The sequence below is a fragment of the Condylostylus longicornis genome, unplaced genomic scaffold, assembly GCF_029603195.1.
Source record: "Condylostylus longicornis isolate FDR11 unplaced genomic scaffold, ASM2960319v2 ptg000107l, whole genome shotgun sequence".
NCBI classification, from domain to species: domain Eukaryota; kingdom Metazoa; phylum Arthropoda; class Insecta; order Diptera; family Dolichopodidae; genus Condylostylus; species Condylostylus longicornis.
This window is the reverse complement of record NW_026578075.1, coordinates 4329286-4473464: the sequence shown is the minus strand read 5'-3', so window position 1 is coordinate 4473464 and position 144179 is coordinate 4329286. Positions and strand designations below refer to the sequence as shown.

Below are 144179 nucleotides of genomic sequence, written 5' to 3'. Positions count from 1 at the left end.
AATAAAGCCTTAATGAATAAAATTGCACATTTATGAATCCTGAAGTTTATACGTTAATATTATATGTGTATATACGGATATATATAGCAATTAGATATTATGTCAAAAATATCTGTAACCGATATATCACAATTGAACATACATACGTTATATACCTATATATCTTTATATATTTTGTAAATTTATATGTATATAAAGTATATACATTTGTAAATCTTTACTCATATATAAAAGAAATGTTTTTTAAGTTTCATTTTATGAAGAATTTATTTTTTTTCTCATTTCGTATACAGGATAAAAATATCCATATCGCATTATTTACGTTACTTTAATATCGTATATTTTCGTATAATATTCATTTTGTTTTTGTTTGTTACAATTTTTTTTTTATAATTCTATTTTTACAACTAATACATTTTTATGGCTCCAAGGATTTTAAATTAATATATGTATATCTTTTTATATCATTCCTACGTACACATATATATATATGTATAATATACAAGTAAGGACAGTCTATTTATATATCGTAATGGTATATATATATCGTATGGTTTGTATGAGTCTGTGTATCCTTATATCCTTAAATAATAAAACGTAAAAACAAGATTATTTCTTGTCATCTCAAATTCAAATATAATTTTAAAGTAAAAATTTTGTTGCGGCAAAAATTGCTACCCAACAAACTATAACTAAAAACAACAAGAACAAGAACAAAAAAAAAGATATTGAGAATTCAGGAAAAATAAAAACAAAAATACCGTTACTATACCATGATTGTTATACACTTTTCCTTTCCGTCGCAACATACCCAATTATTTTATGGTTTTATTTTTCTATTTTCGCTAAAAAAAATGCAAAAAAAAAAAACATTTTTACTATTCCAGCAATATCGTATATGCGTTACACTAAACTGTTCGAAATCCTTAATAAAGTACTGAAAAATAAATAATAAATGAAGATAAGTTTTTATTGTAACTTACACTTAATTTACATACATATGCATACATGCAAACATACAGACATAAATTTATGTATATAGAAATTATATAATTTGTTAAATTTTAACAACATGTTCAAATTCTTCTATTATATATGAATTGCGTTGTTGTATAATAATTTCTTTTCTTGTGAATGTATCAGAGGTGTACACGTTTATAAAGAAATGAAAAATTATGTGTATTCATATTTCCCCTTTTTACGATTGGTTGAACAATATGGGTGTGGTCTTTTTAAAATTTTTTCTGAAATTCATGTTTTTTTTTTTCCTATTTCATTCATTCTCCTATGTTACAGTAGATGCTGGTTGATTTTTGAAATGTGAAAGTATTTGAATATAACATTGTCTTATACATATATAAATAGAAAATTCGAAAAAGGAATATATTTAAAATTTAGATTTAAAAAAAAAACGCAAATAAATAAAATATAAAATCGCAAAATAAAAAGTGACCAATATTTTAAGCATGCGTCGTATAACAAATATTCACACAAATACTTATACAGAAAAATGTGTATGTATGTGGATTAAAATGTAAATCATATATATATTGTGGAAATTATTAATATAGGAAAATAATAATAATTTGAGGGAAAAAAAAGAAATATAGTGAGAAAGAGAACAAATAAGAAGAAAAAAATTATTCAGATGGCGTTGTAATAATGATATTTTGTAAAATATACTGTTATATAAATGATGTGTGTGTGTGTATACCGTTGTGTAAATTATAGTTGGGGAATACTATACTGTTATTTTTGCTTTTTATATTCTTGTTTTTTCTTTTTATATTTCAAATTTCAAAGTTTTTGTGTACAAATATCATTTTACATATTAATGATGATAATGCTTATGCTGGTAATAGTGGATAATGATGATGATGATGACGATGATGATGATGATATGAAGTAAATTAGATTTCTCTTTTTTTTTGTGCCATTTTTACTGTTATTATTTTTATTATTTTACTGAGTAGAGCAGGAATGTTAAATGTTTGTTTATATACCTAAAAGATTAGGTTTATTTTATTTTTGTTATAATTTTTTGTTTTCTTTCCTTCTGACTTTTGTTGTTGTTTTCAATTTATTTATTTTGTTCTTTTTTTTTGCATATTGTTTTGTTTTTCTTGTTTTATCCTTGTTTTAAAGTATAATAGGCTAAGTATAATTTAGATGCAATTTTCTATACAAGATTTTTATAATGATATTCTCATTTAGAAGCAATTAACACTTTTTTTTTCCCTCGCTTCTCTCACTTACTTTCTCTTGTCCTTTCTCTCTCTCTCTTTTTCTCTCTTTTTTTATATTTTATGTTTTTTTTTTGTTTTACAATTTTCTCTATGGATACTTTTATTACTTGTATTGTTATTATTATTATTCTGCTGTTGTTGTTGGTTTAATAAAATGTTTTTATAATAATTATTATGTTAATGTATATGTATGTATGTATATATGTATGCGGGTATATCGTTGATTATTTCTCTTTAAATAATTTTCTTTTATTGAATTTCAAAAAATATAATTAAGTGAAGAAAATATTTTAGAAATTTTCTTATATTATGTAGATTTTTGTTTAAGATTTTTGTGTTTTCATTTTGTTTTTTAATATTATGTGAACATACATGCATACATACATATATTTTGTATTAATTATTGTTTCATTTTTTGTTTTTGTTTTATGTTTTTAACAGTTTATTACCATTATAATTTGTAATGTTTAATTTGTGTATAACGAGAGTGCAAGTATTATTTTTTTTTGTTTTTTGTATATATAAAACACATTTATAACATATTATAAATTATGTTCATATACTTATGTATATGAACATAATTTATAATATGTTAATTTTTTTATATGCAATATATTACAATTTTTTAAATACATACATATATATTGTGAGTGTATGCATATACTCATGTATATACATGTATACCTCTTGAATATTATCTGATTAAGTAAATTATGTATACAAACAATAATTAGATATAATTATGTACACATATATTATGTATTTGGATATGAAGTTTCGTATGTACATATATACATATGAAAGTACAAAAATGATATTTTTTTTTATTATTGTTCCTAATTATAGTATGCTTCGTAATAATTATATAGGGGATATTATTTAATTAGCGTATAATTCAAAAATCAAATTATTTTACCTTATTACATATTATTTTACACTTACATTTTATATATATATATATATACATATGCATACATAATATATGTACATATACAGGATAAGGAGTATATTTTTCTTCTCTTTGTGTAAGTTTTTTTTGTTTCGTTTTATAATTACATTTGTTCATATACACATTTTATACATTATTATTAGTCTATTTGGTGGCATAATAGTACTATTTTACCCCCATTAAAATTTATATTATAAAAAGTAATGATATAATAATATTATACACAATATTATATACATATTAACATAAAAAATATATAATGTAATTTTCATTGTAGTCATATTTGTAAATATTTTAAAATATAACTAAATGTACATAATGTATATGAAATTATTTATATGACAAAATATGCTACAATACGTGTGTATATTTGTATGTATAGATTTGAAACATAATTATAGATTTAAGTGATAAATTTCCATAAAAAAAAAAACAAAATATTTTTTTTTTATTCTTGTATAATTTTTTTATAACATTATATTTTAATTTTTTTCATTAAGTATTTAAAAATGTTTTTCAAAATTTATGAAGTTTTTTTTCTATTTTGAACTTTATTGTTTTTTTTTTTTAATTTAATTACTATATAAAACAAAAAAAAGTTATGTAATAATAAAAAGTTTAATAATAAATGAACTATTAACGAAATTATATATACAAATATTTTTTGAACTCTGCACTTAGAATGTAGAGATGAACTGAATATGAAATGTTGAAATTTTTTACAATTCAATTAGTAGGAATGCAATGCAGAAATTTTTATATACCTTCAATCTGTTCATGTTTAAAATGACACTCTTTACATATTTACCAAGTATATTGCGTGTAAAAGAAATAGCAAAAGTTTACAGAAAATAATTTACAAAAATTTTGAGTACGATCAATTATTGTTTGGAAAATCTTTTAATATTGAAATTTAAGGCGAAGTTTTCTTTTTGAAATTCGTATTAAACAATTTTTTCTTTTTTGTTTATTTACCATAATTTTATTTACGACTTTAAATTTAATTATTACTTGGCAGATCTTAGCATACATATGATCTTAGATATCTTATTTGTCCACCTTAATTAAGGCGTATACTTTAATTTTTCGAAATGTTAGTGTTGCTTACATATTCAGGCAAAAACAATTTTATTTATAATCTAAAACACATCGAATTCCAGTTGTGTTAATTAAATTCATGTTAAACATAGAAAAAAAAACATTATTTATAAAAAAAAGGGCTATAATTGAAAGGATTTGTACTTGTAACTGTTGGCTTATCCATATCTTCATTAAGCCTCAACATATAACTAAATTTTATTTTCATATAATCTTTAATTATTTTTCAAATTAAATATTCGAATATATACTTATGAAAATTTCGATTACTAATTATACATTCTGTTTACGGCATATGGATAAAATTTTATTCTAAAATTCTAACCTCTTAAATTTTGTAAAAATTATTCAAGTAAATATAGAAACTATAAATCTATGAAAAATTAAATAGATTCCTTTGAATAAAAAACTTAGTAGCCAACTTTAAAAGTTATTGTATTTAATATTTTTTAATACTTTAATTTCATGTCAATCATTAGTACTGTTTTTCTTTTATTTAAATAGAAAATTTGAATTCCAGTCGAAAAAAAAATACATACATATGTACATAAGCAGTATACGTAAATAATATGTTCTAAACTGTTTGGAACGCAAAAAATAATTGCAATTAAGTATAATTGAGGCCATCAGGAAAAATATTTTTAATTATGTTTTAGAAATTTGAATTACATGTGAAGTTTTTGTGTTTAATTGAAAAAGTAAAATATTTTTATGATTATCCAAAATCTACAAACAGATGAAGGTTAATTGCCCAATGAATGAATATCAATAAATATAAAATCTGAAGGTTATTGTCAATTTTGTTGACATGAATGATTATAATAATAATAATAATTAAATTTTACACATTATAAACAATATTTAAATAACAATAAAGCTGTGTAAGGCGAGGTGATTCAAGAATGAGTTATTTAAAGTAATATACAAGATATGTACATGTGGGCGTATAAGGAAAAGAGCAAAAAGGTGTGTTTCTACATGGTAATCGCCGAAACTATTGGATATAGTTGATTCTAGAAAGCAACAGTATTACGTGAATCAAAATGACTATACTTTAAACGTAATACAAATTCAAGTTTGTCACATAATTATGAATCTAAATCGCGTATAGGTACACTCCTTTTCCTGAATTAGAAAATTCAGAAAAAAAATTAATAAAATTTTCATTTGAATCGTAGAAATAAAATCGAAGAAACAAGTATAAAGTACTGACAATATCAAGTACAACCCACTTTTTTTCAATTAAGAATTAATTTTGAGATGGCCAGAGATCAAAGATGAAGAATGACAAAGACAATATTGGAATCATGCAATAAAATTCATAAATAGAATTAAGAATTCGTAAGTATGTATATAGATTCTTCAAAATTTTACAATTTTTTAAATAGTATGCACATTAATTGAAATTTAAATTTCGCGGTAAATTTCTTCCAACATTCAATATTGCTTATGTCAAGTGCACAATTTTCTCAACGAATGCGCAACAATTTAAATTTACTTTAAAGAAATTACATTAAAATTTGTTTTACTAATACCCTCAATTTTCTTTGATTATACGATTTCAATTCAAAAAATCGCAGACATATCGCATTTTTAATTAATTTAAAAATAAATATAAATTTCCAATCTTAAAATTTAAATTTGAAAAAGATTAAATAAAAATATCAATTAAATTAAATTTTTCTATACAATTCAAAGCAATATCAAAGAATATCGGTTTTAATTGCTTTTTTTCATCGGATATATTAAAAAAATAAAAAAAAATCATGTTCAGTCTTTTAAATTTTGGTTAATCACCCTCCTCAGTATATCACGCATTCATTCCAAATTATTTCACTTATCCCCCTTGAAAATTAAAATTTGTTGTTTCTCATTTTAATTTTAACAATATTATGAACGCTAATTCAAAAGTATTTTGCAAAGAAAAGCCCCAAAAATTAAAATTAAAAAAAAATTCAAATAAGTTTTGCAAAAACTTTTGTCTCTAAAGAGAATGGAAAATTTAGCAATGGATTAAACTTCGAAGAAGACAAATTAATAAAAATAAAAAAAAAAAACAATCAAATAAAATTAAATTAAAAATAAAAATGAAAAACTTTCAAAACAAATGATTTTTATTTAACAGAAATTTCATTCTTCCCTCCTTTACTCTACTCCGTCGCCTTATTGTACTGTATACCGAATACGTCAAATTGTTCAACCAAACCATCCCTTATCCTTCCTTCTTTTCTCATCTTTTTTGTTCTTTTTTTCAAAAAATTTTCCACTTTTTAGCTTTTATCTTTTCATTTCTTTTTCTTTTTTAATTTTTTCGAAAAACAATTTCTTTGAAAAACAAAAAATAAAAAATAATGAGGAATGGGAGCGCAAAAATATCAATAACAGAAAAATTAAAGTGACTGAATAAAAACGATCATTGAAATGTGGGTTCAAATTGGGGAAACAAATTAAGTTATTAATCATTTGAAAAGGCGGAGTATAAAAGAAAATTTATGCCAAGAGAATAAATAAAAAAAAAAAAAATGAAAAAAGAAGAAGAAGAACATAAAAAAAGAAAATAGCAAAAAATCAAGGGAAAGTACAAAAGAAAAACACGTAAAAAGTAAAAATTAATTTAGAGAAAGCTACAAAACTTTTCAATTTTTTTTTCTTATTTTTTTAATATGCTTTTTCCCAGATCCATTTTCTTTCTTTATATTGCTTTCATTTTGATTATTATTTTTTCTTCTTTATTTTTATTTTTTATTTTTAATTTTTATTTTTTTACGAAACATAATGATCCTGAAAACTTATGTACATAGAAAATTTTTTTTTATAAAACTATATACATATAAATATACATTTAAGTGTGTGTGTGTATGTAAGCCAGTATTCTCTTATACAAATAGGAGAGCACAAATATATATATATATATACATCATCACATTTAGGTATATGCAAGGATATCTGATAAAACTACTAAAAGATAAATGAAGGAGACAATTGCTCATTAAATGATATCTCGTTATACGGTTACGCTTTTATTTAAAATCTGTTTTAACATTTCATATATATATAATGATATATATATAGTATTTAGTATATATATAGAGTGAATTAAGTATACATTTACACCCATATACGTTACAATACGGTTATATCGTTTAGGTACACACGAACATCCGTTCATTTATTCCTGTTAACTGAAAATCCCTTTTTCTTTTATTTTAGTTTATTTTTTGTGTTTTTGTCATAAGATTGGAAGGCGTTTACTCATTAATAAAGAATATTTTTATCACTTTTCTTTTTATATGAAAAACAAAAAGGTAATCAAAATTTGGATAGAAATTTTTTCTCTTTAACATTTTAAGAATAAAAAAATTTTTTTTTTATTCTCTTCTTTACAGAAACGTATAGGTACACAAAAATTTTCTATACAATGATGAAAATTTTAAATTTAGATACTAAAAATGAAAAAAAGAACAGAGTAGCTACTAAAAAGTAGAAACAAAAAAATTTTATAATTTTTTTTTACATTAAATTGGGTATACAAAAAAAATTTTTTTTTTTCCTATATTTTCTTCTTTTTTTTTATCTCGATTTTAAATTGTTGGAACGAGAAAAGAGCTCACATTTAATTCCATATATGTATTTACAATTCTATTTATATGCGTACATCTACGACATACTGCGGTGGACCCAAAACATTAAGCAAAATGAGAAACGAAAAATAAAAAACGAAAAAATAATAACGCAAAAAAATTTTCTAAAGTTTCAATTTTTCATGATATTTTTCCACATTTTCTTTTCTTTTACAAGTAAAATAAATATATATATATATACACAAGTATCTATATATAAATATACCATATATATACATACACATACATGTACTTATATATTGAAATTATTTAAAATGTAAAACTCAATTCATACGGAAAATTGCCTTAAAATATAAAGGACTATTATACACTTCTATGTATATACATATGCATTTATTTATGTTAAAATTACTAATATACACAATCATTATGCATATATATACAAATACAATTAAGAATAAAAATATTCATGTATATGGATTCATATATATGTGAATCGTAGCCCGCGTAGACGTAAATGTATATTATTATTTTGTTACATTTATGTATACGGATGTTAAAATACAAAAGATTATGGCATGGATTTTTATAGATCCCTCTGATAAAATAATATGAAAAAAAAGTATTCAGACAGTCAATCGGTTGGTATCAAATGGAAAACATGACGTTATAAGCGCGCCGCATATAGAAAATAAAAAATAGAGAGGAAAATTAAAAAATCCCTTTTTGTTTTTTGGTATTTTTCTGCTATACTTAAATATTTGCGCAATACACATGATTTTGTGAAGAAAATTTGTGGAAAGCGGATAATAAATTTTCTGAAATAAAATTCAAAGGAAAATAATTTGATTTTGTTTAGAAAAAAAAATTATGAAATTCTATTAGAATTCTTATAAAATTAATTTAAGTAAACGATATTAAAAATTATTGCAAGTTTTAGAAAAAAATTTTAAGAGAGAAGTAAAACGAATTATAATTTTAGTGAAAAAATAAAATTTGTAAAAAATTTCAAAATTTCTGTGCGGATTAATTAAAACATTTTTTGTTTTTTTTTTCTAAAATAAATGAACTAAAAAAAATACTGAATTTGTATTAAAATCATATTATTGGATAAACTATGGTAATGATGCAGTCAGTTAACACAACGGATTCACATCCATCACGTTTAAGTCCAAATTATAATTTGGGTTCACCAAAATCGAATACATCACCGTCGGAATCAAGTCATATGAAATATAATAAAATTGATATATTTCATAATTCAACATCAACATCGAAATTATCATCAGATTCTGCAATTATTACAAATAAATCATCATTATGTCAAGATAATAATATATCAAAAACACAAAGAATTAATTCTTCTGAATCAATTCAATCGATTACAAATCCATCAACAAATTCAAATATTTTAAATGAACAATCTAATAATGATTTAAAACTTCAAAAATTATCAGATCACAGTATATGTATGATTAATAATAATAATAATAATGAGAATGAATCAATTACGAAATTTAAATTAGAAAATAAATGTAATAATAATAATAATAGTAATAATAATAAAAATGTTAATAATATAAATGATAATAAAAATATTAACAATAATAGTAATAGTAATAATCATAGCAATCATAACAGCAACAGCAATAATAATAACAACAACAATAATATTAATTCAATTTTAAATGAAAATGATAATAATAGCGAAAATAGTAATAGTAATATAGATGGCAGTAATATAAATAGCAATAATAAAATTAATAATAATAGTAATAATAATAGTAACAATAATAATACAAATGGAATATCACCACATCGTCATAAAATTTTAGATGTTGGTGATATGAATTCTTGTTCATTACCAACACGTTTTAATGGAATATTAAATAATTCAAACGAACATGGTAATAACATTAATAATAATAATAATAATAATTTTATAACACCTGCAATTATTGGTGGACATTCACATTCACATCATTATCATCCACACCCTTTCGTATTAAAACAGAATCATCCATTAAATGAAACAACACAAAATTCACAACAACAACAACAATTACAAAATAATCATCATAATACATCACATTTACCGCCATCATCAACCTCATTAATATCATTACATTTACAACATATTCATCAACAAACTAATAAGGAACAACAATTATCACAATTATCAAATGATAATCAACAAATTTCATTACATTCATTACGTTCATTATCAGTTACAAATGAAAATGAATTAAATGATATTGAAAGAATAAAATTAGCATCAAATGCTGCTGCTGCTGCTGCTGCCGCTGCTGCAGCTAGATCAATTACTAATTCTAGAGATTTAAGTGATTATGGATTTAGAATACAATTAGGTGGTTTACCAGCTGCAAATTATGCAAGAAGTGATACTAGTGAAGAATTAATTGTTGATGGTAATGATGAAGAAGATGATAGTCGATCACAAGAAGCTCCGTCGGTAAGTCTATTTTTATCATAATTATTTTCTTTCTTCGCTTCTTTTTCATAGTGGATAAAATATTGTATCGGATTGGATAAAAATCTTTTATAAAATGAAAGGTAATGGAAAAGTTCTATTTGCCGAAGTTTGAAACATTTCCATCCACTACAGTTCCTCAAAATAAAAAATATTTTATAATGATAAGTATCCGATTTTTTAATCAAGTTTATGGTAAATTTGTGAATGGCATATACGTATTTAGTTTTTAAAGATCATAAGAAAAGTTTTATTTGTACCATTTGTTTTAAACCACTTTTATTAAAAAGATTCAATACTATGCCTACGATGTTTCAGATATTTGGATGTAAAATTTAAAAAACATTATTTTTTCTATAAAATTTTTCCATATTTTAAAGAAGTTTATTGGAGTATGTGTACATATTTCAGCTAACAATAACGCGACTCTTTAAAATTAAAGGGCACATTGCAGGCAAGCTACACAATTTAAAAGTTATATAAGGCTTTAAATTTTTTAATGAAATTTTTTCATATTATAAATCAACCGATTCGTTATGTTTAAATAGTTTGTTCAAAATTTCATTAAGTTTTTTGTGTCGTGATAATAAAATGGCACATTGCTAATTGGGGGTGCGGCAGATGTGTTGCATCGCCTACGTAAACCAAGTCAAACAAACGTATTATTGCATTAAAATAGAAAGAAATTAATAACCCTGAAAGAAAATATTAAATTAAATATATTTAAAATTATTTAATTTTAATTTTATGTAATTATTGATTCTATTATAAATGTATATGAACACTTAATCACTGATAACATTAATTATCTTGTTTATAATTTGATATACGCAGGTGTGTCCAGTTGATTTAACAAGATCTGTTATAACTAGTACCTCTACTAATAAGGAATCAAAAAAATTAGCATTTTCAGTTGAAAACATCCTAGATCCAAATAAATTTAATGGGAAAAAAGATTCATTTAGTAATTCACAACAGGCTTCACAACAATGGAGTTGTAGTGACAGTAGCTATGATAGAGATGATATTAGACAACAAATTGAAGATGAACATAGTGACATTAATTCTGGTAAGTTTATAATAGTAATTTAATATTTTAATTTATTATTGTAATAAAATTCTCTAAAGGAGAATTAAATGAGACCGAACACCGTTGAAGTGCTTGAAGTTTAACCCAAAAGTGGTATAAAATTATTCATATGAATTATATTGTTGATCAAAGTCAGCTTAATTTTTATAATTTTTTAATCTAAATTCTGATAAAAAAGTTAGGGATAAAGCTAAAGAAAAGCTAATTTTTGCTAATCATGTTTTAAAAATCGGTTAATATACTTGAATTTCTTGAAAGAAACATTGACTGCCTCTTTGAATTTGGATATATTGTGTAAATTTTCAATCAGGTTGTAATTAATCTAATACACTCGTACTAGCGAATCCAATGGTAGTGCTCTATTCAATATCTCAAATTAAATTAAAAGTAAGTTATACAACAATTGTTTTTTTGATGAAAAAAGAAACAAATGTACCAACTTATTACAGATTTAAATATAAAGGTTGATATCAATGGGTGTGGTATGTGGCTTTCAGTTCTATTTCACTTCTGGTTTTTATTTCACTCTTTTATTTTCCTGTTTGATTAAAAATTATATTTTGCAAATATTAAACTTAATCCAAATTTTGTTAAATTACATAAATAAATTTGAGAATTTTGAGAACAAAATTATATTGCGCTTAAAGAATGTGGTTCGTGAAGTAACGGTTCACAACTAAAGAATAATGGCCTAAAGACAATACAACTTAAACACAACAATACCTAACGGGTTGTCAATCCGCGTTCCTACAAAATACAAAAATATTGGAATAACGTTTTGTATAACTACCACTAAACCTACTCTTCTACTTATTTTGATCTTATAAGGAACAGATATAAATTTTACGCGGTATTAAAGCAAATACAATCGTTGAAATGGTGCAATTAACGTATTGGAACTGCTTATATATATGCCACGTTGCTCAACAAATAACATAATATACTTATACATATTATGTCAAACAGCAAATCAAGAATAGCCAACTTCACTATTTAATTAGTCAATTATTCTGAATTAACATAGTCAAATTAATGCCACCGTATTTTTTATTGTTTCCGCAAGATTGTTTTCGGTTTTTTATTTTTTCCTGAAAGTGTGCAATGTTAGATGATATTTAAAACTAAGAATCGCTGTTATATATAAAATTAAGACCTGGCTCTCTGTTGCACAAATCACTTTTTGCACCCAAACATTTGCTAAATTTTTTTATTGCATCAAGAATCAAAGTTCTAGGTATTTGTTCCAATAAAAAAAGTATTTTTTAAAAAATTAAAAAGTAAAAGCAAAAGAAAAAGTGGCTGGTGCAATACGGCTCATAGGTTTTGAGAAATAGAAAAGAAAATAATTTAAAGAAAATGTAGGTTGCAAACTTACAATTTTTGCAATTTTTTTGTTGTAAATTAAATGAGCATTATTTTTTCCAACCGAGATAGACTTTAAGTAAAAATTTTTCAGATATTCATATTCATTAAGAATATGAATATTACAAAATTGCATCTATTTTTCCATTTGGCAAACGAAGTGTAAGATTTACCAAGAAGAAGGCGGGAATGTTCAAGATATTATACCTTACACTATGATTAAGTCAATATTTACAAATATAGAGTTCGTAACAAGGTAAATGAGTGCAATATGAACATGAATATACATTCTTAATCGCCGTTAACTCCTTCTTTCCTATTGCATAATAGCTCAAAAGCGAAAAAAACCAAATTTTCAGAAACTATATCACCACCGCAAATCAATTTAAACAACGGGTTCATGTAGCTCAGCTCAAAAAATTTATTTACAATATTTCAAATAAAGTTATTAATATGAAATTTTACAAACATATGTAAAATTACAATATTTGATTATATATTTCGCAAATTCTGATTGAATACCTGTACTGGTTAGGAAGCCGCTACCATTCAATTTTAAAAGATAAATTTAAATATTTCAAAAACTAGTTTTTATAATCAGATTGTTATGCAGATAAAATTCAGTCATTCAATTTTATTTTAGATTTATTTCGCTCTTTATATTTCTATTCAACATGAGGTTGTTATGAACGGTAAATTTGCTTCCAGCAAATCTTTTCGTGATAAAAATGTCAGGTCTGGACATTTATTCAATCGGAGACAATATGATAATATTTTATGCGCCTCACAGAACTTTAAATACTTCTCCTTTATTTAGGCATATCGTTGCAGTTTCATATTCTATGTAGCTATCCTAATACTACCCCAAGTCGTTACTTTATATAGTAATCAGTGCCTCTGATAGCTAAATCTAATATTCACAATCTTTTAAAATTTTGCACAAACATGTTTCGCAGTCTATAAGACATGTTTATCATTTTTGTAGGGCAGCTACAAGGAATATAACATTCCTATACTACACTTATATTAAACATTTATACATAACCTTCTTTCTGTAAAGTTTGATTAATGTTATAGTGTTTGTCTTACTGTAGCCCTTTTCAGTTTCATCTTTTTACTTTTGAATTTTCATCTCAAAAACTAAGAAGTTACAAACGACAACAGAATTTTCACAACAACCAAGCTGTAATTTTAGTTTGTGAAAAAGAAAGACGATGTGAACATAGTGAGTAAACTGAAGTGAAGGAAGATGAACACAAACATAAATGGAAATTTTTAGCTTTGGTTTAATGAGGTTCGCAATAAAACTGACAAATTTTTTATTGCAATCAAACCTTTGTACACAGAATGATTCTATCTGAGTTATAATTAACTACGAGATTTACACTTTTAATTTTTACCTTTAATATAGTTTATCAACATCAGTTATAACGCATTTAATATTCTAATTTATTAGACATCGGTTCTGTTTTCCACTTTATAAGTAAGTTGAAGGCAATTAGATATTAGTAATTTTTTATTGTAAGATACTATAAATAATCCAATTCCAATTGATCGGCTTTTGTTTATACACTTAAAGCGACAGTTGATATTAATTATATTCTAATTTTTTAATATCTTTATAACATTGTTTCGATATTTTGAGTCGGGAACTGCCAAAAATACCACAAAATGTATTATATAAATACATAATGTGGTATTTTTGGCAGTTCCCGAATCATTGTTAATGAGAACTTTACTTTTTTCGCTTATTTTTATTAAACTTTGTTATTAGTGTTCTAATGAGTTGTTCCTCATCTATAGCGTTCTTCAGGTCACTGTCTGCTTTTCCTAATATCTGATGTTCTTACCTTTCTATACTTTTCCGATTCGAGGGTTTTTATTCCCTAACTTTAGTTGAAAAATTTTACTTTTTCAGACCGTGCAGCTAATTCTGAAAGTGAAAATATTATCAAATTGATTCATGTAGTATAGATGAAAACTCATAACCTTTTCCAAAAAATTCTTTAATTAAAAAATTTTAAAAAATTTTATTATTTCATCCTAATTTTCTTTTATTTTAACAAAAAAGCTAATTCATAAATTTTAAATGTTTTTTTTTAATATTTCATACAAATGTTTATTTTTTGTATAATAATATGCGTACATACCATTTGTGCGTTCGTGTACGTCACTTCTATAGCAAATCATGTTATTATGTGAAATACTTAAAATTATTTACGTATGATACACACGTACACTTTTTGCATACACCTATGTAAACTCTGAGAAACATCAGAATAATGTACTCATATAGATTTATATAATATAACACGTATAGCCGTGTATATGTTAAAACAATATTATAATTATTAGAAGTATAAACACTTTAAGGATTGAAATTAACAAGTACGTACTAAAGCATCATAATTACAAAAAATTTATGTTTAAAAAATAACTCATTAGATCATAATACTTCTCTGCCTCCTTCTCGTTCTCTATACGTATATAAAAATATATTCATAATATGTAATTTAAAACAAAATATAAATAAAGAAACACCACCTTTTCCACCCTCAAACTCAAATATTTTCAAACTCATATATAAATATTAGATGAACAAAATCTCCACCTTTAATTTAAAAACAAATACATTTATATATTCTTGAAATTAAATTCCCGCTAATTTATACTCTGTTGAAACATGTTATAATAAAATAATATATACATACATAATAATATACATTCTGCATAATAATATTGTACATGGGTGTATTTATTTATAATATACAGGTATGTTATCTACTCATATTCCATTATACGCGTATATACATACATACATAATCTATATTGCCCCTTGTTTTATACTCCCGTTCAGTACACACTATTTATATAAAAGTATACATAATTATATACAATAATGTATATTTAGGTTTTTATACCTAAAATAACAATAGCGTAAAACCATTTCCGCAACATAGCGATGACAATGATGAAGTCATTATAAAATTTTCAACCCCAAATGAATAGACTCCCCAGATTAATTAGCAAAGCAGTTAATTACCATTTTGTTTAACTGAAAATTGTGTACTTAGTGCGGTTCCGTAATGATGCGGGAATGTAAAATGAATGGATAATATATATATACATATTAAAACATATGCATATACATTTAACGTTATATAAAGGATGTACCATACCTATAATTTATATAAAATATTATATTGATTGGTCTGGTTTTAAAATGGCGCAAAATACGCAATTTTATGCGGGGAAAAAAATCTTTTGATTATTGTTTTGTTGGTAATTAAAGAATCCTCTAGAATGATTATAGCCTTACACTCTTGAATTGGTAATAACAACAGAAAACGTTTAGTGCTTTGGGTTTTTTTATTTTCTTTCTTTTATTCTGGATAAAAAAAAACCACAATGAAGGGCTATTAAAATTGTTTTTATAGATTTCAGTTTATTTTTTATAGTACTTGTACAAATGTACATAAAAATAAATTGTTTTAGGTAGATGTTTTTTTTAATTGCTTAAATTTAAGTAGTAGGTATATAGTGTTTACATAGACTGCAACATACTCGTACAAAATTATATCAAAATTTAAAAAATATGTATTTACTACTTGAATAAATTAAATATTTTTAAATAGAAATTTGTATAAAATAAATTTGTTATATAATAAAAATTAAATCGATATTCACAAATAAATCGATATTCACTTATTCATAAATTTAAAATTTCTTTGGATAACTAAAAATTGTACTAAGATTATCGATCACTGCATTTACCATGAAGCAATTTGTACAAACAATTGTAGAAATAAATTTTCCATATTATGAATGTCTACTACATAGAGGATAGGTGTTTGTCTCTTTTTTGACTTATGAAATTTATCGCAAATTTCCGCTTTCTATAAAAATCTACCTAAGTTAAACCCATTTCTTTATAGAAGAATATTTTTATTCTACCTTTCCCTTTTAATGTTATACAGTTTCTCGCAATAATAGAAATGCCATGCTTTTAAAAATTTATTGTAATTACAAGCACAAATTTTAAAAAATTACAAACATTTTTTCATTAAATGCAGGAAAATACTGATTTAGAAATACTGATGCAGAAAATTCTTCTAAAACAGGATAAATGTAAACAATCCAATGACAAAATGGCCGTCAAAACAACATCAGTTATTTTTTTAACCCGTTCTTTTCAAATTTTTAATATCGCTTTTCTTTTAATTTATTTCTTTTTTTCAAAATTTACGAGTAAATTTTAGAAATCAAAAAACTCAACAATTTCTTGACAATAATAAAAAATTTATTTTGTTAGAAAAAAAATATTTTTGACCTTTCCTTTTCCAGAAACATGGCCTTTCAGCAAAATTTGAATTTTTTACAGCTAATTTCTTCGAAACTGTAAGCGTCGTCAAATATTTATAAAAGCACATAATTGAAATTATTTATAAATCAAATATTTATAAATCAAATACCTTTGATTTAATTTTTGTTTCATCCTATTAGTATGCAATAATTACGATAAAATAATATGATATTAATAGAGGAATATATGTATGTTTGTACTTTAGCTTCAAACCATTAATTAATTGATTCGAATTTATTTAAGAGACTTTTCACCATTCACCATATACTCTTTTATTTGGAGTGGACAGTATTTTAATCGGGGCTATAGACAAAACAATTAATTTAGAATAATTCGATTTTGACAATTTTTTTTCCACTCTCTAAATAATTCAAAAAGCGGTTTTAATTTAATTTACTTTTACGCTAACGTATAACAACAAAATTGTCTGAAGGTGTTCTTTATGCATTATAGCATGATTAATTATGAACTTGATAAAAAACTTTGAATACGAGTACTTATTACTAAATTTGAATAAATTCTTCAATAAACAAAATAAGTAGAGAATTTTGGTATTTCCAAAAAAAGTTGTTTACATAAAAATTTGGTGAAGCTTCTGCTTTATGTAAATTGTATTACACGTATATATAATTTAAAATAATTATTTATTTTTGACAAAAATTATATAATGAATTTTAATTTAATATTTAAAGGATGTTTTATGAGCTCGATTGTACTTGAAATTGTAAAAAATAACACAAAAAATTAAATTAAATTTTGATTACGTTTTTCCTTCTATAATATCGAAAAATGAATACAAAGCATCATTGTCTAAAAATTTGTTCCGGTATACTGGCTACTTTTTTTTCCTTACTATACTTGAAAGCATAGGGCTTCCTTGTGGATAGCCTTGTGGATTCGACTATAAGCTTATTCAGACAATGTTACTGATAGGTCCCCTTGGAGTACGTCCAGTCCACTTCCACTTTTTATTTGCTTGTTGATAGGTTGCTCGCCTGTTATTATCCAGAATTCTTCATTGCTAATAGCTTTCGGCCAGGATATCCAGCATATAATTCTGAAGGTTTTTTTTGATGAAGACTTATATGTCAAAACTGTTTTCATATACGACTGGAATATTCTGAGTTTGGTTGCTATGGATATCTAGCTGCTTCTCTAAATAGGCTGCAATCTACCGAAAGCTGCTCTTACCTTTTTGGGCCTGTTATTTATTGTAATGAGAATGATTGTTTAAGTTAATTTTAAGATCGACATGCATGGAAAATTGTTCAAGTTGGTTTATTTTGCTTTGCATGTCGCTGAATTTATGCGAGAGAAGGCTAATGTTATCAGCAGAATCTAGGTCCTCCAGTTGTCAAATCAATTCCAATTCAGACTTGTAAGTTAAAATCAGTGATTCATACATATATATTCGTACAGAAAATAGTCGCAGATAGAACCTGATACGTATGATAACTTACACTACCAAGTTAATTATTGAAAAAGAAAAATCATTGATCACGGAATGGTAAAAATTCTAATAAAAAAAAAAATAAATTGAATTTGGGATTCATATGTATTTGAAATAAGCTTTAACGAAATCACTGCCGACGTCTAAATTAAACCAGAATGTCTGTATTTAATTTTTTTTGTAATTGAAATTAATCATAAAAATTAAAAAGGTAGAATATCACAGTATGAGTTACTACAGCCCATTTGTTAGTTTCATTTGACTAAAAAAAATAAGGAACTTTAATGTGGAACCTCAAACTAATAATTGGGATATTTCTGTCCAATTTTGTTCAGATCTTATCATCTGTCATTATACAAAGTAGATTTTCACATAACGATTCTAACTAATATTATTCGCTTTGACTAGTGTATAGAAAATCTAAAGTTCCATATATTTCAAAATTTCTATCATTTCAAAATTAATATGCTAATTAAATTGTATGTGTCTTTAGTTTTATAAAAGGAGTCTTTTAAATGATAGAAATTTATATATATATATATATATATATCATATCGTACATATATATATATATATATATATATATATATATATATATATATATATATATATATATATATTGTACATACAAATTGATGTATGCAAGATTATTTAATTAAAATATTTTCAATAATTTTATAGTTACAAAAGATAAAGGTATGGCACATACAAACATATGTATATTTATTTATTATATTATATTATAAGAATATTTTTTAATTATAGAACTTATACCTATAACTTAATTATCCATTTTGTTTTTATTATTATTATTATTTTTGTTCTCTTTATGTTTTTCAATAATATTCTTATAAATTTCCCATATATTCATAAAAATATACATATATATTTTATTATAGACAATTACGTACATAATGAAATTACATTTACATTATGTCTACTGCAATATTATATTTATATAATGTATGCTTTGTATATTATATACATAATATGTATACATATTATATTTTTGATTATTATTTAATATCATTTTGAGCTTCATTCCATTTTGATAATTTATTTTTTAATAATGGTCTCCATTTTTTACTTCTCTATACGTATATTTTTTCTTTTTTGTTTAAATAATTTATTTTACAATTCCCTAGAGTTAAAAAAACAGAAACAAGAGAAAATAAAACAAATAAACAAAAAATGAAAAAAAAAAAAATCCTTCTGCATGATATGAGCATTTAATAAAGTTTAAAAGGGGAGAAAGTTCTTTTGATCGTTATGCGGTTGTGTTAAATTGTGTGTTCCTTTCAATTTATACGTGATTATAATTGAGCTCCGCTATATAATACATATTTACATATATATATATATATATATATATATATATATATATATATATATTTCATATTCATATATACAAATATATATATATTGCATGTATATGATGAAAATTAAATAATAACAAAAAATTTTATACATTTCTGTTTATATATACATATGTGTGTGCATATATATATACTATTAAATTTCATTTTATACAAATGATAAATATATACAGTAATATTGCTTATACATTTATATACATACATAATTATTTTCTCCATTCGTTTGTATTTGGAAGCAAACTCCTAAAACCTGGGTATATAATATGTTATATACTGGTATATATGTATATAGTTATGTATTATAATTTTATATAGTATAATTTTCCAATTTATTAATAATAAAAAATATTTTTTTTTGTTTGTATCCTTATATTTCATGTTTAAAAAAAAAAATTGTGTTTTCTGTTTTACTTTTTATACCCAATTCATTTCATACTCCATATAATAATAAGTAACTAAGGATATAATATAACAGGACATTTATGAATGTGTTGAAACATAATAAAATTTATATTTATTATACGACAGTATAATTTTAGTATAACTTTATATGTATATATATAATTTTATATCTATACAATGTTTATATAATATATACAAATACATACATATATTACATACATATACAAGTATATATATATATATATATATATATATGAACAGATGATGATGATGATAATGTTGATGATGATTATGCAATATTAAAGAAAATTTCTTTATTGTTTCAGTGTGTTTTATTCTGTTATTATAATTTTGTGTTTTTGTTTTGCTGGTTTAGAAAAGTGGGGGAAAATTTTGTTTTACACCAATACATTGATATTTTTTTTTTTGTTGTTCTCTAAACGTATCTAAATATGTAATAATAATTTTCAACAAAATGGAACTAACATCTTAGTGGTAAATTAACTAATCGAAATAACAAATAACAAAAAAAAAAAAAAAATTATTACTATTATTTTTAAGGGATATTGTTCTCCATTTTCGAAATACAAGGGCATATATAATATATATATGTATATTCATTTTCAAATATGAAAAATGTGTGTATATTAACTTAGGTGTATAGAATTTCAGATATGATCACATTATAATTATTTTTAGTGATTATTATTATTCCTTTGGTTCTTTTTTTTTTACAGTATACAGTTACCATGGTAGTAATGAAATTTTTGTAATTGTATATATATGTACAATATATTATGTTTGTAACTTTTAATATAAAAGTTAAAGATTCTTGAATCGTTGTCGTCGTCGTTGTCGTCATAAAAAAAACAACGAAATATTAAAAATATGAAATTTTATGACTTGATGACTGATAATGTTCAATAAAAGGGAAGAAAAAAAAGAGTTAATTTAAAAACAGTATGAGGAGTATTTTTGTATATATATATATGTGTGTATAATATACAGATAAAGAGAAACTGGAGTGCTCCCTTGGGAACATTACATACTTTTTAATGCAATTTTATATTAATATTTTCTATAGCTTTATTTGTATTAACAAAACTTATTAAACAAATCAAATCTATTAGAATAAGGTTTTTTGTTATACTTTACGAATAATTTATAAAAAATTTATGATAATTAATATAGATTATTTTTTGGAAAGGTATTATAAATATTTGTTTTTATCTACTAGTAAAAAGAGAGACTAGATTCCGAAATTTACAAAGCTCTTACGTAAAAATGAAGACTGAGAAAGTAAAACGACATACACTCGATCAAAAACTACAAATACCTACGGTAAGAAAAGAATAATTGATGAAATAATGTTCATTAATTAGGCACAATTAAATCAGCAATAATTTTATTTGTTCCATAGAATGAAACTCCGAACTATACCATATTCAAAGCGTTTTTATTAATTTCAAATAAAGATAACCGTAGGAGATTCAGATGATTTTCTTCGAATTTTGAATTAAAAATTCAAAATTAATTTAAAATTGTTTTATTCTATTAAGTCGTTCAAGATTTCTTTTATCAAATGTGTTATTGTTTTCAATATATTTTTTTTTATGTTTAAAATTATAAGACCCATTCATAATAACAAAAAATTGTGATATCGCAGGATGAGATCAAAGATTACTCACGTATTCTGTTCTCAGAATTTAATTTACAATCAGGCTCTCGATTTTTAATTTCTTTCCAACGCTTGTAAATTTAAAAATAACATACATTTTTTAACATAATATCAATTCATTAAACAGTATTATAAAGCGGTTTAGGAAAATTAAACAAATTCAATTGTTTCAGCTTACCACGATTTCACTATCCGGCGGTATTGTGAATGGATGATAAAAGAAAATTTTTAAATATAAAAGAAAGTTCAAAATCAAAGAAAGTTTTCAATGTTTATATTATTTTTAAATAAAAAATATTTTCATTTGCATTTTGGTATAGGGATTCATCAGATACCCATGGCGATGAAATTGAAAAAAAAGGATAAAAAAATTTAACATTAGGGACAGCTCTTCTATTATCTTGTTCCACTTGATATTAAATTTGCAATTAATTATTAAGCGAATTTTAGGCCTTTTGCTTTGCCCATTCTCATCAAATTGTTTCCGTATTATCACTTTTATGTCAAAAATGAAAAATTATTTTATGTAATGATTAAGTTATGTATTACATTATAAAATTTATTCATTCATTATAATTTTATTAAATTTTTTTGTTTATACTTACATTTTTGGTGTACTTAGATTGCCTATCACATGCTAAATACTTTTCAATAAAAAATTCCACATCACTACGCTATATATCTTATTAAAACGACAACTGGAATATGGACTGAAAAACATATATCCCCCAACAATAATGTCACTTCAATCGCCACTTGGAATACCAAATTCAACGCCATTTGTCGTTCTCCTTCGACAACTAAAATAAAATTCAATAATTTTAGCTTGCATTCAATTCTGCTTTAAGCACTACTGCACTTTTAAACCTTTCTGCATTAATAAAATAAAGAAGTAATTAACATAAAAATATTTTCACTTCGCATTACTATAATTCTGTGGAAATTTGCCAAATCCCGGTAAGCCATTTTTTTGCCAACTTAAGTTAGTGATAAAAATGAAATGCTAAAGGGTTAATATTTGCTTTACCAGCACTCTATTAGGAAATTAAGAAATAAAAATATTAAAAGTTGTTGAAGCCATAACCAGATAAACCTAATCAATTTTAGTAAGTTGCAGAACCCGATATTTACCTTATGGGTATTTACAAATCCTGATTTCTGATTTATTTCCTGATTCCGCGTTTTGAATAATTTCTATGAATTATAATTAGGAAAAAAAATTAATAATTAAAATTAAATATATAAAAAATTATTGCATTAATTTATTTATTGTGGAAGGGCTATTAATCTCAATCTTAAATTTATTAATTTTTTATTTCAATTAATTTACAACAAAAAATAATTTAGCTTTTAAAAGCCAACAAGAAAATTTGGATTTTATTTTGTTTGGAAAAACTTTTCATCAAAACTATTTAATTTTCAAAATTACATACACTCCATGATTTCTCAAATCAAAGAAATTCAAAATTTTCTTTTAATTGTTTTTGATTGTTTTAATTCTAATTACAAAAAATTATCCTTTAAGCTATTAATAAATATAATTTTATTCTTTTTCTTATTCCAAAGTATTAGCCTATAACAAGATGACAACAATATTTTAATGCCGCAAAAATTTAAAAGAGAAATATCCTTTTGATTTCATCAAGGATTATTTGCTTCTTAAAAAACAAACCTTTTCATTTTATCTACATATATACAATATAGTACATAGGAAATAGATCTTTGAAGAACATAAGACATAAAATCAAAATAAAATTTCTTAAAAATAAAATTTTAAAAAATTTTTTAACTTTGAATCCTAAAGTAAAAAAGTAAAATCTCTTTATTTCACGGGCGATTAAATTTAACCCTTTTTTTCAAAAAAAAAATATTTTGACGACAGACAAATATCTTAAGAGCTTAAAATCAAGTAAAGGCACTTTGTGTAAAATAGAAATTTTGAATTCAAATTTTATTCCATTTTGAAGAAAAATAAAAGTTAAGTTTTATATAGAATTTTAATTTTATACTTCCTTTTTTTATTAATAATTTAACTTGGTTATTATTAAATGTTAAATGAAATTATAACTGGTTGAATAAATTTTAACAAATTTAAAAAATAAGTGTTTAGAATTTTGAGATTTCTGGTTTAATATATGTATGTGTGTGTGGGTGCAGGTGAAAGCTTAATGAGCCTAAATTAATAATTAAATTTAAATTATTTTTCTCAAAGAGCTTAATTACAAACGTGATGTGAATAATTATACAGAATTTGTAAATATTTTTAAGTGATTTTTATTAAGTGTTCGTTTACTTATTGTGTTCATTGTATTTATATAACACTATAGCTATTGTTTAAAAAATATAAATGTGAATTTAAATTTTAAAATTCAAATGGACTACAACAATTTTTAAAGAATTTAATTTTAATTACTTAACACGAAGCTTTTAAATTCGTTTGAGTTGTATGTTGACTATACAAGCGCGTTCAGTACAGAAATGGCTTTTTACAAATAAAAAATATTTTCGAATTAAAATCATCACATTCATAAAAAATCAAAACCTTATTTTGCACATCATAATTTTAAAATTTTATTAATAAAATTCATGCCAAAAAATCTTAAAATTTTATATAGAAAGCAATAATTTTTAAAAAGAAGAGAAGAAGTGTTCTCAGGATATTTAATTTTAATGTTAATAAAGCAAAATTAATTGTTTAATTTAAATACACTTGAAAATTTATTAATTTATGTCTTTTCTTTGGAAACAATGGATGACAAAATAAAATAAATTGAGTGTTTCTTTTTATAATTCTTAAAATGATTTCACGGAATTTTCTCGAAATTTTTTCTTCTTAAGTATTAATAGCACGCAAATTTTTTTATATTCTAGTTAGAATTCGAGTAAAAAACTGATTTCAAGTCCTTCACAATGCAAAAGGAAATGAAAATTAAACAAAAATTTTATTTGTCTTAAATACTTTTAGCTAAAACTTAATAATTTTGACAAATAAGCTTCTTCTGCACACATTTTTTTCTGCATTCTTCTGCATGTTAGTTAGTGCCTAAATTTAAATGTATTATGGTATTGGTTTTTTGTTTCCTTAGATAGAGCTTATAAAAGACTTGTTCGTCTAACGATTTTGCCTTTAGATGTCTTTAACATATTTTACTTACAGCATGAGCAAAGCTCCCATGTTGCTTATTATTTACTATGCTGTACCCACAACCCACAAATTTTTTCTATTGAAAAATTTCTATTTTAATAACACTTCAGTCGCACTGAAGAAAATATCGCTATGTTGTAAAAGTAAGTTTGGAACATAAGCTAACCAAATTTATAGATTAACTGTCAGCCGAACTAATTTGGATTCTTCCATTCAATTGTAAAAATTTCAAGTAACAACGGCTAAGAATACATACTTGACTTTCTAAAATAACAAAAAAATTTGATTTTTGACAGAAAATAATTCACATTTATAAATTTGTTTTCTTCTCTCCTTAAAATTTGTATGTAAATTGAATATTTTTGTGACGCATCTACATGTATGTAGTTTGCAATTTTCTTTAGTTCATTTGATTCAAAAAGAAGATTAATGATTAGTTGTCAATGCTTTAATATTGTGTTTGAATAAAATAAAATCTTTATTTTTTTCCCTATACACACACAATTCTGAAATAAATTCAATTGGCTATTTTGCAAGTAAACGTATAAATTATTTGTTCATATGATTTGAACGTAATTACGTAGACCTACATTAATTTAAATGGAAAACTGAATATATATGTGCAAAGATACAGACTTATGTACATTTATAATAAATTTTCAAAAAATTTGAATTTTTCCATATACACATATACACAAACACATATAATATATTGCAATTTAAATTTATTATACGTTTGCATATTAAGCTAGTATAGACAGGATTCATTTATTATTTAAGGAGTGTAAACACGAAAGTTTTATGACAATTTAATTTGGCGAAATGAAATAACAACAAAAAAAAATAAAAAACATTAAAATCAATAAAAATTGCATAATATGGACATTTAATCACAGGCATAGATTTAATTGAAAAATTCTATTGAAATAACAAACATTTTCAATTTATATGTTGAACTTAAAAGTGAAAATGAGAAATCGGGGGTAAAATAAAATACGAAAAATATCTTTACAAAGCGTATGTATGTAGATACATACATTCACTTATATAAACATTCATTAATGCGGTCACTCAACTGTATAGCTATATATAGACTATTTTTCTTATTTCGTAAACCGTAATAATTACGGTTAATGTAATGCATTTATGTGTGCATTGACTCAATGCAAGTACAAACAAAATTATTTTGTTTTTATCTAGTATTAAAACCAATCAACTGAATAAAATAAACTGGTATACATTTTATTTATGTGCATATATGGTCTATAATCACACACAAACCATACATCGGACTCTCATTTTGCGAGCACACTTTTTAAAAATGATGACGGAATGGGAATGAATTAAGAATTTTAAAAATGAATTGTGATGATATTGATAATGATGATAATGAAATATATATATGTACACATACATACATGCATATATATATATAGATAGTAAATTGATATAAATAAATTGTTGAATTTCAGACGATTGAACCACATCAAAATCTACTTAAATATTTAATGAAGCTTTAATGCTAATTATTAGATTAATTAACAGGTGCAATTTAAATTAATTTTTTGGACAGTTTGAGCTAAAATTGATTCCTTTTGAAAAGAATTAGGAGCTCATCATTATTTTAAAAGTGGATGTTTAATTAAGTTGATAAAATTAATACGGTAATAAAAGAAAAAATATTTTGTTTTTTTTTATTGACTTTTTTTTTGATTAACAGAAATAATATGGTGATTTTAATGGGTTAACCTCAATTTTTAAGTAGGCATTTATTTTTAAACAAGTTTTAAAAATAAAGTAGTATTAAATTCATTATATTTATGGCAGTATATAAAGAGTATACATTATGAGTAGTTGAGATTTGATTATTATAAAATAAAAACATATTCTAACGTATGTAAGAGAGATATACTGCCCAGCATGGATTGTAGAGAAATACTAGTGCAATAACTGCTACTGTATAGAATTTATGAAATAAAAGATAAGTAAAAACTCGCAGAAAGTAAATATAGTATATGTTATTTAAAGTATAAAGTAGTATACTACTAAAAAAGTAAGTATATTAAAGTAATAAACCCACTCACAAACGTATGTGTGCAAATAAACTATGCCATTTAGTTTCAAACGGGAAATTGCATGACCAGTAAATGTATGGCATGTGGCACCGTTTTGTTGACACCAAATGCGGTCCACATCCATATTTTGTAATTTTGGCACAAGAAACTGGATTATCATTTCTCAATAGCGAGCACCATTAACAGTTATTGTCTGACGAGCTGGATTTTCGATTAAGAATGGTCCGATGATGCTCCAAATCCAAAATTCGTACCAAACAGTGATAAGTAATAAATGCTTTTGTTTCTCAACAATCACTTGTGAATTTTATGAACCTTGCGGTTCAGGTCATTTTGTTGATTAACAAAGCTATCAAGATAAAAATGAACCTCATTGCGGAAGATGATTTTGCTCGAAAAACTTTAATTATTTACAAAATATTGTTAAACAATAACAATAACATAAAATGTTGTCATTTTGTGTAGCACTCCATTTATAATAACCTTGAACTGTCACGCTGTATTTTTGTTTTGATTGGCAACACTTTACCTTAGCATAGTTCAGCATCTCATACAAGGCCATATTAGAGTGTCAATGGTAAACGATTTTGCTTTCACAGTATGGATGCTAAGCGTTGAGGTAGCTAAAACTTTTTTCCTAAACCATTTTAAATGAAAAGCCAATCAAAAGGCAAGTGATAACTTGAAGCACTAGATTTCACAGAAACTATGCATTGTCATATAATAGACAACACTATTCACATAATGGAATAGGTACATAAATTTTCCATTTACCGGACGAATATATCACAAAATATTTATTACTTCAGAGCATACGCAAAAACCAAAGTTTTGTAAACTCTTACAACATAAGTTCATTTTTCGAGTTTTTTTCCAATCTACCATTTGAAAATCAATGCATGATATATGATATAAAATATACCCATTATTAATGTCATTTAATCTGTCCACAACGTTGTCCATTTTATTGCAGCCAAATTATATTTATCCTAATATAATCCTCTTGAGAATACTTCCTCATGTCAATATTAAATAGCATCTATATCACCTGGTCTGTTTGTTATTCTAGATCAGTTTCCCCCTTTTTTCTTTTGTTTATATACGATTGTCATTTTGAACTCTATAGTAGGTCTTTTTAATATATATTAGATATAATATATATACATTATGTAGATTGAAATTTTGTTGACCAGAATACAAAGTATTCAATCAGAATTTTAGTAAATTAACTATCCCCTTTTTTAAGATTTCGATTTAAATGAAATCTATTTTAGCAAAACAAATTATTAGAGGAATGACAAGAAAAGGAAAAAACAACTCATTGAACTGATTTGAACTGATTTAACAACCCTTAAAAGGATAATGTTATTTTCGTGCACAATATTATATTATTGAATATCTGAGAAAAATTACTTTTTATTATTTTTCTATACATATTAAATTATGTTAAATTATTAACGAATATTTTATTTTATGTATTTTATGTATACATATAATTATAATGTAAAACATATTTCTATAACCACAGGAGTCCTTTTGTAGGTGTGGTAATATTAGCTTTACGTTGGTTAATATTTTTAAAATATCAATTTCAAGGATTTACTTTTAAATTATGTTTCGGTTCCTATAGCATTATGATTCGATTTTTGATGAAGGAATAAAATTGAAAAATAAAGTTGTTTGTCAAGGTCAAATGTACTCAGTTTTTTTGCATTTCATTCACACTATTAATATTCCACATTAATATTTCTTAAAAATACATTTGGAATGCATTTTCAATCTACATTTTGCTTTATGGCACTTGAAACCTCTTGCTGTTATTGACAACCCGGCGCCGATTGCAGCTTCAGAAAATTTATTTTTGAATGTATAATTGGAGACATTTTGACTTTAAATAAACCACTCCAATGTGAAATTATCTTTAATAATGTTGGGTCCAACAAATGATTTGTGAAATTTCCCATTCAACAACTGTTATTAGAAACAATTAATTCCATTATCTAAATTAGATACTTTCATTTATATAAAAAAATATTTAAAAAAATTGCATACATTTGGGATGAAAAAAAAATGAAAGAAACGTCACCATAACAGCAAATTTATGAAAACCAGTATCAAAAATCTAAAAAAAAAAGAGATTTTAGATAACGGCTTATTTTAACGGCCATTTTGTTTTTTTAAAGATAAACTATGCCATATAGCATCAGAAGAAATTCATAAGTCGCTATAACTTTTAGAGGGGGGACATAGGTAAAATTTCTTTAAAGATCTATTTATATGTAAAATTTTAGCTGTTTATCTTAAAGGGTTCGAGGACAAACAGACAGAGTGAAACTAATAAGCATTTTTTCTAATATTTTTTTGAAAAAGTGCTGAAAAGTTTATAGACGTAAAAGACTATAGACGTAAACTTAAATTTAAAAAAAATTTTTAAATAACATTTATGCATACAAAAAAATAAAACTATTTTAACATTTTTTAATTAATGAAATTTTTTTAATTTTTAAGCTCACGATGTGACAGAAATGGATCAAGATGATATTTGTGATGATAGTGATATGGATGATCGAACAAGTGAAACTGATTCTAAAAAAGGTGAAAGTCGTAATTCACATGGCAGTTCAACAGATAGTAAAAATCAAAATGGTGGCAATAATACTAGTAATTCAAAACCGAGACGAGCTAGAACGGCTTTCACTTATGAGCAATTAGTATCATTAGAAAATAAATTTAAAACAACTAGATATTTATCAGTATGTGAAAGATTAAATTTAGCGCTTAGTTTAAGTTTAACTGAAACGCAGGTGAGTTTAATACATGATTACTTATTTAAACTGTTGATTATTTTCTAAGAATTATTTCGATTTGTGTTTTATTTTGTAAAATTTTTGGTTGGTTTTGAAGAATTTCTCCATTCATAATATATTTAAAATTAAAATTATTAAAAAGAATTATAAATATATTTTACATAGAATATTTTATATTTTTATTTATACAAATAGGTAAAAATTTGGTTCCAAAATAGACGAACTAAATGGAAAAAACAAAATCCTGGAATGGATGTTAATAGTCCAACTGTTCCACCACCATCAAGTAGTTCATTTGGTCCAGGTGCTTATGCCACCAGTTTACTTTATCCACATGCTGTACCATATCCTCCATACAGTCCATATTTTCATCCTTTGGGAGCACATCATTTAAGTCATTCACATTCATAGATTAGGAAATTATTGCTAAAAAATTTATAAAATTATTAATTATATTTAAAAAAAACAAGAAACACAAAAGAACGAAACCGCAAAGAATATTTATTATTAATTATCTAAATAAAAAAAAATAAAAATTCTTTTCGAATAATTTACAGTAAGTTTAACAAAAAAATTTTCAAAATATTCTTTAAAAACAATTTTCTATCAAAAGTATGTATTAAATATCAAGTATGTATAATTATATAAGAAAATTCATTGCCTTTAGTTTCTGTTAAGAGTTTTTAGTATAATATAAATTAACATTTTTCATCATTTAATCTTAATTAAAACTATATACAAAGCCATATTTTATTTAAAGGCTAATGAATAAATGATTGGCAATTGCTTTTGTAAATATTGTAAAATAAATAATAATAAAGCTATAAAATATTTAAATTATTAAAAATAAATGTGAATTTTTTGTTAATTATATATAATAAGAAGACTCCAAATATACGGTAGTAATAAAAATATATAAAAAAGAGGTTCTGGCAACATGTTTGAATAACTTGGATACCACGGTTAATAATAAAAGAAGAAAAATAAGATATAAAAATTTCTTGTGGTGATACTCAAACCTAAAGTTTTACTAAAGAAACACTTTACATAATTTTATTTAAAAAATTGTAAACTACAAATTTTTTGATATACTTGACTTAACTTATTAGACATGCTTTCCATATTATCACGTCATAACTTTTCAATTTCACAAGAAGAATTTTAAAATTAATGATACATCGAAATCTGTTATACTTTACGTTTTTGTATTTTTACATTGAATTTGTTATATTGCAAGTTGTTATATAGATCATTCGCAAAGGAACAAGTTGCAAACAGCGCATTACATTAACTTCAACAGCTTTAAAGCTGGTATATGAAAATTTATCAGGTAGAATTTTTTTTAATCTAATTTTTCTTAATCCAATTCATATTTAAAGAAAATTACACGGTTTAGTTATAATTGGCAACTCCTAAATCATATTATTCAGAAATATCCACATTCTACAAGTATATGCCACTTATACACTGATGGATCGAAAGTTGCAAATCTTTGGACTCTGAACACTTTTTTGTTATACACAAAACGAGAAAAAAAAACTTCTCTTAGAAATTTTTAAAAATTTAAAAAAAATATTATAAATTGTCTATTTAACTAAAAATCTTAAAAAGCTCTTAAACACTTTTTATTATTACGTAACACTTAATGAATTTTTTGTTACTCGGAAAGTTTATTAAAACTTTGAAAAGTCATTCAAATAATGTCGTTAATTCAAATTCAAGTTTATAAATTAAACTTTTAAAATTTTGAATAGTTGACAAAATTTTATTGCCTTCTCTTATATTTAAAATTAAATTCTTTGAACTAAACAATTGAATGTATGTATATGTATTTATATCTATAGTAATATTATACTAATAGTATTAGTCTAACAATGTCTAATCGAAAATAATTTTCAAAGACTGAATAAGGTATTCCAGAATATAATTAGCCTTTGACATACAACAATTAATTAAAAATTATTCCACGACTTGATTTAACTTTACTTTTATGATTAATTCAATCAGAACGAGCTTGAAAATTAAATTATATAAAACTATAAATAAAATTCACACAATTTTTATTAGCTTTAAGTTTTTCTTTTAAAAAGCTTTTCATGTGTACAAATTCTTAATACACAAATTCAAAAAACAAAATTATTTCGAGAATCTCTCGTAATCTTGTAATATACAAAAGTTTTATACAAAATATAATGTTACCGGTTTTCACCGTACGTTTGCTATTATAAAAAAAAATTATCAACCTTAACTAATATTTGCGAACTAAATAAAGAATACAAATAATCTAATAAAAACAACATATTTAATAAATTAAAATAAAATTTATATTTAATAATAAATTTTAAATTTTTGAATTATAAAATTCCCAAAAATTTATAATCATTGACCGTGACGCTATAAAAATTATTTACCAACACAAATATTTTGCAGTTCCATTGTAAAATTTACCATTTAAAACTCATCTTTTATACTTGAGTCGTAAGTTTTTTTAATAAAATCGGAACATTTTTCGCCAATCATTATTGTCGCAGCATTTGTGTTTGCACTAACAACAAATGGCATGATACTAGCATCACATACTCTTAATCCATCAACACCATGAACTTTTAGTTCTGGATCGACAACAGCCTTCTTATCTTCTTTAGGTCCCATTTTGGCTGTACCAACTGGATGATATACAGTAGAAGACATTTGCTTAACGTAACACTTCCAATATTTATCTGATTGAAAATCATATTTATCACACTCGGGTAAATTTATTTTAATTAATTCCGCTTCATTATTTTTAAATGATTTTGTGTTCAAAAATTTTGTTTGGAATTTTATTCCATTGATAATTGTTTCGAGATCTGAATTTTTATCAAAATAGTTTGCATATATTTTTGGTTTATCAGTATATTCAGGACTTGTTATTACAACTTTTCCTCTAGATTCAGGATTTAAAAGTACAGCCCATACTATTAAAATTTCACCTTCCTTATTTTCTTCAACAACAGAATTTATAATTTCATCTTTATAGCCAATTATATTAAAAAGAGTACGTATACCAAGTTCATCTTGTTTTGCGAATAAAAAATAATGATATTCAATATCAGGATAAGGACCGTTTTGACTTTTGGTATTTATAAAACCACAAAGACCAGCTAAACCTACTTGAGAGAGTAAAGTTGATTTTCCTGTAAGAACACCATACAATTCATCAAGAATAATTCTTTGATCAAAAGGTAAAGCTGTTGATTTATGTATTTTAAAGTGTACTGGAACTATAACATGATCTTGAAGATTTCTTCCTACATTCAAATTTTGAACAACTGGAATGGAAACTTTTTTTAAATCTTTTTCTAATCCTATCCCAGATAATTGTAAAATTTGTGGTGTACCAATTGTACCAGCTGATAACACTGCTTCTTTATTAATATTAACAGTCATTTTGTGTGCGGATTTGTAAACAAAATCAATACTTTTCACTTTTTTATTCTCGTCAAAATTAATTTTTTCTACATGTGCATGTTTAATTACTTTTAAATTTGGTTGTTTCGAAGCTGGTAATAAGAATGATTTGGCTGTACTGAAACGTCTTCTTTGGTAATATGTAGTGAATGCTTTAAAAAATCCAATATAGCCGTTATTTTCAGAATAATCATTTATATACTTTAAACCAAGCTCTTGAGCAGCTTCAATTACCATATCGGCGGCAATTTCTATGTTTGGTGTAGCCGCAGAGAATTTAGATACTGGTTGTGGGCCATCAGTACCTCTTTCTGTTACATCTAAAAATGCATCGGCATAAGTTTTTTCTGTTTTCATAAAGTAAGGTAAAAGATCATCAAATCCCCATGTAGGATTTCCAGCTTCTTCCCATTTGTCAAAATCTTTTCTATTGCCGCGTATTGAAATCATTGCGTTTATTGCCCCAGAACCACCAAGGAGTTTTCCTCTCGGCCAATAACATGTCTTAGTTTTCTGCCCTTGACAAGATTTCTCATTTGGTTCAGTATAATATTGCCAATCATAACCGGAATGTTGTAACAAAAAAAACCAATACGGTATCTGTAAATTTAAAAGTAGATATTGTACATTCAAGATTATACAATCGTCTTAAATAATATTTTATTGAAAATTAAAGTCATGCGATTAAAAATGTTATTTCATGCGTTAACATATTTTTAATATCAAACTTTTAATCTTAAAACACTTCTTCACCGCTTATGTAGATAAATTTATTTATTTCGGTTGTATAACAAATCAATATACATAAATCACACCAGTGTTTTTTTAAACTAATAAAAATTCAAATTTAATCATATTTTCACTTTTTATAAACGATATTGTTTTATTTTACCTCAGATTCAAATGGTGGATCTCCGCCCGCTTCTAATACCAATACTCTATTATTTGGATTTTCTGATAATCTGCTTGCGACTACCGAACCTGCGGATCCTGCTCCAACAACAACAAAATCAAAATCCAAATCTATATTATTCTCTAATACTTGAGAACCATAATCTTGTGGCCAATTTTCAGGCGATGACACATTACAATATGATGAAATTAAAGTTTGAATTAGTAAAGTTATAAATTGATTACCCGGCCCAGCACTTTGAGCAGCACATTGACTACTTAATAGTTCCATTTCTAAAGTTCTACTAAAATATAATTTCAACTTTAATTCCAAATTTTTGAAAGCTTTACGCTATCTAAACTAAATAAGAATTAATAAAGTAAAAAATTTTTACGCTGCATGAATTATCTACAACATTTTATTTTTATTATTAATATTATAATTGTATTTTATCCAATTCAAAATTATAAAAAATTAGATTTTAATTTTGTTGCAGAAATATCACGTGAAATATAATATATAAGTGTATAAAATAATAATTTTAATATTTAAAATTATATGACCTACAATATAAAATTAATTATTTACAATATTATTGAACTGATAATTTATTTTTGAATTTTCTCACAACATTTACAATATAGCATATGCATTTTAACACATGCAAACATATTTATGATTAATTACTGTAATGCATGCTTATCATTTAATACAAGTGTTGTTTACTATATTCGTAAAAAGCACGAATAAGTCACGGAGTGATTACAATAGTTTCACTTCTAACTAAGGCAAACTACAGAGTATTTGATTATTATTCATGCATATTTTAAAATACGGTTTATAAGTTTACAGTTTGATATTTATAATAAACAAATATTTCGAAACGAATACCGTTCCTCGATCAAAAAAATTAAATATTATTGATTGGACGGTCTGAAATTCTTTTAAAGTACTAATTTAGGGGGTAAGTGTAGCAATATTAAGTATAGTCTTTTTTGCAATTAACAATTTGAAGCTTATAATAAACTTGTAAAAATTTTTATTTGTAAAGATTTTTTTTGCTTCTTTTATATGTATACCAAATATGTATACATGTATACACATGTATGAAAACTACTTGAATTGTAAATATAGGCATATTATTTTATATTTGATAGTAGAAAAACAAATATTTTGAATAATTTTGAATTTAAATTAAAAATTATTTAAAATATAGCAAAACTTGCTTGAATAAAATTATAGAACTATTTTAAAATCTAAATAATAATATAAATAATTAGAAATGAAAATATTGTTCCTAAATAAAATGAATGAAATTCTTGGAAAAAATGTTTACTATTACAAACATTCTTATGTTTTGCAATCACACCAAATTGGTAATTCGAACTATAACATATTAATTATTTTTTATTTAAAAAATTGCTAAAAAACTTCAAGGTAAACAACCTCAAACCATAACCAAGTTATTAAATTCAATCATTACTTAAGAATCATAAAAGAGAGCAAAAACTGATCAATATGTTTAAGCGAAATACTCAAGTGCACTATAAGAAAACTAAACCCAACCCTGCGTAATTTTATCGAGCATATGATTGAATTAGTATAGTTTACTACTTACTAGGTTATAGGTTAACAGCTCAAGTTCTCTAATTTTTCTTCTAATTATTACATTTTATTAATTTTTTCATGCACACATGTACATACGTACATTTGTATGTACATACGTACATAGAAATGGGAATAATAGGTTTTTATAACGATTAATTATTTATTCTGAGATAATGATTAGACGACACTTGCAGTTTATTAGTTTTAATTAAAAGGTTCATTATAAATCAAGCATTATATAAATTCAATTAGGCCATGTTCTACCGTTTAACTTTTTGAAAAAAATATAATTTCAAAATGTAAGACTAGCCCGTTTCGCCCTTACAATATAAGTACATATGTATACGTATATGTATATTGAATACGTTATAACAATATTCAAAACAATCATAGAATTCCCTGATTACGAACTTTACTCTTTCAAATTAAAGGCTTTGAATTTAAACGTTTTTTATTAAGAAATTAGTTTACTTAAACTAAATTAGAAAAACTAAAAACAAAATCAAAATTATTGAAACTTAAATGTTTGCTTCACAACACCGGTTAATTATTCAAACACACATGAGCAACGACCTTTATAATAACACCATTTATAAGCAATAAGAATTTCTATTTATAAATTATTATTGATAAATTTGTTTTTATTTACCTGCTACGCTCATTTACGATACCGTAAAATTTTTAAAAATCATGTTGTACTTGATTATACGGCTATCAGCTCAAAAAGCTTTCGCTTATAAAATTAAAACAAATTCTAGCTTTTAAAGTTCAAACGTTGAGTGTTTATTCATATAGCCGGCAGTATACATTATGTAACTCATTTAAAATAAATAACTTAGTTTTGCGATAAACTAAAACAAATAAAAGAAGAAAGAGAGTAATGTGATTATTCACTGATTTTTAAATTTGAAGCAGGTATGTTTATTTAATGTAAAAAAAGTTGTCTAAAAGTTTATCTAATGTAAAATTTCTATTACATATACTTGTAGTTGTACTATGAAAAATTAAAAACTTGAGAAAAATAATATTATCGACAGAGCCAAAATATAGTTTAAAATATAAATATACTGTTAGAGTTCACGAAACGGTAATTATATGATCAATAAAATAAGATGAAAAAAAATTTGTAATGAATAAAAATATGATTAAAGCTGTCAGGTGTTCCTGTTCTGACATGGTAATCGAAGGATGTCAAATTTTCCGAACTTGACAGGTCTACTTCACAAACAGAATTTATAACAATGTCTATTGAGTTCGTTAGCGCAAGCAAACTTTTAATTGTTTTGTCGTATACTTTTAACATAAATATCGTTTTGCACTTTACTATTCACAATAAGAAATTGTATCATAATTTATTGTAGAAATACATATATACGTATACAGGGTGTTTTGCAAATAAGGTCGCAAATAATTTTAATCGAGTACTACATTTTTAATTTCCATAGACATCAATATCTGCTGCATTACTTCTGTAATTTTGACGCTGTTCCTATTCGTGTCTCCAAGTCTTCTACTGTTTTAATTTTATCTCATAAGTTAAAGTCCAACACAGTTAAATATGCATACATACTAAGGACGTATGAATTAAGGACATTTTTCTAAACGCCCAACTAAATTCACCAACTAAACAGTTTATTGTTTAGTTGGTGAACCTATTTAACAAATTTCAATATAGTTCGACCAACTTGCACTTTTTAAAACCGAAGCACATAATATAAACGATTAATACATATGTATGTGTATGTGCGTTGTCGAATTGATTATTTCTTATATTAAAACATTCATTGAGCTCAAAAAGATTTTAAACACTGTTACTTGAATAATTAGTTGGGTACGGATAAATACTTGGATACGGATTTATTAGATTTGGAAAACATTGTTGAATGAATAAAGGCTTAATTTTTCAATCTATATACAAGTACATAATAATAACTCTATAAAGATTTATATGAGTACACGTATTCATAAATTTTTTTTACGGATATGGTTGTGCCTAAATCTAATATTTAAATAAAAATATTTACTTATTTAAATTATAATTATGAGTGTTCTTTCTTTTTTTGTAGTGAATTTCATATTTACATTTCATAACAAGTATAAAAATTTTTAAACACAAAAATATTAAGACTTTTTATATATGAAACAATTATTACAATTCTACGTTTTTAAAATTTTAAAGAAACTAAAACCATCATTTATTTATTTATTTATTTATTTATTTTTTTTTAATTAAAATGAAGAAGCTTAACAATAAGTTACAGAACAAGAAAAAAATATAAACAATTTGTGTTCAAAACACAAGAAAACACCTCAACTGTTTAAACAAATTTGTCAATAAAATTTTTTTCAAGTCAATGAAGAAAAAAAAAGAAAAATTAGTACTCAAGTCGTCTAAGAGGAATTTTTACTGAAATTTTACATTAGTGAACTGTAGCGGATTGTAGGTTTCAAGAATTTTCTGAAGAAACTATAACTTATAAGCTTGTCAGAAGTATAACTAAAAAGATTGACAAAATTTCGATAACAAAAATGCGTAATAAAATATTTTCTATTATAGATCATAAATATATACAAATTTAGTGCATATTCAAGATTAAATGAAGAAACATCTTTCATTCTACATAACAGCTACTAAATAAAAATTTGCAATATCTAAGCAATTTATGCAATGGCGCATCAGCTTGGCCGGAAAACACCACCACCTTCGAAAACTTAAAGGCGTGTTTTCCGAAAAACTTTATGTTTCTTTTTACAACGAAATTCACTTGATAATATGCACCTATTAACAACCGTAGCGTAAAACACAAATCAAGAAAGTTTAATTCCTGGCTTCAATTCCACGGCTAATCTTGCATTCAGCTTTATAAAGCTGAAAGAAAGTGATTTATTATGCGCAATTTGCGTAGTTTATTGGATATTGTTAAATTATTTAAAAGCGTTGAGGAAGAGAGGGGAGGCGCTATTTTGGAAACCGCCTAGAGCACCGAATAAGGCAGAACCAGACTTTTTGTGTGTTTATATTGAATTGAGAATTTTTTCGTCGACTTAAAATCGACTTCATCACAGCTATAAAATACAAAGCTCAATAGCTCTAAGAATTTTATACATCTCTCATTAAAAAATATTTTCACCTTACCATATGGAACTGTATACATACAACAAATTTAATGACTGTACTTTAATACTCATGTATTTATAACACTTATACCTCTAATAAACATGTAATTAAAAATTCTATTAATTCCTTATAACTTAGCTTGAGTTTCATCTCGAAAAATTTTATAATACTTTTATAAAAAAAAAATATTATTGCTTAGTTTCAATTATTAAAATTTAACGCAGCTGAAATTTTATTGTCAGTGCAATATTTTTTATATACATATAAGTATAAGTACGAATTGTAAAAAACAAAACTGTTAATCTATTTACTAGAAAGTTTTATAGAGGAATATTGTTATTGGTGACATATTTACTAAAATCTATTCTATTTTTATATTCATTATTGCATTAGAATGAATTGAACATAAAAAAAAAGAGATTTAGTTTAATCTAACTCTGTGAACTCTCAGTAATTGATATACTAATATAATGCAAAAAAAAAAAAGAAAACTGTAAATAAAAAATTGTTGTCATCCAGGTGAACATTCGGTAATTTTAACAGGTATACATACATACATTTACATATATATTTCATATTTTTCTCTTATATTCGATTTATCATTATTACCGTTACTATAGTAATATTTCATTGTTTTCAATACCTTTTTCTGCCATACCATATACAAACTCAAATCCTTACAGCTAATGCTCATTTTGGTGGAAGCAAATAATTGGCAGAGTTTACTTAAAATTTTTTTTTTTATCATAATTGATTGAAAAGAATATTTAGAAATTTTAGATTTATGTATTTAGATTTTCGAAACAAAAAAAAAATTATTTCTGTAAGCAGTTTGATGTATTTAAAAAGTATAGATTAAAATTTACCCAAAGCGATTGCTTAAAAAATATACATGTAGAAAAAAATTTAATAATGTTTACGCTTTAATTGGCAAGAAATAAAAATTAGCAGGAAAATTAAGGTTCATTTAGAATGAAGAAGCTATTTAAGATTTATTTTATTTTCATCAAAAAGTGTGAATTTAGTTAAATGTCCAGGTTCGCTTCTTCACAAAACTCAAAAATTAAATATCTCAATATGGTTAAAATTAATAATCTAAGTTCCAATCTAAGAGTTCAGATGCTGTCCCGTATCTGAATGCATCATACATAACCGCCCTTAATTCATATACCCTACCTCATTATATCCAATAAAAGAAGGTTATATATTGGCTCCAAATGTCAAATGTCGAATTTTCAACAGCAGTGCGTTTTTCGAAGATAGAGAAATGTAAATAATTTATTTGCAACAAGATGTCGATGTGCCGATCTATTTATGTGAGCACTCGTGTGTCTCAATTACAGCTAAATTGATTTTTGACGAATTAATTATGGCGAGGTTTGCAAATTTTTGGAATATATTAGTATACTACCATATAGTATAATATCCTGCACTTTCAATTTTATTATCTCAGTTCATTTCTTTCTTAATTCATTTTAAAAATAAATTAAAATGAGAAACTAATTATAATTTTTATTGTTATTTCCCTCTGTATATCTCAATTTTACAAATTTTATGTCATTTCTTATACATACATACATATCTATATACATACTTTATTCATCCATTTATTATTTAACGACATCTACAAGATTTTAAATGAAAAGAAAATTTTACGACAATTTTAAAACTATGAAATATTATGGTCTAGGTAAATTTAACGATGTAATTTGCTATATACACTGTTATATTGTTAAAAAAATAATATGATTTATATTTTACTGGTACCCTTTCAATCATCAGTTTATGAGGCTACTACAGTAGTTATTAAAAGTTTGGAATTATATTGTGCAATTATTTAAGCAATGAACAAACAAATAACAATTTCGAAATATAAGAGTTTATATAAAATTTTTCTTGAATTCTCAATTTTCTTTACAAATAATGTCAAATATTTTAAATATTATAAAATTAAATAAAAATAGGAAATTTAACACAGTGATATTTTAATTTTTGTGCAATGTTTTATACAAAATTACTTTAGAGCTATTGGAAATTTTTAGTCCTACGTTACACATTTAGCACTTGTTTAATTTATAATAAAACAGCATTTTGTCACCAAAAATGGTTAAGCAAAAAATTACCTAATTTAACAAATATAATCTCAAGTAAAGTTTTGTTTAATAAATGGGAACCACTTTTTTCTGTTATTAAAGTTCTGACCTAAAATTAAATCTGTTAAAGACATTTAAAAAATCATTACCAAGTCTACAGTTTTACATCAATTCCCTTTGGCAAATTTTTATAGCAAACTAATTCGCTCGTATTCTCTTTAAGAAAATAACGAAGAAAATAAAATTTATTGATTGCACCTTCAAAATTTAAAAATTGAAAGGTTTTATTTCTAATATTAAAAATATCTTAATAAATAAAAAGAAGAACCAATTGCATTCTTGGAAAACCTGAAAAAAAAAACAATAAATTCTACTTTATTTTTAATTCAAACATAAAAACTAATTTTAATTTCTTTCTTTCTTAAACACAAACTATAAAATAACATAGTTTCTTTCAACCATTTTGGTTTCACTTAATTTGAAAACCTTTTTTTTTAAAGCTTCACCTCCTCCTACAATGAAATTATTTAAGTATATTTACAAGAAGTACTCGTATTCGAAAAATAATTTTCTCTTCTATTCTTATTTACATAAAAGATATATACTAGTCTAAAAATACTTTAATACATACATATATATATATACTGTTCTTATATAATATATATGTACACCAACTTTATATGTATGTCCATATATGAGTAATACTAGATCATAATTTAGAAATTCAAAAGGTTTGCCTTAATTTGCTTTATTTATATATGCAGTAAATAAGAATATATTTTGAGTTATATAAACAATTATAGGATACAATTCATACAATAGTGTTGTAAATTTTACACGAAATTCGATTTTGTGTAAAATTATTTTGAAATTTTAAAATTGCTAAATTATTATTTAAGAAACCTTTAAAAATGCAAAACAATCCCCTAGTAATGCTTTTCTAACAATTTGATTTCTCTGTTAAATTTCTCGATATATGCATTCTCTCCGCGCACAAAACTAAAATTTAACCCTTTAAATAAAATTATAAACTAAAAATCAAAATATAAATGTACGTAATAAATATATTTTATAAAAGAACATGAAAAATTTAAACTATGCTCATCCAATATCTTTTACGTTGGTTTTTACTCTTACTTATTATAAAACATAAAACTATATAACGTAGCCACTTTTAATGAGTAGAAATTAAATTTTTCTTCATTCTGACACCAGCTACTATATTTAATGGTATGACTATGAATGAACAAATGAAATTTATATTATAAAAGAAATAGTGGAAAAACTGGAAAAATAAAGAAGAACCAAAAAATATACAAAAATTCTAAGAGCTGAGAAACTGAAAGAAAATTTATCAGAGTATGAAACAATAATTAATGAATGTAATTATTAAAAACACCACTAAGTTAGAAAGGACATATGATGCTAGATTTCTAATTATATTATCCTTCGAAGGAAAAGAAAAAAAAATTTGTTAAGGTATAAATGACAAAAACACAAAAAAAAAGAATATTAAGAAAATATTAATGAGTATAATTTTCTTGGAAACCAAAATACTTAAATATTCGGTTCATTTTCATTTTCATAAATAACTTTGTGTGTATGCATATATAAAAATTAAAATGTTTAATTTAAAGATTGTGATTAAAATATATTTTAAAATAAAATACAATATCCATTAAATTTGTAAAATTAATTGCATTCTTTTATATTAAACAATTGGGCAATAACCTTGGGGGTCTAATTTATTAAAAGTCCTCTGAATTATTTGAAATAAATAAAGAACAACATATTCATTCTTGATAAACGAATCAGTTTAAACTTAAAACAAGTAAAAACGTTTTAGTCGGTATAAATCGACTGAATTATACCCTCCTGCAAGTATTCAAACCTCACAAACTACTCTACAGAAACTGCACGGATATATCTGACCTATAATTGGACACACAACTGTCAATTTTCATGAACCTAACTCTATTATTTTTTCGAATATTTTAAATTAGCTTTTATTCCTTAAGCTTCATTCCATTAAAATTTTCAGAACATATGTAGAGTGTAATTGGACACATCTTTACAAAATTTGATATTTATATCTTTATTAGTTTTTGAAATATTTAAAAAAAAAAACCTCTTTGAGTTGTATGGCAGCTACCCGAACCCGTTGTCCGAATTATTCCAAATACAATAGCAGCCGTGGTTAGAAGAAAAGAAACAACTTATGAAAGTTTAGTGCCGATTGCATTATTCATTTTTGCGTTATCGTGCAATCGGACAGACGGACGGACGGACACGGCTAATTCAACACAGAATTTTACGCTGAGCAGGAATATATATACTTCTCCATGCAGGAGACGACTCCGTCAAATGATTACAAACTCCATACCAAAGTGGATATACCCTTTACGAAGATGCAGGGTATAAAAATGGAAAAGCCTTTTTGTTCTTAAATCTTCGGTTTTCTGGGCCGACGATTTATTAAAATGTTTTGCGCTTATTTGAGCATAAGTTAAGCTTTATTAATTTATTCCTAATTATTTATTTTGAATTGAAAACCAATCATAGATACTAGATAAATTTACTAGACACCAACACTATAGAGTAGTTGGATTGTTAAAGATATAATTACATATGTATATATATTTTAACTATAACTGTATAAAAGTAAAATCAGCAAATATTAAATTCTATTTCAGTATAAATAAAGTTAATTCAATTAAATATTCTTCTTTTCAAACAAAATCATATTTACTCAAAATTTTTGTTATATCTTAATTTCTTTTAAATTCTCTAAAAAAAAATATAAATAACCAATTCAAATAAGCAATTTTTTTGTACTCAAATCAGAAGAAAATTGAAGAGCATTATGTGAATAGATGAAATTTTTTACTAATGTAATATGTAGGGAAGTTAAAATATATAAGAACTATACAATTCATAGCATATTCAATGAATATTTTTTACATTACGTATATTCTTATACTGATAAAATAAACTATTATACAGAATATTATATTTTATAAGTGGTAGAACATATTAAATTAATGAATTCAAATTGGAGATATTTTGTGACAATCGTTTAGATCGAAATTATTTGACATAAACAATGTCCCAAGAGTCCTTTTGTTAAAACAAAATTTACATATATATATAAATATAGGTAATATGTGTACATATATATGTATAAATTTGTATGTATATTATAATGATGTAAATTTATCCTTTTTTATGTATCTATATAAATCTATATTATATATTTTTCATTTATATGCTATAAATGTACAGGGTGTTATGCTATATAATTATATAGCATAACACCCTGTTATATAATTATATAGCTATATAATTATATAGCTATTAAATCTGATATTTGTTTCTTATCAAAAAATCCTTTAATAATAGAAATTTTTTTTCATACACTTAATGCGCTTCAAAAATGTACACTTAAAGTTTTTGCCAAATTTATTGCACTTTAACGTTGGCCACTACAATTAAACACTATCACTTTTATAAAATACTAATCATAGCATTTGCCTTAATTGTAAAATTAGAACTAAAGCGATGAACAGAAACGATAGACGATTTCCGTTGCTAACCCAGAACAACAGCGGAATGTTACAAACACATAGAAACAAATGATGTCAAAAAAAACTGCCAGCAGTAAAATAAGAATTTACGAGAAAGCAATTTTACAACCGGCGATACTTTCGTTCGAATCTGGGCATTCTTATTGAAATACATATGTGTATTCTTTATGAATTTTGACAATTCGGATAATCGCTCTTGCTCTATTATCAACTCAAAAAAAAAAATTATTTTGGTGCTCCTTATGTAGGGAAAAGAACCATATATTCTGCGCGAATGCACAGACAATCGATTCTGTTATCTAAGAAAAAATACAATTAATGAGATTTTTTTCTTTGGAAATTTGTAAGGCTTTATAAATATGTGCAATATTGAACTTGATGTCAAAAATAATCAAATTCAAATACAATTATAATAAAAGGCTTCCAAATATATACGATAAGTTGATAAGTTACAAAACATCCTGTACTATAAATCACATAATTTTCTATAATATTCCCGGTACGTGTATAATATATTGGTTTTTTATTACAAAGAATAATATTATAGTGTCATTAGAATCGCTTAGTTACACGGGTGCGTATTAGAGTTTGTACATAGTACATGTCATATGTACGAGAAAACTACATAATAATATGTGAACATTCCATATATTATGTAAGAAAACAAAAAATTTGTATGCGCCTTAACTTATTTATTTATAAATATATCTCCTCATAAAATAAATGATTTGATACATTTTATGGAAGATTTCACGATTTCTTTTTAGAATTTTTCGAATAGTTAGGGGAAGAATGACAAAAGATTTTTTTTTTAACATCATTTTTTTATGAACATTTTTCTTTATTTTTCAAACTGTCTATTCTCTAAGGATTGTCAACCTTAGATTGTCGCAATGTTATTTTCCTCCACAAGAAAACAAATGTTAAAGTATTGTTATACGTAGCACCCATGCCACAAAACAAAACAATACGGCGATATGAATGTTAACTCGTTTAAAATGTTAACATATTTTTATATATTTTTAACAAATTAACTTCTTTCTAATGAAGATGATCGGGTTAGGTGTCATATACGTTACATATATGGCTTAAAAATAAAGAAGGAAAAAATTTTATTTTTAATACGTATGATTTTCTTTTTGTTGTTTTAATTTGATTTTGCAATCGATTCCAATTTACAAAAAAGTTAAAATTTTAAATGCAATAATTTAATGTACCCTTTCCCTTTTTATATTTGTTACATTTTGTTAATTCTAAAATTGTATATGAATACCAGAAAAATTAGAATTGAATTTAGATCAATTAGGGTAGGTAAACATATAAAAAAAATGTCCCATATTATCAATAAGAGAAAAAAAAACCATAACTTATGTAGGAAAAAAATGAACCGCAGCCTAAAAAATAAAATAAATTCCAAAGGTATTACCGTAATTAGTGTATACAACTAAACTTTTACACAGTCAAATAGAAATTGAGGGGCGTTAGAGTTATTCTTTTGTAAAAATGTCAAGAATTTTTTGTCATTTTATTGATCAAATTTTAATTTTCTTTGAAAAGATTTCAGACACAGCATTTTACAAATATATCGTTAATAAATAGAAAGCAAAGAAAAAAGCAAAGAACGTCTATTCCCAAAATGGTCTTGTGTTGTAAATCTACTCTTGAAAAGTTAAGTAGCTCATCGAAAACTTAGTCCAAGTGACGGAAAACGAAAAATTTTTGTGATTATCTTGAGAAGCGAAGTGTGGATATAATTAACAACAAATATTTAAGAGTTACAAGACAATAAAACAAAGAATTTGTATATGAGAAAATTAAGCAACATCTAACACGAGGAGTGTGGTATTTGCCCGAATATGACAAATTCAGATGTTGTGACGTAGCGGGATAGAGGTAGCTGATTTTACTTATTCTTGTTAATGAAAAGCAGACATGTCTTGTGCCCCCTTTTTTTACGGGATTTTATACGAATAAAATCCCGTAAAAAAAGCCCACCGAAGGAAAACCGATGGTAGCACAGGTCGATTTTGTTGACTAGTTGGCCGATTGCCTCTCGAGTCTGAGTCAATTTATATGTTGGATTAAACTTTTCGATTTTCCTGCCTAATTTTTGATTTACTAGTTAAATTTTCATATTAGGTCAATTTACAATGGTATGTCATGTTGCGTATTGTTAAAAATTATCGTTCGAAGCAAAACATGGTATTGTTTCATTCGCTTCGAAATTAGATTTCGAAAGCAGAGCAACCGAAATAGCTTGATCTGGTTTCGCTATGTTAATCTGAAAGTATTAATTGCCACAATCTCGAATGATCCTTATGTGAGAATTAGTATTCCGTACTATAGCTTAAATACCTATATAAAGTGGAGACAAAACTATTTGAGAGAAATTAAACTAAATTCTGTGACATTAAATTACAATCAAACAAAATTTAAAAAGTAATTCAAAGTTTATCATACAAATTGCTTCCTTTTTTGCTTTGTTAAATTTTATCCTAATCTTTTTCATGTAATATTAATGTAAACTTAAACGCACACTCATTTGGGTACAAGATACAGAGGATAAAGGATATTAAAATGTTATTGAACTGGGTAATAAAATAAAAAAAAATCGTAATTGCCAAAAAAAAGTCAATATTAATAACTAATGACCGCATCGAAAATAATTTATAATATGGGTGGTGTCTTCTTAATGTATAGATGAATATAGTAACTATCTTTTAAATATTATACAACTATTAAATTTTAGGAAAAAATATAAAATAAGTGTGAAAAACAATTTTATTTTTTTTGGCAATAATAACACATGTGATCAAAATGCAATAATGATTTAATAACAAAATCTATTCCTTTGAGTATTCACATCTGTGAACTGTGATGCATAATGATGTATGTTTAATACATATTAAATGCATTCTAATACATCATCAAGTTTTTGGATCGGAAAACTGTCCTTGTTTTTCAACAATTATACGTACAACTTTCTATTCTCAAAAAGTCAATTTCAATTAAACATTCCCGATGCAATAATATTTTAAAATTTCAATCGTAAGTACTAGATAGGTAAAAAATTTTTCTGCGATTTATGGATTTTTAATGAAAATAAACTTACCTTATTTTTCTTTTTTTTCTATACAGGTGTTAAAAATCATCTGGAGGAAGATAAGCGGACTCAAATCGTCGTCAGAACTATTAATATTTGAGGAATTTGATCTAGTCTGTCATGACTTCGTAAAACTAGACACACTGTCTAACCATTCATTTTGCTATTTAACTATATTACGGAGAAACTTGAACTGGAAAGTTTGTATTTGCTCAAGATAAGTGTGTGCTTTGCAACCCCATAGCTGTATATCATATGTCCATATAGGGTTTATTATTTGGCTATACATACATATATAAGCACTTTGTTGTATTGGTGTATATTGGTGTATGGTCTACTGTACAAGCTGTGCGATAGTGGGTTTAATGTTGTTGGTTTAATCTAGTTGCTGTTATGGGAGGCCAACATGATGAGGTCGTAGCTGACCGAACATCATTCAGGACTGAACACCAGGCCTTGGCTTTAACCTTAGCAAGGCAGTAATTATGCCATTTACTATAGACGACTGAAATTTAGTTTACGTCCGGTATAGGACCAATCTTAAATCCCTCTCGTTTGATGCACTGACAAAGGTATGCGTTGATGCCATTGACGTCCTGATTTCGTATAACACGGTACTTTTAATGTGGGTGCACGGAAATTACGGCATCGATGGAAATTATAGAACTGATAATCTCGTCTCGAGCGTCAACTGTTTTCATTGGGCCATGTCCATACTTTAGGATGCCTCAGGAGGCGAAATATACCTGGAAGAGGACTAATCGGGAAGCACTTATTGTGTTTACACTGAAAAAACTATTTTTAGTACAAATATTTTTTAAAAATTAATTTCCTTATTCAAAAAGATTATTCAATTTCGCTACTTCCGCTTTTCATAAACGAGCATTTTACCTAAACTAAACCGCATTTCACTAAATACAAGTTTCTGAAAAATTAACATTTTTATATGTGGGTAGAAGAAATTCTACACAACATATGAATCCAAAATTTTCTAATTAAGTCTGTTTATAATTAAATTTCTAGTACCTATATATGTACACATATTTAAGTAGTAATTAAATTTACAGGCAATTACACTCATATAACAATTCAAAATTTTAGTTAATTAATTTTTGTATTTTTTTTTAATATTTCTTTTTTATTTGAAAATTAGAGGATGAACTAACGTTCAAAATTTTAATGGTTCGGTAATAAATTTATAATACAAAATAATGAAATTTCTCACTAAGCGGTTCTCAATTTATGTTCATACATGCTTTCACATACATATAAACGAATTTATTATCGTAATATATACTTGCATGTATACATTGAGATTCATTTTTTTTCATATTATTAAACAGTTTGTTATTCTATTACAGTAATGTGATATATCTTCATAAGAATTTAATCAGCATGTGTGTATACCTTGACAGTGGAGTAAAATCTTAATGAAAGTGTTATGGGATGTTAAACTCATGCGCTGTGAACATAATATGCAATATGACATCTTCTTATATTCAATATATTTCAATTTCTTTTTTTTATTTTTAAAAAGAACCGACAGGAGGTGAAAGAGTTTACGATTTCATAGACCTTTATATGTCTCATTCATTCATTTTAAAATAGATACATTTTAATTTTTTTTTTCTTTAAAACAAAGACCCTTTTTATTGAATTTTCACTTTTACAATTTGTTCCTTTCTGCGTATACTTTGCTTTTGTTTTTTTGTACTTTCAGGAATTAATAAACCACATTAAGAGTGATAGAATTATTGTTATAGGATGTTGTCAGTAGTTTATTTTTAATATTTAAAAAATGAAAAGAAAAACAAAAGAAAAATAATATGAATTCACACATGAGCATGACGACGAAACGCAAGAAACTTGTTGAATTTTAAAGGAAAAAAATAAGTTTTCAGATTTTCTAATTAGTTTATTAAGTAATTTATGATTTCATAAAGAGTTTCTTTCGTCGCCTCAACTACATAGTATAGAAGAAAGGAAATGCTTATATAGTAAAAAAAATGGGCATATGTGAAATTGATTTTAAATTCTTTTTTTTCTTTGTTTCTGGTATTTTCAATTCATTTCTCATTTTGAAAATTTTCATTTGATATATTGAGTGAAGAAATGAATTTTGTCAAAAGAAAATTGCCTATATACAATAAAATAAATAATAAAAACAAAGTGCTTATTTCGGTAAATGTAATTGATCTAAGTTTTGAATTTTATGTTCATACATTGGTGCACATATTGATATAAATGTATGTCTATGTCATCAAAAAAGTGAAATGCACATATATTATGCGTAAGCTTATTTAAAATTTTTATTAAAAAATAATGTCGAAAAATATTGTCAACAATCACAGCAGGTACTTTACTTAATTTTCTAATTGCAATAAATATCAATAATTTAAAATGGAACCATGTATGCATATACTTATACAAAATTACTATACACATTTTATATTTGGTTGATTAAAATTTTCGTTGTTTTTGATTGGTAATTAGGAGCACATTTAGATTTTGATTAATGTAACAAACTAATTAAAAAATTTTTAAAATTCTATACAATATCTTAAACATGTTACTTTTTAAAATGTTGTCACTTCATGCCACTATGATAACCACATTTTAATCTATGGTTTTAAAATACTCACAATTAAACAAAATGACAATTTAGCTAGAGCTCATTTATAATTATAAATATATAGCCGACTTACCCTTTAATTTCGTATTGCAGAATTTAAATACACATTTCGTATCATTAAAAACGGGATGGCAATTTTATTACATTCTGTAGAGTATAGTTATGAACAAAATTACTTATAGTAGCCAACAATTCAAAATAAAATTTATTAATTAATAATAACTCCAAGGAAATTGTTTGGTTTGCAAAGAATTTGTTTCATACGATATTAAAAATTCCGATATATGGAATTACGACATTCAGTTCTGTTAATAAAAATTATTAAAAGTAAGCAATAGCGAGGGTAAAATTTGTTTTATTTTACCTAGCATTTGAATTAAAAATCTGAACTATTTAAGTGAAAAATTTGAACTTATGAAAAATTTTTGGAGTAGAAATCGTAAAATATATATAAGGTATGAAAAAATATTTATATTTTTATACCCTGCACCTTCGTGAAGTCCGATCCCATGATAACTCAAAAACGAATAGTGCAATCGACACCAAATTTTCACATGTTGTTTCTTTTATGCCAAAGCCAAACCCTATTGTAATTGGACCAATTCGAAAAACTGATTGTTCGGGTAGCTGCCATACAACTCAAAGACTTTATTTTAAATATTTGCAAAAATTAATACAAGTATAAATATAAAATTTTGTATATGTGTGTCCATTTATATTCTACATTATGTTCAAAAAATTTTAATGGGATGGCTGCACCGGTTCGAGTACCTGCAGATACAAATCGAAAATCCAATTTTAAATATTTTGAAAAATAATAAAGTCAGATTCATGAAACTTGGCAGTCATGTGTCCAATTATAGGTCAAATATACTTCTGAAGTTTTAGAGGAATTGCTTTACAGGTTCGGGTACCTGCCATACAACTCCAGAAGCTAATTTTAAATATTTGGGAAAATAATAAAGTCAGATTCATGAAACTTGGCAGTTGGATGTCCGATTATAGATCAGATATATTTCTGAAGTTTTGGTGGAATTTCTTTACAGGTTCGAGTAGGTCCCATACAAGTCTAAAAGCCTATTCTAAATTTTTGGAAAAATAAAAAAGTCAGATTCATGAAACTTGGCAGTTGTGTGTCCGATTATAGATCAGATATATTTGTGAAGTTTTGATGGAATTGTTTGACAGGTTCAGGTACTTGCCATACAACTCCAAAAGCTAATTTTAAATATTTGGAAAAATTATAAAGTCAGATTCATGAAACTTGGCAGTCGTGTGTCCAATTATAGGTCAGACATATCCATGAAGTTTCTATAGAATGGTTTCACACGTTCAAGTAATTGCTATACAATAATGAAAGGTGTAGGGTATAACTCAATCGATTTTCATCGACTGAAACGTTTTAACTTGTTTTAATATTAAAATAGTGATTGCGTTTTAGTACATTAATTTTATAAAGATATCAATATTCTTCATCAAGCTTAAATTTTGCTTAACTATTTTATATAAGTATTTATAAATCACAATTGCATCTGAATAAATCGTTTTTGTATCATTGACTTCCCTTTTTTTTTTGTTCAAGTTAAAAATTAAATTATGCATTTATATTTTATGTCACAAAAAGGAAACTAATCACATTATCAAGTTGAATAATTACAAAGAAGGGGAATGTTAAATTTGTCATGCAACTCTAAAGTGAATTTTAAAAAATATTTTTGTATATTGTAGAAAACAAAATTTATAATCTAATTTGAAAAACAATACATACCTACATACACATATATAAAATGATTGTCAATTGGCTTATTTTCTACTTTCATATACAAATTTAATGTAAAATAATCGTTAAAATTATTCGTATTGTGATAATTCAAACATGAAATTAAAAATTATTATTATTTTTAGTTCTCACTTCACTTTTCTATTTATAATATTATTTGAAATAATCAAAATTTAAATTATACGCCCATGATTTTGTGACCTCAAACTAACAAACAACCAAAAGAAACGAAAATAAATAGAAATGAAAATAAATAAATATTATTCTTATATAATGCTTTTATTTAGATATCTTTGAAAGATTTCAAAAAAAAAATAAAATCAATTTAGGAAATACAACCCTTAACTTCCTGAAGTGTTAACATAACATTTCTACAAAATAACTTTCAATCTATTCAAATTACTTTTGTACATATACACACTCATACATATGTATATATACCTAGGAATTAAAATGACTTTTTTGTATTTTATATAAATAATTTGAAATAAAATGTAAAAATAAAATCACATTTTAATTTAACTCGGGTATTTTTTTTTTATTCAACCCGACACCAAATTGTTATAGGGACTATGGGTATTTTATTTTGTATATGTATACTTGTATGTATATAGGCATTGATATTTAAATATTTAAATAGTAAGAGGAAGCAATAAAAGGTTGACATTTTATAAAATAAAAAAAAAACCCATCGATCTTATATTATTTATGTGTGTATTTTGTTATATTGCAAAAATTCTTCTTTTATAATTTGTTTTCATTTTTTTTTTTTTTTCGTATTGTGTCTATGTCAAATAAAATGATACCAGAAGTGAGAGACACACGACAAAATTAAGTCAAGTGTAAAATTTTAAATTTCATCCTTACATTTACAACAAAACCATTCAATTATTTGAAACGAATTTGTTAATCCGATTTAATGCTACATCGTTTATTTTGAATAAGGATTTTATTGCCTCTGTATAATATAAGTAAAGGCTTTACTAAATTTACTCTCTTTATATAATATCACATATACATATTATAATACATGTACAAATAAATTGTTACCTTTCAAATTTTAAAATTAAATTTTTCTTTATTAAAAACACACCACACTATTTCGAAAATTAACAATCTCTATACTAAAAATTTTAATGTGAAAATTAATTTATCAAACAACTTTTAAATATAAATTTACATATTAGTCGTATTAGTTTTAAGGTTTCCAAATTTAAATCTAAGTTTTAAGAAACAATGATGATTTAGAAAAATTCGACGAATTTCCGAAAATTTCGTAAATAATTAAAATTTATAAATTAGGCAGTTAACAAATTTGCTTCTGATCGAGCAATATTTGAAATTCTATGTAAATAAAAAATTATATTTTTCGAGCTCATAACTGCTTCTCCTCTATTCCTGCGGGCACTAACATCTGCTTATATATTCTTCAATATGTTTATGTATCATTTTCAAAATCAAATTTTGCAAAAATTACTAAAAATGTGAAAAAACTTAATATTTTTGATTTTATTTTTTTTTTTTTTGGCAAACAAAAAAATCTGCTATAACCACTGATAATTCAAAATTTCAAAAGAATAGAAATTCAACAAAAAAACAACTTCTTCTATTCGACCCTTAAATAAATATAAAATGCATGTATATTGATATCAATCTTGAATAAATGAAAATGATTTTAAGTATTTTCAAAATACACTTGTCTCTCAGAATTCAAATGCATCTTATAACAAAATTATCACCGAAAAATTAATTTTTATTTTATTTTTATGAATATACAATAATAGGCAAAAAAGGATGATTTGTACAAACAATGTTATCTTAAACGACCAGTTGATTCATTCATTCCATACGCATTATTCCACAGATCATTATATGTGATACAATTCCCATCAAATTTATATATAGCTACACGTTTATTACATAACGCGCGTATAAAATTGAACTCAAATTAACTAAAAAAAAGTTATTTTTTGAATCCATATTAAAATTGAATTAATTCCAGTTATTCATTACAATTATAAGATATAAAGGATGTCGAATATAATGAGACAGACTTATAGAAATGAATTAAAATGACCGCGTCACGAGTTATCAACTAAACTACTGAGATATCTACTAAGAATCTACTTTCATTAGAAAATTTTTTTTATTTGAAGTTACAGCAAGACTTAAACAACTCGGGCTTTTATTATTAATAAGAGAAAATGCCGATTTTCTTACAAAAGAAGCACACGAGAGTATGATTAAAAAATAGCTTTGAAACTGTAATATTTCGTTCCAACAAGTACACTATACCATCTAAAACAATTTCCTGACATTTAAAGAAAAATGTAAAAAGCATGTTAGATTTACACATCATACAATAATAAATTCACACGTGTATGTCACGTGTATCAAATTACACGCATTGAAAACCTGGTAAGTATATACGACTATTACTAATTCACTAGAGGAATGGTAAAAAAAGAAACCGTTACGTCTATTAACCGCACATCAATTAGGGTAAAGTTTTATTATTTTTCTATTTGATTTCTATTATTATGTATAATGGGAAATAAATATTGGGGAAAGAGTTTTTGGCAACAATAAACAGAACTCCTTGGGTTTTTTTTTTGCAAAGAACTTGCACATATTATATGGAAAAAAGGAAAAATATTTTTAACTTTATAAATTACTATGTACTCGTGTTTACAAACTTGAAAGATAATTTTTATCCACTAATGCTATTATTTTATTATTATTTAGCTATAAAAAAGTAATTTATTAATGATAAATCAATTTTTGTATAAGTTGATTCATAAATTAATTCATTTAATAATAAATTTACTAACGAAATTACTGTACCCATGAAAATCGTAATAAATTTCAAACGACGGGCTCAAGATTTTGGACTCAAATATTGACAATAGTACAAAAAAAAACTTAAGTATAATTTAAATAGAATTTAAAAAATAATATTTATTTCAGGGAAAATTATTATATAAGAGCTTTTCATAGACGTGACATGTGCTTTGTGTTTATTTTCATATTACTTAATACATTCTTGCAAAAAAAAGTTATCAAGCAATATTGGTATATGATATATAAAATGAAAATTCTAAAACTATATGGATTGCAATTCTACTTGAATATCCGCCCGGAACACCTTAATCTTAAACAGACCCTAGTCTTACACTCACAGCCAGATGCTCTGCTATCTCATTCTCTACCAAGCAGAAAAGACACAGTTCACTCTTCATCTTGCCTCTCCTTGTCAAATGAGATATGAAGAGGTTGTGTCCAGTAAGTACGTCACCAACCAGCATCAAGTTTGAACGACTCAACGAGATCACCTTTCGCTCTCCCGTTTCTTCTGTTTAGGAAAGAACGTACTCGTATTCAAAAATAATTATACAATTTTTTCAAAATCAAAATTATTTTTTCTAATGATAACAATCATTTTTATATAAAAATTATAAATGAGTAATAAATTGAGCTTTCCAAGTAACAATAATTTCGGTACATAATATTTTTTTACAAATATTTTACTATGTTAATTAATTAATTTTTTAAAAAAATTTTTAATATTTAATATTAAAATAATTATTTTGTTAACATTTTGAAAAATGGCTAAGAAATATTAAAATTGTAAAACATATTGCGTATGTTTTTCCGTCTTCCTTAATATTTACTTAGCAGTACACTTTTAATTCTTATACTGTATCATATGTACGATGTAAAAGTATATGACTATATTATTATTGTAGCAGACAAATTCTAATTCCTAAATTTTTCACTTATATTTGAAAAGTTTGAAGCTGTATAACAATAATTATGTAAGGATACTCGTCATTAAGAATACATAGTAAACCCCATAGCCACTTTAAATAATCAGTCTAACTAATTATATAACATATTTACCATAACCTTGTTGAACGTGAACAAAACATAGGTAAATTAATAATTTAGAAATAAGTTGAGTGACCGCAGTCAGATCATTCATTGTTCCATCTAAAAAAAATTATTAAAAAAAAAATTCTTTTTTAATTATAATTGTAATTTCGAACTCTGCATAAAAGGCAAGAGCTACTTGATTTCACTATATATGAGAAGACACAATATTATTGATTTATAAATGTCATTTAACAATGTAATTCTAAAATAGATAATGCTTGGGGTGTTTTCTTTTTAACTATAACCTTAAGCAAAAAAAAAATAGTAACATTAAAATTGTAAGAACAATTTGTTATATATAAAAGTGTGATTCTTCGCATTCATGTTTCTTCTTCTTAATGTGTTACATGTATTTTAATTTATTTTACTATTAGTTGGGTCCACAAAAATCGTATACATTTTAGCAGATTAATATTGTTTTGTTTTTTAACATTTAACACTATTTTAAAACAAAAACATACAAAAGACATAATATAATTCAAATATAAATATGTATGTAAAAATATATTACATATGTACATACATACATTCAATATGACTATAAATTGAATTCTAAAAGTAAAAAAGGTATGATAGAAAGCCACAAAAAGTTTTAAAAACTTTTCTCTTTCAATTTACTTATGCATATATATATATATATATAGAAAATATTTAAGTGTATGAAAAAAAAATAACAACAATGAAAAAAAAATTATTTATCCGCTTAAAAAATTCTCCTTACAATGGTAAAAAAGTGAGAAAAAAAAAATTCCTTTTTATTTTTTGATCCGATAAGAAGGGATATGAAACTTTTAATTTTTTTTCACTTTTGCCTGTTTTTTAAATTTTAGAGTTTCTCATATTAAAATCTTATCAATTTACAGATGAAAATTCAGTAAACATGAGGTGCACATGACACTTTTCCCAAACCTCACTTTAAGAGCATTTTAACACATTCTAAAAAAAAAAAACAAATTGGAAACAAATAAAAAAAAAGAAATCAGTCATTACAATGTACCCTCAAAAAATATTTATTAAAAAAAAAAATATCTTATAATATTGAGAAAAAAATTGCAACAAAATTACGTAAATTTCCCGATTTTCTTAAAATATTGCAAATTTATTTTCTTCAAATCACATAAGATTGCAGAAAATAAGATGCATTTGTATTGTTCAAATGCTTTATCTAATTATGTCTACTGTTATTTACAACTTACTTATAACGTACATTTCTAACAACATTAATTTACATATGCGCGGAACAATGCGATAAATGACAGACACTCAATGAACAGCAACAATTTTTTGCCTTTTTTTTCTGAAAAAATTTCTTTCTTCAATTTTGTAACCTTTTCTACAATTTTTTAATATTTTAAGTCGTGGGTCAGTAGTTCTGAGCATAATATTTGTTGGTGAACCAAAAAAATATTTAATTTTTGTCTCATTTGTCAGAAAACTCCGAAATTTTGGATAAATGTGGCATGTCTCTTAAAAATTTTATCGTATTACAATTCAGATTACCTTCGTTATATGCAAACCTTTGAGAAATTTGAGTTTAAGAATTTTTCAATATTTTTTATGCAATTTCCATACTTTTATGTTTTAAGTTCTTAATTCCGCAATTTTTGTTTAAGAAAATTATTGGAACTAGAGCCCATATACATTTGCGGTAATTTAGTTCAAAAATTTTTAAAACCATCCAAAACTTATAGCTGCTCATTTCTGTATTACATAATCATATAATTGTCGAGAAAATGGCAAATAGATGAACAATTCAAAGGGGAAAATCTCAGTTTAAGATAGAATTTTTTTTTTAATATACATATATTAAAATTAAATATATATATGGGAAATAAGATAATTAATGCGGACATCTTTGTCATTTATTTAAGACAGTAGCAGCACTATATGAAATCAAATGGTGTAAAATTATTTTATTTTTCAATTTAAATATTTTTTGTTTCTGTCATTTTTTTTTTTGTGTTACATTTTATCTATAAAAGAACATTATTCTAATTTAATAAAATTCAATTATTTTTGCATTTACATGTGTACATACATACATAACAAAAAAATGATGACAAACATTTTAATTTCCAACCCGGCAATTTTATTCCTAATTCAAATTATATTTTTAATGGTATTAATCAATAGAAAATAATATAACAACATGATAATACTTGAAGGTATTGAACTTGAAATTAATTTTAAAGTTACCATATTTAGTAACGTTATATAAGGGCTAATTAGATGCTCGGTATATATAGTTTTTATTATAAAATACAATTTTTTATACTTGTTACAGGCTATTAACTATATATACAGTTAGAGTGAAACGATAATTGAAATTGCATTTATTTGGGCAATTTAACGTGTTAATTATTTTATTTACCACAAGTTTAAACCAGCAGGGAAGAGAAGATATATGAATGGCCTTTATATTATGAATTACAATAGATTCGATTAAGTTTATTGGAAAATCGTTATAAAAATGTCATTTAAATGTAGATATTTAACATGCCTACATATAAACTGCAATGTTTTTGAGTATTAGACTATGTGTCCAATTTGTATTCATAATAACTCAAGAATTTTTAATAGTATTATAAATTCCAAGATATTGGAAATATGCGCGAATAAATTTTGAATGAAGCACCATCAAAAACCACTGTAAATCGCTTTTTGAGTTTGGTTTCGGACGCCGTTCGCTCCAGGATGAATTTCGTGAAGGTCGGCCAATTTCGGTCGTTTTGCCGGAAACCATCGATGCTGTGCGCGAAATGATAATGATGGACCGGCATGTGACATACTGTGAGATTGAGGCATCCTTGGGCATTAGTTCCACCAGCGTACATAAGATATTGCATTAAGATCTTGCCGTGAAAAAGGTGTGTTGTCGATGGATCCCAAAAAATTTGACGATTGCACAAAAGAAGGCTCGTGTCGATTGGAGCAAAGAAATGTTGAAAAAATTCAATCGCGGTGCGTCAAAAGACGTTTATAAGATAGTCACAGGTGATGAATCATGGATCTATGCATATGAGCCCGAAACGAAACAGCAATCGACCGTATGGGTGTTCCAAGACGAGCCAAATCCAACAAAAGTTGTTTGTGGAAGAAGCACATCGAAGCAAATGATCGCGTTTTTTTTTGGTATAACTGGTCATGTGGCCACAGTACCTTTAGTTGAACGTAGGACGGTCAATTCTGAATGGTACACCACCATCTGTTTGCCGAAAGTTTTCGAAGAAATAAGGAAAACAAACAAGCGCCGGCGAATCATTCTTCATCATGACAATGCAAGCTCTCACAAATCAGCTGAAACAATGGACTATTTGAGCACTCAAAATGTCGAATTGATGGGTCATCCGCCGTACAGTCCTGATTTAGCACCCAATGACTTCTTCTTATTCCCTCACATCAAAAAAAAAATGCGTGGACAACGATTTTCAACACCTGAAGAAGCAGTCGATGCGTTCAAAAACCATGTTTTGGAGGTGTCTCAATCGGAGTGGAAAAAGTGCTACGAAAATTGGTTTCAGCGCATGCAAAAGTGTATTGATCTTCATGGGGAATATTTTGAAAAACAATAAAACCATTTCCAATGATAAATGTTTGTTTTTTATTGCTAGACCCGAAATATAAATAGTAACCCTCGTACTACTTAGAAATACTTAAACTAAATAAACTTGATGATCAGATAAAGATTACAAAAGAGTAAAACAAACTTATGGTAAGATAGAAAACAAAGTTGTACTATTACTTTGCGATATGTCAAAAATATTTTTATATTTATTTAGTCAATAAACATTATATTTATTGGTTCGTATTTAGCATAATTCATCCGATGAAAGACTGTTTTACATATAATTTCTGACCTAAAGAGGGTACTGGTATTTAATTTATAATCTGCGGTTGTTTTAATTCCTGTAGCATCAATTTGCCCATTTTATTCTTGAATAATGAACAAAATATCTGCAACAAGTCTTCTAGATTTCAGAATATTCAATTGCTCAATAGTTTAAGTCGGTTCCTATAAGGTGGCAGATTTAAAGGATCATGCTAGTTTAAACCACGTATTGCAGATCTAATAAAATTTTTGGAAACCGCCTCAATCCACTTTATGTGCAATAAATAAAGGCTTGCATATTCCAGGTTTGAACGAGCCAATGACACACACAAAGATTTCAGAATATATGGACTATTGAATCCCTGAACATTGAGTTGGCTCTATTAATTGTTGAATTCAAATGAGCCCTAAAAGTGAACTTTTAATTAAAAAAAACGCCGAGGTCATTGAAAAAACCAAATCTTCCTATATAAGCTCTTTACAATATAGAGTCAAAAAATGTCATTTTTAGTACTTTGAATAGCTATATATTTCAGATAGATGGAGATAAGTAATCTCTTCTGCTAAAATATGTTTTCACCGAAGATCTATTTGTGTATATTTACCCAATATTTTTTTGTTCCCGCTTTCTATATGAAAGGGTTTAGAAGTTTAACGAACAAAATTATGCTTTAACACATTAACTGAACTAATTTAAAAATTCCAAAACAATTTTCAAAATATTCTCAAAACGTTAACAATTTCATTACTAAATTATTCTATATATAAAAATAAAAATTTCAAATTGGAAATTTCTCATAAAGTTTCATAAGAATATCCTTGAAATATTCAAATTGACTCCTTTGTAAAAGTGTATTGAAAAGCTAGACAGCAAAAAAAAAAACGAAAAGTAATAAAAAGAAAAAAACAACCCGTTAAGAAGTGAAAAATTTTCAATAAAACCTTCTTCACTATATACACATATATAACGGGAATTTTATAGGAAACGGAAATTCAATTTGTCACCCACCACTAAAACATTTGTCAATCGTATTTAGTGTGATAAATTGAATTACTATACCGAATGACCATTTCTCATGTCCCTCAAAAACCAAAGATATACAATAGATTCTTTCTACTAAATTTCAATCATGTTTGAATAGTCAAATTGAAAAATCCTTTTTAAAAAAAAAAAAATAATATAAAAAAAACAAGAAAAAAATAACGATATGTTTTCGTTCCATAAAGTTGGTATCACAATTTCTACTGGTAAAAATTGAAAAAAAAAAAAATAAGTGTATTTCATACTATGACGTGATATGTAAATAAAACTGTTCTTTTCAAAATGAAAGCTATAAAGGCATTTAGAATTATTTTGAAAAGCAAATATATCACTGCTTCGCAATTTGCGATATACACACATACACGTTAATTGATAAATAATCGAAGTTAAAAGAATGAAAGTCTATCGTTTTTATATATATAAGTATGTAAGTGCATGCGTGTGTATACGAACTGACTTTTTATTGAAAATTATTTTTGATGTTTAATTAGTTTTGTAAATAGAAATATAGTTCACAAGGTTGCATAATATATTTTATATAGTTTGTGAGTTTCCTAAAAGAAAATTGCCTATGAGCCTATACTAGAAAAAATTTATAAAGAGGAAATAGAAGGTAATTTAATGTGCAAATTGAATTTATTTTTTAAACGGTTAACTATAAATAATATTTTTTAAAATTAGATTTTCTACAATTAATTTCTCAAATTGGGAAAAGTATGCTTTTGTTTAATAACAAAAAATAACCATAGCTACCAAAAATATCAACTATCTCAACAAAATTTAAAATACTTTAAAGACAATCAGTGTACTCGCTAGGGTATTTGTGAAAATTCTTAGTTCTAACCTTAAAGATGTGTATTTTCAGAAATACCCCCCCCAACTGATGTTATATACATATGTACATATGTGCATTTTCCAAGCTTCCTATTCCTATTCATAAGATCTCTAAACTTAGAGAGTAAATCAAAAATAATTTTCAAATTTATATAATTAAATCGGAAAAGATTGTTTAAAATTATTTACGAGAAATTTCTAAATCATATATTTGAATATCTACTGTTTAAATTTCAAAAATATTGGATGCTAAATTCGCTGGAAAAATGCATTTAAAACAAGATTAATAGCAAATTTGAACGAATCAGATTTTAACAGTCATAAATAATGTTATTATGATCTAGATCAGGACTTCTTAAAGTGTGAGTCGCGAGCCTTAGGGGGGTCACGAGACTACTGAAAAGGGGTCAAAAAATTGTTACAAAAGTTTATTTTTTCTATTGAATAAATATATATATATTTTTATGTCATTCTATTTATTGTGTTTTATTACGACCGATGTCCCATCAACGTTTCCAATTATATATATGTGAAATTAATGGGTATGTATTCTTTAATCCTTATTTTATTTACATTGTAAAATAGTGCGATATTACATATACATCTACGGTTAATATATATTTCATTACATGGAGGAGGGGGTCGTTTAAAATTTCCTAAGCTTGAAGGGGGTCGCTATATAAAAAACTTTAAGAAGCCCTGATCTAGATGGCTTTGAAAACATACAAAATAATGTGAAAATACCAAAAAATTGAAAAAAAAATTTCTATCGGAATATTTCGGAACATTAAATATTAAATATTGTTTTTGTAACTTTTTTTACTTCGGAATATTTCGGAAAATAATTTCAGTTTAGTCGGCTGATAGATATATACATATGTGTATGGTACTAGCTTTTGCTTGTCGCGTAGAGGGACCATGGCAATGAGTAATAGTAAATTATTAATTCCCTTTCATAATTTACATACCTATGTAAATATGTATAATATATGTACTCAAAATGGCGCTTCACAGTAATATTAAAATTTAAAACTTAAATTGATTTTTTCAAATAAAATACAATTACATAACCTTAAGCGCATATCAAAGAAACCACACAAAAACTGAAAATCAAAGTTATTTTTTTTATGATTACTCTTGAATGATTCTTACACTAATTATGTTACGAAGCTTGACAAATTATCTAATTAAATCTGATAAAATAACTTGACAGACTACATCATAAAAAAAAGCAACAATCGGAAGTATCTTCACATAATAGTTCTCATTAAATCAATTTAAAATTTTTATTTGTAAACCCATAAAAAAAAGATGATATCCAAATTTTTGATTGTTGTTTTTACGGATTAAAAAATATTTTTCATGCATATTATTTATTACACTACATGTTATTTAAAGTCACTTATATAAAGCGGCGTCTAAAATATATAAAAAAATATATATATAATGTTTCATAAATAGAGAAGGGATAAAACCATAACTAATCTAAACGTAATTTAAGGAGAAAGTTGGGAAATGTGAAACCAAAAATTCCTGGTAATAAAATTTTAAACATAAGAAATAGTAAAAAAATGTTAAGCATTTTATTATTTTATTTGACACCATCAGTTTTGAATCTTATCTTAAAAAATTATATTTAAATTCCGTATTGTCCGGAACTTCAATGCATCTGACAATTTCTTTTTTGCTATGAATAATAATCTTGTGTTAGTTAAGTAATAAAGTTATAATTTGTCTATATGCATGTGCGATATATAGAGAAATTATTACTGTAAAAAATTTAAATATAATAAAAAATAGACCTACCCTAAACGTTACCTAATATAAATTGCAATTGTTTAAATACATAGAAATGTCACAGGGAATACACATATAAAAGTATAGCCCATCTATCTATTCTTAAGTAACGCATATAAAATGTGTAGTAATACCCAAAATTTCTATTTGTATTCAACAATTAGGTGTGCGACGTGGGTATACCGCTGTAGTTAAGAGAGCAATCAAAAAAAATTTTTATAGGCTGCAATTTTTGATTTTATAACCTATATAATTATCTTGACTATTTTTGATATTTTCTCAATATAATCACCTTCCTTTTACAATTTTTTATTAAGAAGTGAACAAGAACGAATTGGTAAAAACTAATTGCAATTGTTAGTTGATCTTAATACAAATTTCACAGATTCTCCATATTTTAAATAAAACTATTTTCTATTCAGAATTTACTATATCATTTCTATATATCACAAAATTTTAGACTTACCATGGAAAAAACAAATTCCAAGAGCAAGAAATTAAATTCAAACAAGCTTTTCTAGTATGTTTTAAAATTCTAAAATTACACAAAAAAAAAATGTGAGAAATAAGAGAAAAATATTCTCTTATAATTTATTTTATGTATATATTTTTTTTAGAGTAACGTTAATATTTTTACACCTGCTTTATACAATATAAAAATAAATACTTAATTCATGAAAGTAAATTAGTCAAATTTAATTATAAATTATGTAATTAAGGAGTTTTTCTTGTATTAATTTGTTTCCTCGTTATATAATATTATAAAAACTTTTTACAGACAGATTTACATACGCCTCACTTGTACTTATGTGCATACATATGTGCATGTCTATGATTTTTTAAGTGAAGTGTAACAGAAAGAAAAAAAAAACTCATGTTACGTGAAAGCATAAAATTTTCAAATACTTGATGTACATATACATATTGTGTATTACCGCAACATTATTAAATGATGTGAAAGTTGGAAAATCTTTTAAAATAGAAAAATTAAATAAATTTTCATGATAGCTTATACATTTTTCTTTACAAAATGAATAACACATACCCATACTTAGCAGTTTGTTAAAAGATATGTAAAAATACATATATACACTCTTACATTATGTCATAAAATTTTGTTATAGCTACCATATATACTCGTATATAATTATAGAAGATAAAAATTTCTATACATAATGAACCATTCCGTTATAATAATGAAGGGTGTAAACAATGCGTAACGAAATTAAATCTTAGAGAAAATGTCCTTTTTTTAATGTTTGCCGACGATTTGTTTTTAGGTTTTTGTATATGTATCTTCATAATATATTAATATACATATATATGTACATACATTGAGCGTAGACACATTTACAAATTATGTTGTTTTACGTTATAATGTTCTAAAACATTTGCTCAAATAGTTTTTTTTGAAACGCCATTTCGAGAAATTTGAAACAGCAAATGATAGAATATTAGTAACGCAATTATATAAAATATTTTTATAATTTAAAATTTATTATGGCATTAAAAAAATATTGTTTAAGGAATAAATATTATAAATGTTTATAATATTTGGGAGTTTTAAAACTGTATTCATTAACTCATTGTATTTTAAAATAAAAACTTACAAGTTACAAGGTTTTACATCCGTTTTATAGTTTTATTAATAAAATTTTTTTAATTTATAAATATGTATTATACGCAGATGAACTATTTTACTGCTTATTGTTAACAAAAATTCTCCATTTTAATATTAATTGAATTAATTTTGAAGTAAAATATTGATTAACCAACACTATAACAACTACACTGGAATCAATAACCATAAGTAATAATTTTAATACCCCCAAGAAATATCTTCATAAAGTATTAAAAACTTACTGTTCTATTTGCAATAACGACTGAAAAATAATGACTTGATATTGTGGCAATGACTCGAGCAGCCTCAATGTAACTAACAAAAGTAATTTAATCATATATATTTCCGGCTATCAGTATAAGTTGATACAGATGCCTTAAAATTTCAAAAATAATTCTATATTTCGAAAACGGTTGATTTTACAATGCTATGAAAATTAGAAGGTTTTATAAAAGTGTATAAAAATTTTTTAGAAATTTTATATATGAGTTTAGATGACTAATTTACAATTTAAAACAGAACTTAGAAAATATTGAAAATGTGCAGTCCCAAAATTCTTACATTCTTCATTCTCCGTTAATAGGAAACCATTATTTACAAAAATTAATAATCGAAATCATATGAATCCGCTATTATATAACAAATCTAATGCAATTCTCAGATATAATTATTAATGCATGTACCACAAAGTTGACAAGATCAACTATATCAATTCTTGTCTTAAATTAATTTAAAGAATCATCACAAGATGTTTTTAAAAGTAAAAATAAAAAAAATTCCGTATCTTTTGTGAACGAATACAAAATGAAATACACGCAAAATATTAAAAATGGTGCATATATGAATTTATTTATAAAAGATATTTTGAACCTAAAAAAAAATTTTTTTTTTTAATAAAATTCTTTTTTTTACATATTGCTCCTTCTTTAAACTCTAATTAAGGACCTTTTATATATGCGTATGTGCTGCAAAACTTTTGTAATCTATCATCATTAAAAACTTATTTTACCTTTCATCATGTCTCAAAATTATTTTGGAAATGAGTTATTATCTGAATAAATTATAATAATTATAATATATTATATAGAATTTGCAGTATGTGCATGTACGCATATATATATATTCAACACACATTAGTGAATATAGGAACAAGAAATGGGAATAATTATTAAAATTTTACATGTATGTATATGTGTTACTGTCTACATCACTTTGTTAAAGTTTCTCAGAGAATTCAATTTTGATTATAACAGTTATTGTATATTAATAACATTATATAGTTGTGTTTTTACTTTAATGTTAATGCCGCGGTAAATGTTATATCTGCAATTTATAATTTTGATTCACTGCTTCATCATATTTCAATCGAAATATAATTTTTCTTATAAAAGTTCATTGCTTTGTTGAAAATAAACTAAACTAAAATTTTTATTATAAATTAAATTTTATATAAAATATTTACCATTTTTTCATATGAACTGTTATAAAAATTTCAACATATATGTACAGGTAGTTTTAAATATTTCCAAAACTCTGACATCGGAATCGCAGTAATTTTGTACTATTTCAAAATCCCGCCTAAATATAATTGCTAGAATTGTAGATGATACATTATATTTAAACAGCAATTCCGATGTCGGAGAAAATCCCGATCTAAGGTTGAAGTGGAATTACCTATTTGGGTAAGAGAAAGAAGAAAAATTATGGTTATGCAGAAATTTGCAGAATATTCGCCTAACTTTACTAATAAAATCAAATTTCTTAATAGAGACTGCAATAAAAATAATTTTGCTATTTATTATGAGAGTTTCAATGAGAAATTGAAACTTAAATTGTTAAAAATTATTATATTTCCCTTTATTATTTGAAAAAACAAAATTAAATAAAAAATAAATTATTTAATTATTTTTTTCGGTTGAACATATTTGTGTCAACAACATTAATTTTTTACGTTCATCATGTCATATCATAATAATCGTTATTGTTATCCTTGATTGTTTTCTTTAGTAAATTTAATGTTTGTATGTTCCAAATATGTAAATACTTTTGTATATTTATTTTGAAACCACTTTTATAATATACCCTTGTCCCTTATAGTAAATATTAAAATAAAATATGCGGTGGTCGATCTTTCAAAAATTCACCATCATCAATTTTTTTCCGCTTTTTTTTCCTTTTTGTTTGCCTTAATTCAAAACTAATTTCAAAAGTCAACAAACCAATAAGGATATAGTGTATAAGAAAAAAAATATACTCATATACTCATCGTATAATACGTATATATATTATGTATATACAATTCAAAAGTATTTACACACTTGAATGGAAGTTCAAGTAATAATATTTAACTGTAAAATCTGTGCATTTTTATACAAGATTGGAACTTATGACTATTTTTTTCTTTTCTTCCGATATTTTACATTTTTTTCATCATATACATATATATAATAGAAAAAGGGAGTAGTAAGGAATTGGTAGATTCCCCTAGTTCAGTATCTAAACATAAAAATGTAAATAATTTTAAAGAAATTAAAGATTTTTACATTTTTTTTTAGAGAATTATGACAGGATGAATTTTTTTTTCTATTGTTATTACAAAAAAAGAATAATTGAAAATTCTTACATATTTCTTTTCTTCAGTTTGTGTATGTACTTGTATACAGCACACATGTTTTTAATGTCCTTATTATTAAATTTATCATAAAAATTATAAATTCTAAGGTATAATTGAGAATGACCATTAAAATTAAATGCAGAATATTGACAAATTTATATTTGATATAAAAGTCACGCAATTATTAATTGCAAATAGCAAAAGTATTATTTTTTTTGGCTAAATTTCACTGAAACTTAAATTACTTTAAAACAACATAGTTTCATTTTTCCATATACATGGAAATAATAAGCAATCTCATAAAATCAATATACAGTCGGACCCTGATGGTTGCACAACTTAAAAAACAAGAAAAATTTTCGCAGTTAAGCGGTTTCAGCAAGAATATTGGGTAAACCATATACAAATGCAAAAATTTTTTAAAATTCAAAAATAATCACCTCCTAGCACCATTTATCAGGTAAGAGTTTTAAATTTTATATTCACAGCTTATTGGAACAACACAGCCCAAATTGACAACAGATGTATTAACAGATTATTAAGTGAAATGTATATAGTGAAAAAAGTGGTGTTAAGAATTGCCGTTGTAAATATTTAGTGCTTTAAAATATAAATTTAAATGTCTTGAATGATTTTAAAAACGGCACCAATTTTTCTTTGTAATTAACTGATTGTATTTTTGTGTTTTTACACAAGATATACTTTACAATCAAAAGGATGTTTGCTTTTATATGCGAGTAACAATTGTCCAGTTACAAGATAATTACCCAATATCATTTATAATAGATTTAAGCAATTCAGTGACAAAACCCTCGGAGAACGACAATGTGGATTTAGAAAAAACCGCTCAACTGTAGATCAAATATTCTTATTGAAACAAACAATGGGCAAATGCTATGAATACAACATTGATTTGCATATTGTTTGTATAGATTTTCAAAAAAAAAAGCAAAATCTCTCTAGTGAATTCGATATGATATATTGTACGGGTATTGTTTGTCTAGAGTTATATATTTCACTAATCTTCTCACTCTCTCTCTGCTGTTATTTACCGTTTGTAAATTCATTTTATCAAATGGTTTGAACTATTTTCAAATAGATTATATAAAATTTAAAAATTTTTCCATCACACATAAATGGCGCTAAAGAACTATGGTGCAATTTAAAATATTGAACATTCATGATGTAGTAGAACATGTATAGATGCCAAAATAACAATTAAGGATGTTAATTAGTCGGACCAACTCAAAATTCCCAAATTATGAAGCTGAATTTGAATGAGTGAAGTAAACAAGATTTTAATTTTCAAATTTGTAATTGAGTAACCTTAAACAAATTCTTAAACAAATCTGTCTCAGTGTTCATATAACCAAACTACCATATTACCAACTTTTTAATAAAAATATTTTAAAGTAAAAGAAATTAGAAAAAAAAATTAATGGCTCATGATAAATAAATTATTTAATTTAATTTTATTATTTTCTTTATATACATATATAAAATCTCATTCAAAGGCAAAATAAATATGTACTCGTATACCTACTTTAAGAAAAAATCTATTATATTTTTAACACCTTTCCCATATGCCTATTATTATATTCATCCCCTGAAATCAGTCACCTTACAATTTTTTCCCTATTATACTCTTATATAAATACATACGATACATACAAATATAATAAAAAACTTTGTCTAGATTTTAAATTAAAATTTTTCAAATACATACACATACAAATATTAATATATGTACTTATGGTAAAAAAAAAGAGTAAAATTTAAAATATATAATAAAATTTTACTATTATACACATAAATATTTTCAAAAAAAAAAACATGTAAACAGAAAGGATTGAATACAATCATCAAAAAAAGGGTAAATTTTCATCATCTTCTTTAAAATTTTATTTAAATTACATGTATGTATGTATGTATGTATGTATTTATATGTAACATATATGTAGTATGCAAATAACATTAAAATGAATAAATAAAAAAATTATCATAAGTCTTCAAGTATTTTTCAAGTATATTATATTTTTCAATGAAGTATGCATAAGTTTATATTGAATTATATATATATACATATGTATAAATCATATATACAAATGATATATTATGTAAATATGAAAAGAATTGGTTTTAGACTCTTAATACCATTATTATTATTATTATTATTTTGTTGACATAAGAAAATACGAAAATTTTATTTTAATTTTACCTTACATTTTAAAAGTAAATAATTTTTTCTTATAATAAATATGTAAGTATAATATACAATATAGATTGAACACATTATGTATATATACACACATGCATATGTAAACATACTACATATATCATTATTACTTATGCAAAATGTCCATTGTCAAAATGGTTAAAGATCAAATGAACTTAAATACATAATAAGTTTATTATGTGGTAAAATGATAACTATATATTATATATCTTTAATTATTAATATTTCTTCTATATATCATTGTTGATAAATTTGAAATTTCATATAGTATATATGAAATTTTATAGTACAATTTTTAATGTATAACACATTATTAGACTAGATATGTATAACTAGATTAATTTAATTTCTATGGCTTCTTCAATTCTGCAGCTCACTTTAATTATGATTATTTCTTATTAACTTAATTATTATAATATTATTTAAATTAAAAATATGTGAAGTCATCTTCTCTATTCAAGTAATTCTTATTCAAGTACATAATTATATTTGAACGGCCATTTTGTTTTTCTTAAGTTTAACTATAGTATACCGCGCTAGGGGAAGCAAGCCGCTGCCTTTTTGCGTTTGCAAAATTTCAAAAATGCTTATGGTTTCATTGCAACAAATAGTTAAAAAAGGGCATTTTTAGGGTTTTGGGGGGGTATAACTTCTAGAGGGGGGGAGATAGGTAAAAATTTTGTTCTACGGTGATTAGTTTCTAGTAAAGGTCTATGTATGTACAAAATTTCAGCTCTCTAAGGGTGTAGAAGTTGTGTAAACAGACACACGGATAGACGGACGGACGGACAGAGTAAAACTAATGAGCACTTTTTTTCAAAAATTTTTTGGAAAAGTGCTAAAAAGTAACTAAACTAAAGTTATACTTGATTTTCGTATACATATATTATAATTTGCAAATTATTTTTGAACGTATATTGTATTTAATAGGAACTTTCACATGCACGACCAAATTTAAATGGAATAGTGGCCAAAGTACTCCATTCGCTCTCATGAAACAGTGTTAAAGTTTCTCAATTATAGTTGGCGCGATAGTATAAAATAATTCTTAGAATTGGCAGTTCCATTCTAACTATACTGCTTTGATTGGACCCAAATTACACAGAGCTCTTGCAGTAAATTGGTGAACTTCTTAATAAACAAACCTACTGAAGAACGAACGGACAAACATGACTAAATTGGCTCACAATTCGACGCTTATCACTTGACGTCTATTTCTTACTATTACGAACGGAGTTGGATATTTATAATACATTCCGAATCGTAGGTATATAATTATTCCAAGTTGTCAAAAACTAACATTTACAAGAAAAGATGATTGTTAAATTTCAGTTTTGTGTAACTAAACATTTGTATTTGGACGTACATACACACTCTCAAATATATTTAATTTGTAAATTAGTAAAAGTATTCACTTATACAACGCCCAAAATCGAATGCAAATAAAATTCTTTTCAGATATGGCGCTAACATATAATTTAGGGCAAATGTATAAATATAAATATACCATGTAGAATTCAAGTTTTGATTACATACATACATACATATTATATGTATATTGGTAAAACATATACATGTATTTAACTATTAATTCTAAGTCGAAGAATCTTACAATTTTTGCGATAAGTGTTGCAACTATAATTTTAAAATACGTTTAAATAAATTATTTGTTTCGTAAAAATCAACCTTATCCTCTTACAAAACACAGATAAATCTTTTATACATATACCCAAGCTTTCGTTTTTGTATGTACATATATGTACATATGTATATGTAAAGAATTCAAACCATTTTAATATTAGCATATAAATTCAAATTTATATAGAAACAAAAGAAATACAATTACACTAATAATAAATATTTAATAAATTTTATATTATAACAGAAATTAATATTTATATACATACATACATTTTCATATATGCGTCCAAAAAAAAAAAAAAAATAGATGCTCTTAAACTGAAAAATGGACTTTGTCTCAAAAACTAAATCAAATGAAATAAAAGCAAAAAAAAAAAAAAAGTAATCAAATAATTTCATTATTATGAATAATGTTTACCTATCCAATTATTCTTTATTACCACAAATACCCAATTACATTTATAAATTTTTAAATATTATCAAATTTCATTTCTACACCATATATAAGTATATATATATACATTTGAACTCTAATTGCAATCAACTTGTTCTAATTAAACACTCTCTCGAGAAATCTTTTCGTTTTCATTTAAATTGTATATACATTTATATGCATATATAAGTACATTTTCATTTATATTTATGTTATATAATATAATAATAAGTAAGTGTATAATGTATATGAAGAAAAATGTATAAAAGATTCCCCAACATTAGAATAAATCCCATGGTATCAACAACTTTTCACATTAATTTGATATTTATTCCGGTAACAAATAAAAAACAAAAAAAATCCGAAACAATCTAGATGATGTGGAAGGGCAATCCAATGGACAAGAATTTTTCCTATACATTACATTATAACAGGTTCTCTATAATATAATTGAAGACGTGGGGGCAAAAACCAGATAACTACGAATTTAGCGCAATTGCTTTTTTCGATTATTTAGAATAAAAATAAAATAACCCATCGTTTTAAGCTAAAACCAGACATAAAATGTGAATTCTTACATGTTTTCTATCAATTTTGTAGTTGTCTGCCTAATACTTTTACTGCAAAAACCAGATAAAATGTGCAATTGTCTTATTTACACACTAAAGACATGTCACTACATGTTTTTGCGTTGTCTGTTTTGAATCATATTCTTAATAATGTTTTTGTATTAAATGATCAGTTGCAGGTGGTTTTTCGATGTAATAACATCTAATGTTGTTTTTGTGTTAAGTTTTTAATGTATGAACATAGATTATGAGTGAACTTGACGATTTTAGTGTTTCAGAATCTGAATATGAGCCCTCTAAATCATCAGAGGAAAGTGATATGTATATTATCTAATTTACAGGTGCAGAAAGGTAAAGTATTTATTTTATTGAACTATTTGAAACAGTGTTGAATACTAGACTTAATGATACTAATACTAGATTTAATAATATTTATAAGGCAAAAGAAAAATCACCTCTACTATTACGTGAAGAAACCTTGCCAATCAACTCAAAGAAGTACACAGATGTGATGCAATTAGCAGAAAAATATGTTCCCCGAGATGATATGGAATTTTATTTAAATTTAAAATCTTCTGCTCAATCCACATCTAGTGAATTTGGCGATTAAAAATGAATTTGATTAACATTTTATTAGTATGTCACCTCAAATTTTCAATTTTTGTGCAAGAACCAGACAATGGATTTTTTTGTTTTTGTTTTTTTATGTTTAAATAAACGATTTATTTATCTTTTCGTTATAAAAAATATTGAGTTTTATTAGCATTTCAAAATATATTGACACATTTTCCAATAAATATTATGGGTTACTTTTTAAAATAGTTTTTTGTCTCTCCTGAAAAATTTAAAAATTGTTAGTTATCTGGTTTTTGCCCCCACGTCTTCAATTGAAAAGTCGAATAGCTCAGCAAATAGAACGGTTTTGATGTAGGAAGTAAGATTTAAAAATTACTCACTCAAGGACAATAAAATTATCTATTTACTATCTTATCGTGTTGGAAAAGCCATATGATAAACATAATATCCGTCTATAAACTCGCGGGCTAGTGACCCCTTCCCAAGACTAAAAGTGCAAACAAAATATAAATCAAGTTTCAGAAAATAAATAAAATAAAGTAAAATTATTAATTTTTAGGGAAATTTAAGGCTTATCAACTTCATTTTAAAATTCTAAATTCTTGAATTTCGAATTCTCTATATTCCCTTCTACTTTTACAATATGTCATCAGTTAAGAAATAATTTTTACTAATCTAGACTAACATTTTATACAAAATATCTTTTTACAATTCTAACCTCTGAAAAGAATTTGTGGATTTTCCATAAAAAATAAAATTATGAAAAACTAGCAATTCCTACATATTACTTTTAAATAAAATTATACATTAAAAAAAAAAAGAAATGATATATTGTTGTTGTTTTTGTAATTCCAGCTTAATAAATAATTAAATAAGGAAAAACTGCATATGTGCGTCATCTTTTCTCTCCTGCTAACCTCTTTCATTATTATTATTTTTTGTTTTCATCCTGAAATTTGTATGAGCATCTCTTACTACAATATTTTACCCTTATTCATATAACACATTATAGATGTATACCTACTTCATTATACAGAACACAATATGTTATAAGTTTTCAAAAAAACGAAAAAAAAATGAGAATAAGAAATTACAATCATCACCCTTGTTCAGAACTACATTCAAACATCTCGCGTAACTTTGTTTTTTATCAAAAATGCATCTCTTCTTCTACAAAGGGATGTTTTTACACAAACATTTTATTTATATCGTAAATATACATATATGTATATATACAAGTAATACATTAACAATAATAGTAATAATAATAGCAATTATTACCTTAAGTGAATCTGCGGAATGAACAATCAAAATAAAAATGAAACAATCACACACCGCTTCTTTAATTTGCTTGACTTTAAATCACTGGTATAATTTGCGCCATGCGTTTTAAAAAAAAAAAATTTTTTTCTTTTAGCTTGCAGCATTTTTACATTATGTTGTGCTATGTTCGATTTTACATGTTTAATTTTTTTTTATGTATATACGATTAAAAGACGTTTGTATATAGAAATTTATTTTAAAAGGGTATAGTAAGAATTGTATGAAAAGATGTTTACATAATTTCATACAGACGGTTGAATTTGCAGTTCGAAATTTGATTATACTTTAATATTAGTTTAAAATTAAATAATGTCAAATTAATAGATAACAATTCCTCCTTGTTATATGCAATGCATTCGATTGAAAATTAAATCATTTCGCATAGTCAAATTAGCTCAGTTGGTAGAGCGTCCACCTAGAAAGCGGTAGGTCACTGGTTCGAGTCCAGTTCGAGGAGAAAAATTTTTTAATTAATTTTTCTGCCTTTAACTCGTTCCTTTGATTACGTCATCCATCTGTTTTGCAGTTGCATAAAGAAATTTCCATTAAGTTAAATTATTAGTGTATAATAAGCACATTACTTATTAATTTCACAACTATGATGTTGTATTAGTAAAATTCATAATATCATTCGGCATACTTTTCACATATATGTGCTATTCGGGAAAAAATTTACGCTATGCCAATTAAATTGTGTGTCTTTTGCTCTTTTATTCACTCCTACACATTATTCAACGGATTATCGTGAAACTTTAGGAAATTGTTTAGAAAATTCTCAAGATAGTTTCTAAATAATTTTTAAAAATCTAAATCTGCCGCTTCGGAATTTATACCGAAAGAATCAATTTTACGAGCCCTTTTAAGCCCTTTTACTAAAATTAAAAATCGACAAATGGTACAATACTGTGTGCGGGATTTATAACTAAACAATAACTTCCACGAGGCCGTCAGGCTTTGAAAAAAAATTCAGAAATAAAACATATTATTTACCTGTGTGTTTACATAGTTCTATATGCAGAGCTATATATTATAGTCTAGATTATTGTGTAACTGGTATTTGATAGATTTTATTAAGTTTAAGAAGAAATTTATCAGGAGGCTTTTTTTTATCACGAGAAAAACTTTACGGTATCCAGAGATTATCAGTAGCAAAATTTTTGTTCCGTTCTTTTGGAAATCTCAGCAACACATCGCGATTAATTAAGTTATTTTATAAATGGAATTGTTACGGATTCTATGGGAAATTATTAAAAACTTCTTTTAAAAGAACGTTTAGTATCTATCTTTAGAATTCTATTCGTTAATTTTGTTAACGCTTTCTAAATATTTTTGCAAATTTGTCAATAAATTTGCATACTTTGTGGGGATCTCAACTACAAGAGATTTCTAAGCACATGAAATCTATGGAAAAAAAATTACCTAAAAAATTGATTTTTTTTTTGTATTTTAAAATTTTTAGAAGACATTTTTCAAAAAAAGGCAAAGATTTTTCAAGACAAAAAAACAAGGCGAGCGCACTGTCCTAAATATATCTTAAATATTTATACCAAAAACTTTGCAAATAAGTGAGATACTAAAACTAATCAAATTTCGGCGGGATGTTAATGAAACTGTAAAGAAGTGAATCCAATTCATACTTACATAAAATGTTAAAAATCTTCCTTTTATCAATAATTTTTTTTTTACATTTTCACGTGTGCAGTATTTCTTAGATCAATGAATAACGATAAATTAGTTTCACTTATTGTATAGGACCTGTAGGATTATAGGTAATTTGCAGAGGTTTTGAGAATTTCAATCTATTGAAAGGAAGCTTGGAATGTGGGTAAGTTTAACTTATAATTAAGACAGCTATGAAAAAGAGAATTTTGTAATAAAAATTTTAATAATTTGAAAGAAATTATCTCTTTTTTTACAAATGGAAATTTAGAATAAACATTTCATCTAAAAATTTCTTTTTCAAACGGCGTTTTTATTCCATTTGGATTAATATAACAGTTTTTCGTTACTCATATTTGTTTGCAATAAAACAAAATTTGGAAAACTCAAGAAATTTTTACTCAAAAAAACTGAACATGCATACTTAAACGTTCAAGCAAAGTATAAAATATTTTTGAATAAAAGAGAAACTCTTAAGGGATTTGAAAATTTATTTCCCTTTTTATTTTCGCTTTAAAGCAACAATTTCCAACAAAACATAAAATTTTGTTTTTTTTTTTTTGAATTTATGAGTAGATTTTCTTTGAAAAGTTTTAATTATGTTTGTTTACTTTTGTGTATTTATTTTTGCTTCTATTAAAAATCTAAATATTCATAATATAATTTACTATGATACTTACTCGTATATATACTTATATATTTATAAATGAATTTCGGAATAACTTATTAAATTGCGATCATTAATGTCGTAATTGATGTCAAAATTTAATATGTTTTTGTTTTTTCTTGTCCTCAAGTGTTTGTATATTTTTACCCCATATTTATGAAAATTTCTGTATAATATGCAAGTATATGCTATTGGAATAGTATAAAATAAATTCATAAATTAATATAGAAAATAATTACACATGTTTTAATTATTTTGTTTATGAGAGTTTAAATAACAAATATGTAAAACAAAATTACGGTATTAAAAAATATTTTTTTTTGTTTTTAAATTAAATATTCTCTTCAAATTTTGTTAAATTTTTCATTTATATAAAGAATGTCTATAGAAAGTCAAAGTTAAATATGAAACTAGATTTGATTATTTTTATTGAAATCAGACACAAATTGGAGTAAGGACACCCTATGCGGACTAGTCCTAAAGATGTCCAAAAAAAATAACTTACATTTGTTAGATATTTAATTCTGGCCAAAACTATGTCTATATTATAAAGTTACTGCTTTTCACTATTCTTAGCCCCATAAATTCCACTTACAAAGTAGATCAACAATAAAATTTTGCATTTTCCGTACATTATCGTTCATATTGTATGATGTGACCGAAATAACCTGCTGTTGTTTTTTATTTTTATTATGTTTACTAGCTTTTTGTGCCGATCATCTTTCTTAATATTCCAGCATTTTTTTGCGATATTTTCATGTCACAAATGCTTTCAACATGATTTTGAGTCCATGTTTCGGCACAACATAGTGAAGATCCAAAATTTATACCATTTTTATCTTATTTTATTTTTTACTTGAAGTTACTTAAGATTTTCCTCAGCCTTCTGAAGACTGTTTAAATTTAAATTCTGTTTAAAATAATTTACCAATATATTCATAATATTCATATATATCAGTAACCTTCAATATTTAATATAAAAAAAAACAATAGCAGGCTAAGGCACACCTACCTTGCAGTTACTTTATTGATTCATGAAATTGAAGTTAAGTTGAATTCTCATCTCTTTTGGAGATTTTCAATAATTCAGCTCTAACTTAGGTCTTATTATAAAACACTTTCGATAAGTCCAAACTGCAAAATCTGCAAAAATAGCATGTTCGAAAATAACAGGTTGTGCTTAAAGTTTTAAAGGAATTTTTAAGTTTTTTTTTATAATTACTGCAAAAATATTATAAATGAAAAGTAAAGCATAATAGAAAAATGTTGGATATTAAAGAATTGTTCGAATATGCCAAAATCTGCAAATATTAGTTTTCTGCAAAGTTGCATGTATGCATGAAAACTTATAAGATTTAATTTAAAACTTTCACTACATTCCTGAATTATCGAAAATCCCCTATACTTGTTTTTTATACGTATATCCCAAAACTTTATGCGTATACTAAAGTTCAAATCTTCTATTACGGACACAATGAATGGATTAACTAATAAAAAAAAAAATCAAAACTCTTAAGATTTCCTTTTTCTCACTTCATTATCTCTAAACACGATATTATAATATTCATTAGCTTATTCTTTTACTTGTCCGACATTCATTTCTCCCTTAATTTAACAAACCTTTTTAAAGTCAATTTAAATCGCAAGACGTACAAATAACCAATTTATTTTTGGATTTGAAAAATGAAAAAAAAAATGGCATAATTTCTGTTTTTGCTTTTTCTTTTTTTTTTGTTTTCTATCTCTGTTAAATCGAAAATGGTAATCATTAAATAAGAAAATTCTTTTTTATTTCCAATTTTTTTTTCATTTTCATTTTCTTTGTTAAATTACAATTTTTTTTTTTTAAATCTTTACAGTTTTAAATAATGCACATGAAACGAAAAATATAAAAAAAAAAAATACTTAAAATCTGAAGAAATTTAATGGCATGGATACAAAGGATATAAGAATATAAATATTTATGTGCATGTACACTTGTATATACATACATATAAAAAAGATATACTAAAAAATGAGAAGAAGAACTGAAGAATAGATTTCCATTTTAAGTTTATTAGAGTAGAGCTATTATACAATGTACAGTACATAAAAGTACATCCGCGCACACAAAAATTTATTATAGATTAGCAAAAACGTTAAACCTTAAACGAGTATAACTAAATTATTTTTATAAAATAAAAGCTATGTATTCAGATTATCTTGTAAATAGTCTCGAAGAGACTACTCATTAAATTAACAAAAGAACAAAAAAAATACACTCATTTATTTGTAAGACGCGACAACTGAAATGATCCTTGACCTCTTAAATATTCTGTCCCTTTTTTTAAAACTCCTATACTATTACAAGTAAAGACCGCAATCTAAAAAATTATATTTTCTGTGTTTTTATGTAACATTTTTAATTACAAATTAATTTAACGTTTAATTTACTAAATAGTAAACTTTATTCTTTTTCTTTTAGATTATGCTGGACATGCGTGACTTACATCAATTTCGGAATTGGTACTTGCAAAAATTTTGAAACACATATTTAAATAGTTTCAAGAGAAGATGTTATTTAGTACTTCAAATTTGGTCGCAAAAGATTCATATTGCTCATGTGAAATTATTAAGTAGGCATCAACTTCGGACACGATTTCATTTAGAAATGTAGGAAACTCTGTACTAGTTGGCAAAGAATTTAATTTTTTACATATTTCTGGTTCGGGAATTTGAAAATTCCAAAACCGCACACAAATCAGATATCTCGATGGTGTTTCAGAATTATAAGAAATTTAAAAAAAATATTATATTTAACTTCGACTTTCAAATATTTAATATTTAAAAATCGAAAAAAAATGAATAATTTCTAATTAATTATTTTATTTGTAATAAGCGAATTTGAAAAAAAAAAGTAAATGAAAAAATTTATAAGAAATTCAAATCATAAATAGCTTCTTGCTTTGGTACTTGAAAAATCAAACTATATAAGTATAGAAGATTAAAAATTCCTTTATATTTTATTAATGACCATCAATATTTTAAATCATAACGGTATCCCATAACTTTGTTCGAAAAACAATTATCTGCATCAAACAGTTTTAAAATTGCAAAATTATAAAGGTCTTCACACGCACTTTTAGTTTTATACAAAAATTATTCAAATAAAAATTTTTGGAATATGTACCCAATTTTTGGCGACATACTAAATAGAATTTCAACGTATGTATATATATATATATATTGGTATTCATATTAACAATTCATTCTTTGAAAGACTTCAAGTAAAAAAAAAAATTAAGTAGGAAAATGTATGAAGATCTTATAGACTCGTAAAATCGACATGAACAATTTACTATATATAAGAAAGCATCCTTAAAATAGGACATTAATTTAATATATATATACACATAAATATATATATATATGTTGAACTCTTGTATTATCTAAATCATTTACCTCTTACAGACATGGTGAAGGATAAGCCAAACGATTTTCTGAATGTTTCAATTACACGCCTTCTTAAGCACAGAATATCTTAATATTTGTACAGCTATTCGTAATTCTATACATAAATGTACATATATTTATTATTTATATTTGTATGTATTTAAATTGTATGTATATATTTAAAAGAAAATATATATATATATATATTTATGCATTATCAAAGATATTTCCATTAAATTACATTTTTTTAAACATTTTTATGAGTGTGTATAAAAGCTTTATGTACTAACTATTAAGAAAAAAAAATTTACAGGAATAAAAAAAAAAAGGATACCAAATGAAATACGAAAAGAAATAGGAAAAAAAAAACGAAAACTAGTAAAATTTTTTCATAGTATAAGAAAAGCGATACGATAAGGGTTTTATGATTAAGGGAGAAGATATAGATGAAGTAAATTGAACATGGAGTAAAAAACATTCATACATACATTCTTGATTTTGTATAGTATATTTGATTTAAAAATGGTGTATATATGACACTGAATTGAATCGATAATAAGAATATAAGAATTTGTCATTTATTTACAGGCCCGAAGTTAATTTAAATGGTTGAATGAACATGAATTTTTTTTTTCTTTCTTTCGTTTCTTTCATGTCCTTTTTTTGTTTTTGTAAGTATATTAAGCAAAAGTATCAGGATAAGTAATGGATTTTTGATAAAATCAAATTTATTTTATTGTATCGTTTAAATTAAATTTATTTCATTATAATGATATGTAACTAATTTAAGTGTGAAAAACAATTACATTTTATTATATTAAATCTCTATTATATAGAAGATTTGGTAATATAGATTTTACATACGTATTGTATATTATGTAGTATATGTATAGAGAAATGAAAATTTCATGAAAATTTCATTTTTACCCTCAAGAATAATACAACTACATATAGCTAGTATATGAAATTATACGATTAATTTGCTGAAAATTTAGTATTTACATATATGTAAAATAAGAAAATGATACGCTGAATTAGTTGTAAAAATAATTATGTGCTTAAATAATAAGTATAGGAGAAATAGGATATCGCAGTCATTATACAATGACAACTTAATTTATTTAATTAAATTTTACCAATATTTTTCGATATTTACTGATTATTAATAAAAAATTTAAAATTCCAAAGATTTTTATTCCAATTATAGAGATTTTCAACTTCGTATGCCGCTTTGAATTCAAAATTTATAAAAAATATAAAAAATGCAATGTATTCTGATCAGAAAAACTACAATTTATTGTAAAAAACCCATCCACGCCCAATTACAGTTTGTTTTCACTTCCATATTGCAATAATAACACTCTTCAACCCGATTTAACTGCGATATGAATTACTAAATTCATATATTTCCGAATTGAAGTTAAAAATTTTATTACTACTGATCGAGTTTTAATGTATATTATAACATTGTCATTTAATTAATTAACGTAACCGCAAAAAATATTTCTTCAGTTTCTCATGTAAAAATTAACCCAATAGTAATTTAGTATGCAAATATTGCTGTTAGTTGTTCTTTACTTTAGTAGCATATTTTGGTACCAACTAATTGCAACTAATTATTAATTTCTTAAATTTTTATAAAAATATCGTAAAATATTTTCATTTTACTGATAGATGAAATTAAAGTACAATGATTCTTGACTAATTGTTGTTTGTGTCTTGATGAAATATTGGCTAGTTATTTTGTTGTGAGTATACTTTAGACCTCTTTTTTCAAGTTTAAATTGAATTTCATTCTAGTTTTTAATGAATCATATGTTAGAATTTATTTTTTATCGAAATTGCTACAGAAATCACAATATGTTAAAATATCTTACCATTACAAAAGTTTTTTTTTTTTCATTATTAAATAATTATCCACTTAAAATTTTAAAATAAATAAAACGAAATCTCGAAATATTTTATTTTATTAATATCATAAAATGTAGTCAATATAATTAAAAAAAAATAAAATAAAATAAATATAAATGGCTAATTGCAAAACAATATTAATTTTATAATTAAATCATTAATTATGCTCTAGTTTAATTTGTATAAGTAGCCAGATAAATAAGTAGCACGTGAACCTTTTCTACAAATATTATTTATTTTGTTCTAAATATAAATTAATTTTGAATATTAATTTATGGGAGCATTATAATTTTATTATATACATTTATTTGCCCCATGTTTTTTTTTTATATTTTATTAGTTATTAATTATTCATCAGCCGTATTTTAAGTGAATTTGTAGTCAAATTTTAATACTTATCTAAAAACTTTCGATTAAAATTTTAAAATTAAAATATTAAATTAGAATAATGTACATATCTATTTATATTACATTTATTAGATGTCTTCAAACTTTCAAAATGTATAATTTCGGTTTACACTAAAAAAAAAGGAATTTATTAAAAAATAAAATACAGAGGATTTAATTAAAGTCTTTAATGTGAAAAAAATTAAAAGCAAACAAGAAAATTTCAAAAATTTTCTAAGTAATAAATAAATGCGAATTAAATTGAAAATTGAATTTCATATTATTTTTTATTTTTTTTTAGCTTTGCATTTGGTCAGAATTCGATATTCCGTAAACTATGTATATAAAATTATTTTTTTACAATGAACTCTCGTTAGATTATTGGACGTACATTTAGAGTAATGCATAATATGCTTTTAAATTGTGGAATAAAAACGAGTACCTGATCTCAAATCGAAAATATTAATGCACGTAATCATATATTCAGCCGGATTTTGTTTCAGAATTCTCGCAATATTTTCAATTAAATATAACGATAATTGACTATTTTATAATTTATATAATATGAAATTCAAAATTAAAGATTAAATACTTAAATGAAAATTTACTTTTGTTTTCCGAATTAGTTTATATAAAAATATGTATACTATATATATGTTAATATTATACTTAATAACTATGAATGACAAAAATTCGTTAATTAATTATCATCCAGCAACAATAACGACTTGACTTCTATTCACTTTTATATTTTCATATAAACGAATGAAATATTTTCACACATTTGAATGATGAATGTACAACTATTGTGTTTTTTCACTAAATATTTCGAAAAAAAGAAGAAATGATAACTGAAATTTATGATTGCTTAAAAATTATGGCTTAATTATTGCTATTACTGGTTTCTTTTTCGTGCATGCATTTTTTTCACACATTTCATTATTTTAAATATTACATGCAATTTCTTATTTTTACTAAATAAAATTTAATTTAAAATTTTATAATTTTTAATTGAAAACTATATTATATTAATTTTCGGTGATAAACAAAAAAAGAAAAACTCTGTGCCATGATTAACAATTTATGTCGCAAAATTTGTTAAAAAGAAAAAAAATTTTCATCTTATCTCTACAAACTTATTTTCTTTATTTTTTTTTGTAATAGTTTATTTTAAAATATTATATAATTGACGTATTGTATGTAAATTTTTTAATTATTTTTTCTGACTTTATTTCATTTTATTTAAGTAATTATTATATTTTGTAAGATTGATATAAATTTAAATATTGTATATGTAATATATGTTTATGGGAGTATTATGAATATATAATTATTTTATAATATACCAGATAATACGTATAACTTTTTATTGTGGATGCAATCACATAAAATTTATATAATACATTTGTGTATCTGTAATACGTTCTATATACGTTTATTTTAATATAAATGTATATTATATTTGATTTGGGTAATAAATACATTAATTGTATTTTCTATATATTCATTGAAATTAAATATAACAAGTTGTATATTAATTGTAAATTATAATTTATATTAAATACTAAGAAACCTATTCAAATTATAAGGGTTTTTTTTTGTTTAATTTTTCGAACTACAATTACATTTTAAATATTACATACATGATATATATATAGGATAATATTATATTTTTTTAATATTTTTAATGTAATTGCTACATAAATGTAATTTTCAACTATAATAGTATAATGCTTATTATAATATTAATTTAATTATTATTTTATTATAATTAGTTATGTGTGTTGTTATTTTATAATTTAATTTAAAAAAAATTATCACAATCAAATACATAAGCATTATTTTTTTTTATCATATTTTCTTTATTAATTTTCTTTCTAAGTTGTATATTAATGTTTTGGTCTATAATAGGTATTTATTATAATTTAAAATCTAATGTCAATGATACTTAATGTTTTTAATTTTTATTTAATTTTTGGCTTTATATTAAAGCCAAATTAATACAAGAAATAACAATAACAATTTACGTAATATTAATAATATACGAACATGTAAATTTTTCAAACGAAATTAATATTTTACATGTTTATGTAAACATAATATCTGTCTTACATATTTAATTAAAATATAAAATTATACTATAAGAAATTCGATAGTTTAAAAAATAATACTTTGAAGAAAATTATGAATTACATTAAAAACAAAAATAAATAGAGTTGACTGCCCAAATTTTGTGATATACTTGAACAAATGAATAATTTTTGAAATTGTATTTAGGAACAAAAAGTACATCTTTATTAATTTGCAAGAAATTTGAACACCACAAAGCTTAATATTGATTCTAAAAGTTACAAGAATGCTAGCATTTAAAAAACGTGTCTAGAAACTCTGTTTTTTTTTTTGGAAAAATGTAAGAATTGATTTACCTGCTTGAAGTTAAAACATATGACAAATGTTTTTTACAAATGATTCATACACTAGTAGAGTATAATTATACTTTGTTACATATCCAGAACTTTTTTATTCTTAGATTTGAACTTCTCTTCAAATCGAACATATTTATTAAAATTTAATGTTTTACTATTCGAAGTTATTGTAGTATTTTTAATTTTGTAATAATTTCTATAGTTTTTAATTATTGTTAATAATTGTTAAAACTTTTAAATTAAAATTAATAAATGTAAATATAAATAATTACATAAAAATAAATTAAAAAAAATATTAGAAAATTTCAATGAACTGTAAATTGAACAAGTTGCTAACATTTTTAAGTTTTTTTTTTCATAAATTTTCACATTTTTTAAATATATAGGTGAGAATATTAAAAAAAAAAAAAATATCTTGCCAAGATTTTGTCTATAGATTTTTTCTCTTTCAAGCAAAAGTAATTTATTGTAGGAAATACTAAATTAAAAATATTAACTTAAAATAGGAATTTACCGTAGGAAATAGAAGATTTACCTACTGCAACGCAAGAAATCATAAAAGCAAGAAATATTGAGAAATATTGTTGTAGTGTTTTTAAAAATTCGTTTAAGTCCTTATTTAACATATATATAACCGTATTCTACCTAAAACGGGGATAATTAGACATACATATGGATATAGAAATATATAAATATATTATGGAAACATAAGTAGTGTACATATACGTAGGAGAGAGTGGGCTAATATCGCGCACTTCAAAAAAAAATTTAATATTTTGAAAAACTGAAATAATAATTAGAAAAACGAATATTACAAAATAGCAAAGCAATTTGCATTACAAAAATCGTCTATTACAAAAATACATTTTTTAATTATATACTGTACGAGTATTAGCACATATTCTAAAAACTTACATTTCTCAGAAAATTCTCGAAATTAGAAAGCGTAAAATTTACATTAGGACCCACTTTTTACATCTTTTGTTTATTACGAACAGAAACGGATTGAAAATGAATAATAAAATAAAGCGAAATAAAAAATAGTGCTTTTCTTTCTTAACTCAACATATTAGAAGTTGCTCAAATTATAGTACACGAGTTTACACCACTCTCCCCAACATATATGTATATATGTATATACTTAACCTGATGATCAATTAAATAAAAAATTAAGAACATAAACAAAATTTAACAACATTTTATATGCTACAAAAGCTGCTACAAAAACAGTTAATTACTTTGTTAACAAAAATTAAAAGTTTTATACACAGAACCTAGAGAAAAGTTAAAATGTATGACTACAACACTTTCATAATGAAATCATAATAAAAAAAGAACCAAATCTAAAATCTAAATTTAATTGATATAGTGTTTAAAACACATATTAGTTTACATTACAATTTATAAAGTAGATGAGAAACTATTTTATTATAATAGACAAAATTTTTATAGTTGATTTCTTATATTTGATTAGAAATATTATATTATATATAATAGTATTTATTAATAATTTCCCTTTATTAAAAAATTAAAATAGATTGCTATTAGGAACCTTTTCGTTACAAGGTTTTAAACGCATAGAAATTTGTTCCTTAAAAATGTGTTGACTACTAAAAACTACTTTTAATTCATTGTTCTCTGGAAGAATATTTTAAATAAGCTGATTTTTTAATTAAGCCCATTGAAACAGCATGTATTTGAGCACTGGAAAATAAGAAAAAAATTGTTGTATCAAAAAATTAATAACTTTTCATTTATATTTTGTAAATTATAATATCAAAAAAGAAAAGCACTACTGAAACTTATTATAACTAAAGTATTGATTTTATTTGTCTTTGTTAAAACAAAAATTGGTAACTTTGGTTACTCTTAAATGACAATACCAGAAATTTTACAGGCCACAACATTGGAGATATTGCGCGGTGCAATTTATTTTATTTTTAATATACACGAATTCAGTTAAATTTAGTTTAGTATATTCATTGGTTTATATTTTTATTGAATCAGTTTAAAAATACTACATTTTCAAGATTATGCAACTACTACAGCAAATCTAATAAAAATTATATTTTTAATAATGTCGGAAGCTAATATGTTCATATTTGTTAATTTGGGATGTGAAATGCTTTATGTCATAGATCAAAGACTTAAAGCACAAGAAGTTGAAACCGACAAATCGATTCAAGGTACGTAAAGGACTCTATATTTTGAAAACAATCTCATACAACGTGTCCGAATTAATATTAAGAACTTAAATAAATACACGTAATTGTTTTAAATTTAAAAACTTAAAATCATATTAATTAGGAAAAAAATGTCGCTAATATTCAATGTATTCTCTTTTTATTTAAGTGATTAACGATATTACAAATGTCCTTTTAAATCCAAAATATATACAAAAACTTCTAAATGTGAATAATGAACATTCATTAATAAATCAATCAAATTTTAAGAAAATTCTTTATGAAACTGCATGTTGCTCTTTGATGCGTCTGGAAGAACCTTCAATGTCAAAATTATGGGATTTAATGTTAATGGTTTTTAAATGGCAAATTTCAATTTCACCACATTCACAACATTTAATTGATGTTACGTTTCGTCATTTAGATGGTATATCAATGTTTTATCCTGATGTTCAGAAAACTGTTTTAATTGATTATACTAAAGACATTATATTAGACTATTGGAATAGTATTGAAGAAACTAAGCAAACCTGTATTTTTAATACAACAAAAGAATGGTTAAGTAATATGAATACAAAAATTTCAATTTTATTACGACTAGGCTTTCAAAATAGCGATGGAACACTTATAGATGATGTTAAAGAGTTATATCTTCAAGAATTTATTAAAGGAGCAGGAGAAAATATTTATTATAAAACTAAAGAATTTACAGAGGCTGAAAAAAATAAAGAGCAACATCAAATTAAGTCTAATCAATGGACAGATTTTGCAAATGAATTAAATTTTCTATCACTAACAAAAAATCAACATAATATTAATAAAAATAATATAATATTTGAAAAACTTACCATTGAGGTGCAAGAATTAAATGATAATGTTGAAGCTGATAATTGCATTAATGAAAACCAGCAAAGTCAAAAATTTGTGCAAATACCCCAAATGCACACACCAAAAAATTCTTGGGAAAATTTTATTGGCCAAAATAAAAACACTTTGTCATCATTAAAATTGAAAGACTTTTTAACGGATAACTCCGAGAATAATTTAAATTAATTACGTTGTCTTTTTTTATATTATGTAAATCTAAATAAATTTGTGCATATATTTCAATTAATACTCAGTATAGTCGCAAATACCTTAAAAATTTCGTATAACCTGCAATTTTAAGTCAAGTATTAATAAATTATTTAATATACAAATAATGTATAAAAATATCAATAATATTTTTCTATCCTATTTTCTGATACGCTTAAATTTTGATTATGACTAAATATTTCAAAAGAAAGTTTAAATAACATGTAACATTTTATTAATAAAATATTATAAGTGTAAAATATTATACGAGTACATAATACGTATGACTATGTTGTTTTCAGTGAAGAAAAAAAAAAACAAAATTAAAATAATGGAATGAAATTATTTATACATTTTTAGGAAAGTTAACAGAAACAAAAAGTTGTTAAATTGAGCAGCTATAAATTATTTATTTATATAATATAAGTAAAACACTTTGGGCAGTTATTATTACTAACACTACTTATTTATGCACACATGTACGGAATATTTTAAGTAATTAAATCCGCTGTTTCATAATGGACTAATAATTATTCACTTAATTGTGATATTATTAACATGAATTGTTAATAATATAACAACTTAAAAATATGCAAACTTATTACTTCATACTTTTAAATTATTAAACATATATAATTTTAGTGGTTTGTTTGTTTAATTTAACATAGAAGAAATGTAAATAGAATCAAATATACTAGGTACTTGAAAACAAAATAAATGGGCACGCAAAACCTATTGAAAGTATTGAAAGCATTCTTCTATTTTGAATACAAATTTTCAAATCGATTAATTAAATCATATTTATTTATAAAAATCATAATCAAACGTAAAAGTGCTAAAAATTTTAACTTTTAAAAGAATTTGGAAAATACATATGTAGTTGTATCATTGTATTTAAAGTTGTAGTTTAATTGTTATTCGTTAAATAAAAAAATTTTTCCCTATTAAAAAAAATTGCAAAAATTAATAAAAAAAATTCTTTTTTTAAGCTAAAAAAACAGATCATTTTTTTATTGCAAAACTTAAATGAACAATTTAATTTAATTTCTTTCATTATTTAAATATTTCAAGTTAACACAATAATATGAAGAACTAATTATATAACCGATTAGCATTCTTCGAAATTTAAACCTTTATTCTAAACTAAACTATTTTTTATGAAATTTAATTATTTCGTTTACAAGACAGGAAGATCGTGTGAACAAATTTCGGGGAAATACTAAAAAAACTAAAATTCTATTAAAATTACAACCTTTCAACCTTTCTTTCAAAAGCAATATTTTTTTTATCATGCGAAACCTCTACATTAACTTATATATTACTTAAAATTACCAAGCATGAGAAAGTATAAAAAATAAAAATTTAATGTAGACTTACCTTAAAAATGTCAATTTATAAATACTGATCCCTTTTTATAACGCTATTAACTTAGTTCGACACTTATTTACTTTCCAAATCTCATATAATTTATCGCTATCAAATTTTTCTGGACTTCCATGAGGTTCAACCGGAGATTGAATTCCAGTCTAGAAAATTTTATAACGTTATTATTAATAACTGTTTATTATAAACTGTTTCAAAACAGTTTATATACAACTCAACTAGTTATTGTCTTATAACCAAAAAGAACTTTTAATTAAAAAGAAATATTGATGTGAACATATTTTGCTTACTTTCTTTCTTGGATCCAAATTCATTCCCAAATTTTGTACACCTTTGGCAAGTTTTGACAATGGGCTTGTCAAAGTTTTTAATTGTTTTATAGTATTATCACTTTGAGATCCACTCAAATGTAATGATAAATCATTTGGTGAGCAAGACCTGAAAGTCATTAATAATAATGTAACATTAAAAAATGTCATACTTTTTTTCAAGTTAACCTTGTTTCGTTTGCTGAAGCTGTTTGTTTTAATTCATTATTTGTAATTGCATGTATTCGAATCTCAGGCGTTGGGCTTCTTGGACAAACTGGAGCTGAATTTTCAAGTAAGCCAGCCGGCAGATTTATGTGATCCATAACGGAAGTAATTGAAACAGTTAAAACATCCTCTGACATTTTTACTGTATTATCCTTGTTTTCTAACTGGCAGACTTTAGTTGGCATGTAGTTTTGATTAGAGCAATCATTATTTGTATTGCTAGTCGACATTACTATTCCGACGCTTGGTAAAAAATCTTGTGGTGAACCAAAATCAATTAAAGGTGCATCCATTTCGCTGTTTGGTTCATAAATACTGTTATCATGATCTTCATCGTCCGAGCTTTCATCAGAAGTTTTGTGCTTATTACCAGATCCCAAAGTGAAAACTGCAACCTTTTCTTTAGCTTCAACTCCGGTTTCAATTTTTTCACCTTTTTTTGCAGTTTTATTAGATTTTTTATTTGAATGAAATGATTGCCCTAATTTAGAAAATTGTCCAGCGACGTTACTGATGGCTTTAGAACTCATTTGAACTAATTGTGATTCCGAAAGATTTCTTGGTATGTTCTACAACAAAAACGGTTCATAAAAGTTTCTTCAAAATATCTACTTAATCTATTACCTTTGGAATGTCAAGAAGTGCTTGCTTGCTTTTCTTTTGCAGTACACCACCTGAAACATATTTAACATCCTTTTTTCCTATTGTTTCAAGAGCAATTCGAAAGAATTCCACAATAGAAGCTAATGATTCTGAAATACACAGAAATATCAACAATTCAACTTAATTTTTAAACTTACTAAACTTACCCATAATTTCCTCATCCGACTTTATCGGAACTGCTACGTTATTGAAAAATCTTAAATTTGCTGATCGAAACATTTGGAAAAATCCATCAATACCATCTACAACATAATTTATTCGTAAACATAAAAACGATTGAGCATTTCCTTGAAAAATTTTTGTATGTTGATACATTCCTAGTTCAATTAAAGTAACGTTTTCTAATTGAACTTTTTCAAAACGAATAATTTTATCTAAATGAGAGTCGTATTCTGCCACGATATAATATTCACTTGTCAACAATAATACAGTATCAACTTCAGTTTCAGAAAAATCGCCAGTACTAAACATTTAAAAAAAAATACACTTAGCTTGTAATAAGCATCTGAAAAAAACATAACATACTTAGGATCTGCATCTATAAGTCCCCAAGAACCAATTGGATACTGAGCTGATCCTAATAGTAGCCTACGACAATCTTCCACTAGTAACTTTGCGTGCTCTGCACCTTCCGAAGCATCTGTTTCGTCAGGGGCCTGTTGGCCCCCTAAAGCGTTTAAAGATTCAGCCGAAATAGGATTACCCAACATTAAATCAATTGTTGCTTGACGATATGAATCTTTAAATCGCGCTAAATAATATCTGCATGTATAATTTGAAATATAAAAATATTAAATAAATGGAATTCGAGAGTGTAACATATTATAAGATATTGGTAAAGGTTTACCTATTTGCCGAATTCATTCCATCTTTAACCATTCCAGTGAGTTTACGTTCTCCTGTTCTAGTATAATCTCCCTGAAGCAATGTTACTTTATGAAATAATTTTAAAAACTTTTTTAAAAAACTTTAAACCTTTAAAGCATTAGTTCCAGCGTATTGACGACTAATCACGTCTCCATTGTTCGCCCATAGAACCATAAAAGGATTTTTTAACTGCTCTGGTATTGGCGTGTAGGGCGGCGCTAAACCTAATTTTACTAATTGAGACTCCAATACAGCTTTACCAAGAGCAGTTTGCACAATATTTGTTCTATCTAAACAATCCATGCAATTAACACGAAAAACGGCTTTTTGGTTGCAAATGGTCCCTTGTCCGTCACGCCAGTGAAAGCCCATTGCTCCTGCCTCAGGTGCAAGTGCTTCCACTAATACTGAAACATTTTCAAAACGCATGCCTCTACTGAAATTAAATTTAACTGATTAAAATATAAATGTTTCAAAAACTTTATGGCTGTACCAATAATCGTGGAAATCAAAGGTAACATAAATTAGTCGATCGCTGTTATATTTTACAATATGTGTAGCGTAAGAATCAGCAATCACTTTTTCTTTTCCAGTTTGCTCAACCAAATTTATAATAACAATGTTTTTATAAATATCAAGTTCCTGATTAAAATGTTTTTCAAAAGCCACTTGAGTTTCAGTTTCATCTAAAAAATTAGTTAGAATTCATGTAATGGTTTTGAACTAACAAAATGTTTAAATTTATATTAACCTCTATCCAATCTGGGTGGTGGTCTATATTTATATCCAGGTTGACTCCAATAAACTGGAACTGATCCTCGAACTTGTGTAAATGACATTTGATGATGTCTAAAGGAAAGAATTTGTTCTGTTTCAACATAGTTAGCACAAAATCCTTGGACATCTACACCGCGACGTTTATACCTATTATTAATAAAATTTTTGTAAGACTAGGGTATGGAAAAATCTAATAAAAATTTACCTAGTGCCTGCTCTATGCCTAGAACGTCTAGAAACTAACGCCAATGTAAAACAATCCTCTCCTATAACGCAATGCTCAACCTGAACAAATCCTTGTATGATAGGGAGAATCCATGTTTTATCCTACAAAGAATTTTAAAAAATTTCAAACTTTAACAACATTAGCTATTATATTTTAATTTTTACATTAAAAACCGAAATATTTTCCACCATATGTTTATTCCAAAAAAATCGTTCATCAACAGTATCCTCTGAACGCCTTTGCAAATTATTAGTTATGTCGCCATCTGGACAAAAATAAAAACTGTCAGTGTCGTCAAATATTTTATGAAGTTCTTCTGTAATCTTTTTTTCTATTCTTGTCGGATCTCGTATTCCAACTGTGGACTTTACTTGATTAGATGCAATAGCAGCTGCATGTTGTGTAGTATTTTTTATAGTGGTTCCAGCACTTTTCACAGCACCCCAAGTTTTGTTCATTAACTGACTAGATTCAAATAAGCGAGATCTGTTTGATGATGGTGTGCTTATAGCCCTTAATAATTTATGCAAATAATTAATAAAAAATACAATATAATGTTAGGAAACTATATTATTTTATATTTTTCTGCAACGTTATTTATAATATGTTCATACTTTATTACAAAAGTTTACTTGTTTTAAAATTTCTGCATTGTAAATGAAATTCCCTTTTGGGTATATGAACATGTGATGTACAAAATTTTAGAAGGCATTTTACATAGTTACATACCTTGAACTTTTATGTCTTGGACAGGTTGTTAAGGTTGAATCGGGTAGTTCAGATCCTAAGACACATATGCTTTTAATTTTATATACAAGATTTGGCGGATATAAAACACCAACAGGTGAAGCTTCTTTTATTATCACTAAATGAGGTTCATAAACTCCCGGTAAATTGATAACACCCACTATTCCAAGCGTTATACCCAAACATTCAATATCATCCACCGAAGATAGATCCCAACCTGGCATGAAGAAATATAAGAAAAAATTATATAGTAAGCACAATAAATATATACATATACATATGTATATATCATTATCATTATTTTTCGACAAAAAAATTTGTGGGAGGCATATCTACGTACCTCTACCTACTGCAAAAATATGAAGAAATTTAATTTGCTTCATTTAAATGTAAATGTAATAAAAATGAGATAAATCGAAAATCTCTCTATTTGCTCGTAATAAGCATACGTACATTTGATTCATTACAACTTTAATGTTCAAGTTACACGGTAAGTTGATAGTTTCTTTCATTAATGTGGCATATAATGTACTAGATATTTGTATGCCTAGTAAGAGAAGGTCCAAACCAATGAGCTTGGATAGGCTTGCCGTTAAGCTCTCTGATAGCTCTGATTTAGAAATTTGTTCACTGTAGCGCTATTGAATAAGCTACGATGCAAATTTTTATAGTTAGGATGAATTTTTTCAAAATAACAAAATTTTAACATCATTATATAAATTTTAATGTTGATATTTTTAATCAAGTATAATAATTTTAAATAAACTGTAAACACCCTATCTTTGTTAGATTAAAAAGAAAACGCTTTGATTAATTGCGAAAAAATTTTTACTGCATTTTGGTTTTTTTTTTGAGAATATGTGACTAATGTCCTCATAATTTAACATACCCATACCTACAGATATAAGTACATATTCGCAAAATTGTCAAAATTTTATATACACACACGTACTTAATATATTTAAGTATTGTATGTGTTTGATTTTCATCCAAAATAAAGGAAATCCTTGAGCTTAAGAGTTTAGTTTTTTTCAAATGTAGTTTTTTCAATTCTATTCATTACAGTATTTCAACTCAATTGGGATTTAAAATACCATAACTTGGGATTTAAAAAACAATACATACCTACCTATCTTAAGATTAATTCAAATAATTTTGGTGGACATCTGCATAACTACATACACAGAAAATTTAGCTAAAATAAAAAGTAATGTACAGTGTATAATGTGATTAGGAAATTTATCTGAAAATCTTTGAGAAATTTAATTTTATTTCGCAATTAAAAAGGAGAAAAAGAATTTGATTTTTTAAAATTACTTAAAGAATTGATACGAAGGTACTCAAAGCTATTAGTGTTTTATATTAAAAAAAAATGGGTAGAAACAAATTTTATTAGTAATAGGTATTTCCTTTCTTACAAATTTAAATATGAGCAGCAACACTTGAATGCGATTTAGAAAATTTTGTTTAATTGATATTGGACAAATATATTATGTAAATTAGTCACAACTTCATTACTAGTTTCACTTAATTTTAAGTTTTTGTCTACCCTATTTACTTTATGAAAAAATCAATTGTCTGATAAAGTTAGTCTTAAAACATTCAATTCAATCTTAGACTTTTTGTGTATATTTTTAAATTTATATTTATATTTAAATTTATCATTTCTAAAAAACAAATAGAAGCTGTTTTGTAAAAAACATGATATTTCTAATTCGAAATGTGGTAGAAAAAAATTTTGATAGGTTCCTATGTGGTTTTTATTTGAACTTGAAAGTTTAATATTAGTCATATTTAATAAAATTATCATTATCTAAATATAAATGTGTATGTACACATATTAGATATGTATATAAATATACAAAATATTGTAATAAATTTTATCTTAAATATCCTTACCAGCTTTAATTTTAAATTCAGATGTTGTTCTATTCCACCACAAACTCTTTTCACGCTTTACAAATATATAATATTGATCTGTTTGAAAAACTTCCATTTTCCATTGAAATAATTAATGTAATTTTATTTAAAAAAAAATGTAAAATAAATACATTTATAAACATTGACTAACAATTAATTTATTAAAATAAATTTTCCCTATCCACAAAAAAATCACTTTGTTTTTCTGTCTGTTCTGTTCTATGTTATACTGATTTGATTTGATTGTTCTCTTTTTGACAACTTTAAATAGAGTTCGCACATTAGAACATTTTTTATATTTTCATTGTATATGTAGAACGAAAAAGTAGCGAAGTGGAAATCATTTTAAAATTTAATAAGATTTCAATTCTATCAAATTCCTTGTAGATTGTAATTTGTAACTTATATATGACAGCTGTAGTCCAAATTGTGATATTCTAAAATGCCATTTAACTGCCTTTTCCACAGAAAGTTTTTTTTTTTAAATAAAAGAACTATTTTAGACAGTGAATAAGAAAAATATTATACGAATTTTGAAGAAAAATTAATATTAATAAGAGGAACAGTTACATATGTATATGTAACTGTAAATGATATTTAGGTTTTGGTTAAAATTATGTAAGCTAAAATGATATTACTCTTTTTTTGCATCTAGGCATGAAATTAAAACATTTAATTAATACAAAAATTCTTATATTAAATTTCAAAAACGAAAAGCAATGGATTTTAAAAGAATTTCTTTCGCATTAACAAGAAGAAAAATGGAATACCTAATTTTGTTACAATTTAAGAGAATAAAAATATGTGCTTAAACTTATTTTAATAATAGCTAAATTTTTTTAAACGGTAAGATTTACTTATCGTGATGTAAACTGTTGAGAAACATTAGATTTTTTTTCCACTTTCAAGTTAACTGTCAAAACTACCTATGTTTTGACAGTGAGTGAGTATCCTTTTTCTTGTTATTTTTTTTTTTTTTGAATCATTTTAATTGTATATAAAATGTTTTCGGGTATTGCACTTAGAACTTCTAAATCGATTTTAATAAATTATAATTGTTATAAAAATAATGCGCTTTTATATAATTCTGTAAGACACTTAAGTTTTAGTCCTTTCAAGAAAGAAAAAGAAAGATTTAAAAGACCGTTGATACTGCATTCAACAAGTTTTTTAATTGGTTCAGTTTCAGTCAGTATATTATTTGGTTATTTGATTTGGCGAGCTATTAAAAATCAAAAAATATTGCCAGTTGTTTATAATGCAAGTCTCATAGCCTCACCGAAATGCGATATTTCATCTTTAGCTGGTCGTCGCAATAAATATAATTTTATAGCAGATGTTGTAGAAGTGTGCGGTCCGGCTGTGGTTTACATTGAAATTAAAGACACCAAACGTTTTGATTACTTTACTGGTCAACCTTTTACTGCTTCCAACGGTTCTGGTTTTATTGTTGAGTCTGATGGTCTTATTTTGACCAATGCTCATGTCGTCATAAATAAACCGCACACTGTAGTAAGCGTAAGATTAAGTGATGGAAGAACTTTCCCCGGAGTAGTTGAAACGGTTGATCCTACATCTGATTTAGCTACTGTAAGAATACAGTGCAAAAATCTACCCACAATGAAACTTGGGGAGTCAAGTTCACTTCGATCAGGTGAATGGGTGGTAGCAATGGGAAGTCCCTTGGCTTTAAGTAATACCGTAACTGCTGGTGTAATTAGCTCAACACAAAGAGCATCACATGAACTAGGACTGAGGGGTCGCGATATTAATTATGTTCAAACAGATGCAGCAATTACATTTGGGAATTCTGGCGGTCCATTAGTAAATTTAGATGGCGAGGTAATTGGCATTAATAGCATGAAAGTTACAGCCGGAATAAGTTTTGCCATACCTATAGATTATGCCAAAAATTTTTTAAAAAAAAGTGAAGAAAGGAGAAAAAAAGGTGGTTCAGTTACACCTGGAGGTCCCATACGGAGATATGTTGGAATAACAATGTTAACTTTAACAAACGAAATTTTAACAGAATTAAAACATAGAAGTGATACTGTTCCTGAAAATATTACCCATGGAGTTTTAGTATGGAAAGTTATAGTTGGATCGCCTGCTCACCAGTAAGTCAACTACAATTCACATTTTCTCAATTAATTTTTTGAAATCCTTTTATAGAGGTGGATTAAACCCTGGGGACATAGTTGTTGATATTAATGGAAAAAATGTGCATAATTCTTCTGATATTTATGAGATACTTTCAGACAAGGATGAAATATTAAATATTACTATTTATCGCGGATTAAAAAAAATGAAAATCAAAGTCAAACCAGAAGAGTCATAACGAGCTATTCCTCAATTTTCCATTTACCTAAATTTATATGTAAGTGTATTCATTAATATTTTTATTATTACATATGTACTTTTATAATTTTCTACTCAATATGTTTTTTTAATAAATTTTATTTGGCAATCTGTCAATCACGAATTCCATCATTTACATATATTGACTGATCAAATATACGCTTGTATTTATGCACCCAAAATATTGTATTTTTGCAGATTTACAATTTACCTGTTTAGACACAAAGGTGTTTTAATGTTAACCCTTTTTAGAGAAATAAAATGTAAGAGCATATTTTGTTAAACTTTCACTAGTGGTAAAAAACTTGTAAAAATAAACATTTTTTAATATTAAATTTTAGTGCAATATAAAAAATCAGTAAATTGTTTCTCAAATTTTAAAACTGAAATTGATTTTAAATTTTATTTAAAAAAGTAATGCATTGTCTTGGAAGTTATGGGTATTTGTAAATAAGACGTATTCAAATTTTTTAATAAAAACTTAGAGTTAGGAATACGATATTATGGTAATATTATTTAACATATGTACAAATTATATTACTATAATAAAATCAGTATCCAGCAAAATATTTTTATTCCTTTATTATTTATCACCCTTCAAGTTAGCCTTTGTTTTATTTGAACTATAATAAAACTAATTGGCTAATACGCTAATACAAACAAAGTCTTTTCAATTGAATACGTTCGTTCAATTTTATTTTAATTTACAATATTGTTTTACTTTTATCTGAGCATTTTAATTTTAAAATATTGTAAATACATTTTCTTATAAGAATAGATACACATATTAAAAAAAAATTGCAAATATTCGTAATTCACACTATCCTAAATTTTAAATAAAGATTACGTATGATTTAAGACATTCATTTTTAAATTCATTCTAACAACATTTTGTTTTAGTAATCAATCTCCTATCATTTACGATAAACAATTTCCAATCTCAAGTCTATAACAGCTTTATATATTTTAATTTACTTGTATGTACATCTAATTTATTTTTAATAATAAAGTAATATCAATTTAATTATATCCATTAATAGAAATACTATTATATACAACCATTTTGTTTATGCTGCTTATATGTATAAAAAAGTTTATAGTTAGCTTCATAATTCCTTGGAAAATCATGATTTACACCATCTACTCCTAAATAAACTGGGCCCATTGCAATTGAATTTGTAGGAGTAACCATTTGTAATCCGAAATCTATAGATACATTATTTAGCTCATTTATAAAACCTTCTCGCATAAGTTTCCAACTTAACCATACTGAACCAACACAAAGAACTCTTAAGTCCCCACTATCTACCAGAGATTTCTGTACTTTTGGAAGTAAAGCTATAACAAATCTTGCCAATAGTCGTCCAGCCTCATTAAATAAATACCGACAAAGTTTATCATCGTTTTCAGCAGCTAATGCTAGTTTTTTGCATAAACTAGCAAAAAATGGTTTATCAAATTTTGCATAACAATGATCTAATATATCTCTTCTGTTTTGTAATGAAAAGTGCTCTTTGGTTAATTCCCAAGCTTTATCAATAGGATATGGTGATTTTTCGAAATTGTCCATATCATCAAAAATTATTTTTATTGCACGATGTGACACCCACCATGCTGAAATATAAAAAAAAATTATATATTTTTATTTTTAATACTGTACAGGTATGCATCGAATTTTAATGTAAGTACGTATGCGAAATTAAGAATAATTCCTTACCGCTGCCTTCATCACCAAGAAAATTGCCCCATCCCCCGCACCCATGCACAGATCCATCAGGATTTCTAAGTAAAGCATTTGAACCGGTTCCTGAAATAAGAACCAGACCTCCTTTTGCAGAAACCGCAGCAATGCTACCAACAGTATCACTACAAACTACATAATGTTCAGCAATATCTGGATATTTTGATCGTAATGCATTACGCAATTGGCTATTTGTTGCCTCCTATAAAAATTTAATTCTTATTTAATATATTTCAATTGCAAATCGTTTTACTTTTTAAGCCAGTAGGTACGCGGATGTATAGAAAAACATTTTTTCTTTTATGTGAATAGAAAATGGGTGAGTAAAATTAAAGTTACCATGACCATGCTCTTTTAAATCGATTTTTATATTATTTTTAAATTATATCTTATAATTTTTGTATATTTTTACCTGTTCACATCCGCTTAAACTTAAACCTAAGCTTATTAATTTTGTTGTTTGATTGATTTTTGCTTCCTTTTTTCCTTTTTCAATCATGTCGGCAATACGTTTGGCTACTTCTGGAATTCCAGAAATCCAGTGATTTGTTCCAAGACCCGTTACTGTACTAAGTATTTCACCTTCTTCATTACAAATTATAAGTTTTGAATGGGTTGCGCCACTAAAAACAAATACAATTAAAATTACAAAATTTGCTTAACAAAATTAAAGCTTAGCAAGTCAGTTCATTTTTTTTTGTAATAGCTTACAAGAATTTTACAATAATAAAAACCGTTAATAAACTATATATATTTGAATGAAGTTTCTTAATTGTTCAAACAATTCAAATACTTTAGAAGCTTTCTAATTTCAAAAGTGCAAAAATAAAGCAGAATCAAAAATTTTGGATCAATTTTGGATCAATAAAAATTTTTTTAGCGAATAAATTAAAAAGTAAAAAACGTAAAATTTATATTTTCAGTGGGCGAAGTAAAAAACATGCAAAACAAAAATTACAACAGGTAAACTTGGAAGTAAAAATAATAACATAAATAAAATAAACAAAAAATTGTAAATTTAAGCTTTCAAAATTATGCAAGAAGCGAAGTCTTATCAACAGTAATAGTAACAGTAATTGTTACTATTATCAATATTAGCGTGTAACTTTTGATAATATTTAAAAGTGCCTGTATGGCATTAAGAATTGAAAAAAATGTTTATTCCACACTAATTTTAAAACAACAAATTTTTGCTACAATTTCATCAAGAAAGTTGCAATTATAAAATTAGAATTGAATTTTGCAATTATAAAATTTGAATTGAAATTTCTTTGTGTTTTTTGAGTGGAGGATTCGTAATAAGGGTTTCATAAAACTGAAAAAGGACAAGTTTAGATTTAATTATATTCAGTAGTGAGTTTGTAAAGCGAGCTGCCAAATTAATACTTCGGTTTACTTTGAAAAATTTTTCAATTAGTACAAAAAATATTAAAGCAAATAAGAACAAACAATTTGTATAACAAATATTAGTAATTAGCAAAAAGCATATTTTTGTCACAAAAATTAAAAATCTAATTATTCTCATATTAATTTTTATAATTATTTCAGATTTTCTTGATACATACTTGTTTAGTGTTACCGGACACTATAATTTTCCAACATAATACAATTGTTTTCTAAAGTAAAATAAAAATTGAATAAAATCAGCTGTCCAACCGGTATTTTACTTTGCAAATTAGCATAATGTTATAAATTGTTTTTTTATTGTTTTTTGATAATATTTGCTTGAAATATTCATGCCTTAGTTATAAGTTATCATGAAAGAATTATTAAAGTATTTTAATTATTATATGATATGAATGCATTATTGAATTTGAAATCTATAACAAAGATGTAATTGATAATGTCAAATGCCGGTTGACAACAAATGGTTACCAACCGGCAATCAACAATATTTATGCTAAAAAAATTTTTGTACATCAAACTTCATATACAACTTTTACTTATACATCTGGAGGTCACTAATCGGCAATTAATCATATTTATACTAAAAAAACTTTTGTATATCAAATTTGTACAGCTTTTGCTTGCAGCCAGTTGGCAACTGCTTTAACAACTAAATTTCATTAAATAAAATGTTTTTCCTTTTTGAAATTTTTCATTTTGCACAACACAACAAAATTAGCAGTTGAAATTTTTTATAATAATATATGTTGCCAACGTTAAAAAGTTACAATGCTTTTGTAAACTGCAATATCGATTATAAGATGCAAAAGTATTCAACGTGCATTTTATATTATCGATTACATCTTTAATTAACACTTTACGATCTCATATTTTAATATGAAATGTTCCAATTTGCAATTTTTTTGTTCTACAAAATATAAATTGATAATTTAGCAAAATAATTTTAACAATTTACAAAATCTATAATATTTCGTTAAGATTCTATTCTATTAATTTTTATTTCTGCTTTATTTTTTTCTCATAATTGGAATATTAACAATAAAAAAAATTAAATTAAAAAAAAAGACTTACCCCTCAATTCCTCCATAATATTTCATGTTTTAAATAAAATTTTCTATTCTTTATTAATAAATATTTTTCTTAATAATTTTTCTGAAAATTTCTGCTTTAAATAGCAGTCCAAAGTGCATCATTCGTATTGAAGTTCTGTAATAAAAATTATTTTTCTTTTATATATTATATTATTTAATTTAATTTAATTAAAATATTGTATTTGCTTTAATCATTTAATTGAAAGAAAAAATCATTTTTAATTTATTAGACGAATTGCTGGCTATTTAGGTTGAGCTCTACAAGTAAAATGAAATCATAAAAAAAGAAAAAAAAAAAAACATAATTTTAACGTCACAAAAAATATTTTAAATTAGTGTGATTTAAAATGTGTATATGCCTTCTCTTTAGTTGAAGAGAAAGAGCTTAGAACGTTTTTTAGATAAAATTAAGCTTTAATTATCTTGAATTTCTCTATTTATTTTGTTCCATACATGATTCATAATTTTATCAAATTATTATTTTACGGTAATATAAAACCTATATATACAGGCTAAATGCATAAATAAGAAAATAAAAGACTGTCGTCATAAAATTTTAAAATTTATATACAAGATCATAAAATAATTTTTATTTCTATTTGTTAAATGAGCGAAAAAGACTTTACAGCTAAATTAAACTTTTAATAAGTGAATATATTTTTTTTCATCCTACATTCTGCACCCTGAAATTATTATACATTTCTAATATTTATAATACCCTCATTTATCAATAATAAATTTTTTGAAGTAAGTTAGTAAGGAACTCAAAATAGAAACAAAATATCAAGCTAAAATTTTATCTTGCAAACGCAATTCGCGTAATATTTTCAAAAAGTTTTTTTTGTTTTTTATATTTACTCATTGAATATCGTAAAGATTTAAATTTATAATTTTACTATTTATTTGAATATTTATTTATTTCAAAACAAATATAATAAATGCTTGTTTTCATTTTAAAACTAAATAATCGCTAATATTAAAATCGCTATTCTGTTCGCTAATTTAGACATTGCTAATATTAGAGTAAGCAAAATACCTTCTATATATATTCGTCTAAAAATTTAATTTTTATTTTACAAACAAATAGATATACAAAACAAAACAAAAAAATAAAAGAATAAGACCTTTAGTAGTTTGTTTGCCAATAATAATTGTTTATATTAAAGCTTAACAGTAATTGAGTTATATAAAATTATTGAATTTATTGTATAAACATTTTATATTTTATAAGAATTGTATATAGATACAAAATTTAAGATAATTAAATTTACATTGTGTAAGTATATCTAGTTTATTTTCATATTATCTATTATAGAAAAACTTCATTATTGAATCAAAAGAATTGAGATAGTTAATTAAATAGAACGAAATTTTTGAATGAATTTGAATAAATATGGGGAGTATATCTTTTGTATTTTTCCATATTAATATACAATATAACAAATTCATAGTATTTGAAAAGAAAAATATTTCTTGTTCAAATGGATTCTTTTAAGATTAAAGCTATTAACGAAGCTATTAAATTTTTCTTAAATTTTTGATGTTGGTATACCGTATATATATATGAATTGTTCATAATATTATGAAGCTAAGTCACACACCATTCATACGCCTGAGATTTATTTAAATGTGTATATGAATAATTCAATTTTCGGCTATATTTATTTTTAATAATGAATTAATTGCGGCTATAGTTTTAATTGAGATATTTGTAATTTATTTTGTTCATATAGTACTTTTTATCAAAGAGCCTTTGAATTTCTTTAGGAATATTTTTGAAATTATAGTTCAACAATTAGTTTAACATTCTTAGCATTTGGTCTATTTATGATTAATGATATCATTATGCACATAAATAATTTATTAAAGTGGATATAATATGTGTACAAATAAATAATAAAGCTTAATAAATAAATTCTTAACTAAAAAATTTGATTTATCACTAATTAAATATTGCAATTATTTCATATTTTTTTTTATAGTTGAATTTTAATTAATATATAATACAAATGTATAATATATAATATGTAATTTATTTATATTTATATACATACAAACATACACAGGTATATGCGTATTTAAGTATCTATTTTGAGGAAATAGGAAATAATTAAGTATTAAAACCTTCAAAAATCACATTCTTTAATAAACATAATTACTGGCACTAAAATGCGTTTCGCATCGATAATATTAAATTTACCCGTAATTAACTCCTATAAGTATGCTACAAATGTATATGCACATATTGCCGGTATCTATTCTGATATTTTGCACTGTTTCAATATATTATAAGCTTTATTTCTCATTCAAAATTTAAGAGAATGAGATATAAAGTATTTTTTAGAAAAAAAAGGGTGAAACATCTGAAATGTATTGCTTCGAATGCATTGAACAGTCTAAATCGACAGATTAACTGAAATTTATTGAAATCTGAAATCTCATTACAACAAAATATTCTTGGAAAATAATTTTATAAAATCAAATTAAAATTTTGCATTGAAATCATATTCAAATGTTTTTTGAGCAAAATTTAAAAAATTGCTTAACACAAAATCTAAAAAGCAGAAAGATTTGAACTTTTTAACTTGAAATAACTGAAATAACACAAACTATGTATAATTTATAAAACTAAATTTACGATTTTAAAGAAATTTCAATTAAAAAATTTTAAACAAAACTATAAAGTTTACAAAATTCAATTGGTCCCTTTCCCAACTTTTCATTTTTTTAAAATGTTTTACTTATCATCATTTTCTACACACTCATATTATATTATTTGTAACATTAATTTTTTCAAATAAGAAAAAGGATTGAAAAGGACACTTATCTGTTTATATTATGTTATGACAGTTTGTTATCAGTATTGTCATGCGGAAAAAATAAATAAATGTTTTTGAACAATCAATTATTCATGCAATTGCATTTATGCTATAATATAGTGTTATCAGATAACTTAAGTGATAAGCTTATATTTAAGCATATTTTGGATATAATTTTAATTTTATTTTTTAAATTAAACTTAAAATATTGTTAAATATTATATTATAAATATATGACTCTAATATTTTAGCACAATGCCACAAATTCTTTTATATATGATAAAAATTTTTATTCTAAGAAAATTTTCATTTACCTTACGTAAATATTAACTATTTTTATATCAGATTAAATTATTTTTATATTAAATTAAAATTTAAAAAAAAAATATTATCTATATTTTTGTTCTATCACTGAAATCACAAATTAATTATGAAAATATGAAAAACAACTTTATTTATATAGAATAAAATTGACAAGAATAAGCATATGTATGTACATTTAAATTTCGCATGCGCAACATTTATTCGTATGTGGACCACTGTATTTTTTTGAATATTTACATAATCAGAGAAATCGTTGTTTTTAGTACGAGTTAAAAAAAACTGAAAAAAGTAATTATGTATTATCAGTTTCCTGTATATACTCTGAAATGAAAATAACATTAAAAATAATTTGTTTTTAAAAGCAACAGTGCGGGTTACTTGGATCGCATTTTGAATTTTAAAATTTAATATTAATTTATTTGTATATAATATTGTTTTTTAATCTTATACACATCTGTATATATACATTGTATATATGTATATAAATGCTTTCCCAAATTCGAAAATTATAAAATCATTACTTATGCCTAAAATATCAATCACAAAATCCTTCAATTAATTTTCCAAGGTTATCAAAAAATTCTCAATAGAAGTTTTTTTTTTTAATAATTTTCAATTTAATCTTTTCAATAACAGTACTAAATTTCAAGGATTAAATATTAATGTATTAATGATAAGGTGATATGATGTTTCAATATAATAACTCATATTTTTAATTAACAAATTATAAATTTTGTAATATTCTAAAAACAAAAATGGTACTTTAGTTTTAAAACACATAATTAAGTAATATAATAACATAAGGAAAATATAATAAATAAGTTGTTAAACTATTGAAATTCAAAATTTGGCGGGTGGAATTCTCGCAAAACCCTATCTTATGTCTTTTCTTTTAAATCGGTAGCCCTTCTAGAAGTACCGGTAGCTTTTCACACCTCCGAAGTAGCTATATACATATATACTCGTATAATGTAAAATAGGATGGTTTTCAATAAAGAATTGTAAATGTAAATTCAAGGTATTGCGTAGCCTAGTGGGTAGTATGGTAATTTGATAACCACAAGGTTATTAGATCGATGCTTGCCTAAATATTGTCATTTTTTAACTTTATTTTGTTTAAATTTTTTTGTTTTATTTCTTTTTTGATATATAACAGATAAATATTGTTATAAAACTTTCAAGAAAAATTTCCAAAAAAATATTGTTATAATACTTTGGAAAAATTCCCAAAAATTAAGCATGTATGTATATTGTTTTTAAAGCTTCCCAACGAATTTTTTTTTATAGCTTCCTATATGAATTGAATGATATTCAAAAATGTGCTTAAACATATAGAAATAAATTTTAAACTCGTAATTATTAAATCAAGGGGATAAACATACAGAAATAAATTTTTCAATTGAAGAAAATGTTTAGGCATAAACAAAATAATAATTTTATTCAAATATATGTATGCTCTAGAATTTAGCATTTTAGAGTTTTTCGCTCGAACAATAAGAAATGAAATTTTAAGTACATACATATATACATACATAAATTGTGTATGTACATTTTTTTCAAGGTTCCTAACGAAACATAATATTCAAAAACAATAACAAATAAAGCATCAATATTTAGAATTTAATTTCTTTTAATATCTTACGTTTAAATTCTTATATATATATATATAACTTTGGCGGGCTCGCTTTAAAATATTAAAAGTATTCATTAAGTATAATCAATGAAAATAAATATATTTTTATAATATACTTTCTGTCTTTGATTAAACTGTATACATATGTTAAGCTCTAACTCATATAACGTAGTATTCTAGTAAGAATTTGTAAAATTCTAAAGCTTTTCCGAATTTTTAAAATTCTTGGACAGTAGGGAAATTGATAATTGATTAATCAAGATTAATAATTAAAATTTAGAATTTTTTCATAATGAAAACACATTTGGTTTACAACGATCTAAATCTAATGCAGAAAGTATATAAATTTTATTATAATTACTTATCAAATTGTAATTTCCGATTAATTGAGTTGATTATTTATAAGTCGAGCATTGGTTGGGCATTTTTGTTTAAAAATCCTTCTATAGTGACTTATTTTTTTTTTTTTGATTTTTTTAATGAACAAGTTTCGAGACCTATTACATCATTTACGGGTATACGTGTTTATAAAAAATTCACGTACTAATGATGAGACAATAAGGCCTAATATATATTTATTGTGATACACGTTTTTTAACAAAACAAAAAAGAAGAATCAAAATAAATCACTAGAAGGATTTCTTAAATATTTGACTTTAAATTAAATAAATCCAATTCACAACAGTTTTAAAACCCTGAACTTCATTATACCCATATATGAATTATTTTTGTCTCTCTCACAACAAATTGGGTGTGATATATAAATTCTTAAGATTTGATAAAAATGCAGTAAGACAAACAAAAGATACTAATAATTCATAGAATTTAAAATATTTCTTATTTTTTCAGTAATTAGTAAAATGAAGCCGCCTTAAAACTGAATATTTTTTAATAACTACTCAAATCCTTTAAATAATGAGCAAAAAACAGATTTTCTGACATTCCTGATATTGAAATTTAATTTCTAAAACTGAAAATATAATTTCTATTCCAATCAATTATTTGAAATTCCTATTTCTATTTGAATCTTAATTGATATACTTGTATTTTCTTGATCTATATAAAAAAAATCAAAAAAAATAAATTAATTTTTGTATCATCAGCCTTTAATTTAGTAAGGTCATTGTAAAATTAGAATTCTACTGAAGGAAAAACAAAACTTATAATGTTAATGTCGGAGTTTGGTTATCTACGCTTCATAGATAGGTACATTTTTTTTTTTCGTTTTAAAATAAAACGTAAATTCTAAATTTAGAAAAAAAAAATAAAGATGAACTTTTAATTTTTATATTAATTTTTTATTTATTAAATTAATTATATAATATAATTTTATTTCGTATACATATAAGATTCAACAAATCATTATTTAGAATTTTAAAAAATTTTGTTTAACTTTTGAACTGTTTTGTTCTTATCTTTATTGTTTGATTCCATAAGGTTTGACACGAAATTGAGAATGAAGTGTGTTTGTATGAACAAAAATGGCACATGTTTTTACTCTTTTTTTACTTATTTTTTTTTAATTATATTGCTAAGCAAATTTTTAGGGAAAATAAAATTTTAAAATATTTTCAAAATAATTCTATATATAACAAAAATTTCATTCAAATTGTTATAAACAATATTATATAACAATATAATTAATTTTACCAGCCTCTAATAAGACATCTATAGTTCGAATAATATAACAGGAAATGATAACCAGATCTAGTATAGATTCAAAAAGGGAAAATTACAAATAATTATTAAATATATATTAATGTATACGAGTAACGGAATATTAAATTCACACCATAACTGTTATACTATATATAGAACATATTTTAAACTATATACGATAAAACTAGCCAATAAATTTTAAATTTCCGCTATATATATAAATAATTATTTTAGGCATAAAAATTTGTGCTTTTTGTAGCTCTTTTCAGAAGCGAATAAATTATATTTATACATACATATATGTATAAAAATTTCAAAAATTTGAGAGATTCCTAAAAGTCGGTACTTTATCAAAAACTTAATTTATATATAAATTATTTAATTAACAATCACGTGAATACTAAAAATAATTCAGAGCATGAAATAATTATTACAAAAAAGTTACCATAAAAATTTACATTAAACCGGCTATTAAAAGAATAACCCACCAACTTATTATTTATTAAAAAAAAAAACTTAATTCTAAAATTAATTTATCGTTTTTATAACATGTTTAAATTCTACAATAAAAAGCTGAGAATCATAAACTTCTTAACCTGTTTTGAATGACAACAATTTTCATATATTTATGTATATGAAGGTACATTCATCGTTCTTGTATTTAATAAGATTTTATCCCATATTACGTATAGCACACGAATTTTATACTTCAAGGTCATTTGAAATATTTCCTTTACTTTATGGTGTTAAGAAACAAAAAAAAAGAGAAATAAAAATAAATACCGTTTTATAAAGCACAAAGAGTGAATGTAAATGCATGTATGTATACTTAGTTTGGCTCCTAAGTTTTCTGTTATTAAAATAAACTTTTCAAAGTTAATATTCAAAAAACGGATAAAAAACATTATTCTACTTTCTTTTGACTAAAATGTCACATGACAAAAATTACGATTAATTTTGATATTACATATGTATTTATTGTCATGAATCATATATTTATTGCTATATGTGGGGGTTTTCGTTCTAGCACTCTGCGCAGAAAGTTCTACACTAAAACTTAAATTTCTAAACCGCAACGTTCAACAGAATGCAATAACTTCAAACGATCTACATAATATCTTCTGTGCAGTGTACAATTTTCGAACGTGCTACAAGTTCGAATTAACTACTCCAGAACTGAATTAACGAAAGCTTCCTGTTATTATAATAATTATAAATTACATAGAAGTAATCATAGAATTAAAAAAATTAGAAAAATAAATTTCGAAATGCACTTAAGACCTTCTTCTTTACGACGCGCATTCTTAAATGCGCAATAGATTCAATTATCAATTTAATATTAATGTGATTTAAATTTCTCTTACACAATAACATTGTCAAAGCGAATATTACCCCCGTTATTATTTATAATTTGGACATTTTACTGCGCATATATTATAATATTATTAATGGCCATTCAAATAACAATTTTGTAAGAAAATGCAAAATCTAACATAATTATTATACTGAACAGTAATAATCAAATATATTTTCATTTTAATTATTCTATTTTTAGAAATGACGTAATATCAGACAAACTAGCCAAGTATATTACTGTGTTTCAAATTCTATAACAGAGCAGCGGATTTTGAAATTTATGATATACTTTCTCTTATCTTTTAAATTTAAATGAAAATGCCGCCTTTATGTAACTAATTCGAATTGAATGCTATGTGTATGTCATCAATTTTATTAAGAAATACAAGGAATTTATAAGTATGTATATAGTAATACAAACCCGTTATTAGTAATATAGCAAAAACCGTTATGGCTAAAATATACAATTTGAAAAAAAAAAAACCCTTGTACACAAATACCGCATACACGTTTATTATTTATCGCGAACAATAAATTATTTGGGCTTTAAAATTTATAGCCCAATATTTTATCCATATGATATTATCAACTACATATTATGTACTTTATCACGAATTCAACTCCAGGAAAAATTACTTAAACACTGCAATATTTATATACATAATCAAACTATTAAGACAAATTTATTATTTTATAATATTTATTACAATGTTAATGTAAATATTTACAAATATTTGAAGAATAAAAACAAAAAAAATTCAATATTAAATATGACAAGGATCTTATAGTATAATGCTTTAAAAAATTATATGTTAGAAGTTAGAACATTTTTCTGATTATACTTTTAATAATATGGTTAAGCTTTCGTATAAATTTTCCCTATATTACATGAAATTTAATACCCTATAGCCTATAGATTATATAAAATATAATCTTTCAAGAGGATAATCAACAGTTTGTTATTAATTGAGATTACTTATACGGCATATAATAAATTTACCGTTATGTAAAAATTGTCATTATGAAAAAGTATTAAGTTGTGATTATTAACATGAGAGCAATAATATGAGAGGAAATTTTTATTTGTTTGGTTAGAAAATCAGTTTTTATAACATCAACAAATCGCGTTAGATATTTTCGGAGTATGTATATGGTATTGGTAAATTTTTAGTCTCTGAAATAGTATGATCTGATTTCTTCTGGAAATAATTCGTTAATTTACATTTCGAAAAATATGAAAATACCCTCCTGCAAAAGTACAATTGTTGAAATACACGGTGCGTTGATAAATTCATCACATCTATAAAATAACTTTAAGTATAAATTTTTTCATATAAATCAATTTAGATAAATGTTTTTCCAACACTGGTATACACTTTTATTAAAATTCCAACATTTAAAATGCATTGCAGTTATTTTTGCATTTAGAATATCATGCTGACTATTTCCAGGTAATATTCTTTATCTACATATAGGTATGTGTACATTTGTGTCCTATAGTACTTTTATAATAATGACCAATACTATTATATTGTACATACATATATATACAGAATAATACAATTTTTACTGATTTTTTTTGTATAATATTTATCACATACCTACTTGTATATTACAAAATCTACATAAATTAGTGCAGATATCAGTTAAACTTGTGTTACTGCCCCACATGATTTTTAATATTATATTATAACTACAGTGTACATACATATGTATTTATATGTACCCACATATGTTAAGTATCTTATTTAAAACTTGTTCGCTTTTATCTTTTATTGCGGATATACCCACAAAATATGACATTGAAATTTTTTTTATCTATAGTTGTAGTTATTGATGTAAATCTGTACATATTTTACAATATGTATTGCATAAAAGTATATATTATACTGTAGTATATACAATAATTTACAAAACATATACTGATTATATTTTATCTTACTTAACAGCATGTACAGTTAAAATTTCATAAATTTGAAAAGAAAATTGAGTTCGCTTTCATATTTTTTGAATTTCTAAAAACATTTACAATGCAAAACTAATGCATGACTGCTTAATATTTTTGAATCAGTTCAGTGACTTTTAGGATTCTCTTTAATAATGTACCGAAGTAATTTTAGCAGTTTTTGTATAAAATGTTGCAATTTTTCTTGATACACACACACATAATATGTATGCATTTTTAACGTAAAGTGTGTACATAATATGCATTGTATATGTATGTATGTATGTATGTATTTATATGAAAAAAAATTAAAAAAAAAAATGGAAAATTAGATACCCTGATACTTTTTAATACTTTACAACAAGTAAAGGTTTCGAAATATATACCTAGATGTATTGATAGATAAGTTTTAATAAATCTAAATTAAGGCAGATATACATACATATTTATATTTTCAGTAAAGATAGGTTAAATGACAAATTTTGGTAATACACGCACTGGAAATTCAAATGTATGTACGTATGCATTTTTAAATTTTATAGACTTGTATAAGAGTAGGTACTTATCATAAGATAAGTCAAATGCAAGTTTATGAATATTTATGATTGTGCTAAAAAAATCTGTGCTAAAACTTTTTCTCTTTCATTTATTTGCTATGTATATATATATATATATATATATGTATGTATATACAATCAGACAATCAAGTACAGTATAACACAGTTAAGTGGAAATCGATCACCTAATAAGATTTTGATCACCAAAGCGGGTTTCCGACTTACATATATCAATGAATTCAATTTAAAAATTCTCTCCAATATTAAAAAAATAAATTTATACAATAAAAAATATTAAAATTATAAATTAAAACTTAATATTTTAAGTTTTACTTTTACTTTTCAGATAATACTATTATTATAAATGCTTATTGTATTTATCTTCACCAAGCTGAAATTAGTTTCCTAAGTATTTCGAAGTAATTAAATTTACAAAAGCAATTGAAATTTTTTCTTTTTGTTAAATTTTTTAGTACCTACATATATACTTGTACTCTCATTTAATTTGTATGTTTTCAAAAGCCGTCTAGATTATTAACCACTTTTTTTTTATTAATTTTCCTAATTAGAACACAAAAATAATTGAAGTCCTACTGGTAACACTTTAATGTGACCCACTGAGTCTTATTTCGCTTTACGCACATAAGTTAACGCAAAAGCCGGTTCTTGAATATTAAGATTTTTGTGTGTGATAGATAGACGTGAAAGCAATGGTTTTTTTTTTTTGTTTTTTTGTATAAGAAAAAATGTAACATAATAAAAAAGTTATAGGTAAAGAAAGATGCGATTATATTTCAGATATTTGGAAAATCTAAGTTCATTTGTTAACAAATAATATTGTATACCTACAAAATTGTTCACATATTTTCATTAAATGCCTGTTATATTACTCAATAATAATATTATGTAATTTGTTTTAATTATATAATGCAAAATCAATTACATAGCAATTTATTTGAAATGAATTTAAAAAGTAACAATTCATAAGCGAAAAGACTAATTTAATTGTAACAAAAAAAAAGTAATTTTCTTAAATTTTAACTCCCCTTGTTTCCCCCAACAACTCTGTACTGATATCCTAAAATACAATATAATACTTTAATATAATTCATAACCAAAATATTTTTGAGTCAACTTTAACCACTTGCAATCAAATACCGCTTATAAAAATGATTTGTAATGATTTTTTTTTTTATATACATACATAATAAAATATTTTATGTATTTTTGCATAAGTACAAGATCCTCACAAAATTTAGATTAATCAGTTTCTGTATGAATATACCATGTATGTACATACATCTATACACGTTTACAAATACATACATTGTATGATACATACACAAACATGAATCCATACCATATTAATATGTACATATATCTACAGCATGCTTAGAAAGTTGTATAGTGGCATATATTTATATTATTGGCAATTTTATCGCCAACGTCAACACAAATTTGTAAATTAATTGTAAAAGATCAACTTAAAAATAAAGCTCACATTAGAATTAAAAGTAAAAGTTTTACTTTTTTTAAATAAAATGTTAATTAACAAGTATAAGTACTAACCAAAAAGCAAATATACTTTATTCAATTCAAGAAAAATTAATTGTCTTTTATGCCTTTTTGATTTTTATTAATTTATGTATTTTTTTTATTTATTTCACACGTAAAAAAACAACATTTTCTTTTGATTTCTAAAAATATAAATATTATACAACCGAGTGGAATGAATGCACAAAAGAGACTAAACACATATTTTTGTTTGCTATAGTAAAATTAATTCTCATAAAAAAGTTTTTCATTTCTTTTCTTTTTTTGTTTAGCAATCTTGATTGATTCTTCTTGTTTCTTATTCAAAAAAATTTGTATTTATTGTCGTGCAACCGGTCAATTGTCCCCCCCCCCTACTTTTTTCAATCAGTTACTGTTTTATAGCCAAAGATTAATAAAATTTTCATTTTAATACTAATTTTAGCTAAGAGCTAAACTAGAATAGTTTTGCATTATTAAGTAAAAATTTATAAATAAAATATTTTATGTTTTATATTATGTACATAGAGTGTTAAACGCTTTGCATTATATCTACATAACTAGATGTGTTTGTTCACATACACGTTATTTTATGTGTAAATATATGCACATTATTTTAGTTGTAAATTTACACTATTCAAAAATTCAGAATGAAAGTGTAACATCCCTACTCTATATTTCTTTTAAAAGTTCATAAACATATGTAATGATTACTATATTGCTTTTATTAACAAATTTATTAATTAATTAAAAATGTAAATTAAAATTTTGAAATTTGTCCTTCGTAATTTTCTGATTTTTCATTCTTCCTTTGAAAATTTTTTTCTGCAAATAATTTTTTTTTCAATCGGCAAGCTTGACAAAGAACAGTGTTATCGTGTAAACCATATATACATAACAGTGTATGTATGTAATAAGATTTGAGAAAGCTATGAATGTACGATTTTGTGTAAATTTTACAATTAATTTTGACAATACTACTGTTAGGTGCTTTCTTTGTTGCAAAAAAATTAACTCCCAATTACAGCTTGGGGTATAAACACTATGGAATTAAGTCATTAACGTCAATGAAGTGAGCTACAAATGTCATTTTTTGGACTAACTATGACGGGGTTAAGGTACCTTAAAGCGCAATAGGAATGACATAGAGATAGAAGTATCAATATAAATGTCAAAAACTGAACGGTTTCAATCTTTTTTAAAGCAATGGGCACTGAGAAAACAAGCTACAAACGTCAAAACGTTTTTAACTTTTATAGCTAAAATTAATTAGCTAATTAAAACTATTGACTTTTCTGAGAAAAGCTTTTTTCATTTTAAAATCCACATTCTCTCAAACTCTTTTGACAACAAAAAAGTGACATTAAAAAAAAAAAAAAAAAGAAAAAAATTATGTTTATATTTTAAGCAAAAGATGCGTCAAAAACTCGAAAGGATTTTCTCGATTGTGATGAAATGTAATTTTAAATATTACCTTACTTTTGTAAATAAATGAATAAAATAAAAAATTAACGAAAAAATGAATGGCCAAAATTTTACATTGTCATCAATAAAGCAGGATATAATTGATAGTAATTTAAATGCTAAAGCAATTATTCAAGTAAGTTACCCAAGAAAAAATTTCAATACATATTCATATTTAGTGCACGTCAACATAAATATTTAAAAACTTCCTTGCAAATTTAAATAAAGAAAATCTTAATTGAAAATTTATACACATTTTCTTAGAAGTTTATTATAAAGAATGATTGAAAAAATAATAAGTTTGTACGCATTTTGTCCAGTCCATAATGTAGCTTTTCTGGTTGTATAGAAGTACATAGGTTTGTAGCTATGCACTTCGATAAACATTTACAATTAGTCAAAGTTCAAATTCTATGAACTCGGTTTCACTTTCTCAAATTAATAAAACTGAGGAATTTAAAAGACAATGTTATGTATATAAAAAAGGAAAAATTTTAAATTGTTGAAACACTAGATGACCAGAATTTTCATTGCTCATTTTATTACTTCTTTTATTTGCATTTTTGATAACTTCTTTTTAGTTAAGTATCATAATTTCATGACGCTACTTAACTAATTAATTGTTTTTTTTAAGGATATAAATTCTTTCCGTGGGACTCTTCCTGAATTAGAAGCTTTGAACGAAGCTGGAAGATTAAAACTTTCAGCGTTACGAAAATGTATAGAACGCCTGGATGATGTTTCTAAGGACGAAGGCAGTGCAGAATTGTCCAAGGAAGTTGATTTGCATCGAGAACAGTTCTCAAAAACTTTACAGGCCTTTCGCAAGGCAAATGTAGCAGCAATGATGGAAATAAAAAAAGCAAGTAGAGAAGAATTATTTTCATTGACCGGCAATTCTGAATTACGTCAACGTACTGAAATGGGTACTGGAAGTCAGCATAATCGTTTAGGTCTCGTTGCCCAACAAGACAATGTTACTGAGAAAATGCTATCGATAACACGTCATCTATCGGAAACTACACAAAAATCTGCTGCTACTTTAGACACATTGGTGTTATCTTCACAGACGGTAGAGGGAACAAGGAGTGAACTGCATAGTACTGCAGGAGCCATATCAAAATCAGGAAAACTTTTAAAGAAGTATGGTAGACGAGAGTGCACTGACAAGATTCTTTTATTGTTTGCCTTTATTTTCTTTTTGTTTGTGGTTTTTTACATTATGCAAAAGAGACTGTTTTAGTTTTAAGACAACGCTATAATGTTATATGAAAGCTATATTCTTAAAGAAATTGCATTTTTCCAAAAAAAAAAAAAAATGTAGCAATACAAAACGCTAGAAAATTGGAAAAAAATATGAATCAATTATATTCCCACATAATATTTCAACAATTGCAACTTTTGCTTCGTAATTTATTAGTAAATTTAAATGAATTAATCGAAATTAAAACTTAATGATTGTAATTCCAATTTATTTTTAATCTTAATAACTAGGTAGAAAATATAAAATGTTTTAATTACTATTTAAATTTTTATTTTATTTTTTAAAACGGTTTCTGTGATATAAGAACTTTATATTATTTTATATTCTTTATCAATAGTAATTACAATAATCCACAATTATGTACATATGTACACATAACACTTCTGATTGTGTGAGTTGCTTAAAATAAAGTCGAGGTAATGTACCGCCCTACCTTGTTTTAGCTTTTTCTAAACGTTTTAAAATACTTTTCTACAAAAAATTAACAAAATGCGGGATATTTAAAAATTTCAAATTGTATGGGTGAATATTAATATTTACTATGAGTGAATACTAGTATTTACTATTAACTAACTTTACAAATCTTGAAAAAACTTTAAACATGGAGAAACTGATGACGTCATCACCTTCTCCCATTTTTGTTCAAAATACCAGACCAAACGCTTGGCATAAAAAATCATTATAGGTCTTTCAAGTTTTATAAAGATTTAAAAACTATGTATGTACAATATAAATATGAGCAAAGTCTTTAGCGTACGCTACTTGGGCGATGTACGGTTAAAAAGGATTATCTAAAACGCGAACGCCAGTTGGGCTAGTAGATAAACCTTTTTAATTTGTTTGGCGCATCAAGAATATCATATTATAAATCACTTAGCCACTGGGTCTCTAGTAGCGTCAGTGAAAAGGTTTAAAATATAAAAAAAAATAAATTTTATAGAAATTAAAAAAAAATTCTTTAAACATGAACACATAACAAAAACAAATTCTATTTTCCATCAAAAAGAAATTGCACACAATCACATTGTGTATCGCAGTCAGATAAATAAGTCACAGATGGTTCTGTTTTTTTTTCAATCAATCGAGTGCCATGAAAATTTCCCCATCAAACTTTTGTCAAACAAATCCGCCAGCAATGTTTCAAGTGTAAATATACCCCAATAATGACAGCGACTCGGTGTCTCTTCAGTTAAATTGAAGTTTGAAGATTTTGGTTCGTTGTTAAAAAATACGTTACGTTTCAAATACAATGTACACACATATTTTTATAATGCACGTTTAAAATTAATCAGTCTGTTTAATGTTTAAAAAATGTTTGCAAATGGAAGTTTTTTGAAAAATCATAATAAAAATAATTTGAAAGCTATTATTGGTACTAAGGAACATGTTTTTGGAACATATCCCACAACTTTTAAAAGTAGCAATGATACAACAAAACATTTCGAATCTTTGCAAGTAAATGGACGAAAAATTTTTAACTTAGCAGAAAAATGGGATGGTCCTCCACCTTCTAACGCTTGTGAACTGTTCATAAAACGAATACCAAAACATTTTAATGAAAATTTCCTTTTGCCACATTTTCAACGGTTCGGAAAAATTTATGAGTTTCGGTTAATGATGGATTTTAATGAATTCAATCGTGGCTATGGATTTGTTAAGTATGCTAATGAAGAAGATGCAGCCAAAGCATTAGAAGTCATGAATCATTTTCTTATTCAACCGCACAAAACACTTGAAGTGCAGCGCTCACTTGATAAGTGTCGCTTATTTGTTTCAAATATACCAAAAGAACTTTCTGAACAAGAACTTGAATATGAATTTCGACAGATGTTTCCGAAAATTGAACGGGTCATAACACATAAACGTATAAGTGATATGAATCAAAATCGAGGTTTCTTGTTTTTAGATTTTCCGAATCATGAAGAAGCATTGATTGTAAAAAAGCAAACTACTCCAGGCCGTCTTCGAAAATGGGGTAGAGACCTAAAAATTGTATGGGCAAATCCTGAACATGTAACAAATCCGGAGCTACTCGAAAATGTAAAATTTTTATTTTTGATATACAAACGTATGTATAAAAATTAAAAACGAATTTTGTATTTTAGATTAAAAGTTTATTTATACGGAACGTTGATTTATCTGTTAAAAACAATGAACTTTACGCGGTTTTAATGTTGTATGTTAAAAGAACAGAAATTGTAAAAATATCCAGAGTTAGGGAATTTGCTTTTATAGAGTTTACATCCAGAGATGCAGCGGAAAAAATTTTACATCATGTTAATGGTCAATTGTTAAAAGGATATTCCCTTGTTGTTGAATGGGCTTTGCCATCAAATTCGTAAGTTTTTATTTATTCATATTCTATAAATTATCTAATAGAATTTTCGATTAAAGAAAATTAAAAAGTCACGATTTCGATGCAGTTTTAAGACTTAAATGCATTTCCAACTATTGGAGTATTCCAATTATCATTTTTGGCAGAGCCTTCACAAGCCATTTTCTTCAGTATGTTGCTGTAAGTATTTCAATTTGCAAGTTGTGGTCGGTTCTATGATACGACGATCAAGAAGAAAGCTTTAAATCAAATTTTTGATTTACAAAATACTTTTACAGATAATAATAAAGGAAAAAAACATTAGTCGTGTGTTTTTTATGGAAATAAATACAAAAGAGCTGACGGATATACAATCTAGAGCATGCGAAGTTGTTGTAGGTTTGATCGAAAAAGCGGGAGAACTTCCAAAATGCAATTTTGTTTTAAAAGTCTATAGTGACTCAGCATACATTGGTATGAAATACATTTTTTATTATTTTTAAAGAATAATGGGTAACAAGTTACGTACATAAATTTTGTGAAGCAAAATGTTTTGAAGTAGAAAATATTGCAATTCTTGTTTTTATTTATTTCAGTTGGTTTTATAACAAACTTGGAAAAGGTGCTATTTGTCAAGGCATACAACATACTTACTGACTTATTTTTGTATTGGAATGAAATAAAAGATTTGAGCGTGGCAGCGAATAATTTGTGTTACCATGATGAGAATCAAATAATTTCTCTGTACAATACAACACTTTCGTATGAACGGATATTGCCAATATCGTTATCACTACAGAATCGAATATTCGGCTGTATTGATCCGCTTTATAGGAAGAAACCTCCTTTAAGGCACAATTTAAATAATGTCCAAATTATTTTATGTTTAATCCACATTACAAGTCGCAACAATACTGTATTTCCTTACGAAGACGTTTTGTATAATTTTATAGACACAGGGGACGAAAATAAAAATGTTTCGATTCAATATAGTGGAATTAGTTTATTACCGCAAAACTTAATTGAAACTCAGAAAGATGAAATTATTAAATTTGTAATATTTTCCCCAACAGCAGAAAAATTGTATAATTAAAATTGATTATTAAAAAATTGTTAATATAATTTTTGTTCAAAAATGTAAAATGTACATGTAAGTATAAAAAGTTTCGTATAGTTATTTTTTCACTATTTTGAGTTTGGTAATTGAATTGTATTGTAATTTACAAAGCATTAAAAAAATTTGCTTATGTTTGATATTGAAAATAACGAATCGTATTTTGATATTATGAAAGATTATAAATAAAATTTTGTACTACAAATAAAAATTAAGAAATAGTTCATTTCAAAATTTTGCTGAAAATTTCTTTAAAAAATTCAAAACTTCTGCAAATATTCTTGACCTATTGATTATTCTTTAATATTGTTTGTTTTAAATTTAAAAATCTTTGAAAATTTCGGTATACTGTTAAAAGATTTAATTAAAATTATTTAAAAAAATATATTTTTTTGTTTCACGGGATGGTTTCGTTACTTAAAGTTAAGATCGTTTTACCTATAAGAAATTAAAAATTTGTAAATTTAAAAAAAAACCAAGACATTTTTTTAAATTTAATTAATTAATTTAATATGCGAGTAGACATACATATGTATATATGATAACTAAAAAAGAATCACAGATTAGGTTTATTTCCATATTTTTATAACTCCATCGCGGGAAGAAGAAACGATTAAATTTTGATGTTTTTCTGTTTTGCACATTAATAAATCAGTAATGCCATCGTTATGACTTGATGTTGGCATTTCGGGTCCACATCTTGGTTGTTCTTCAGAATTTCTAGTTGCTAATTCGGAATTGCCCAAACGTATAATTTTTTCTTGTATCACCCTACTACCATCAATTAAACCCGTACTGTAATAATTTTTCAAAATTAAATTCAAGGAAATTAGTTTTGTAAAAAGTTTTTACTCATAAACAAAAGATATATCTGTCATTTGGTCCTTGGAAGAGGGAACAATCAATGAAGAGTTTTCGGGGGAAACCAGGTCCCAGTACCGTATTCTTTGATCTGAGCTACCCGTTAAAATGAACGGACATTCATCTACCACACCTGTTAAAATTCCACAACTTGTTGATGGATTATTCTACAACAAAATACAAAAAATTTTAAATAAAAAAACTTTATTATCAAATTTTTATTTGAAACTTACCATACTAGTGTTTGAAAGAACTGGAGCAGCACTCGCCCATAAAACAGTTTGCCTGTGGCCGGTTTCAATATTCCAAATTGAAACCTCATTATTCGATTGTGAAGCTGATATTAGACATGAGGGTTCTGTTGGATGGCAAGTAATTTTTCTTATCCAAGAATCGGAAGGATGCCGTATTTCTGCTATAGGTAAGCGAAATCTCAAGTCCCAACATATATGTTTCCCCCCACTTGTACCAGCAGCTAACCAGGACCCGCTAGGATCTGCGCAAATTGTTGTAATAACTCCATGTTTCAATTCATTTTGAAGTTTCCACACACTGTCTTGCATTCTCATATCCCAAGCTATTATATTTCCATACAATGTGGCGAACACAATCAAACTAGAGCAATTTTGTTCAAAAGGTTGCATGTCAACAATCGAGCCTTCGTCATGTCCACTATAACGTTTATTAAATATCATTTGGAATAGCTTGATCTTGAATTTTTTTTTTATTTTTTTTACTTACTTTTTGTTTTCGTCTAAATAGATAGCTGTTTGTAAAGCCATTTTAGATGAATTTCTATCTATTCGTAAAATTACAAGACTTGAATCTTTTCCACCCACTGCAAGGGATTGTCCACCATCACATGGTGCTATTGAATATACGGGTGTTTTTGCTAAATACATTTGTCTTGATTTATTGATTGTTTGATTTCCATTTAATTTGTTGCAATCCCAGAGTCGCACAGTACCATCAATACTTCCACTAGCAAATAAAGTTCCAGGCTTCAATGCAACTATTTTGGTAACAGAGGCGCTATGTTCATGTAAATGAGCAACCAAGCTTCCATTCATACGCCAACCTGATGGAATTGGAGAACAAAATCTAGGAGTGTCATATTCTTGATTTGATGCTAAAGCTGAGTATCGGGATTTAAATTTAGTCTTTAATTTATCCAGTTGTTGGCGGCATTCTGAAGAATGTTCTAAATTCAAACAAAACTAAACGTTAATTTAGTCGAAAAACTAAAAAATTGTGTTACCTTGCCAAAAATTTCTTTCCGGTAAACTATATTCGAATAGTGCAGAATTGGGGGTTATAACACATTGATTAGGTGGAGCTGCTTGATTGTTCAAATAAATAGATTCATGAGATAGTGACGGAGGTATACTTGCCCGATGCTCGTCAATGTGTTGCCAGTTAAGGTTTGTATGAGGAGCAATATTATCATTCCCACTATCGGGAACTCTAAGTTTGCGTGCAATACCGTCGTTCTGCAACCATTTTTCGCCGCGCAAAGGAAATTCATGGCAATTTATATTTTTCCGACGTAAATTTATTTGGCCATTTTTTGCATGTTTTGATTCAATATTTTTATATTTATTTAGTTTTATTAAAAATGTTTGCATAGATAATAGTTGAAGTTCTACAAATTCTGTAAGGCCTTCGGAGCTCAAGCGTCGAAAAAGCTTAAAATATAATAGTTTAATAACACAAAAATTTATGTTCTAATTCTCACGTTTTTTATTGCTGTATTCATTTCACCGTATTCTGGTGTGCTGCCAGATGGAATTTGGTTTCGGATATCTTTCCTTTCTTCCAACACTTTGAAAAGGGTATTTATATCGTTAAATCTTAAAATCAGAAAAGTTTAATAAAAAATGGTTATCATGTATTTAAAATGATCAATGTATGTACTTTACAACACTATCAAAAATTCTTCTAGGTACAGCAGGATTGAGACAATCCAAAATTATTTCGGGCTTTTCAACTTGAATTAGCGGAGTTTTTATAAAATTTGTTATTACAGGCATTATTCTGCATTGAACATCAATTGAAGATAACTTCCGGGCAGTGGTTGAAATTAATCCACACATCTCATGCCGTATCCACAAATTTGGATGGTTTAAATAGCAGGCGCTTTCTGAAATAAACTCTATTATGGCATGCTTTTGTAGGTGACCCATATCAATCAAAGCTGTTGTGGTTCTTATTGCTTTCGCAATTACAAATTCTTCACTGTCTGTTAAGCCCTTTAATTAAAAAAAAAAATTGAAGTAAGATTATTGAATAAAAACTTTTAATATAATAATAAGTATAATACTTGTTGAAGAAGTGGAATAATTATGTCCGATGATTGCCATCCTACATATCCAACTACTCCAACAATACTTTCGAAAAAGGATCCACGCAAATGTTTATCTTCTTTGTCATTAAGAAATGTAATGATGTGTGATAATATGACATCGTTTGCTGCCATATTTATGAGGTTTTTAATATTTCCTTTTTCTTATTTCAAAAACATATACCTTTCTGTTTGCCAAAAAATGCACACAAATCACAAATTCCTGATTCTATTAAAGTTTGTTTAACAACGGACTGCTGGTCAGTTAATAAACTTAGAACTGTTTGTTGGATAATTTCGTGCAAAGCATTAAGTTCGGCTTCATATCGTTGTGTTGATAAGTCGTTAGGAGCATTTCTTTGTGTTTCTTCTAAGAAATAAACAGCTGTCTTTGCCAATTTCGCTGTAGTCAAAAATTTATGTGAGTTTTCCAAATTTCAAAGAAAATTTTTACATTTACCTATATTTCTGGCATACGAAACTCTCACAATAGTAGAAGGATCCGCAGATAACGATGCAATAGCGGGTAATATATACTCTGGAAAAATATTAGCATCACTTCTTGGTATATCTTTTACCATGCTCAAACAATTTGTCAAAGTATCCACCGCTTGCGCTTGAACTAATGATGAAGAATCTTGTGCTAAGTGAAGCTGTACAAAATAGGACATGAAAGTGTAAATTTAACAAGTAGTTTAAATTCTTACAATATACGGCAAAATTCTATCTAAAATAGTTTCTGAAATTGTGAACTCTGATAATTTTTGCAGTATCTCAAGACAACAAATTTTAGTGTGACAATGATTAAGACCTCTTATGCACGATGTTACAACTGTTATGATTAATATCAAGCCATCATGTTCAGGAATACAATAACAAGTTTCCTGTGCATTTTTATTATTTTTAATTGATTCTCTTTTTAGTTTTGATTGATTAGTTAAAACTTGAACGCAATGATCAATATCAGAGTAAAGCCGTAATATTTTATCGTCTGCTGACATTATTGGAAGTGAAGAAAACATTTGCAAATAAGACTGCAAAAAGGAGTAAAAGTATTCTGGAAATAAATTTCCTCTTTCTTGATCTAAGTAAACTTCCGCACTTCTTCGTTCTTTTGGATTTAAATGTAACATTGAAGACAGCAGACTTCGCAGATTTTCATTTTCGATTCTTTGAAGATGTTTTTTTACTAAATCCTTTTCACCTTTACTGTAAGCTAACAACTGAGAAAATTCAAATGGTGCAGTTCCCTCTGTCCAAAGTTCCAGAAGGGCACATCTAAAAAATTTTTTAATTTTGTAATAGTTTACCTGTTGAATATTTTAAATTACCCCGCCGAAAAAATATCCATTTCTGGTAGTAAAGCTCCTGAATGATAAGGACCAGTTCTAACTAGTGAACCAGATGGTAATAGTATTGAATCAGTTACCAGTGGCATATCTTTGTCTTGTGCAACATCTATAGTTTTTACAAATCTAGATAAAATATAAAGCTTTACATTAATTAAAAATTAAAAACTATATAAAAATTTATTGCTTAAATTATTTTATAAATAAAAATACCTTTCTGGTGCTATGTAACAAGTTCTTCTCCGACTAGTGTCAAAAAAATAAGTGTAATCTGCCGGATTGTCTTCAGGCAGATAAGTTGGCTTAAAGGATGCAAAGTCGGAAAGCAATATCCAATTCCAAGATGTTATCAATATGTTTTCTAACTAAAAATAATAATTTTTAAACAAAAAAATTTTAATAACTAAATAGGTATTTTCGTTACTTTTATATCACCGTGACATATTTTCTGTTTATGACATTGATTTAGAGCACAAAGAATTTGGAAAGTAATCCACTTTTTTTCCAATATTGATAAAAAAGGTCTTGTTGAAACTCTGTCGTATAAGCTATGTTTTACATATTCTCTCATAATGTATCCTGCTTTATCTGTTAACTGAACGTAAATATTATTAGCAATCTAAAAGTTCATACATATTTTAATTTAGTTACCTCGATTCTTTGAAAAGGTAAGCAATTCACAGCATTAGCAAGAGTTTTTTTTATTAGCTCTATTCGTTTTTTATGCTGTTCCAGTGGAAGAGAAGGATCATGAATGACAAAAACTTTTACAACTGCCAACCCTTCAGAACATTTTGCTCTTGCTACTTTAAAAAACCTAGTGCTTCCCATACTGCGAATTGCAAAAAAAGCAAATATGTTATTGTACAAAGGATTTAACTACATAGTGTGGGAACAATCTTTATTTAAATTGCAATCTAATCTAAATATGTATGTATATGCATATGTATATAGCATGTATCACCTACCTAGAATCAAATAATAGTTCATTTCCAAAAGTCCCTGGAAAATAATGTTCTACTGGATATATTTCTGGAGGCGCAATGCCAACTAGCTGGTTTCCCATTTTAGATTATTTTTTTAAACACGAAAAAAATTTTTTATAACTTTTTGAACTATGCTGGAAAAACAATACAAAAATACAACATAATAATGTCAATATTAAATTTTGCTTGTTTGTTTATTTAACAATTAAATGTCAAATTTTTGACATTTAATTTGAACTGAAATCTGTGCTGCAAACCATTTATATTTGACTTTGACTCAGTGGTGTCAAATTTAAATTGTTTTGAAATAATTTTATTTCTTTTTATTTTTTCCCAGTTTTTTTTAAATTTTTCTGCATATTTCTATTTTATATTAATTTTATAGAAAAACATTTTATTGAATACTATATACCAAAACATATAACATTCTATGTAATATTAATGCTTTTTTGTATATATGTATATAGAACATAAAAAATTTAGATTTTTCTCTTGACTAGTACTTTTTAAAACAATAGCAATGACACACCTTTCAGTTCTGGCTTTTAGAACGACCGAATTGTATTTTTGAGTTCTTTCATAAATTCAGGAGGAAAATTTGAAGGAAATTATATGGAACAGGATACAAGACTCGATACAAGACAGAATTAAGGCAGGAATCTGATGTTACTTTGCAAATAAGAAATTAATTCAATCAAAATTGCTATCGCGACAAGTTAAAATTCTAATTTACAAAACAATTATTCGTCCGGTAGTAACTTATGTCTGCGAAGCATGGACCCTGAATCAAATAGATAAAAATAATTTAAGAATATTTGAAAGAAAGATGTTAAGAAAAATATTTAGGCCCATAATTCTAGAAAACAGCGAATATAGGAAAAGAATAAATGATGAACTTAACGAATTAAAGAGGATATAATAAGGTTTAGTAAGCCGCAGCGTTTAAAGTAGGCAGGCCAAGTAATTCGAATGGACGAACATAGAATTTGGCTTTGTGGCCAAATTCTGCGAGCAACATCTATTTTAAATAGACACAGAAGACCCAGAAGGTGATGGGAACAAAATATTGAAAATGATACCGCAAAACTAACAATCATAAAGTGGAAAACAACAGCAAAGGATCGTGATAGTTGGAGGTAGATCGTAAAGAAGGTCAAAGTTTACCTCGAATTATAGAGCCAAAAGAAGAAGAAGTTATGGAACAGGAAAGTTTTTAACATACACGCAAGCTTAAGGAGTACATATGTATGTACGTATTTCTGCAAATTACAACGATGTTATAAAAATTCAATGAGTCAGATTCTTTCACAATCAAAGTTTATTATTATTTCTTTTTAAAGTACCTACCTACATAAAGAAGCCATTATTGCAAGCTATAAACTGTATATTTTAACAAATTTAGTAATCATGCTAATTTAGAAATTAAATTTAACAAAAATTTCGTCCTAATGGTTAATGAATTTTCGAATTGCAGTAATTTTTTACAGTATATATTTGAAGAACATTTAAGTAAAAGTTCTATATTTTTATTTATGTAAACACCTGGAACCTCATTTCGTAATTTACTTTTAACATAATTTTAAAAGATAACATAATGTTATAACAAAATGTTGAAATATTTACTTTATATACTTACATAGTATGTAGGAATGTTTAAGTAATTTTTTTTTTTGTAGTAGTTCTTGTAGATATGAACAAGTGTATTTTAACATAATAATATTTTTCCTCATTTAATTTCAAATTATTTTTACACGTTTAATGATATTTTTGTTCTCGATCAGCATTTTTTGGTTAATTTAATGAAAATGTGTTTGTATTCAAATGTAATTTTAAACGAAAATTATAAATGCATTTGCAAATTTTTTTTTTGATTGCAACTAAATATGCAAGCGCACATACCAGTATTAATTACAAAATTAAAGAAAAGAGCAAAAAATATATGGAAAAAAATCTTTAAAAAGACCACAATTTTATTCAGTGTTTAGTATCCTATTGGAGAATTACTTGCATATTAATTATTCATTTGAAGAGTGAAACAATGGGAAAATTGAACGCTACCTTTTGTGTTTTTTTAATTGTTGCCGTTTCTACAGTCCTTTCGGTAAATATATAAATATTTTTCTAGAAATTTTAAGTATTTATAATTTTAAATAATTTTCAAGGCAAACAATAGAAACAATAAAATAGAATTGGATATGTTTTCGAGACCATTTTATGAAAAAGTTGAAAATCGTTTAAATACTGCAGCTCTTACACCAGAACAAAAAGAAAACGCAAAAGAAATCCTCCGTAAAACTAAAGAAAATTTATATCAGTGTGAGCAATCATATAAACCTGATCTTGAGAATAATACAAATTTTAGAGCTTGTGCAGGAAGATCTATTGGTTTAGCAATGTCTCAATTCGGATATCTTGAAATGATAAGTAGACCTAATTTCAGAGAAAATAAAAGAAATAATCATCATGAATAAAATTTAACAAAATTGTAATAAGTATGTATGTAAAAGAACAACTCTTAACAAAGTATAAATATAAAGTAAGCATTCAAAATATATTATTAATTTAATTTGGCTTTATTTTAGTGATTAATATTTAAAAAAAGGTTATTTTGAAAAAGAATCTGGAATACTAGAAGTGTAGAGAAAGATATTTAAGAAAAAAATGCAGAAAATTCTATTATCGTAAAATTTTAAAACTATTCTTATAAATGAAAAATTCTACTTTGAAATGCATTTTTGTGTTCTTCATGAATTATGAAGCTCTGTTATTTCCATCATCAGTGAGGCTACAAATTTAAATAAATTTTAAATGCACTAATTTTGATTTCTAGAAGAGCAGTAATAATTAATATGTAATTACTTAGAAATGAACTGAAAACATTGTTGTGATTCACTGTTTCATATTCGTTTCTATTGGATCATCAAATTTTTTCGGATTTCTGAAAATCTAAAAAACTGATGTATTTAAATGAATAACACGTCCCAATTTATACTTAACAGAAAAACAAGTTTTTGGTAGAAATGTGGTTTATAAAAGCATTTCAAACATTAAGAAAAATCAACATATTTTATTTAGAAAGTAAACATAATATGTAAGCTAATAAGCAATTTATTTCAAGCTGAAACCAGAATCTTGAACTCAGAATCTAGAATCTGGAATCAAAATTTTTATAGTAGGTAGCACTGCACTAAAATCTCTCGGCTGGTCTAGCATGAATTAACACTCATAAAATAAAAATTTCAGGGTTAGAATTACGCCTAGTTGCCAAATCCTAAGCATGCTTACGTTAAATAAAAGATATTTGTTTGCCAGATTAGTTCTTTTTGTTTGTGTGTTTTATTATCCAGCTTATATTAACAGCTTCAATTAATTAATTCCCTTTTTTCTCCCTGTACTTAGAGTGAACTTTTACTATTCAAATTAAATCATCGTTTAAATGAATTGATTTAAATAGCATAGGTAGTTCATATTTTAACAAGCATTGCTCCCTTTAGTAATTAAGATGATCTGAATAATTTTTTTATGATTAAGGTTTAACCATTATTAAGTCTTAAATGAAAAAAATATTTAAATAACAGCAATTATTATCATCATATAATGTTGCATATATTTAGGAGGAATGTTGGAGTGATTATTTTAGTACAAGTTGCACAGATAATTTTAATGATAAATTTTAAATGATTTTCTGTTTGAAATGTAAGAATATACAAGATGTTTTGGCAACAAGTTAGGAGCCATATATTTCGGTTCCGGATAGAGGATCGAAAATGAGTAAAATTTTTGCTCGGAACATAATGTTAAATTGGAACCGTTTTCCAGCAAAATTTAGCTAAATTTTAACATACCGAATTTCGCTTATAGCTTCCGTTCCAGAAAAGATAGAAGCTTCAAAGTTTTTGAAAAGACTATTAGAAGGCTTCAAATAAAAAATCGCGCATTATTAGGTTTTACAGGATTTTTTTCGAAAATATGGACATATAGAAAATTTCAATTTTCTTTATTTTTTATTTTATTACTTTTTATTGCTCCGACAATTTCTCATGAAAGTTTTTGGAAACTTCCAAAATTCTCTTACAAAGCTCAATTTTTTCCAGCTGTTTAAGCTTTAATTTAATTTATTAGACATTTTAATGGTATAAGACTACTCATACAATCTCTATAAAACTGTTATTGTAGTACTGCTTTTATAAATCGATGAAGCTTATAGGATTAAAGAAATAAGTAACCGAACCGATCAATTTGTAGTATGTAAGGAAAAATAACTTGGAAAGAGGAAAGTAAAAGATAATTTATTCTAATATAATTAGAAAATCAACCTGCATAAGTTTATTAAAAATCGAGATTCGTTCACGTAAGTAATTTTATTTAAAACTTTGAAGAGCTACGTACAAAATTTATTTGATAAAAATTTCCCATGGAGCAATATTGTTTCTACTAATAAGATTTATTATATAATATTTTAATAGATACAATGTTAAAACTGTAATAATTTTAAACATTTTTAAACAACAATAATTTAAAAGAGTAATAATAATAATAAGTGTTTCATTTGGGATTTTAGACCGGAAGTAACATAGTGTTATGTTAAAGTTGAATTGATATAATCAACTTTTAATGCATCTAATGAATATTATATAAACCTTTGAGTATACTAAATTGTTACACACTAATATTGTATATAATTTAATGAATATTAAATGAAATTGAACTAAATTAAAAATATAGAGGCACATAGCTCTGAACATTATTTTTATATTGTATTTGGATTTATATTTTCATTTGTATATAAAAATAATTATTTACACAAATACGTATATACAACCATAACTATGTACACTAAAATTAAGAAATCTTATATAATAATTTTATTCTTAAAGTTTTTGCTTTTATAAAAGAATGTTGTTACCATATGACGATTTTTATAATGTTAACATAGACTAAAATTTTTGTCAAATTTTGTTTTCAAACTCTTAATAAACTGGAAATACAAGTGTAGGAAATACAATCTAAAACTAAATGTCTAAAACGTGTGGTATTAAGAAGAGTTTGAATTTGTAGGCAAAAATTTACAATAATTCCACTGATACCCAAACTGAAGAGTTTGTTGTATTTTAGAGGCAAAATATCATTATGCAACCTTTGTGTATTATACAATTTTTATTAACAAATTCCAGAAGGGCTTCTTTAATGAGAATTTTTAATTAAACACGTGAAAATATGAAATTTAAAATGTTCTATAATTGAATTTTATAATAAAAATTTACTAAAGGTGGCAATTTCGTTAAATGTTTTGTGAATGTGTATGTAGTAATTTTATTATATACATAATAAGATTTACAAGTATAAAGTTATTTTAATAAATCTTCAACAGTAATTAAAATTTAACTACCTTAACCTTTTCAAAATGTTTTGTACAATTTTTCCCTTCCAAGATTATTCCTATAAAATGATGCTCTAAAGATATATGTATATATGTAGATATAAATAGTAGTAGAGTCGAAAATTTTTTATTGGATAACGTTTGACCCTTAATTAGAAAATTTATTGTTGGAATTTTTTTCAAATTCCGTTGTTATATTTAAAAATATAAAGAAAAATTCTTAAATATTTTAATTTTTTTTTTTTACTTTAATGTTTTCGGCAGAGAAAATAATTTAGTCAAGTTCTAAAACTCGATTGAATTAGTAGCAAAAAATTGAAATTTCGTGATATTAAATAAAATATTTAAAAATGAAAATATTTCAACTAAGTTTACTCTTGATTGCTGTGTTGTCCGTTAATAGTCAATATAGTCAACCGCAAGTAAGAGGAAATACAGCTTTTAGAAGAATTTCTGATCAATTGGGTCGTCCTATATATAATTTTTTTCGAAGATGGTTTTGGATAGCAACCGGTAGTATACGAGATTTAGAAGAAGAAAACCGAAAGTTAGAGGTATTTCATTGTAGTACAGGAATAAGAATGGAAAAATGATCTAACTCGCATTTGAAATTTTATATATCTAGAACCTACAGTTTAATAAATTCTTATTCGCATATTAATATAAGAGAACTTAATATTTATGTAATTTATATTTTGTTTATTTAATTTTCGATCACCCTCTTGAAAGTATTCGGAAATTAAAATATCTTCAAATTTTAATATAAAATTTTTTTTTTTTCAAATTTAGATAACACAACATGCTTTAGAAAAAATCCGTCCAGAATATGTTGATAAATTTTTTTGTGATATAGATGGACCGGGAAAACGAAGTGATGCTGTTCCAACAAGAGTCCATCAATTACGACCAGGTGATATAGATATAATTGGAGCTATGGGTGATTCACTTTCATCAGCAAATGGTGGATATTCAACACAACCTTTGCATCTCGCTAATGAATTTCGTTCGATTGCATGGTCGGGTGGTGGTAAAGGAACATATTTTACACATGTTACCTTACCAAATATTTTAAAAATGTTCAATCCAAAATTATATGGTTATTCAACTGGTGATGGTTTAACAATTGATAAAAGTTCTAAATTTAATTTGGCTGAACCGATGACAATGTCACCTGATCTATTATTTCAAGCTAAAGTTTTAATTAATCGAATGAGAAATGATGGAAAAGTTGATTTTAAGAATCATTGGAAAATGATAACAATATTTATTGGAAATAATGATTTTTGTTCAGATTCATGTCATTATGAGAGTTATGAAAAATGGGTTGATTTACATGAAAAAGAATTAATAAAAACATTACGTTATTTAAGGGATCATGTACCAAGATTAATTGTCAATGTAGTAGGTTTACCTGATTATACGAATTTGTTTAAAATAACAAATTCTCCGATTAGATGTTATGTTATTTATAGAGCTGGATGTCATTGTTTATTTCAACCACATATGACAGTTGAAAAATTGGGTTATGTTAAAAGAGGTGTTGATTTATGGAATGAAAGAGACAAGAAGATTTCGAATATGGAAGAATTTCATACAAATGTAAATTGAAATTTAAATATTAATTTATTATATAGGTTGAAATTCATGTGAAAAATTTCAGGATTTTGCTGCTATTTATCAACCCTTTATGACAAATGTTACTTATTTTGTGAATGAGAAAGAAGGTATAGCCGATTTAAGGTATATGGCATTTGATTGTTTCCATTTTAGTCAATTGGGACATGCAATGGGTATAAAGAAATTCTGTTTAATTTCATTCTAAATGTGCTATTTATTTAATTTTCATTTTTTATTTTAAAAGCTGCTTTAGGACTATGGCAAAATTTAATGGAGCCTAAATCAAATAAATCAGATTATTGGAATCCTAATTTAAATAAAGTTTTCAAATTGAAGTGTCCCACCGAAGAATTCCCATATATAAGAGTTGATTAATAATAATTCAAGTGTAGTAAAAATTTTTTTTCTAAATTATTGTTTTGTTATTATTTGATATAGAGGATTAATTGTTGTTAATTATGGTTGTAATTCTAAAAGAAACATGGTTATTTAAAATTCTAACAGCTGTTTTAAAATTTTGTTTGTTAAAAGTAACAATCAAAATAATTTCTGTATAGCTATAATAATATTTTGTTTTAAATTTAAAAATTAATATTATGTTCAGTTACCAATTTTACCATTAATTTTATTTTACCAAAATTTGCAATTTAATTTTTATACAATACTCAAATATTTTAAAATTGTTTTTTAGCAATTATGTGTGTGCAATAAAATCCATTAATAATAGTTTTTTAAATAAATTAAAATAAAATTTTTAATAAATTGTTTTCTTGTTTTCCTGTTTTACCTTAATTTTTTTGTTTTGAATTTAACCACAAAATATTTGTTATATTCATTGTTAAAGTAAATATTTTGTTTTTTTGTAAATTTGTCAAAACATTATGTTTTCCCTCTTATTTAATTTGTGGTTTCATTAAATATTTTGGAAAGTACAAATATATGGACTAAAAATGTTGTATTTTGGATATAAAAATTAGAACCGACTAACTCTACTTAGTATAAAATTCAAAAAATTTCAATATTTCAGAAATTTAGAAATTATAATTTTCTGCATTATTAAAAAAATATATTTAAATTTAAACTTTACAAAATAAAAAATTGAAAATTCGGAAATTAAATAGAACTCACAAGTCTAATGTCAATAATTTGTTCAAATTTTGTTCCAAATAAAAAATTATCAAAAATCGTCAAATATAGCTTTAATATAAAGATTTAGCTGTACATTTATGTTTATTAAAACACGTGAGATATTCTTAGAAGAAAGATGAGGAGCTTTTATTCAATTTGAACAATGGAATATAAAATTCTTATAAAACATTACAGTACCAGTAAAACTACACCCTTTCTAATTAATTTAAAGAATATTCGTCTAACGTATATGAAAAATTATGTTCGTCTATAAATAACAAACTTAATTAAGGTGATCCAATTGAAGTGAGAAAAACTAAACTCAAAAAAATTAAGAAAAATAATTAAATTCAAAAAATTGGAAAATATACTGAATTTTCGGAAATCTAATTATGTTTAAAAGAATTCTTAAAAGGAAATATAACAGATTTTCTAATTGAAATTAACATTGAAACATTTTACAAATTTTATTTTACATACATATAATTATCTATATGTACGTCACATATATTATCGGACATATGCGAGAACAATGACATAAGTTAAAAATGCAGAGCCGAAAACTTGCTTTTATTACTGTTATATTTTAATATATATGTATAAAGCTTTTTTGTAACAAAATGATACAGAATATTTGTTCATATACTTGTAGAATAGTTCTATACCGACGTAGCATTCGATACACTCTTCTTCGCCTTCGATAGCAATTAACTTTCAGCTATAAATACTTTAAATTCCGGAAGTCGAAATTATATATTTGAATTTTGTCGTTATTGTTCCCAATGTGTGTTATTTGCATCTAGTCTTTTAATTTTTTCAAAAAAAATTTTTCAATTTTAAAAACTTGATTTATTGAAAACTATATTAATTTTTACTTGTGCATTTTTTCCTATAATAGCTGAAGAATGCATTATAATAAAAAATTAATTATAACAAATTAATTTTTTTTCTTCTTCTGCTTATTTTTCTATATTTTGTTATTATTAATTCAATATTGTATTTAAGTTAATTAGAAATTGTATATATACATAGTAATTATGTAAACTATTATCATTGAAACATGAAATTAGAGTATTTTAATATTAAATTAATAAAATATTTTGAAAATATATTAGTTGTATATACATGTTATTTTATAGATATGCATACATAGTATATTATATCCTTTCCATATACCTAATATAACATTTAAATATTAAATGCAATTGGCTATACGTTTAATAGAAAGTATACGAAAAATAATTTGTTATTTTTAATATTATTTTATTCAAATTATTCATGTAATTTCTAATATTTAATTATTGCTTAATAATTCCGACAATATTTATCAAAAAATTCCAGTCCAATTCTTATACATATTATATTGCATGATTTTGTAAAATTCTCTATTTTTATTATTGCTACACTTAGCTACATAGCTATATGTAATATTAATATAAAAAATTATAAAAATTTTTTTTTTTGGTAAAATTACACAATTAATTTCATTTTTAATTTCTTTCAAATATATACATATATATATATTTGAATATATCATGTAACCATATGTAACAATAATAATATGCACTTATTTTTTTATTACAAACTGTTATACACATACATTTAATATGATATATTAGAATGTATAGAAATTTTATTCAATATTTATATTACTACATACTGCTAAATATTTTTAAATATAATTGTATATATATAACATAATTTTATATGCGTATATATAGATCTGAAGTACCCACATATTATTATTGTAGTTACAAAAAAAAATATATTCTTTTAAAATGATTATAGGAAATTTTCTTAATTGTAAATTAGTTTGTTTACATACTTTTGCCAAAATGTTGTGGAAATGTTTTATAATTAACGCAACATGTGTGTGCTTTTCCTTCATGCATATACATACATGTGTACATATACACATATACTATGTAAATCTCTGAATATAGTTTTATTCATATGCGTATAGTTTAAAATATAAATGAAAATTTCTTTATAAAATGAATTATGATAATTTTTCTTTTTTCGCATACAAATCTATATTTATTTAAGGAAAATTTCAAACTGTAAGCATATTATATAAAAATATATTTATAAAAGAGAAAAATCTCTTATACTATAAATACTATGGTGGATTAAAATTAAATTTATTTTTTTTTCTTGTTTTGCTCATTGGATAGCAAGTATGTACATGTGTGCATTTTTAATGTGTATAATGATATCATATAGAGAAAAATGGAAAAACAAAGAAGAGAACAAAAAAAAATTTAAAAATTTTTAATTCCATTTTCCTATTGATTTATTTTTTTCATATTATCTATGTATGTATGTATGCTTGTATGAACGTCTAATTTTAAAAGCGGCTATTTACGAAAATTGCAATATTGTGGTTAATATTGCATGTCTTTTTATTGCGACAAAAAAAAAAAAATTTATTTAATATTTACGAATTTTAATTTTTCAAGAATATTCAAGAAAATTTTAATATTACATAAAAAATTTTTATTTCAATTAATAAATTAAACTTTGCCATTTAATTTCGGGTAAATATTGGAATAAGGGCTGTATTTTAAGATGGACCATTCGGAGGATTTAATTTTTTTAACGATTTTTTTGCAGACATCAATCAGAATACACCATTAACATGTTTAATATTATTTTTTAATGCAGCAATTAGTTCCGAGCAGTTCAATAAATATAATTTAGGGGTTTCAAATCACATTAAAGTAATAGCGACTAAATCACTGTTTCTAAAAATAAAATTAATATCTTATACAATACATTTTTCTATGAAGAGGGCGAATCTTTAAAATTATGTGTATTAGTTTAAACTTTTATTCAGAGATAAGGCGCTTTCAATATATTGAAGAAACCGAGAAAAAATAGAGTTAGCCATATTAACTCTGTAATACCCGTGCGAATTTTTAATCCTATTGGCGAATTTATAATACTCTCCGAAAATACGTTTGCACGGAAATGTTAGTTTCTGGTATTACCATTTACATACTCAACTAGTTTCTAAGATATAAACCAAACAACTATTGAAGTTGAATCAAATAGAGTTAATTCAGAGTTAAAGTAACTGTAACAAATTGCTTGAGCTTGTTCTTTTCGGTTATTAGAATTGAAATTAGATAAATTTTGGGTAATAAATTTGATAAAATTATATTTTTTTTTGGATTTTCGGATATTTTACTTAATTCACACGTTTTTATAGTTTTGAGGTAACCTTAAGTTCTTGAGCATTTTCAGCATAATTCTTATTTGGCATTTATAAAATTTAGTCATTCATAGCAATACATTATGCCTTATATATAAGATATATATATGCTTATATACATTATATACTTATATATAATTTTCTACATTATAATAAAGAGTTTTCGAACACACAACATTATTTTATATTATTATTATATTTAAAAACTGCATTGCTTGAGGCGAAAATTTTTTTTATATATAAATCGAAGATATGGGAGGATAAAAAATTGCATTCCATGTATAATATTTTTTTTTTTTACAAAAAATATATGAGAATATTGTTTTTCATATAAATTTTATATTTTCTTTTTTCTTTTTTTTATAAGTATACACTTTTTTAATTATACATACAACTTAATGATACAGAATATTATTTTCCCAATATGTATGTATGTATGTATAAGCATTAAGGAAGTTTTACGTATTGAAAGTCCATTAAAGTTGTAAATATTTTCTGTTTTCACTTTTGAAATATTGAAAATTCATTAATTGAGGAAATGATAAATTTTCTCGATCTCTTTAAATATTAACTTAATTTTTTTTTTTTTGAGTGATATATTTTTCACTCAAAAATAAAAAATTTAAGTAAAATTTATTAAATTTAATTTTAAAATTTAAATGAAATTTTCTGAACAAAAAAAAATACGAATTTTGTACGAGTTTCTATATAAGTATCTTAAAATTTACCTTATAAAATTTTTTTATAAAACGAAAAAAATTGAGTTAATCATATCAACTCTGTGATAACCGTACGAACTTTTTAGCTTATTGGTGAATTTATAACACCCTTTGAACTAGTACATTCACATGGAAATGATAGTTGTCGTATTACGATATTAATTTATGCAAAAGTAATGCAGTACTGTAATTTCATTAGTTTACCACAGGAAATGAAGAAATTTAGCGATCGCTGCCATACATAATAGCTCCAATAATGTACTTGTTTGCGATACTATAACTTCAAGTATAAACTTCGATATTATAACTTCAAATAGCTTAATTCCTGAAATAAAGTCAAATGACTTGTGAAGTTTTATGACAGCTATATAAGCGCTCATGATATCTTAACTTTTATAACGAAAGTGGGTGCCCTATTACCATATTTACTTATACAAAATTTCAGTATTATACCCTAACTAGTTTGTAAAATATAACCAATCAACTGTTGAAGTTGTATAGCAGCTATCATAAAGAATCAAGAAAATTCAATAACTTTTACCACACATAACGCCCTCAATAATATACTTGTTTGCGCGAAATTTCGATATCATATAGCTCCAATTTCTAAAATATAGCTAAAAAGCTTAAAAATTTGTAGGACAGCTACTCGAATCATGGCTTTGATCATATCCAATTTAAATAAGGTTCAGGCATTTACCAATATAAGTAGCTTGATAAATTTTAGTGAACTTTTATTTCAATTAGTTTTTGAGTTATCGTAAGGACGGACGACGGACAGACTGCTAAATCGACTCAGAATTCGGCCTTAGTCTTTAATTAATTTGAACGGTAAGACAAATTTATAATACTCTTCGAACATATGTTCTTACGGGTATAAAAATTTCATGACAAAAAACCAAAAAAGAAAAGGAAATCAATATAATTATTATTAATACAATTTTAATGTAATTTGCCTAATTATATGCAATTACATTGTTATATCTTTTATAATAAAAATATCAAAAAAAAAAAAAACGTTAAAAGGAAAAAATAAAAATGGGTGACTAATTGGTTAATTTGAGACAATTTATCGATTAGTTAGAAAATTATATAGAAAACAATAACTGTTATAAATAGTTTTCACTTAAATATTTCAAATCATACTATAAACAATTCAGGCCACTAATATAGTTATTCACTTAATTTAATGAATTTGGTATATAGCCTAGCTATTGAAATAAAAAGTAATAATATTTAATTGTAATAACGTTCAAAATAATTTGATTACTTTTCTGTTATACTTGTCCATATTGTTTTTTTTTGGGTTATTCTATAGAATTTTTTTTTTTGTACTGAAATTTCAATGAATTTTTATTGTATAGGAATGATTTACGAATAAAAAATAATTAATTAATATGAAAATTCACGGTAATGGAAAAAAAATATAATAATAGTTTTTTCTATGAAATAATATTTTAGAATAGTTTTTAATTTTCACAGATGATTAACAAATCATAATCATATGTATGGTGTAAAAATGGAGCACATAATCTCATTAAATTTGAGCTGCACTTTATTTAAATTTCCGATGATTTTTAGTTTTTAATTTCATAAAATTTAAGCTGCGACTAAAAAACAAGTTTTCCAAATTTTGATTATAAGATGCGGTTTATTATTTCTCTCTAATCTCTACAGTAGAAATTATTGATGCATAATATGCAGAAACTCAAGGAAATTTTCTATAAGATTTTAATATTAAAAGAAGAATATTATTAAATTAAATGCAAGATTTTAAAAATGTTTGAAAATTTAAAAATGCAGGTTGTGTGGTTCCGATATTGTAAATATTTAGTTATATGCAGAAAAAATCTGGACTCTTCTTTTTTAACGGGCTGCAGGTCGAAAACAAGTATATTCACCCCCCCCCCCCCCCCTGATATACATCATCCCTGATTCATCCAATTATTTGTCATCTTATTTGAAATATCCTGTATAAGATTTTTTAAAGTTTGTGTAGCATATTGAGTTTGTATTAGGTAAACTTGAGTTATTGTTATTCAGAGACAAAAATAAGTTCTCAAAAATCAGTTTTCTACTCTTTTAAATGAAATTGAATTTGAGAGTTTGAGGTATTTAATTGCGCTTTTGCTTCTATACATACACTTTTGTTTTGGTTTTTTTTTATTTGTATAGATAAAACTATTATATAATATTTTTTTTTATAAAAAAAAAAAAAATCCCAATTAATTATTTTCATCTAATCGGAAAAATAAAAAGTATTGATTTATTTGTCACAAGTGTTTTAAATAAAAGAACAAAAAACAAAGAGAAAAAAAGAAGAAACAAATAAATTTTTCCGAAACTTTTACTTTTCCAAAGTTATTTATTGTAATAAAAACAGAGAAAAAAAAATTCTATAGTAATCAGGAATGATTTTAGTAAAAATTTTTGTTCAAAATAAATAAGAGAAGAAGAAATAAAACCGAAAAGAGTATAAAAACGAAAAATATAAGAAAAAAAGAAAAGAGTAAAAAACAAAAAAAAAAACGAAAAATAAACAAACAAAGAAAACGATGAAAACAAAATGTGAAAATTCTTTTCCAGCATATTGAAATTTTTCCACGTGAAATATGGGTTTCCCTTATTACGAATAACTTAAATAACAAAATAACAAATACGCAAAGCTTTACGTTTATACTAGTATTCATCGAAAAATTAATAGATTTTGTATGGAAAAATCAAATAATATCTCTCTTCCCCCCTTAAAATACTCTTTTGAATAATATATCTAAATATATAATATAAGTATAGAAATTGTATATAACAGTTATACATATACGTAATTGTATACAAAATAATACGTATTAGGTGTTTAAGATTTCATTTAGCGTGCACTTTAACATATTAAAAGTAAATTTGAATGTAAAGTAAAATAAAATAGAAATTAACAATATTATGTAATTGAAAGTAATTCTGGATCTAATACTTTAAATGAGTTGCAGATATAAAAAGCCAGAAAAAGAAACCGGGAATATTTAATTGCATATATTCACGGGTACCTTATATAATTTGAAAAATCAACTATATTATAGCATATTTAATAGCTCTGTAACATATGGTGGTCAAATAAACGAGACAATGACTATACAGTAAGGACTTGAATTTGTTGCAATTGGCGCAAAACAAGGGTGTAAAAAATATTATCGGCCACAATATAAAGACTCCTACTAGAGAATATACATATAAAACCTGGAATTTTGCCTTTAAATTTACTAGTTAAGAATAAACTTGCTCTACATACCTACCTTCTTATTGGCATCTGAGATGAAATGAATAAATGAAATGAAATAAAAAAGATCAATAAATAAATGTTTAACATATGTAATTATTATAAGAAAAAAATTATTCCATTTATTCAAATTATTATTTCTTAAATAATTTTGACATTATTTATTTGCCCTACATAGCCGATAACAATTAAATTAAATAAAAACTTAAAATCTAATATTGCAAATAAATTTTGAACCATTTATATCTAATTAAATGTTAAATCCATACATTTATTCTTAGTTAAATTGTTACCCGGAATCCGAATTGTGGTATAACTAGAAGAAATTAACAATGACAATTTCTTAACTTGTTATTAGAAAGGTAATCAAATAATTTTCGATTGTTAACGTATATCACAAGAAATGGCTTGACAATTGTAATTTTTCCTGGCCTGTATTTATTTCAGAATCGCTATGTGAGCCTAAAACTGAGTTCATAACTATTTTTGACTACAAAGCTGGATATTGTTATTTATATGGGGTGTCCCTGTCGGAGTTTATCTAAATAAAGAGGCAAACATTAAAACATTAAATTGGACTTTAAATAAAATTTTCGTGATTGCAGTTTCCAACAAATCTCATAAAAAAACAGTGTCTTGTTATTGAAATTATAAAAAATTTTTTATTAATAATTTGCGCGGATTAAAATTTATAAATAAAAATTATAATCTTAAATATCAAGATCAAATCTTATCAAATTTCAGAAATTTTATTTTAACATATGCTTCCAAAAACCAATATGAATTTGCCTTAAAATTTTTTGCGTAATGGATTAAATGACAATTTTCATTTTAATATCGTTGTCTTTTTGAGCTTCTTGCCGCCAAATTTTGTTTAATTTTCAAATGCATATTCTAGATATATTCGTCCTTATTGTGAATGTCAAATTAAGTTACGCACGAGAATCTCTATTACGAATTTCAAAATGCAATTCTACTACTACAAAATTCGCAATATGAAATTCGTAGTAGTTCGATACAATAAGGGTGATTAAATTAAATAAGTAATTATGATATATGCAATTAAACTAATATACTTATGTTATGAAACGTTGATTGGGCAAAAGCAAATTAATACTACTTAGCCGCTACTATCTTTGACGCTTAAATCTAGTATAATAATTAACTACAATTGACTGCTAAAAATATTGGAACGATTTAAAATAATTTAACGATTTAGATAATTATTAAACACTCCAAATTTGTCGAATTTTTATCATCGTAAACAATCGCCCTTCCAATATAAGTGATTATTTTTCAAATGTACATGCATTTTATTCTAAATACGAGTATACCCTGTCTATTTTTTAAAATAAATTTTTATTAAAATACTTCATAAAATGTTTACATAAATTTATTCAGAGGCCAGGAAAATGAAAATAAAGAAAACGCTTAAATAAAAATAAAAAATAAAAACAAAAACTAAAAATAAATAAAAAAAAACTTTTAAATTAACAAGTTTAAAGAATTATTTTTTATACCACACTGTTTGAAATCATTAGTTCCTGTGATCCAAAATGTAAAATATATAAACTACAATTTATGTAAAAATTCTATACATATACATATTTGCATATAGATACAAGTATATATGTAAAAACATGAGAAAAACTTGTTCAACACTTTTATCTCCTTATATTTAGTGATTTAAAATATCGATTTTGGTTCAGATTCTGTCAAATGTTTTTTCATTTGTCGTAATTTTTTTCTCTCTTATATTATTTTTTGTTTTTTATTTTCTTCAGAGATAAATTATGACTTTAATAAACTCCTGTTTTGAGAGGAAGAGAGGAGCTGAAAAAAATAAGTAAAAATAAAAAGAAAATAAACTCTTAAAATAAAAATAGTATGGCAATTGCGGAAAAGAAAAAGAAAATATTAAAAAAAAAAAAAATTCTGAAATCTAAAGCTCGTAAAAAGTATATTAAGTATTTACTTATGGAAACAAAAAAACAAATTTTTGTAATCTTAATGTCAATTGTTATAATGGTAGGTTGGGGAGGGGGAGGATGCGAAATCCTTCATGAATAAAAATATAAAAATTGCATATTTAAAGAAGACTTCGTTTAGAATCGATATTATTATATGCGTATATTATGTAGGTATGGTATGTACAATATTGTTTTATTATATAAAAGAATTTTTTGTATAGATGTGTGTATTGAAATAAGTATTAAATAAATCAAATAAATACTTGAAGGCATTCAAAATATATAAAAAAGAATATTGCAGAATAAAGGTAATCAGATGATTTAAAAAAAATTGGTGATTAGTAAAAACAATTTTATTGTTCCTAGAAATATTTGTGGTTACGTAAAGTTAAAACTTTCACAATTACGATTAAATTTAAATTTTTTTGCTGTAATTTTTATTAAATTCAAATTTTCTAATTGATTTCACGTTAATTTGAATTGGAATTCTGTATAAATAGGAAAATTATCAGCATAATGAATTTGAAAATTTAGAATTTCGGATGAGGTAAAATAAAAAATCGGATGTTAATGAAATAGTTTTAAGAATTTTATAACACCTGAAGCAATATGTACAATGAAAATTATATTTGAATTAATTTGATGTCATGGTCACGTTCAACAATGTCACGAACAATTTAATTATTAACAAATACATATATAAAATATAATGGAGATTGCAGTAAATTTACAATAATTTAATAATTTCTTTAGCCTTTATTTGAAATTCCTGTATTTGTTATATTGAAGGAAACTTTTATGTGTGTGTATGAATAGGAATAGGATTAGGAATAATAGGAATAGCAATACTTAACTGTTCAACCAAAGGTGTTTCAATAAGAAACTCAAAAATGACAAAGAGTTTGAAATTAGTATACAAAAATATCAAAATATTCCATTTCAAAAATTTTTGTGTAAGAGCAATACTTATGTACTTAAACGTGCTCTCAATTAAAAACCTGTAAAAATATGAGCTGATTTATTTAAATTTAGTCTTGGTCTTACACCTGATAACATAATTAGCAATGTGGCTTCGCATTGTTTTC

The 144179-nt window shown here is 24.9% G+C and overlaps 11 protein-coding genes across 14 annotated transcripts; 7 read left to right on the top strand and 4 right to left on the bottom strand.

The window, feature by feature from the left end:
* Nucleotides 1-8991: 8991 nt before the first annotated feature.
* LOC129614424 (homeobox protein slou) lies at nt 8992-30534 on the top strand. Its single transcript, XM_055529013.1, has 5 exons — nt 8992-9196; nt 9605-10347; nt 11200-11434; nt 29815-30110; nt 30309-30534. Exons 1-5 carry the CDS (start codon nt 8992-8994, stop codon nt 30522-30524), a joined length of 1695 nt encoding a protein of 564 aa, XP_055384988.1. The 3' UTR covers nt 30525-30534.
* LOC129614295 (glucose dehydrogenase [FAD, quinone]-like) lies at nt 30265-34769 on the bottom strand. 2 transcript variants are annotated; one of them, XM_055528835.1, is made up of 3 exons: nt 34456-34769; nt 32562-34163; nt 30265-30539 (listed from the first exon to the last, which is right to left on the bottom strand). In XM_055528835.1, exons 1-2 carry the CDS (start codon nt 34744-34746, stop codon nt 32565-32567), a joined length of 1890 nt encoding a protein of 629 aa, XP_055384810.1. In that variant the 5' UTR covers nt 34747-34769; the 3' UTR covers nt 30265-30539; nt 32562-32564. The 2 variants fall into 2 exon arrangements, with proteins under 2 accessions (XP_055384810.1, XP_055384809.1); XM_055528834.1 differs by lacking the exon at nt 30265-30539 and having other exon boundaries at nt 32415-34163.
* A 50940-nt stretch (nt 34770-85709) lies between these two features.
* On the bottom strand, nt 85710-95879 carry LOC129614257 (phosphatidylinositide phosphatase SAC2). The gene is made up of 16 exons (XM_055528758.1): nt 95659-95879; nt 93742-93976; nt 93177-93525; nt 92992-93113; nt 92761-92933; nt 92503-92695; nt 92118-92445; nt 91990-92060; nt 91668-91904; nt 91289-91605; nt 91104-91231; nt 90441-91048; nt 90234-90381; nt 89938-90086; nt 88335-88641; nt 85710-87007 (listed from the first exon to the last, which is right to left on the bottom strand). The coding sequence occupies exons 1-14, from the start codon at nt 95753-95755 to the stop codon at nt 89973-89975; spliced, it is 3120 nt and encodes a 1039-aa protein (XP_055384733.1). The 5' UTR covers nt 95756-95879; the 3' UTR covers nt 85710-87007; nt 88335-88641; nt 89938-89972.
* On the top strand, nt 87354-88539 carry LOC129614423 (protein OSCP1). Its single transcript, XM_055529012.1, has 2 exons — nt 87354-87489; nt 87656-88539. Exons 1-2 carry the CDS (start codon nt 87381-87383, stop codon nt 88537-88539), a joined length of 993 nt encoding a protein of 330 aa, XP_055384987.1. The 5' UTR covers nt 87354-87380.
* A 792-nt stretch (nt 95880-96671) lies between the features above and the next one.
* On the top strand, nt 96672-98374 carry LOC129614284 (serine protease HTRA2, mitochondrial). The gene is made up of 3 exons (XM_055528816.1): nt 96672-97796; nt 97852-98056; nt 98236-98374. Exons 1-2 carry the CDS (start codon nt 96682-96684, stop codon nt 98015-98017), a joined length of 1281 nt encoding a protein of 426 aa, XP_055384791.1. The 5' UTR covers nt 96672-96681; the 3' UTR covers nt 98018-98056; nt 98236-98374.
* Nucleotides 98375-98825: 451 nt separating this feature from the next.
* On the bottom strand, nt 98826-114288 carry LOC129614285 (N-acetyl-D-glucosamine kinase). Of its 3 annotated transcripts, none has more exons than XM_055528817.1 (5): nt 114139-114288; nt 102257-102391; nt 100191-100401; nt 99755-99980; nt 98826-99651 (listed from the first exon to the last, which is right to left on the bottom strand). In XM_055528817.1, exons 2-5 carry the CDS (start codon nt 102280-102282, stop codon nt 99086-99088), a joined length of 1029 nt encoding a protein of 342 aa, XP_055384792.1. In that variant the 5' UTR covers nt 102283-102391; nt 114139-114288; the 3' UTR covers nt 98826-99085. The 3 variants fall into 3 exon arrangements, with proteins under 3 accessions (XP_055384792.1, XP_055384794.1, XP_055384793.1); XM_055528819.1 differs by lacking the exon at nt 114139-114288 and adding an exon at nt 114071-114088; XM_055528818.1 differs by lacking the exon at nt 114139-114288 and adding an exon at nt 105410-105532.
* Nucleotides 114289-115517: 1229 nt separating this feature from the next.
* On the top strand, nt 115518-117031 carry LOC129614372 (vesicle transport protein SEC20). The gene is made up of 2 exons (XM_055528947.1): nt 115518-115702; nt 116201-117031. Exons 1-2 carry the CDS (start codon nt 115622-115624, stop codon nt 116807-116809), a joined length of 690 nt encoding a protein of 229 aa, XP_055384922.1. The 5' UTR covers nt 115518-115621; the 3' UTR covers nt 116810-117031.
* Nucleotides 117032-117920: 889 nt separating this feature from the next.
* Nucleotides 117921-120237, top strand: LOC129614422 (uncharacterized). Its single transcript, XM_055529011.1, has 6 exons — nt 117921-117976; nt 118252-118870; nt 118936-119168; nt 119225-119345; nt 119444-119618; nt 119741-120237. Exons 1-6 carry the CDS (start codon nt 117921-117923, stop codon nt 120235-120237), a joined length of 1701 nt encoding a protein of 566 aa, XP_055384986.1.
* A 504-nt stretch (nt 120238-120741) lies between these two features.
* On the bottom strand, nt 120742-125968 carry LOC129614274 (phosphoinositide 3-kinase regulatory subunit 4). The gene is made up of 16 exons (XM_055528803.1): nt 125778-125968; nt 125461-125641; nt 125234-125404; nt 125023-125174; nt 124792-124935; nt 124168-124738; nt 123921-124113; nt 123645-123863; nt 123440-123588; nt 123034-123368; nt 122855-122969; nt 122378-122804; nt 121861-122320; nt 121353-121791; nt 121111-121286; nt 120742-121053 (listed from the first exon to the last, which is right to left on the bottom strand). Exons 1-16 carry the CDS (start codon nt 125873-125875, stop codon nt 120828-120830), a joined length of 4056 nt encoding a protein of 1351 aa, XP_055384778.1. The 5' UTR covers nt 125876-125968; the 3' UTR covers nt 120742-120827.
* A 1666-nt stretch (nt 125969-127634) lies between these two features.
* Nucleotides 127635-128361, top strand: LOC129614392 (uncharacterized). Its single transcript, XM_055528968.1, has 2 exons — nt 127635-127896; nt 127958-128361. Exons 1-2 carry the CDS (start codon nt 127834-127836, stop codon nt 128264-128266), a joined length of 372 nt encoding a protein of 123 aa, XP_055384943.1. The 5' UTR covers nt 127635-127833; the 3' UTR covers nt 128267-128361.
* A 3164-nt stretch (nt 128362-131525) lies between these two features.
* On the top strand, nt 131526-133167 carry LOC129614420 (phospholipase B1, membrane-associated-like). The gene is made up of 4 exons (XM_055529010.1): nt 131526-131729; nt 131965-132774; nt 132836-132965; nt 133037-133167. The coding sequence occupies exons 1-4, from the start codon at nt 131526-131528 to the stop codon at nt 133165-133167; spliced, it is 1275 nt and encodes a 424-aa protein (XP_055384985.1).
* Nucleotides 133168-144179: the final 11012 nt, after the last annotated feature.

Excerpts from the sequence above, each read along its gene's own strand:
- LOC129614424 (XM_055529013.1), top strand. The coding sequence starts at position 8,992 with ATGGTAATGATGCAGTCAGTTAACACAACGGATTCACATCCATCACGT. Across the intron at positions 10,348-11,199 it reads GATCACAAGAAGCTCCGTCG|GTGTGTCCAGTTGATTTAAC; the intron begins GTAAGTCTATTT and ends TGATATACGCAG. Across the intron at positions 11,435-29,814 it reads ACATAGTGACATTAATTCTG|CTCACGATGTGACAGAAATG; the intron begins GTAAGTTTATAA and ends TTAATTTTTAAG.
- LOC129614295 (XM_055528835.1), bottom strand. The coding sequence starts at position 34,746 with ATGGAACTATTAAGTAGTCAATGTGCTGCTCAAAGTGCTGGGCCGGGT. Across the intron at positions 34,164-34,455 it reads ATCCACCATTTGAATCTGAG|ATACCGTATTGGTTTTTTTT; the intron begins GTAAAATAAAAC and ends TTAAATTTACAG.
- LOC129614423 (XM_055529012.1), top strand. The coding sequence starts at position 87,381 with ATGTCGGAAGCTAATATGTTCATATTTGTTAATTTGGGATGTGAAATG. Across the intron at positions 87,490-87,655 it reads AACCGACAAATCGATTCAAG|TGATTAACGATATTACAAAT; the intron begins GTACGTAAAGGA and ends TTTTTATTTAAG.
- LOC129614257 (XM_055528758.1), bottom strand. The coding sequence starts at position 95,755 with ATGGAAGTTTTTCAAACAGATCAATATTATATATTTGTAAAGCGTGAA. Across the intron at positions 92,696-92,760 it reads ACCACCCAGATTGGATAGAG|ATGAAACTGAAACTCAAGTG; the intron begins GTTAATATAAAT and ends CTAATTTTTTAG. Across the intron at positions 90,382-90,440 it reads GCTTCAGCAAACGAAACAAG|GTCTTGCTCACCAAATGATT; the intron begins GTTAACTTGAAA and ends AATGACTTTCAG.
- LOC129614284 (XM_055528816.1), top strand. The coding sequence starts at position 96,682 with ATGTTTTCGGGTATTGCACTTAGAACTTCTAAATCGATTTTAATAAAT. Across the intron at positions 97,797-97,851 it reads GTTGGATCGCCTGCTCACCA|AGGTGGATTAAACCCTGGGG; the intron begins GTAAGTCAACTA and ends ATCCTTTTATAG.
- LOC129614285 (XM_055528817.1), bottom strand. The coding sequence starts at position 102,282 with ATGAAATATTATGGAGGAATTGAGGG. Across the intron at positions 100,402-102,256 it reads TATTATGGAGGAATTGAGGG|TGGCGCAACCCATTCAAAAC; the intron begins GTAAGTCTTTTT and ends ATTTGTTTTTAG. Across the intron at positions 99,981-100,190 it reads GTTTAAGCGGATGTGAACAG|GAGGCAACAAATAGCCAATT; the intron begins GTAAAAATATAC and ends AAATTTTTATAG.
- LOC129614372 (XM_055528947.1), top strand. The coding sequence starts at position 115,622 with ATGAATGGCCAAAATTTTACATTGTCATCAATAAAGCAGGATATAATT. Across the intron at positions 115,703-116,200 it reads ATGCTAAAGCAATTATTCAA|GATATAAATTCTTTCCGTGG; the intron begins GTAAGTTACCCA and ends GTTTTTTTTAAG.
- LOC129614422 (XM_055529011.1), top strand. The coding sequence starts at position 117,921 with ATGAAAATTTCCCCATCAAACTTTTGTCAAACAAATCCGCCAGCAATG. Across the intron at positions 117,977-118,251 it reads CCGCCAGCAATGTTTCAAGT|CAATGATACAACAAAACATT; the intron begins GTAAATATACCC and ends TTTTAAAAGTAG. Across the intron at positions 119,619-119,740 it reads TAGTGACTCAGCATACATTG|TTGGTTTTATAACAAACTTG; the intron begins GTATGAAATACA and ends TATTTATTTCAG.
- LOC129614274 (XM_055528803.1), bottom strand. The coding sequence starts at position 125,875 with ATGGGAAACCAGCTAGTTGGCATTGCGCCTCCAGAAATATATCCAGTA. Across the intron at positions 125,405-125,460 it reads TACCTTTTCAAAGAATCGAG|TTAACAGATAAAGCAGGATA; the intron begins GTAACTAAATTA and ends ATTTACGTTCAG. Across the intron at positions 121,792-121,860 it reads TATTTAGACGAAAACAAAAA|TGGACATGACGAAGGCTCGA; the intron begins GTAAGTAAAAAA and ends TAAACGTTATAG.
- LOC129614392 (XM_055528968.1), top strand. The coding sequence starts at position 127,834 with ATGGGAAAATTGAACGCTACCTTTTGTGTTTTTTTAATTGTTGCCGTT. Across the intron at positions 127,897-127,957 it reads CCGTTTCTACAGTCCTTTCG|GCAAACAATAGAAACAATAA; the intron begins GTAAATATATAA and ends ATAATTTTCAAG.
- LOC129614420 (XM_055529010.1), top strand. The coding sequence starts at position 131,526 with ATGAAAATATTTCAACTAAGTTTACTCTTGATTGCTGTGTTGTCCGTT. Across the intron at positions 131,730-131,964 it reads AAGAAAACCGAAAGTTAGAG|ATAACACAACATGCTTTAGA; the intron begins GTATTTCATTGT and ends TTTCAAATTTAG. Across the intron at positions 132,775-132,835 it reads TGGAAGAATTTCATACAAAT|GATTTTGCTGCTATTTATCA; the intron begins GTAAATTGAAAT and ends GAAAAATTTCAG.